The 140,149-nt window shown below is 36.4% G+C and overlaps 16 protein-coding genes and 2 long non-coding RNA genes across 30 annotated transcripts; 12 read left to right on the plus strand and 6 right to left on the minus strand.

Moving 5' to 3' along the window:
* The first annotated feature begins 269 nt into the window (after positions 1-269).
* On the plus strand, positions 270-1,295 carry LOC129429932 (trace amine-associated receptor 13c-like). The gene has a single exon (XM_055186934.2). The coding sequence runs from the start codon at positions 270-272 to the stop codon at positions 1,293-1,295; it is 1,026 nt and encodes a 341-aa protein (XP_055042909.2).
* Positions 1,296-10,570: 9,275 nt separating this feature from the next.
* On the plus strand, positions 10,571-11,560 carry LOC129429977 (trace amine-associated receptor 13c-like). Its single transcript, XM_055186982.2, has one exon. The coding sequence runs from the start codon at positions 10,571-10,573 to the stop codon at positions 11,558-11,560; it is 990 nt and encodes a 329-aa protein (XP_055042957.2).
* A 2,324-nt stretch (positions 11,561-13,884) lies between these two features.
* Positions 13,885-14,895, plus strand: LOC129429976 (trace amine-associated receptor 13c-like). Its single transcript, XM_055186981.2, has one exon. The coding sequence runs from the start codon at positions 13,885-13,887 to the stop codon at positions 14,893-14,895; it is 1,011 nt and encodes a 336-aa protein (XP_055042956.2).
* A 1,851-nt stretch (positions 14,896-16,746) lies between these two features.
* Positions 16,747-19,031, minus strand: LOC129442248 (uncharacterized). The gene is made up of 4 exons (XR_012358747.1): positions 18,370-19,031; positions 17,959-18,105; positions 17,221-17,786; positions 16,747-17,015 (listed from the first exon to the last, which is right to left on the minus strand). It is a non-coding gene; the product is annotated as an uncharacterized lncRNA (long non-coding RNA).
* Positions 19,032-19,225: 194 nt separating this feature from the next.
* stx7l (syntaxin 7-like) lies at positions 19,226-27,175 on the plus strand. Its single transcript, XM_055186939.2, has 10 exons — positions 19,226-19,346; positions 19,979-20,089; positions 22,443-22,512; positions 22,752-22,842; positions 23,045-23,182; positions 24,011-24,060; positions 24,184-24,277; positions 24,657-24,729; positions 26,124-26,206; positions 26,970-27,175. Exons 2-10 carry the CDS (start codon positions 20,011-20,013, stop codon positions 27,063-27,065), a joined length of 774 nt encoding a protein of 257 aa, XP_055042914.2. The 5' UTR covers positions 19,226-19,346; positions 19,979-20,010; the 3' UTR covers positions 27,066-27,175.
* Positions 27,176-28,780: 1,605 nt separating this feature from the next.
* LOC129429935 (trace amine-associated receptor 13c-like) lies at positions 28,781-31,591 on the plus strand. Its single transcript, XM_055186938.2, has one exon. The coding sequence runs from the start codon at positions 30,185-30,187 to the stop codon at positions 31,187-31,189; it is 1,005 nt and encodes a 334-aa protein (XP_055042913.2). The 5' UTR covers positions 28,781-30,184; the 3' UTR covers positions 31,190-31,591.
* Positions 31,592-33,859: 2,268 nt separating this feature from the next.
* flvcr2b (FLVCR choline and putative heme transporter 2b) lies at positions 33,860-55,868 on the plus strand. Of its 2 annotated transcripts, XM_055186920.2 has the most exons (11): positions 33,861-34,769; positions 40,438-40,579; positions 46,897-47,037; positions 47,589-47,656; positions 47,737-47,840; positions 49,608-49,718; positions 50,241-50,346; positions 51,575-51,686; positions 52,112-52,164; positions 54,789-54,899; positions 55,212-55,868. In XM_055186920.2, the coding sequence occupies exons 1-10, from the start codon at positions 34,230-34,232 to the stop codon at positions 54,855-54,857; spliced, it is 1,446 nt and encodes a 481-aa protein (XP_055042895.2). In that variant the 5' UTR covers positions 33,861-34,229; the 3' UTR covers positions 54,858-54,899; positions 55,212-55,868. The 2 variants fall into 2 exon arrangements, with proteins under 2 accessions (XP_055042896.2, XP_055042895.2); XM_055186921.2 differs by lacking the exon at positions 54,789-54,899 and having other exon boundaries at positions 33,860-34,769.
* Positions 55,869-56,945: 1,077 nt separating this feature from the next.
* bmf2 (BCL2 modifying factor 2) lies at positions 56,946-63,086 on the minus strand. 2 transcript variants are annotated; one of them, XM_055186942.2, is made up of 4 exons: positions 62,922-63,086; positions 61,451-61,754; positions 61,184-61,374; positions 56,946-59,153 (listed from the first exon to the last, which is right to left on the minus strand). In XM_055186942.2, exons 2-4 carry the CDS (start codon positions 61,737-61,739, stop codon positions 59,061-59,063), a joined length of 573 nt encoding a protein of 190 aa, XP_055042917.2. In that variant the 5' UTR covers positions 61,740-61,754; positions 62,922-63,086; the 3' UTR covers positions 56,946-59,060. The 2 variants fall into 2 exon arrangements, with proteins under 2 accessions (XP_055042917.2, XP_055042916.2); XM_055186941.2 differs by having other exon boundaries at positions 61,451-61,758; positions 62,922-63,084.
* An 84-nt stretch (positions 63,087-63,170) lies between these two features.
* On the plus strand, positions 63,171-72,994 carry LOC129429944 (uncharacterized). The gene is made up of 3 exons (XR_008639334.2): positions 63,171-63,192; positions 70,926-71,029; positions 72,084-72,994. It is a non-coding gene; the product is annotated as an uncharacterized lncRNA (long non-coding RNA).
* An 11,694-nt stretch (positions 72,995-84,688) lies between these two features.
* Positions 84,689-88,610, plus strand: adgrg11 (adhesion G protein-coupled receptor G11). The gene is made up of 7 exons (XM_073856388.1): positions 84,689-84,741; positions 85,872-85,972; positions 86,384-86,502; positions 86,912-87,177; positions 87,451-87,541; positions 87,629-87,924; positions 88,063-88,610. Exons 2-7 carry the CDS (start codon positions 85,970-85,972, stop codon positions 88,179-88,181), a joined length of 894 nt encoding a protein of 297 aa, XP_073712489.1. The 5' UTR covers positions 84,689-84,741; positions 85,872-85,969; the 3' UTR covers positions 88,182-88,610.
* Positions 88,611-88,994: 384 nt separating this feature from the next.
* Positions 88,995-93,288, plus strand: rad51 (RAD51 recombinase). 4 transcript variants are annotated; one of them, XM_073856387.1, is made up of 11 exons: positions 89,090-89,135; positions 89,483-89,557; positions 89,743-89,841; positions 89,926-90,063; positions 91,045-91,162; positions 91,235-91,326; positions 91,416-91,510; positions 91,595-91,708; positions 92,189-92,318; positions 92,499-92,620; positions 92,698-93,288. In XM_073856387.1, exons 3-11 carry the CDS (start codon positions 89,752-89,754, stop codon positions 92,819-92,821), a joined length of 1,023 nt encoding a protein of 340 aa, XP_073712488.1. In that variant the 5' UTR covers positions 89,090-89,135; positions 89,483-89,557; positions 89,743-89,751; the 3' UTR covers positions 92,822-93,288. The 4 variants fall into 4 exon arrangements, with proteins under 4 accessions (XP_055042910.1, XP_073712488.1, XP_055042912.1 ...); XM_055186935.2 differs by lacking the exon at positions 89,483-89,557 and having other exon boundaries at positions 88,995-89,135; XM_055186937.2 differs by lacking the exon at positions 89,483-89,557 and having other exon boundaries at positions 89,101-89,135; positions 89,749-89,841.
* Positions 93,289-100,208, minus strand: rmdn3 (regulator of microtubule dynamics 3). 2 transcript variants are annotated; one of them, XM_055186924.2, is made up of 12 exons: positions 99,803-100,208; positions 99,447-99,615; positions 97,910-98,050; positions 97,507-97,807; positions 97,252-97,354; positions 96,780-96,840; positions 96,619-96,697; positions 96,405-96,482; positions 94,189-94,287; positions 94,054-94,107; positions 93,845-93,925; positions 93,289-93,759 (listed from the first exon to the last, which is right to left on the minus strand). In XM_055186924.2, exons 1-12 carry the CDS (start codon positions 99,957-99,959, stop codon positions 93,673-93,675), a joined length of 1,410 nt encoding a protein of 469 aa, XP_055042899.2. In that variant the 5' UTR covers positions 99,960-100,208; the 3' UTR covers positions 93,289-93,672. The 2 variants fall into 2 exon arrangements, with proteins under 2 accessions (XP_055042899.2, XP_055042898.2); XM_055186923.2 differs by having other exon boundaries at positions 99,447-99,618; positions 99,803-100,206.
* A 331-nt stretch (positions 100,209-100,539) lies between these two features.
* zc3h14 (zinc finger CCCH-type containing 14) lies at positions 100,540-113,218 on the plus strand. 6 transcript variants are annotated; one of them, XM_073856380.1, is made up of 17 exons: positions 100,540-100,704; positions 101,196-101,238; positions 102,050-102,164; positions 103,458-103,498; positions 103,582-103,744; positions 103,821-104,148; positions 104,634-104,791; positions 104,888-104,985; positions 105,073-105,201; positions 108,473-108,550; positions 109,824-109,983; positions 110,068-110,273; positions 110,348-110,484; positions 110,701-110,839; positions 110,919-110,998; positions 112,793-112,899; positions 112,995-113,218. In XM_073856380.1, the coding sequence occupies exons 1-17, from the start codon at positions 100,669-100,671 to the stop codon at positions 112,996-112,998; spliced, it is 2,022 nt and encodes a 673-aa protein (XP_073712481.1). In that variant the 5' UTR covers positions 100,540-100,668; the 3' UTR covers positions 112,999-113,218. The 6 variants fall into 6 exon arrangements, with proteins under 6 accessions (XP_073712481.1, XP_073712483.1, XP_073712484.1 ...); XM_073856382.1 differs by having other exon boundaries at positions 110,922-110,998; XM_073856383.1 differs by having other exon boundaries at positions 103,824-104,148.
* A 103-nt stretch (positions 113,219-113,321) lies between these two features.
* On the minus strand, positions 113,322-115,760 carry eif2b2 (eukaryotic translation initiation factor 2B, subunit 2 beta). The gene is made up of 8 exons (XM_055186928.2): positions 115,486-115,760; positions 115,225-115,345; positions 114,785-114,936; positions 114,544-114,700; positions 114,050-114,152; positions 113,827-113,964; positions 113,631-113,697; positions 113,322-113,513 (listed from the first exon to the last, which is right to left on the minus strand). The coding sequence occupies exons 1-8, from the start codon at positions 115,655-115,657 to the stop codon at positions 113,356-113,358; spliced, it is 1,068 nt and encodes a 355-aa protein (XP_055042903.1). The 5' UTR covers positions 115,658-115,760; the 3' UTR covers positions 113,322-113,355.
* Positions 115,761-117,247: 1,487 nt separating this feature from the next.
* Positions 117,248-120,408, minus strand: tmed10 (transmembrane p24 trafficking protein 10). The gene is made up of 5 exons (XM_073856389.1): positions 120,167-120,408; positions 119,570-119,690; positions 119,263-119,339; positions 119,035-119,158; positions 117,248-118,508 (listed from the first exon to the last, which is right to left on the minus strand). Exons 1-5 carry the CDS (start codon positions 120,350-120,352, stop codon positions 118,387-118,389), a joined length of 630 nt encoding a protein of 209 aa, XP_073712490.1. The 5' UTR covers positions 120,353-120,408; the 3' UTR covers positions 117,248-118,386.
* Positions 120,409-123,684: 3,276 nt separating this feature from the next.
* Positions 123,685-125,790, minus strand: fosab (v-fos FBJ murine osteosarcoma viral oncogene homolog Ab). Its single transcript, XM_055186926.2, has 4 exons — positions 125,538-125,790; positions 125,109-125,330; positions 124,894-125,001; positions 123,685-124,793 (listed from the first exon to the last, which is right to left on the minus strand). The coding sequence occupies exons 1-4, from the start codon at positions 125,640-125,642 to the stop codon at positions 124,155-124,157; spliced, it is 1,074 nt and encodes a 357-aa protein (XP_055042901.1). The 5' UTR covers positions 125,643-125,790; the 3' UTR covers positions 123,685-124,154.
* Positions 125,791-126,240: 450 nt separating this feature from the next.
* Positions 126,241-130,755, plus strand: LOC129429929 (protein c-Fos). Of its 2 annotated transcripts, XM_055186929.2 has the most exons (5): positions 126,241-127,191; positions 127,272-128,589; positions 128,762-129,004; positions 129,127-129,234; positions 129,317-130,751. In XM_055186929.2, the coding sequence occupies exons 2-5, from the start codon at positions 128,497-128,499 to the stop codon at positions 129,929-129,931; spliced, it is 1,059 nt and encodes a 352-aa protein (XP_055042904.2). In that variant the 5' UTR covers positions 126,241-127,191; positions 127,272-128,496; the 3' UTR covers positions 129,932-130,751. The 2 variants fall into 2 exon arrangements, with proteins under 2 accessions (XP_055042904.2, XP_055042905.2); XM_055186930.2 differs by having other exon boundaries at positions 126,241-128,589; positions 128,765-129,004; positions 129,317-130,755.
* A 4,585-nt stretch (positions 130,756-135,340) lies between these two features.
* On the plus strand, positions 135,341-139,680 carry jdp2b (Jun dimerization protein 2b). Its single transcript, XM_055186943.2, has 4 exons — positions 135,341-135,460; positions 136,944-137,140; positions 138,079-138,186; positions 138,686-139,680. Exons 2-4 carry the CDS (start codon positions 136,946-136,948, stop codon positions 138,872-138,874), a joined length of 492 nt encoding a protein of 163 aa, XP_055042918.1. The 5' UTR covers positions 135,341-135,460; positions 136,944-136,945; the 3' UTR covers positions 138,875-139,680.
* Positions 139,681-140,149: the final 469 nt, after the last annotated feature.

Here is a 140,149-nt window from a genome sequence, read left to right on the forward strand (position 1 = left end):
AAAGGTCTTTGACACATTTGATATTTTCACCTAAAGCAACAAGATAAAGAATTATGAAAATAAACTAAACAATGATGCAATTTCAGTCTGTAGGTTTTTCATTTTTAATGAAGGCTTGACTGTTATTTGCTGCTTTGCCATGTGGGGAGGGTCAGAAAAGACCATGAAAAGTATTTAGGAGCCTGTTCATTCACTCACTGTCAACACTGGTGTTACATTTCATAGAGTATTGTTTTGTAACACGAGAAAAAGACTAAACAACAGGCAGGATGGATTTATCTCTACAAGAATATGACTCCTCACAGTTTTGTTATCCTTCAGTGAATAACTCTTGTGTTAAAGGCACACACAGTGTAATCACACAGACCGTGTTTTATCTCATACTGGTGTCAGCGATGGTTGTCACCATTCTAGGAAATTCGGTGGTCATCATCTCCATCGCTCACTTCAAACAGCTCCAAACACCCACCAACATACTGGTGATGTCTCTGGCTCTGGCGGATCTGCTGCTGGGAGTGATGGTGATGCCGTTGAGTGTCGTTCGCTCTGTGAACGGCTGCTGGTACTACGGAGATGCCGTCTGTCTGCTTCACTCCAGTTTTGACCTGTTTCTCACATCTGTGTCTATTTTTCATCTCATTTTTATTGCTATAGACCGATATCAAGCTGTGTGTCATCCACTTCACTACCATAGACGAGTGACCATACCTGTTGCATGGGTCATGGTGCTGTTAAGCTGGAGCATGGCTGCATTATATGCTTATGGTGTATTGTTTTCAAAAGCTAATGTGGAAGGACTGGATGAATTTCTTGCATCTGTACACTGTTTAGGAGGATGTAGTCTTTATTTCAATGCATTGTGGTCTGTTTTAGACACACTGTTTACTTTTTTCTTACCCTGTTCTGTCATGATTGGACTGTATGCGAGGATTTTTGTAGTGGCTAAAAAGCATGTAAGAAAAATCGGTGAATCACACCAGCAGGAACACGAGAGCAGGTTTAGAAGCTCACGACGATCTGAACGCAAAGCAGCCAAAACTCTCGGTGTGGTCGTGGGAGCGTTTATTATTTGCTGGCTGCCATTTTTTATCAATTCTTTGATGGATCCCTACATTCATTTTTCCACTCCGTTTGCACTCTTTGAAGCTTTTGTCTGGTTGGGTTATATCAATTCTACCATAAATCCTATCATATATGGACTTTTCTATCCATGGTTTAGAAAAACGCTTTATCTTATTGTAACACTGCGAATATTTGAACCTAACTCCTCTGATATCTGTGTCTTCACTATTTGACTTTTTTTTCGTTTTGAACTGATCTCATTGGTGACATTTTTTGTTTTTAATAAGCATTACACAAAATATACAAACAGCTTGAAGTAGATTTAGGCTTTATCATGTACTAAAAAATGAATTGAGCTATTGTAACTGTACAGACAGAATGGATGTTGTGAAATGTTGCTGGGATCTGTTTATTCATTCAACAAAAAGGATTTGACTTTCAGGTGGACAAAAACAAATAATGCAGGCTACAGTATAGACGATAATATCCACATTGCTTTATATAAGCCTTTAATTAAGATAGTCTTAGTATAATTTTCAATATAATTGTTCATATATAAAGCATTAACCCCAAATTGACAAAAGCTTTAAAGACTTAAGGAGAGCTTAAAGGAATAGTTCACCCAAAAATGAAAATTCATGATTTTCTCGTCCTCATTTTAGACCTGTATGAATTTATTTTATTCTTATAAACACAAACGAGGATATTTTGATAAATGATAGTAAGCGCACGGCTGATTGTTGCCATTGACTTCCATAGTGTGAAAACATATATTATGGAACTTTTGTGATATATCAGGAAGCAGATATTTTGTTCAATGATGGTAAGCACACAGTTGACGGTACGCACTGAATTCCATCGTATGGAAGTCAATAAAAAAAAACATGTTTATGCTCCTGTATAGCTTTGTGGTAGAGCATTGCATACGTAATGTAAAAGGTCATGCATACTGACAAAAAATTGTATACCTGTATGCACTGTAAGTGGCTTTAGATAAAAGCATCTGCCGAATGCATAAAGGTAAATGAGTGCTCGCACATTATTCTCATCACTCTCTACTCATGTACAGAGAATACCACATAGTCCATTATACAAGATAAGAGCGAGTGATAATGAGTCAATACAGACACTACATATTGTGTATAGTGGTAAACACAAATACACAACGAGAGGACAAAATTTATAAATCACATATTTTTTAAATGTTTAATTTATGCACCTTTTTTGGTCAAAAAAATATACAATAGTCAGTAAATCAGGGAAATAACATTTTTACAGAAAATTTTTTCCAAGGTTACACTTTTTTATCAGTATGTGTGTTGTTCACTGGGTTCAACCTGTTGTGCTGCTTATGGCTCTACCACTAAACCTTCTCAGTCGATCATTACAGTGATATACATATATAAACTATGTGCGTCACGCCATGTCAAAATACATGCCTGCTGCATACGCATCGAAAGGGTTTATGACAACAGAGATGTCACAGTCACAAAATACTCGTAAGACACTAAGTTAACAATAAACTCTGATTAAACGTGAGATTAGGCGAGGGGATTCAAATTAAGTTAAACAATTATAAGGTGTCAACTTAAAATAGTAGGTTGAATTGACTCAGTTGTTTTAACTTCATACAGCATTTTTTTACAGGGAGGAAAATCTTGTCCTTAAATTGTATTTTCATCTTAAGCTGTTTTAAGAAAGGTGATTGGACATCTCATGAGGTTTTGACTTGCTTATAAACAGTGGCGGCCAGTGACTTTATTTTCTAGGGCGCATGATGCCCTTATCACAACATGTAGTTAGCCCCTCGGAAGAGAAGTCACTGGCCAAATATAAATATGCATATCATCACCATTCATCCTAAAATTACTATATATAATAGATAGGAATTTTGGTCATTTTCGTCCAGCCTAAAACTGGTACAAAACTCTACCTTTTCTGTCACTGGGGTGGTACCTTGAGGTTCATTTTTGTACCTAAATGTGTAAACACATTGAAATGTTGCATCTTTTGGGGTACAAATTTTTACCCGAAGGACCCATACTGTACCTAAAGCACAGGTGCCCAAACTAGAGTTGGCCCGTCATCAAATTAAAGGGAAATTCCGCCTTGAAATGATCCTAGGGTTAATAACAAACGTGTACCGAGTTCGACCGTTCACTGGAGTTTGTTTTCATGCTAGTCTAACGTGACCAGTGTTATTGCTAAACGCAAATTAGCATGTTATGGTAGCCTTCGGGGCATCAGTGCATTAAAAACGAAATCGCTATGTCTATACTACTAATAATGCTCAAAATAACCCCACACTTACACTGTAGCACAATGAGGGTCTCTATATGTAAACCGAAGCATTGAGAACTTTGCAAGTGTACAGGCAGTTTATTAAAAAGAAACATTTACCGTTCACGTCTGGATCACATATCCATGCGGGCGCCATCTTGGGAAAACTAAACTCTTGCGTGAAACGTTGTTGCCCTGAACAGGTGTTGTGCTTTCACGCGAGAGTTCAGTTTTCCCAAGATGGCGCCCGCATGGATATGTGATCCAGACGTGAACGGTAAATGTTTCTTTTTAATAAACTGCCTGTACACTTGCAAAGTTCCCTTTCAAGGGATACTTGACGCTGTGTCATGTAATGACATTATGGGGGGAACGCTATGCAGCGTGACGCGCGTGAATATTGTGTCAACTAGGTCTATATATAGACGCCGGCGGATGACGTCAAGAGTGACGTGGCAACGCGAGGCTATAAATAGGCGGAAATAATATAGGTCAAACAGCTTCTGCTATTTCAGCGAACGCTTGTGTGAATGTGAATGTGTCTAAATATATATCTAGTGAGATTAGATTAGATTAGTTTAAAAAACTAGGGAAACATGGATAAGAGAAAGGGATTTAGAAGTGTGTTATCCCCTGTCCTAGATTATTATTGACGGGGATAGCACGAGTTTTGTGTGTTTGGTGCGGACTACACGCACGCTTTCCCCGAGGGGGAGGCGTGCGGGCATTGTGAGGAAATACCATTCAAATGCTTCGCTCTCGATGGGTTTTCGCAAGCGTGGTTCAACGGGTGCCCGTGAGCGGCTTCACCCGTTTTATCCGCGAGTGTTGTGAATTACTCTAGTTCTGAGGATCTAGATGTAATTAATGTTTATACAGAAAACAAACCCCGCAAGCCTTGTGGTTCAACGGGTGCCCGTGAGCGGCTTCACCCGTTTTATCCGCGAGTGCTGTGAATTACTCTAGTTCTGAGGATCTAGATGTAATTAATGTTTATACAGAAAACACAAAGCTTACTGATTTATACCCTTTCTCCATGTTACGAAGAACTATTATGTTGTGACCCGATCGGCTGTAACAATCTAATATTGACTTTACTGACCAGCACAAAGTGAAGGCTGCCAGTGAACTTGACGATAGAGGTTTAACTTTCTTCCCTGATTTACACTGATAAGTTTTTAATCGGAAGACCATGCAGATATGCAGACTCCTCTCATTTATTGTTAAACACATCAGCGAGTTTCTTAACCCTTTTTGGGGTTTTTTTAAATAATGCAGATACGGCAAATGCCCGTATTGACAGTATCTCGCGGTTTATTTGTTGCGAGAGACAGCAACAATGTAAATGGATTAACAAGTTTATATGGTCGCGGGTCGCGATGGAGCATGCCTTCGCAATATTGGCATTCTTCATGCATATCAAGCAGATATTGTATGAAATAAAGGGTGAACCTGAATCCTGTAATATTAGATGAGCTCAGGAGAGCGGAGCTTCTCTCCGTGCTACTAAAGAAACGGGTTTTTCCTCGTCGCAGTTTCCCCCGAGAATCTGCATCTAAACAGTATTAACACAACATACAGATAACAAAAACAGAGTGTTGTCTCTCGTGTCCCCCCTCTCCCTCAGAGAGCTTGGGGGACGAAACAACAACCAGCAACCAGAGAGGCATAAGGCTGATCTGAGAGCAGTCATTATCTCAAATCATAAGGCTGCGTTAAAGGGGTCCTGTCGTTCACAAGTGGCCTCTTAAGGCACTTCTCATGGAGCACAGATAAAACCTGTGCCCGATGTGCCCTCACATACAAAATAGTTTGTTAACCCCTTATGTTCTGTCTTCATTAAAGAAGACCTAATTTTTTGTCTCCATTAAAAAAGACATATAAAACAGAACAATAGGGCATTTTTAGTAGCTCAGCTGTGCCCTGCCGGTCCTCCGCTTCAGGGCAGTGAGCATTCTGGAGTCCATCCCCTTTTTAGGGCATTTTTTCCATGAGTGAGAAAAAAAAAAAAAAAAAATCACAAAATGGCTGCTAGAGGTTATAGAGAGAGGCTACATAATTCAGTTTGTTTCCCATCCTCCCAGGTTCGGAGGGGTTTTACCCACCGAGGTGGGCCCCGGAAAAAGACCACCTTATTAAAGGAGTAGGTCATCGCTTTATAGCCATTATTTTATTGTACCAAAAAAGGATGGAGGGCTGAGGCCTATTTAGATCGATCTCTGAAGAGATAAAAATTCTAAAACTGACATTTCCTTTTATTGTGGCGTTAATCAGGTCTGAGGACTGGTTCGTCATGATACATTTTAAGGACCCCTATGTCCATATATCTATCCTCCTGCAGCATCTGGAAATTCCAGGTTTGCTTTCGGGGGCAAACCATACCAATATCGGGTTCTGCCATTCAGAGTAGTTCTTTCACAGCGCATAATGCATGGATTTAACCCTTGCTCCTCTGAGACTTCAAGGGATCCAAATACTTAATTACATAGACTATTGGCTTGTGTTAGTCCAGTCTCGAGACATGGCAGTTCGGCATCGAGATGTCGTCCTTGCCCATATGAAGCGCCTAGGGCTACGGAACAACGCCAAAAAGGGCATTTTAACCCACTAGCAGAAAATATTATTTCTTTGGGTAGCTTGGGACTCAGTGAGGATGTAGGCACGTATGTTTCCTACACACACAGAGTCAATCCTGGCATCAGTGTCTAGGATCAGATAAGGCCAATTTTACACCGTAAAGCACTTTCTAGAGTGTTAGGTCCGTTGGCGGCAGCATCTAGTATTAGGGAGGCCTGGGGTCGCGCCCTCTATACAGACTGGCGCATCAGGTTCTCCTTTGGTCTCACGGGAAAAACATTTTTTGTCATTCAGACATCCCCAGGGTCCAGAATGTGAGAGCAGACACCCTGTCGAGGCAGGGGCTGAGGTTGTAAAGCCCATACTATTCGAAAGATTATGGTTTAAAATGGAGATTACTCCAGATTTAAGATCCACTATTTCTGTTTTTATGCTCCTATTACTAAGGGCTCTCTTTAGTGTTTCGAAAGCCCTTTTCATGGCCTCTTTCAAACACATTTGACTTGTGTGCAGATGCATTTCTGTCACTGAAGTTAGCCTTTTTATTAGCCATCATAGTTCAACAGGTGCCCGCAAGTCGGCTTCATCCGTTTTAACTGTGAGGGCTGTGAATTACTCTAGTTCTAAGGATCTAGATGTAATTCATGTTTATAAATAAAACACAAAGGAGCTCCACACGAAATTAAAACTATTTTAAATGGAGACTATTCACTACTCGGTTTAGTGACAAACATTTATTTCCAAACTGCCCAGTGGCTTCAGTTCTGGAATTTTTACAAAATCGGTTTTCATCCGGTTTATATCCATTTACTATCAGAGTATAGGCTGCGGCTATCTCTGTGTCTATTCTCCTATTTCTAAGGGTTCTATCTGTAGTGCTTCGAAAGCCCTTCTCATGGCCTCTTTGGAACACATTTGACTCATGTACAGATACATTTCTGTCACTGAAGTTAGCCTTTTTTATTAGCCATCATGGTTCAACGGGTGCCCGCGAGTCGGCTTCATCCGTTTTAACTGTGAGGGCTGTGAATTACTCTAGTTCTGAGGATCTAGATGTAATTAATGTTTATACAGAAAAATACAAATGAGCTCCAGATGAAATTAAGGCTATTTTAAATGGAGGCTATTCACTACTCGGGGTAGTGACAAACATTTACTTCCAAACTGCCCATTGGCTTCAGTTCTGGAATTTTTACAATACCGTTTTTTCATCCGGTTTATATCCATTTACTACCAGAGTATAGGCTGCGGCTATCTCTGTTTTTTATGCTCTTATTACTAAGGGCTCTATCTGTAGTTGTTTCGAAAGCCCTTCTAATGGCCTCTTTCGAACACATTGATTCATGTACAGATAAAGTTCTGTCACTGAAGTTAGCCTTTTTATTAGCCATCACTTCTCTGAGGAGAGTGAGTGACTTCTTATTCATGCCTGGAGTTCGCTTCAGACGAATTAAGGCTATTTTAACTACCTGGTGTAGTGACGACCATATTTAGTTCCAAACTGCCCAGTGGCTTCAGTTCTGGAATTTTTACAATACCGGTTTTTATCCGGTTTATACCCAGAGTATATGCTGAGGCTATCTCTGGTTTCACACTCGTATCCCTGAGGGCTCTATGGGTAGTAGCATCACTTCTCTGAGGAGAGTGAGTGACTAACAAGCTTATCAGCTGCTTCTTCATGCCTGGAGTTTCGCTCCAGGCGACATTTAAGGCGGTTTTAAATGGAGATTATTCACTACTCTGTGTAGTGACAAACATTTACTTCCAAACTGCCCACTGGCTTCAGTTCTGGAATTTTTACAATACCGGGTTTTCATCCGGTTTATATCCATTTACTATTGGAGTATATGCTGCGGCTATCTCTGCCTTCACGCCTTATTGCGTGGTACATTTAGGATGAGGCCTCCTGCTCAAATCAGAGTTCCAGTATGGGACAGTAGTAGTTCTGAAAGGGGTTCTTTATGGCACCTTTCGAACCCATTAACTTGTGTACAGTTAAGTTTCTGTCACTGGAGTTAGCCTTTTTATTAGCCATCACTTCTCCGAGGAGAGTGGGCAACTTCCAAGCTTATCAGCTTCTTCTCTACCCTGGAGTTTGCTTCAGGACATATTAAGGCTATTTGCACCCAAGACCGGGTTATGTTCCCAAGGTTCCTAGCAATGTGGCTAGAACATTGGTCTTTCAGGCTTTTCATCCTCCTCCTCAAGAGTCGGCGGATCAACAGAGGCTACATCTTCTATGCCCTGAGGGGTTTTTAGAGGTTTACATTAATAGATCTTCCACCTTAGAAGATCCGACCAACCTTTGGTCTGTGTTTGGTTCTCCAAGAGAGAACATTCTTCCTCTAAACAAACAATCAATAATTGATTGTGGAGGCTATTTTTATAGCGTATGAGGTGCACATTATGTTTTCACCTCTGCGAAAATTAGGGCACACTCGACTAGGAGTATGGCGTCTTATCTGGCCCCTTTGTCAGGGACCTCCGTGCTTTGTGGTGTGGCGGGATAATCTCCCCCACACATTTTTATGAGGTATTATGTTTTTAGACCTCCCTTTTCTACCGGGATCTCAGGTCTTTATGTCTTAAGTTGTGCGTAGACACCTTCACACTTACAGACAGTCACAATTAATTATGGCGTAGTGGGTATCTCGTTCCCCATAATGTCATTACATGACACAGCGTCAAGTATCCCTTGAAAGGGAACGTCAGGTTACGACTGTAACCGTGGTTCCCTGACATAGGGAACGAGACACTGTGTCCCTTTGCCATAACTCCTTGTGCCTGTAGCATTCGCTTCAATTTTAACAGAAGCTGTTTGACCTATATTATTTCCGCCTATTTATAGCCTCGCGTTGCCACGTCACTCTTGACGTCATCCGCCGGCGTCTATATATAGACCTAGTTGACACAATATTCACGCGCGTCACGCTGCATAGCGTTCCCCCCATAATGTCATTACATGACACAGCGTCTCGTTCCCTATCTCAGGGAACCACGGTTACAGTCGTAACCTGACGTTCTCAATGCTTCGGTTTACATATAGAGACCCTCATTGTGCTACAGTGTAAGTGTGGGGTTATTTTGAGCATTATTAGTAGTATAGACATAGCGATTTCGTTTTTAATGCACTGATGCCCCGAATGCTACCATAACATGCTAATTTGCGTTTAGCAATAACACTGGTCACGTTAGACTAGCATGAAAACAAACTCCAGTGAACGGTCGAACTCGGTACACGGTTGTTATTAACCCTAGGATCATTTCAAGGCGGAATTTCCCTTTAAAGTGACCTTAAATTTGGCACGTCATGCCACATGAGATAAGGAATAAGGATAAACGTCATTGACGCTAGGGCTGTGACAGTTTTTATAACCACTGCACCACCGCGGTGCGGCTCGCGGTGGTGTGCTTGTCACAAACTATTAAAAAACACATAGGCGCTGATCCCGTGGGTGTTCTGGGGCTCGGCTCGACATGCTTCACATTTACTTTACATTTCACATCTCTAAACCCACCCGCAAAACGGTGCCGCTTTTCTTCTCTTCAAAGCGTTTGGGCTCTCCAGAGCATCTGGCCTTGCTAAGTAACCTAAGCATTGCTTGACGTTGTGACGAGCACCCACATGAATGTTAAGAAACTTATATCTGATCCTCATTTACATTTTTATATTTCTTCTTCTTCCTTTATTTCTTTACACCATTCCAGTATCTACAGCTATATGGTGTGAACCAGTTAATCCATACACAAGTTTTATTCAGACAAGTTTATCCATTTTTATATTTCAAAATATATGTATGCATTATATTTGAGACCTATAAACATCAATGTGCTGTCACGAACGGGAGTAAGGACGCAAGTGCAGAGTTCACATGAAATAAATAACATTTAATATAAATCAGGAAACAAAACACGAGTAACATACAACATCGGGTAAAACAGGAACATCCAACACAGGAACAGACAGGGAAGAAATGACAATGATCCAGCAGTGAGCAAACAGAAGACAGAGGTATATATACACACACAGACTAAATGACAAACAGGTGTGATGAGGCAGGTAATTAATCAATGAATGTCCAGGTGATAACAATCGGAACAGAGACAAGACATGACACGGATTAACCGTGACATTTGCACGGCACATACGCGCATGCATGCTTGCACATACCCCTGACCTAAAGGAACAATTTTGTACCAGTAAAATTTTAGGGGTACTGTACCTAAGGTACACAATAGATCTTTAAGGTATAGTAATGTACCCAAAAAAGGTACACCATTTTATTATGTTTAGTATACCTGTAAAGGTAAAAATAAAAGGGAACCCTAGGGTACCACTCCAGCAACAAAATAAAGTTTTGGACGTTTTATTCTGAGGGAAGTTGGTGTGAATGTTATTTTAGTTTTTAAATATAAAATTGTCGCATCAGATTCATAATCAGGACAGTAAATCCCTTTGAAATCTTGCTGAAGGCCTCATGATTCATTCTGATGCTGATGCTGAGGTCATTCTGGCCACTCCCATCAACCGTTGCCATTTCATTTACAGTATAAGTTTAAAGAACCGCTTGCTTCAAAACATTGGCAGTCGATTTTGCTTTGGGATTTTGGACCAGCAATGCTATTCTGAACATCATGGGCATTGTTAACAATGAAGAATTTCTCAGTGGAATTTATTGAGCATCTCTGCTTTCCTGTCTGGAATACAAGCTGTTCTCCTCTCTCTCATTTGAATTACATCAATATATTCTTGTTTCTCTATATAACTGTCATGTCTGTACTGACTGTGTGTGGAAACCTAATTGTAATCATCTCTATTGTCATTTCCAAGCAACTGCACACACCAACCAATCTTATCATCCTCTCACTGGCTGTCTCGGACTTCTTAGTGGGAATTTGCGTGATGCCTGTTGAAAGCTTTAGGAGCATTAATGCTTGTTTTCATATGAAACAGGTCCAATGTCATATTTTTCATTATATAATGTCTATTCTTGGATCTGCATCCCTTGCCAACATATTGTTTGTAGCTATTGATCGATATCTTGCTGTGTGTAATCCGCTTCAGTACATCTCCAGAGTGACCATCAGAAGGACACTGGTCTGTATAAGTTTGGGTTGGATTGTGTCCATTTGCTGTAATTTTCTGATTGTGGATTTCAGTTCAATCCAGTCCGGAGCAACTGTGGTCTGTGTGCGAGAGTGTGCCGTGCCTGTGAGCGAGGCTCGGGGGGGAGCAATTGTGATCATCAACTTCATTTCTCCGTTTACAGCGATGATTATTATGTATGTAAGAATTCTCACAGTGGCCTTCAGGCAAGCTAAAGCCATTTCCAACATAGAAAAGCAAAATGTGTCTCAGAAAAATCAAAAATCATCCAGGAAATCTGAGATGAAGGCAACTAAAACATTGGGCTCAGTTGTGTCCTTGTATATAATTTGCTGGATTCCCTTTTATATAACTTCACTTAATATGAAGTATTTTCAAAACTCATCTGTGAGCTTTTCTGCTTTACTTTGTTTATTTTACACTAATTCATGCATCAACCCATTTATATATGCAGTGTCTTATCCATGGTTTAAAAGGACAGTGAAACTTGTGCTTACGCTTAAAATACTGCAGACAGCAAATAAGGCAGTTTAATTTGATTTCTGACAATCCTTAACATAATATGTGTGTGTATGATGTAGGAAAATTACATGTAATGTCATACTGATATATAATAATTGTATTGTTAGGATTTTGTTGGCTTTCTAGTAAAAAATAAATGCTTTTCTGGTCCTGTCAGTGTCCTAAACAAAGATAAAAATGGAACAGCATAAATATAATCATAAAAACATCATGTGTCTAAATGATATTTAAAGGGATAGTTCACCCAAAAATGAAAATTCTGTCATCATTTGCTTACTTTCATGTTGTTACAAACCCATATAAATGTCTTTGTTCTGATGAACACAAAGGAAGATAATTAGAGAAATGTTTGTAACCAAGCAATTTGTGGACCCCATTTACTTCCATAGTACTCTTTTTTCATACTATGGAAGTGAATGGGGTCCACAAAGTTGGTTACAAACTTTTCTCAAAATATCTTAATTTGTGTTCATCAGAACAACGAAATATATATGGGTTTGTAACAACATAAGAGTGTGTAAATGACAGCATTTTCATTTTTGGGTGAACTATCCCTTTAATATGCAAGCCTGTTTGTGATTTATGTCCCTCTTTCAGGTCTGTACTACAGGTATATTAGGATAAATTAATTGGATGTGTAAGTTTCTTAGTAAACTTTATTCTTATTGGTATGTATCTCAGTAGCCTATATGTGGAGTGATAATATATTATATAGCTAATATTGAATGTATTATATATATATATATATATATATATTTGTGGCCTGTGTTTTTGTTTATCACAAAGCATCTTAAATATAATGCGCAATAAAAAGTATACAAAAAGTGAAATAAACTACATAAGGAATAAACACACAGTGTTCACAGCTCCAAACTCCTTTAATATCATTAACTCCATATATGGACTTTTCATAAATGGTTTAGAAAAACGCTTTATCTTTAAACTGCTAATATTTAAACCTAACTCCTCTGATATTGGTTTTCACTATTTGACTTTATTTCATTTTGATTTGATCACATTGGTGACCATTTTTGGTTTTTAATAAGCAGATAGTATATTACACAAAATATAAAAACAGCTAGCAGCAAAAAAAAGTCTGATTTATTGTAGATTTAGGCTTTATCATGCTAAAATAATTATTTGAGCTTTTCTAACTGTACAAACAGGTTGGATGTTGTAAACTTTGCTTGGGAGGGTTTCGTATAGGCCTAAATTTATATAGTATAATTTTCATATATAGTGCATTAGCCCCAAATTGACACAAGCTTTATAGACTCATGGAGACTTATACTTATAACAGATCATGGCTACAGATAAACACAAAATACTGTACATCATCCAAAGAAGCAGTTGTTTACAATTCCATTTGTTAAGCTATCAGTCATCTTTATCTTAAGGACCTTTTACTGTGCTTTTCAGGTAAATTATATTTTTACCGTATGACTGTGTCATAAAGCAGTGTGCAAATTTATTAATTTTGCTTTTTTTTCACAGTTACAGACATATGCATAGTGTATAGTGTTTACTATAAGTTCATGATTTGGGACATGGTACAGCATGTATGGATAATATATATACTGTTTACTATATTAATACAAACACAACAGGTGTCGAATATAGTGGTAAAAAAGGTGAGTAATGCATCTATAATCCTTTAAAGAGTGACGCGTGATGCACAGCTTTAAAAGTTACGTGTGATGCACATAGGTTCAAATGACACGCCAAACACATATGAGTTTTGGTAATATGTTGCTATTTTTTCCCAGCGGGTAGGATGTGACACTACCGTATACAACACATTGAAATGTTGTACCTTTTGGGGTACAATATTATACCCTAAGGAACAATTTTGTACAAAACAGTTAACTGTACCTAAGGTAAAAGGAGATCCTTATGCTAGAGTAATGTACCCAAAAAGGTACAACATTTATGTTTAGTATATCTGTAAAGGTACAAAACGGAACCTTATGGTACCAATCGAGCGACAAAAGGTACAGTTTTGTACTTTTATTTTTTGCTGACAGTGTATAAGAAGTTGTGAAAGATATTTTAGTCTTAAAATATAAAATTGTCACATCCTATACGCCAGTTTTAAATTACATTGATGTAATAGATTCATAATCAAGACTGAGACAGTAAATCTTGCTGAAGGCCTCTTGATTCATTCTGATGCTGATGCTGAGGTCATTCTTCTTGGCCACTCCCATCAACAAAAGTTGCCATTTCATTTACAGTATAAGTTTAAAGAACAGCTCGCTTCAAAACATTGGCAGTCGATTTTGCTTTAGGATTTTGGACCAGCAATGCTATCCTGAACATCATGGGCATTGTTAACAATGAAGAATTTCTCAGTGGAATTTATGGAGCATCTCTGCTTTCCTGTCTGGAATACAAGCTGTTCTCCTCTCTCTCATTTGAATTATATCAATATATTGTTGTTCCTCTATATATCTGTAATGTCTGTGCTGACTGTGTGTGGAAACCTACTTGTTATCATCTCTATTGTCATTTTTAAGCAACTGCACACACCAACCAATCTTATCATCCTCTCACTGGCTGTCTCGGACTTCTTAGTGGGAATTTGCGTGATGCCTGTTGAAAGCTTTAGAAGCATTAATTTTTGTTTTCGAATGAAAAGGGTCCAATGTCAAATTTTTCATTATATAATGTCTATTCTTGGGTCTGCATCCCTCATCAACATATTGTTTGTAGCTATTGATCGTTATTTTGCTGTGTGTAATCCGCTCCAGTACATCTCCAAAATGACCATCAGAAGGACACTGGTCTGTATAAGTTTGGGTTGGATTGTGTCCATCTTTTATAATCTTATGATTGTGGATTTTGGTTCAACCCAATCAGGAGTAACTGTGGTCTGTCTGCGAGAGTGTGCCGTGCCTGTGAGCGAGGCTCGGGGGGGAGTAGATTTGATAATCAGCTTCATTTCTCCGTTTACAGCGATGATTATTATGTATGTAAGAATTCTCACAGTGGCCTTCAGGCAAGCTAAAGCCATTTCCAACATAGAAAAGGAAAATGTGTCTAAGAAAAATCAAAAATCATCCAGGAAATCTGAGATGAAGGCAACTAAAACACTGGGCTCAGTTGTGTCCTTGTACATAATTTGCTGGATTCCTTTTTTTATAACTTCACTTAATATGAAGTATTTTCAAAACTCATCTGTGAGCTTTCCTGCTTTACTTTGTTTATTTTACACTAATTCATGCATTAACCCATTTATATATGCAGTGTCTTACCCCTGGTTCAAAAGGTCAATGAAACTTGTGCTTACGCTTGAAATACTGCAGACAGCAAATAAGCAGTTTAACTTGTTTTCTGACAATCATTAACATAATATGTGTGTATAATGCAGGAAAAGTAATATCATACTGATATATAATACTTGTATTGTTAGGATCTTTGTTGGCCTTCTAGTAAAAAATAAAAGCTTCTCTACCTGCCTGCTCTTGTCAGTGTCCTAAACAAAGATAAAGGGAACATCATAAATATAATCATTAAAACATCAAGTGTCTAAATTATATTTAATATGCCAGCCTGTTTGTAAGGTATGGCCCTCTTTTATAACCTGCTCATTTAGTTGGATGTGTAAGACAGTGGTTCTCAAACTTGTGCCGCCTGCGGCCCCCCCCGTGTGTACGGTGCATGCCTTCGTGGCCCCCCAAAGAAAATTTATGACAAAAACTGTTCTAAAATGTGACATTTTAATTAAACAAAACATATTAAGTTATACAAAGTAGTGCTGTTGGTTAGTAGCCTTATTTGTAAGGTTTAATTATACAGAATTCATGATAAATTAATGTATTTTATAAAATTTCCTAAAACTGGGGCCCCCTTGGCAGCAGTTTGAGAACCACTGGTGTAAGATACTTAGTAACTTGTTTGCATTTAAATAAGGTTTGTGAATTGTGAATGTATATCTATGTGGTTTTATTGTGCTCACTTGTTACCCACAAAACCAAAAATGTCATTGGAAATTTGACTAGAAAATGTTATTCTCCTTGGTATGTATCTTGTTAATAGCTTATGCAGAGTGATAATATATTTTAGTAGCTAATACTGAATGTATTAAAAAGCCAAACATATTTGTGGCCTGTGTTTAAAGAGCAACTTGAAAGTTAAACCACCCATTCACTCAAAGTACAGAAAAATACTGTAGGAAATAGATTAAAAAATATATATTTTTCAAAATGCACTAATTAGGCTTCTGGGGTCATTTTTGTAAGAAAATTTTAGACCCGCCTCTAAAAACCGCCAAACCGGAAGTGACATCACGAGAGGCGCACGCTGCATCGCAATGACAGTTCTTCGGACGCTGAGGAACGAGTAAATGTTTATTCATACTCGAATGGCGAACTACAGCCATACAATTATGAGTTTGCTATGCAGCCAAGAGTGCAGGGACTGGTCAGGATTAAACAGAACGGTCAGAGGAGACAAATTGAAGTGTTATGTGAGGAGAAAAGGACAGATGTGTGGGTGAGATCAGTGATCTGGCGAGATGTAATACTGTGCTCAGATCACAAGATTGTACAGATTATTATCATATATCATGCAATAGCAAAGATAGTATTGATACTTTATGTCTTTTTAATGCTTATAAGTTATGTTAATATCCATCCACACTTACGTTACGTGATACAGATGTTGCTCATCACCGCAGGAGGTGGGCTGTCTAAACCCATATGTGCTACAGGCCAGGCCAGTACAAATGAGTATGTTTATGGCAGAGATTATTTATTACTAATTTATTTAATATCCATGTATAAATGAACAGTAAACTAAAGATTTGAATGTTAAAACAATCTTAATAAATTTGTTTTTAAACAATCTTAATGAATTTGTTTTAATTACAAGTTGCCTATAGGTCATGACTAAGTCACAATTTTTGCTGGCACTAGTCGATATTCAAATTAACAATATTAATAGTTTTCCCATCTCCAGACAATACCACTAAATACAGCATAGGCAAGTTATCCGCTGGGCGTCTAAGGAACTCTGTGCAGGCGCCCTTACCTGCATGTGTCAGCCATTCGAGGACAGGTTCCAGAGGAAGGAGGACTTTATAAATGGTTTGAATAGCCCCATTTTGTGACAATCAATAAACAATAATCACAAATTGTCTTACCGTATAAAAAATGGTTTATGAAGTTTAGATCAGATATATACCAAGTAGATCTGCATTTGTAATTCGATTTAGTTTTATTTATGTAGCACCGAAAAAAAGATATACAATCTGACCCATTTAAAAACATTTAACAAATTTTCAGTATCTTTCCCATCATATGTGCAGGGTATTATAATAATGTGTTGAAGTGTGTTAAATTGTGAATGATGTGATTAATAGATCCCAACAGCTTCAGCCTTGTTGATCCTCTGGATGGATCTGGAGAGGGGAGCAGGTATAGTGGAAGACAGGACAGTGCTGCATTGTCGTAGAGCCTGTGGTTACCTGGAGTATTCCAGAACAGAATATTTAAATAGATTAAGTTTATTTGTCCCTGTTAACAGTGTACACCAAAGTAATACAGTTCTGATAAAAAATGTATAGTCAAAGTGGTTTTGATGATGAGTCAGCTTTATATTATTTTTTGAAAGCGATATACAATGCTATTGTTCAAACATTTACAATCTTTTAACAAAAAACAACCGCTTACTGCAAATCTCTCATTCTGCCACGCCTTCACGATGGTAGAAATTGTGTACATGGTGGAAGAAGGTGCTGACAAGATGCTCTGAAGCCCAAACAGCTTTAACATCTTGATGATCTGGGTCAGTGTCGGCCGGTGACTTCTTTTTCGAGGGCGCACGTTGCGAAGCTGGTCACATGCATTGAGCTTGTCATGTGTGTGGCTCGTCATTTCAAAATATGTGTTCAGCGCGTCATGTAAACTTATGTGCATCACACGTGATGTCAAAATCTGCTGCACACGCATGTAAAGGGCTTATGACAAATGATATGCTCACGTTTGCCTGATACTCACTTAATCTCCTGTGTAATTACAGTTTAGTGTCAAGTTAGTGTCTTGCGAGTATTTTGTGAACATGAGTGCTTCCTTCATCATAAACCCTTTCAACGCGTGTGCAGCAGGCACGTATTGTGACAAGAGGCATGATGCACATGGTTCACACACGTCACAACAAACACACATTTGGAATTCACGTCCCTCAGAAGAGAAGTCACTGGTCACCAAAAATGCTGATACATGCATGCTGCACAGACCTAAGAGATGTATAAAAAGCAGAAAATTACTATACCATAGCATATAAAACCAAAAATACAGGTTATGGTACAACAGACATCAGCTGGCTTTAGCAAACAATGAACTTGCCAACAGCCCTGAATAAAAAGAAAAACATTACTTTTGACTTTGACAGACATGAATAAGTCTTACTTGTGTGAACAGGATGAGATTCTTGCAGTGGTTTCTCATCAGATGAGTCTTTTTTGTTTTTTCCTCCTCCATAACACATCGCCAGGTTCGTCCATTACAACAGAGGATGATTCATCATACTAAGCATCTTCATCTGTAGCTGGACAACTAGAATTAAAACAGATTCACCTTTATATAATTGTATAACAGCATGTCACTTCTTAGGTACATACATGAACACACCACATGACAAAAAACGAATTACGAATTAGCTATGCAAACAAAGTAAATAAGATGTAACTCGATTTGATGGTTATACTATTTGCAATCTAAGCTTATCAGTTAGTTGATTTCCATATTTATAAGAAACTTGAATGAAACCATTATGTTAAATGATTTGGTAGTAGCAAATGTTTAAAAAACAAGACTTACTGTGCATAGTTCACGTTATCTTCGAGCTGCATCTCAGACGGACCGTGATCGATTCATGTTTTCTCGCGGCGGCAAAAACACAGGCCTCACGTGGTTCTTGCTTCGGCATCCAATGTTTAACTCCATCATATTGCCGGGATGATAATCCTCCGATCTAACGTGAACGCTATACACCACCGCGTTTTTCTGAAGCACATGGTGAACTGAAGTCGCGTCTCTCGTCTCTTTCCTCGTGCTGCGCTAAACACACCCAGACACGGAAGATAGCGCGGTCTTTATTCTTCAAAAGAAACCTGTGGACTCATTGTCCTGACAGGCTGGAGTTTGAAAAACCTCCACTAACACAATTATTAACCATGACGATGCTAAATTGAAACTACGGAGAATCACATCAATTTGCGACTGCTTTTGCTGAATACAACCGCAGCACTGCCAATGTTGAGCCTGTCAGACGAGCGCCTCTGACTACGTAATATGACGCGTTGTTGAAAAAAACAGGGATTTTGAGAGCGGTCTTAGAAAATTTCAGCTTTTTTACTAAATTTATGAGCTTAGAGTTTTGTAAATGTTTTTTGCTTTCGCATTTAATTTTCATATGGTACTTTCATACAAGGTTATATATTTATCTCACAAAAAAATGTAACCTTAAAGTTGCACTTTAAGTTTATGCATCTTAAATACGCAAATAAGCAAAAAAGTTAAATAAACTTAGATTCACATAAACGCATAGTGTTCATTCAAAAATCTGTTGCGAAGGGGTAAATCTTTCTGTCAAATGTGTTTTCTGCGCAGAGAAATTTGCGTATGACATTAAAGTACCGCGAGAGAGTTTCGAAATCAATTGTTCTCGCGGTACTTTGATGTCATAGGCGGATCCGTCTGCGCAGCTACGTCTGAAGTCGAACACAGCACGTGACACGTGCGTGAACAGATCAGCTGAGAGCTCGCAGCCTCGGACTTTCACTCAGGAAATCCAGGTAAACACTCAAACAAAAGTTTTTATCACAATTAAACAGCTTATCTTTCGACACACTAAAGTTATATTAACTTTTAAAAAGTGTCAGTGACGTCAATACAGTTGGCGCAACTTTATTGACCATCAAATGTCAAACATTTCCTGACATCTATGTGTGGCAATCTCACAGACTTTCAGTTTCACACAGTTTCAGTGTTGTATTTCGTGTGCTTCTTAGCAAGTAAAATATTAGCGGCGTATTTTTACAAATTAAAATGTTGATCAAGTATAACGTTAAATATATGTTGTCAGTTTGGGCGGTCTGGTTTCCGCATTCTTTCTAAAGGTGCATTGAAACTGACGATTGGTTACGTTTATTAGTCAAATATGGACAAAGTCCACAAGAAATTAGTGTACTAAGTTAATATCTACAGTAAGTTAGTTCACGAAAGTTAGATACTAACTAATCAACGTATTTTGGCTGTTATCATTAGTGAACTGTTAAAAGATTACAAATATCAGTGCGAACATAACATTGTAGGAGACTGGGGTTAGTTGTCACATGAGGAACCTTGCAAGTTTTTTAAAGTCGTACTTTATTTCTGTTTTTACCCCGTTGTCTGTGGTTTAACCGCTGAAAATCCTTCTTTCTAGGTTTGGTGTACTCGCTTGTAAAGATTTTCATCATGTTTGAGCCAAGTAAAGTTGATGCAAATGAGCTGGCACAGAATATAGGCTCAAACATCCAGAGAATAACAAGGCTTAGTAAGTAAATGCATTGTATTACTCCTTATTGATGTGATGTGGTTTCTGCATTCTGCTGTTTACAATAAACATTGTCAAATCACAGACACGCACACGCAAATGAGTTTCAAGTCACAGGATTTTTATAAACAAACAGAATAAAGCCTTATATACAGTAGGTTGAGATACATAACCTCAAAGTAGCGTTAATGTGGGTTCACACCAGCCGCGTTTAAGACGTCAAAATTGCGTCTACCGCCTCTAGTTTGCCGCTTGAACGTTTTGAATGCAGAGCGAAGTAGCAAAGTAGACGTGCGGAAAAAGCAAGCATTTGATGCACATCAGAGGCGAAATCCGCTTCTTGTAAGGGCGCAAGTGCTATGCTGTCTGTTTGCAAGATGGCTGATGATGATTGTTCATTCATCGAGAGAGTTACCGGTTTGTATTTGGTCACCTTACTATAGGGGGACAATAGTTAAAAAAAATGGCGGGAATGCCACGGGTCGATAAACGTCACGTGGGAAATGTGTATTTACAACTTACCAGGTTGCCCAATGTCCTCACTGACACTCTTCCAAGCGAGATCCTTTTTATTCCTGTCTCTATTGAAATAATAACTTTTGTCGTATAGCTCCGGGCAACTCGCGGACAATATCAAGCTTTCCTCCCATAGACTGTAAAAAAATATGGACGACGCGACATCGCCTCCCACCATTGTAATGAATTGAAGCCAAAAATGTCCGACCACGGTCGCCGCCATGTTACGTAAAAACGTCAGTTTGGAGCCGAGGCATGCGCAGAAGGAATCGTCCGTGAAGCCAGAGGCGGAGCCGCGGTATCAAACTTCCGCCCAAACGCTCGCGCGGCCAATTCAACCACTCCAATCATAACGACACGCCCCGTTTCTATTGCATCAAATTACAAGCTAAAATGAAACTTATCACAAAAATGAACACTTGAACATATATCAGTGTGATAACAACTACTTGAAAGGACCAAAACCATCTTTCGAAAACTTTTATTGGAAGTGTAAATATTTTTTTATTTAGAGCAAAGTCCTATTCATTTGAATGGAGAGGGCGGGGTTATGACTTGTACTGCAGCCAGCCACCAGGGGGCGATCAAAGAGCCAGAGGCTTCACTTTTCAAGGCTTATGAGGCACACCCGTTTCCTCCATGTTGAATGAGTGACTCTGGGCGGGGCTGCCGCCACTGCAGCAAGCAGGCTCCTGATTGGTTAACGTGGCGTGAAAATCTGCCAAAGTTCACATTTTTCAACTCGGGCATTAGACGCAAATTCGCATGAAACGCAAAATGCACAAAAAGCACCATTCGCGCGTACCGCGGCAGATGCTCAATTCGCGCGAACGAGGTAGAATCGCGTCTACTGTGCCGTGCTAAACGCCTCATTCCTGCCGCGAGACCTCCAGACGCGCGTCAATGCGTCTTCACATTGACTTAACATTGAAATCACTTGCGCTTGACGCCTCTACCGCAGCTGGTGTGAATGCAAAATTCTATTACATATATGTAAACCTGTGTGTGAAAACCCAGCTAAAGTCTTTTTTATGATTTATTGTTTTCTATATTAAATCATCATACATAATGTAAAGAACATCCTGTGAACATATAACTTTGATATCTTTAATATTGACTAAATAAGGTCATGTCAAAATTTGAATTCAAAGTGAAATCAAACTTTCATGCTCTTCATCTCATCATTAAATTATGAGACTGAATTTCTCCAGTCGCGCAAAAACAAAAGCATGTGTTCGGTGTGTCGTGTGTGGCTCGTCATGTCAAAATATGTGTTTGGTGCATCGTGGGAACCCATGTGCATCGCATTTCATGTCAAAATATAACTCTGATTACACATAGATTAAGTGAGTATCTAGCAAACGCGAGCATCTCTTTTATCATAAACCTTTACGAAGTGTTTGTAGCAGGGACATATTTTGACATGACACACAATGCACATAGATTCGCATGACGCACAGAACACATATTTTGACATGACGAGTCACACACATGACGATGTTTTGACGAGTTTGCATTTGTGCCTACTCGTTAAAAAAGTCACGAACCACCACTGGATTTCACAGACAGTTATATTTAGAAATTTTAGCTCAATGTTTGTTTTAAAAAGCAAATAGTCTGTATGCCACATGCAAATATTTCGCTTACTGTGTTTTATAAGAAACAATGCCACATCTACAAATGACAACATTTGAAAATCAAGTGGTTTCGGATATGTAAATCCGAAAAATAAAAAATATTTTACATAAACCAATAGCATTCTCATTTTATTTGGTCAGTGTTTTCAATATTTTCAGTGAGTGTTTGTTAGGTCACAATATCTTTTGTTTTTCGCCAGCCAATGAAATCCAGCAAATAATAAATCAACTTGGAACGGCACAAGATACAACAGAACTGCGACAAAGATTGTGAGTCGCCCACAAACAGCCACTTTACTTCCAATAAATACATTTTTAATTTGTCACACATTGCCCATTTGTCATTTGACGTCAAAATCACTCAGTAATCATAATCAAATAAGCATATAAATGACACTAAACTTTTAAATATAAAGTTGCTTCAAGATTACTACATTTTAACCAGTTGTCACTGATAGTTTTCAATAAATACAGTAAATGTATTGGTTTGTCTTTGTTTAATCATACAGACAGCAGAAACAGCAAAATGTCAATCATCTTGCTAAAGCAACAGATAAATGGGTGAAGGAGTTTAGCTCCTTACCTGTGACCACAGAACAGGTACAGTGTTTTATTACTTTCTCACCATATTACCAGACATTTACACATACATGCTTACAGTATACACTTACTGTAAGTCTCATGACATTACAAAAATAGGCCGAAACAAACATGATCGCATTTGTGGTTTAATGGTTTAATTTGTGGTTTTATTGTATTTAAAGGCCGTGATTGGATGTGATGTTCTTCTATTCTCCTACAGCGGCAGAGGAAAATCCAACGAGAACGTCTCATCAATGAGTTCTCCAATGCTCTGGGTGTCTTTCAAAGGACTCAGCGAGAAGCAGCGAGAAAAGAGAAAGAGTTTGTGGCGCGTGTCCGTGCGAGCTCAAGAGTTTCAGTGAGTCTTATGCGTCGCTCTTGCAATGCAAAATAAGAGAGGTGAAATAAATATGAGAGAAATGTGCTACAAACGTGTATAATCCTTTAGTATTAGCATAGTCTAAAATTAATAAATATAATATTTAAGCAACATTACCAAGCCCCAACATACATACTCGTTGGTATTTGTTGTTTTTGAGGACTCTCCATGGACATTACATTTATCTTAAATTCATCAAACTAAAGGATCGTTCACAATAACCATAACGTTAACGATAACTACAGTATATTAGTGTCAACAACACCGGATAATAACTTTGTATAGTTTATTGAAGAAAAAAATCGCTCTGAAAGTAATCCCAATGATATTGTCCCATGTATCTTTATTGTTATAGTTGTGGTGTGAACCCTGCTATTCTCCTTAATATAGAGCAAATTTTATTGTTATCGTCCATAGTGTAAACGATGCCAGTACAGACAAAACACAACGGGCCTTATTTATGTGTGTAATGTAGAAACAAACGCAGATCCTAGAACAGAAGTCATCTTGTGACTTATTCGTGAAACATTTGTATGCCACTGATGTACGAATCATTTTACGAATAATCATACGTTTAAAAAAAAGCAGCTAAAAACTATCAGCATTTAAATGTTTTGTCCATGTCGACTTAGAAACCTTGTTTCTAGAGTTTTTGACAAAAAGAAACATTTGATGTGTTTATGTAAGGTTATTTTAAGTAAATAATTGTTATGTTAGCTGATTTCTATGAATAGATAAAGGTATTAGTGACATGTTGCGAAGTGATGAGGTTTTACTAAAAAAGATTAATACACTTTCTATCCACAGAGTGGTGGTACAGATGATGTGAATATAGGATTCGCTGCCCCCTTTGGAAGGTTGGAGACTTAATTATTTACACTTCTAAGGTCTAAGTAATGTGCTCATATCTCCACAATTTATGCATAAAAAGCCATGAATGAAATAAATAACTGTGTAACTGTATGTCTGTGTGTTTCCAGCGAAATTCAAACTCAGACTCAAAGCTTTGAGGAGATCACAGAAGAAGACCTGCAGCTCATTCAGGAAAGAGAAACAGCCATTAGACAGCTGGAGGTGAGACATATTCAATCCTGAGACACTAAAGAGTTCACCTGATTTAACCATAAGTGCATTACAAGTCACAAACAATTCAACAATCTAAAGCTAACTAGCCACAAACCAATTTAACCAACTGCAATCTGCCCTGCACTGCACCATGCATATTTAAAGTCGGTCAAGTGTAGTTGGAATGAGCTTTATATACAAAACCACTATTTGCCCCAGTAATTTTGTCATTTTACCACTGTTGAATTTCCATAATCATTTTATTAAGTTACATGTAAAATATCTCATACAATGCATGTCAGTAAACATCACTCTCAGCAGGCCGGTGCTTGAAGGTTTTTAATTTGCTGTGATGTTTTTAGATGGGTATGTTTGTCTTGTGTTTCAGTCGGACATCACAGACATTAATACAATCTTCAAAGACTTGGCTGTGCTGGTGCATGAACAGGGAGACATGATTGGTAAGATCCTGCATAACCGTAGCAAAAGTTACATCTACCATCTGTTCATACAGCACGGTAAACAAATCTGGATTGTTTTTCTAGATTGTAGATGACATGAGCTTGACTGTCTGTAAACTCAAATGTAATACTGTAGATCACAGGAATGCTGGATTAAATTTTACATTATAGAGGAAAGAGACAAATACAACAAACATCTTGCATGTAAACACATACAGAGACATGCAAAATACTCTCTGTTTTTGCACAAACAGAGAAAGAAGACGCAAAAGCAAAACGTATGTCCTGTTTTAGAAATTGTCACTGTGGTACTGTAAGTTTTGTCAGATACTGTTTCTTGCCTACTGTACAGTAGGAAAGTATGCAGTTTTTGGATGAAGCACGTTTCTGTTTGAGGGTTAATGTATTTCTCAGAACTTAATAAACAGATTGACGGACTTTAATTCAGTGTTGTAGTTGAGACCGAGTCCACATCCCCGACACTCGATCTTTGGTCTTGACTTGGACTCGAGTTGGACTCAATTACAATCCTGCCTAAATGATTGCAGTTTAAAACTGACATTTTATAACATATTCTTAATATTATAATTTTTTGAAAGGCCCTGTATGCCAAATATAATCCAGGCCTGAGTTTCTCCTGTCAACAAATAAAAAAATACTGCCCCTGGGGGTCTGCTAAATTGGTAGACTTTGTACTATGAGGGATTGTGTGTTTAGGCAATTAAAGGTGTTAAAAGATGAAAGCAGACGGTGATAATGAAGACCTATGAGACCTCTATTTGTTTACTCTCTAAACTTTTAATTAGACGTAAAACCAAACTTCTGTCTTGTATGTACAATAAGTGTTAAGATTTCATCAAAATTACACCCGTTTGCATCATATCTGTGCTATCCACACAAAAAAAATCATAACTGGATGAATGATGTAATATTGTTCATCTAGAAAACATTTATATAACATTCTAAGGATATCCATAAATATTTTTTATAATTTAAACAATGAAAAGAAAGTTGTTGAATATAACTAACTTTTAGTTCACATATGTGACCCCTGCGATTCCAGATTGTATCTCTGCCAAATTTTGTCCTATCCTAACAATCCATGCAATGATGAAAAGCTTATTTATTCAGCTTTCAGATGTAATGACAACTTTTGTGCACTTATGTACTGCTGCTCTTGTGTTGTTGTAATTGCTTCTATTGTTGACCTCATTTGTAAGTCGTTTTGGAGCAAGTGTCTGCTAAATAACTAAATGTAAATATAGAAAACTTAAATTCAAAAATTGGACCCTTACAGTTTTGTGGTCACAGGTTTGCCTAATTTTCAGCTCGAATCAAGTTGAAGAAAACTTAAATTTATATGATTTCTCTGTTTATCTTCATCTCATAAACAGACAGTATAGAGGCCCACGTAGAAACCGCAGATCAGAGCGTGCAGTCGGCCACACAGCAGCTGTCCAGAGCTGCAAACTACCAGGTACAGCCATACTTTACTAATAAAGTAATATCTATACAATGTCTATACGCTTATCCCTTATGGGGTCGTGGTTAGTGTTGAAGCCAATCCCCGGGCCGATAACGTGAATCACACTAGACTGGTGGTCAGTTCTTCGTGGATTTAATGAATAATAATATTTTTAAAAAATCATATATATGTTTTATTGTATGGATAAGGATATCTCAGATAAACTACAAAATATTTCCTTGTTTTTTTGTTTTTTTTTAATAATGTGAGGTTAAAAGTCATTATGGGGCTTTTCCTGGACAGGGATTAGTTTAAGACAGGACTATGGTTTAGTTAAATTAGGATATTTAAGTCATTTTTAAAAGTATAATTTAGAAATAAACATAACTGGTGTCCATCTTAAGACATAACATTCGCACTGGTATATTTTAAGATATGTCAGAGCAAGTTGTTTTCGGTCAAGACAACACTACCATTTAAGTTAGTCTGGGATTAGGCTTAAGCCCTGTCTGGGAAACCGTCCCTAAGTGTTAATGTTTATATTTCTGTAAACTGTTCCTTTTAAATAAATATATCAATAATTCAGTGAAAATTAAATCATAAGTTAATTGAAGATTTTTAGCCAAGAATTTAAAAACATTTTAGAAATGAAATGACACTAAATTTAAAAAACTTTCACTAATGCTCAGCCGTTTAGTAAGTCTCTCACATATAAAAATAAGACATTATTATTATTTTTATGAACCAGTGACCCTGTTTCTTTAATACATTGCAGAAGTCATCCCGCAAGAAGATTTGCATCTTGATCGCTATCTTGGTCGTGGTTGGCGTTGTTGGTGGTTTGATAATCTGGGGTATTGTCAAAAATTGAGGCTTTCATCTCCATTGAACACTCCACAGAATCTGCACTAAAATGAATTATGGAGGTTTTGTATTAAAAGTTGTTTTGTAACATTAAAGGAATGTTCTGGGTTCAATGCATCGACAACATCTGTGGCATGTCATCCATTATCACTGAAGGAAAAACTTTTATTAGACGGCACACGGATAAAATGCTTAATTCTGATTGGCCAGTTGCGACATTCCAAGCCTGAAATCAGGCATAAACACACACAACACACAAAATGTCTTTTAATAACATATATTACATTATATTTACAAATGATTAAACGTAATAGTATGTTTGTGTCATTTGAACGTCTTTTCTTATCTTAAAATAATTTTCTCTGCTTCGTGTTGGGTCCTGATCACACTGTCGGGGTTTATTTTTGCGATAACAACCTGCTGCCTATACATTCTCCCTTAGTTGGTTGAAACAAGGAATAAAAATTTGTATTTATGTTTTTACAAGCCCATCAAACAAATCAGCCACTAACTTTTGCATAACTTTAGCATAATGAAATACTAACAATATAAATTTGTTAAAAACATTATTCTGTTATATAGAAAGATGCTCATTTACATTTATGCATTTGATTTTATCACCAAATAAACTTGCAGTGCATTACAAGGTATACATTTTTATCAGTTTGTGTGTTCCTGGGTTCAAACCCATGACCTTTTGCACTGCTAATGCAATGTACAACCACTGAGCTATACAGGAGCACAAATAGATGGTGTAGTTATGGCATTTATAAGACAACCCCTGACCCCGACATGCCACAGATGCTATTGAGATTGAATTTGTATTTGACCTGAAACATTCATTAGAATTTGTAGTTTTTATTTCCACTGTAATCATAGCCTATAATAACAGGACAGTTCATCTGTCACCCATCTCAATTAGTGTAAAATATTGTGAGCTTGTTATATTTCTGATAGTAAAATGACAGTATGAACTTGCTGCTAGAAATGTAAGAGCATCTGGTTTTTAAACTAGACTCAGACACGGAAGATACACTGCTAGTCAAACGTTTGATATTGATCATTTGTGTTGTGTTTAAACATAAAAAAACAATAAAATGATGAGTTATTCCAAATATATGACTGGTAGTGTAGTGTCTGCTAGATTCAGGTCTAATATGTTAATATTTTATATATATTGTAGTATATTTCTGCAATTTTAACGTCTAACCAATTTTAATAGTCAATGTATCCATACATCTTTTTAAGTGAGGTTTGGTGAGTTTAAACTATTATAAATGAAAAAGCACTAAAAGTAACCTGCTGTTATTTAAAGACACTTGTTATGAGAGCTTTTAACCACTAGATGGAGACATACACAAATATTTTGACACAAATAACTCTAACAAAGATGCCCAGTTAACTTTATTTAATGCATAATTTTTTCTTTTACAGTATAAGTTCTTTTTGTTTTCATTAAATAATTTTTTGCTTATCTAAAATAAATGAACAGTGGACATAAAATTATGTAAATAATGCAGAATTACTGTAATTAATGGAGTAATAAAGAGAAATTGCATATTTAAAAAAAATTGATGCTTTTTATATAATATGGTGGGGTTTTATATAATATAGTGGGGTTAAATGTCTTGGAAGACCATAATATCTACTGCTGAAGTTTAATTGAATTAATTGACTATTATTTAAAACCCAAGAAACAATAAAAATAGGAGTTATTTTAAAGTTGTGAATGGTAGTGTAGTGTCTTCTAGATTCAGATCCAATATGTTCAATAAAAAAATATATATGTGTTTGTGTGTATAAAATAAAAAAAGTTACAGCACTAAAAGTAACCTGCTGTGATTTAAAAACACTTGTTATGAGAGCTTTTAACCACTAGATGGAGACATACTCATATATTTTGACATTAATCAAAGATGCCCAGTTAATGCATTATTTTATCCTTTTACAGTATAATTCTAAACCTCTTATTGTTTTTCATTTAAATCATTATTTTTATTTTTGCATAATTAAATATAAAATATATGAAACTTAAACATAAAATTATGTAAATAATGTAATGTTTATAATAAAGTTTAACCCCACCCTATGCTTTTAGGGTGGGGTTAAATGTCTTGGGAGACCATAACATCTACTGTAAAAAAAATGCAGCATTTTTGTCAAATCAACATATATTTTTATGTTACTTAGCATTAAGTTAAAAAATTGTTTTTATAAGTTATGTCAACTTATCACTTAAAATAGTAGGTTGAATTGAATTGCAAAACCATGTTGTTTTAAAGTGCACCTATTTTGTTGCTAATAAACAACGTTATTTTGTGTATTTGGTATAATATAATGTGCTTGCGTGGTTTATGGTTAAAAAACATATTATTTTCCTCATACTGTATATTTTTGTAGCTTCAGTTTCCCTGTTTGCAAGATTCGCTCACAATGCAGTGCTGACAGAGTTAACTTACAGGCTGTGAGTCAAAAGCGGGAGGAATTATGATAATGTCTGGCTTTACCACGTCAGCCGGCCCAGGAAGTAAACTGTTGCCTACAATCTGTGTGTTTTGTAGTATAAGAAAAAAGATTTACGTTGGAAACTTTAACACACGTCATCTTTACTTTGGGGTTTGTACCTTTTGCATATCTTTAACATGTACTACACTTACACACCAAAGAATTGTAAAATCGTGAATCGGACCAGGTGCACTTTTAACTTCAAATTGCATTTTATTTTACAGTGAATTTAAGAACGACCTCATAATTAAAAACAAATGCTTTAAATGCTTAAAATAATTTGCATTTAATCTAAACACTTTTTTCAAATAATCCCTATACTTACCGTATATGGTATTTGATAGTTTTGATGACTTTACGGTTATTTTAAAGCAGAAAACAAAACTCCCAACAGATACGCATGATTAAAATCTCGAAGGGGAGGGGCAACATCTACGCCCTCTACTAAAAATGTATAAAACCTGCAGTTTGGTTTTAGCTTCCACACAGAATCTGCTTTAAACAATGCAAACTGAGGGGCGAGTGCATTCACATTCAGAGTATTGCGGTAACATCTATTGGCTTTATGTATAAATGTGCTGTCTGTACTAGAAGGTAGCCTTTGTTTAGTTGTCCCTCGTGATGAATCTCACAGCAGTGAATCGAACCAGAGACTGTCTCGAATATACCTGTCCGGAAAGATCAGTTTCTTTCCCCGTCTACGTTCTCCTCTATGTGGCCGCAGCTGCTGTGGTCCTTCTGACCGTATGTGGAAACCTTCTGGTCATCATCTCCGTCAGTCACTTTAAACAGCTCCACACACCTGCTAACATCCTCATCCTCTCTTTGGCCGTGTCCGATGTCCTGGTTGGATTTTTTGTGATGCCATTTCATTTGATTTGGCTGATCGAGTCGTGTTGGACTTCGGGAGTACTTTTCTGCTCGATATTTAATTTTGTGGCTTTTCTAGTCACCAGTGTTTCTGTTCACACCGTGGCTCTGATAGCATTTGATCGATTTTTGGCCTTGAATTATCCTTTCTTCTATTGTGAGAAGATCACACCCACTGTGGTCTGCATAGCAACTTTGTTTAACTGGTTGTTTTCCGTCCTTTATAATTTCACTATTCTTTATATTAATGGGAACTTCACTGATTTCATGTGTCCGGGTGAATGTCTTTATATTGTGGATGAGGTCTCGTGCCTCATTGATCTTCTCATTGTGTTTCTTTTACCATGTACTCTCATTGTAATATTATACTCACATGTCTTTGTGCTTGCTAAGAAACATGCAACTGCTATAAGAGCGCTTCAGATTCACCACAGCACAGAATCCTCTAAAACCCGAATCAGGGATTTCATGAAATCGGAGCGAAAAGCTGCATTAGTGCTAGGAATTCTGATCTTTGTCTTTTTATTGTGTTTATTGCCTTATTATGTTTTATCTTTGACTAATTTCTTAAGAAATTACTCATTTTATTATGTTATCAACAGCGTGTTGATTCTGTTTTATCTTAATTCGTCAATCAATCCACTTATTTATGCTTTGTTCTATCCTTGGTTTAAAAAATGTTTAAAACTTATTGTAACTTTTAAAGTATTTAAAACAGATTCTTCACTGGTGAATGTAGTTTCTGTAAGTTCTTGAAACCCCTGTATGTCCACTTTGTGTTATTTGTATGCTTTTTTTATCTTTAATGTATTTAGTGTACATGATTATTGTTAGAAAAAAAATCATATTTATATATTTAAATTATTTCCTAGATAGAAGTGGTCTTGGCATGATGAGGTTGGTGAAATCATGTCTACTCTGCAGCTGTGTTAAACTTAAAAACAGTTTATAAATAGATCCATTTTAGGTTATGTGGTGAGTGTTGAGTGTCTTTGTCTCAGGAAATATCATAGTACCATATACATTTTATTGACATTTACAATGTGTCTAAATAACAGATTGTATTGTCATGACCTTTACTGTCTGTTTTATTTATTAAGTCATAAAGGTGCCTGTCTGCCTAATCTCTGGGTCCCATTGGTGGCTCTGAGCTGTGCCATACCATCCCATAACACATCATTATTGTCACATACTTTTTAAAAAAATGGTTTGACTTGAATAAAAACTTCATTTCGATGCTGTCTGCAGCTGTAAATGAAAATGTAGCTGCAAGCAACCAATACAAGGCGAAGTACAATACACCCTTAGGCTTAATGTAAACATTTCTGTAACTTTATTTTAGTGTTAACTATTGTTATTTGTGAGATTTAACCTGTGTGTAAGCTTCTTTGTGATACGTTATAGTTAAAACTCTTTTATTGAACTTTGATGATTCAAGATTGCAAAAATGTCCACAAAACGTCACAGATTTTCACATTTCACATACTGAACAAAAATAAAATATAAAAGGGCATCACAACTTAAACTAATTTAAAAGATAAATAGTTTTCTTGGCTTTTATGTTATTTATAAATTCTAAATAATAATCCATTAACTGGCACCTGAGTTTTCTTTAATATTTTGCATGTAAATGTTAATCTACCATGACAAACTATATATTGTTGGAAAGGTCTAATAGTGTAGTTTTGTATATAATAATGTCTATTATTATAGTGATAATAATGCAGTGACTGTAATTTATTTATTTGTGACAAGAGTATGCAGCAAACCTCACAACAAAACTAATTTTTTTATAGTTTTATGTAAAAAAATAATACTATATTGCATTACTTTTATTTATTACAATAAATTTAAACTGCTATAACAATTTTTATATATTTTAACCTCCAGGCACTTCCGTAAAAAATTTAAAGTGTCTCCTTTAAAATCTAGACCAAAAAAATGCCAAAGTTATATTAATTACTCAAAAAAGGCTGTGCCAAGTAAAGGGTTAAAGGCTGTTTGAAAATGAGTTCTGAGTTACTCCATTTGCCCTGTTGAATATAAAATTTCCCTAATAGCAAAAACAAATCAATAACAAAAAAACATTTCTTTGGAAAGTCATATTCATTTGAATGAAGTTCAATTGAAGACAAATTTAAGTTTAGATTGCAATTCAATTTAATACTTACAAATTCAGACATCTTATACCAAAAGCAGGTACATTCATAGAATAAGTGTACAATAGTCTCTTTTTCACATTTACAAAAAGAGCATTTATTATCAATGTCCAAATGAAAACGCTCTGGTGTTTCTTTCAAATTGTGAACAATGTTAAATGATACTTCTTTAGTCTTATTTGATATACAATAACGACAAGAACTCCCCAAACACGTTCCCACACACAAGAAGAAATCATATTTACCCAAATAAATTTAGAAGGACGGGAAAAATATTAATTAAAAGAGATGAATAATTTTCCATTAAAAATCTACATGTGACTAACATCCATTCCACAAGAGGGCGCACGCGCTGCCTCAGCATCCACACATACACTGAGTGAAGCACAAAAGGAAATGGATTCCCATGTTGTAAATCTTTTATTTCCTTCAGGGGGCGATCTTCGGATCAGATCGCTGTATCCTCCATTATCTCCAATTTAAATGTCAGGTTTTTAGTCACTTGAAGACCCTGACAAATAATCTTTTAAATAAATTAGTTCAAAGGTTGGTTATCTAGCATAAATCTGCAAAGCTTCTTTCAGGCATCTCTGTAAAATATTTAATAAAATGCATTATTTAGAAATAACTTGCATGATAAATTCTTGTAGTTTACTATAGGTATTTACTATAGTAACCTGTAGTATAGTTTATTATGTTATAGCGTATTATAGTATTTCAATTTGTTAATATTTATTGTAGTTTTCTCTGTAGTCAATTAATAAACTAGTAATTACTGTAATATACTTTAACATTTACTATGTTAAGGGATTAGAATATCTAGTTTATAAATAAAATTACTGTGTCTATAGTTAACTATGGGAAATACTAAAGTGTGCTGCGGTATTTTTTACAGAATTTTTAAAAATTTGTTATAAAAGGTGTTATTTTTACTATTATTCTTTAAATTAGACAACATTTTAATGTTAATTTTATTTTATAACATTTTTTATTTACCTTAAAATAAAACCTTACAAAAATAAATTAATATTTTGGATTCCTTGAATGACCCGTGCTTGGTCAACTTTATGCAGCGCTGCGCAGGCCGTTCGCCCTATGACATCACGGTACCGCGAGAGCGATAAGAAAGAACAGATTACAAATGGGTCTCGCGGTATCCTCGCGGTACTGTGATACAGATCGGTCTTCGCAGCGTCGCATGAAGTCCGTATCATTAAGCCCTGCCCATTTCGTGACTCAACGGTTGTAATCGCGAGATAACGTTTCTTCTCTTTTTCTTTCTGTGTCAGGAGGTTCCGCTGTGTCGAAACTTTTCTGCGAAGGTTTGAAGACTTTTTACTGCGGTAACCGGAGACTATTAAACCCATGCAGCGGAGTTAAGCACAACTCAAACTGATATGGAGAGTTTATCCAGGATTTAGTCTCCGCTGTTTAATCATTTATCTGTCATGTAAACGTTACACTGTAAAGTATTTCAGAAGCGAGTTTGTCATGTTAAAAAGTAATGGGCACCGCGTCTTTTCAGCATAATCTTGAATGAATGACTGACTGAATTTAAAGCGTCTTAAGGATTCAGGAAAGTAAATGAACTCGTTTGCTGCTTTCACGGAGATAAGACAGTTACTAAACAAGTCAAAATGGGCGATGAATTCAAGTCAGCGGACCGGGAGGTAAATGATAACGATTATTTCACAAAACCATCCGATACCGACGCAGACGCGTGTCCTGAGCCGCCGGTAACGCGTTTATATAAGAAAAGATGGATTATAGTGTGTCTATTCAGCTCATATTCCCTTTGTAATTCCTATCAATGGATCCAATACGGCATCATCAACAACATCTTCATGCGCTTTTACGGCGTGGACTCGTTTACTATCGACTGGATGTCCATGATTTATATGCTGACGTACATACCACTCATTTTCCCAGTCTCGTGGCTTCTGGACAAGAAAGGACTGCGAGTCATCGCCGTCGTGGCCGCGGCTCTGAACTGTGCGGGCACGTGGATCAAAGTGGCCAGCGTCAGACCGGACCTTTTCCCTGTGACCTTTCTGGGTCAGTTCACGTGCTCGGTGGCCCAGGTATTCATCCTCGGGATGCCCTCGCGCATCGCGTCCGTGTGGTTCGGTTCAGATGAGGTGTCCACTGCCTGCTCCATCGGGGTCTTCGGAAACCAGGTGGGCTTCAACAAAATTATAGATAGAAATGGCAGCAAAAAGTTCGGAGTATGTTTTATGCTTTGATTCTGACTAGCCTGTATATACTGTATAAATCAATACAATGCATGCATAGTGCATTAGTAAAAAAAATTAAAATATTGTAGTATATCTTTGTGTTTACAGTAGTAGACTGTAGTATATGTAGTAATTATGTACACTGTAAAAAAATTCTGTAGAAATTACAATATTACTGGCAGCTGGTTGCCAGTAACTTACTGTAGATTTTACATTTATGTTATTTACTGGCAACAGTTTGTTCAAATGAACATGAAACTTTTTAGTCTTTATCTTTTACAGTAAGTTACTGGCAACCAGCTGCATAATTACAGCAATTTTTTACAGTGAGTATTAACAAACAACTGTAAATTGACAAACTGTAGTGCACTTTTAAAATTTCTGTAAAAATAACAGTATTACTGTAGTTGTTTTCCAGTAACTTACTGTAGAGATTTAAATTTGTTATTTAACGAAACAGTTTGTTCAAAGTTAAATAAACATTAAATATTAATAAATCTCTATCTTTACAGAATAAAACTAAAATAACAGCCTGATGCAAAGCATTCTGGGAAACAAAATCTAAAGGAAAAAAAACAGGAAAGGATGAATATTCCTGGTTCCCAGAATGCAGTTCATGAGGCTGTTGTTTTATAGTTTTATTCTGTAAAGATAAAGACTTGTTTATAATAAATGTATTTAACTTTGAACAAACTGTTGCTAGTAAATAACACATTTAAATTTACAGTAAGTTACTGGCAAACAGCTGCATAACTACAGGAATTTTTTTTACAGTGTAAATGCTGTTTTTTACGTTAAAAACTATAATAAAGTATACACTTAATACTGCTTACTATAAACACTTAAGTATACTGTAGTATTTTATGTGGGTTTTGACTTAGTTTAGTTTTTGTAGTGATGCCATTTTCTGGTTATTGTTTTTCCTTTTGCTGACATAACATTTAATGTAAGGCAAAGTTTTTTCATGGGCAGTGTCATGGTTGTTGTGACCTTATAAGCTTGATGAAATCTTGAAGAGCTGTCCAATTATTGATCTAATAAATGGTCAATATGAACTCAAGGGGTGGAGTTGTGAATGTCTGCATAGCACATCAAACTCCAAAAAAAAAAAACTACTTTAAAAAAACGTTGAGTGGCTACAGAATGAATGGCCCAACATCGTGTGTATCACTTATTAAACCGCAGTTTAATCCTGTTTATGGTCCATAAACTGCTCCTAAACAGGTTTGAGATGACACCGGTCTACACATCTTGGGAAATTATCGACCTCCAAGATAAAATTCTGAGTGTTAATTCTTATATATTTGGTTAATTAAAAACAGATGATAAAGGTGCTGGTTGGCTAAAGTTTTCAGGATATTTTACGATAAAGATTTGTATTGATCATATTATGTTTGATGTAAATGTGGGCGCTGCCATTTTTGAGCTCTTTTGTGCAAGACTTCCGGTGAGCCACTAAAGCTAATGGTAGTCGTGTTGCAAAGGACACAAGTGTGTGCTGTTTTGACTGGCTAGTTAATGTTTATTATGAAAACCAGAAAGACTGGTATAATTTGTGCAGTTAGGGGTTGACATAATAGTTGGTAAAAATGCAGTAAATCTCAACAAAACATTTATTTTGCCCATAATCCACACATGAGAGCTGAATGGGGATGTGGCACGTGTGCACCCTTGTATCCATAGTAAAACTTTTTATAGAAACTGCCAGTAAACAATAAATACAATAATTGTTCAAAAACAACAATTATTTGTTATGCTGATAAAATATTATTAAAAAAACAGACTGCAGTACAGCATATATGGGTGATTCTCACGAAAACGTGGTTTTAAAAATGTCAAGCATGAAAATGTAAAAATTGCTTAAATTTACTTTTTTTCCCACCAAACACTGAAAAACAAAGTCTGGAGTAAATGGGAACATTCATTTAAAAACTTTTACTTATCATTTAACACTTTTTGTAACATAATTAAAAAAATTAGTCCTAAAAAATCTCATTACCGCAACAGTCAGAAAACATCAACACTGACATATTTTCAAAATGACATGACAAACCTGAAAGAACATAATTTGGAGATTCTGCACATGCATTTAAAATCAAAGTATTATGCTTCTATTAATTAAATTAACATTTAATAAGCATCTGTTGCGGTAATGATAATCAAAATGTCGTGTAAGCATTCTGACAAGACAATATTTCAAATTAACTGTAAAAAAATGATCTTACCTGGTAGCCATCTTGAAGTAACTGGTCCATGTGCTTGGTCACTCAAAATCAAACTTTATTAAAATTCTGTATTCTTAAACTGTTCTCAAAAAGTGTTGCGGAGGATTAGAACATCAGGCATGGACACATCATTTTCCTAATTTTTCTGCATTATTATTATACATGAATATTCAGTAAATATTTTTTCTGTCATCTAAAGTAGTCTAGCAAAACATCCATTTATTTTTTTTTCTTAATATTTTTGTGTTAATTTTATTAAATTACAACATAACGCATGTTCAAACACAGCCGGACACATTGCGGTAATGAGAATTTCAACAGAAAATGAGATAAAATGTACAATTATAAATTCTTATGATGAAATCACACATTGTGCAAGGTAGAACACAGTATTGTGTTAATTCTGATGCTTTTTAATGTTACTATATTACACATTTTAAAGCTAAAGTCATTAGTGCCGTGGTGTTTCAATGGTTTCGTGAGAATCACTCATATATGACATAAACTGCTTGTTAGTTAATGTTTATAATAGTGCTTAATGCTTTGCACATAGTTTTGTTATGTTTAAATGAAAAGGCAAATAATTTCTGAAATTACCAGGTCATGTCTCCCGTTATGCGTATGAAGCAATGTAATATAATATTAACACACATCCATATTAAACACAAAAGGAAAGCATTACTAAATAAATGTAATTAATGTTCATTGTGCTTTGTACTTGTCAAATAACTCATAATGTGTTGAATGAGAAAAATACTGCTGCTGTCAGGAGTCAATAAAAAAATTCCATTTATAAAAACTCACTCCAGCGGGACAGTTGGGACATTTTAGACATACACATGAAAAAGGTAAAAACGTGAATTCTTGGTCTTTTCAGGTATAAACACTCAACTGACTTTCCCATTGTAAAGATACCGGTCTGCTTTTATAGTTGCGCATTAAAGACCCGTCAACTCTGAGTAACAACACAAAATAAATGAATATATCTTCATATCAGGCCACTTCTTCAGTTTATCCTTCCACTGGGTTATACATGGCAGATGTATTAAATATTTAACATAAGTGTTTTTAATCATGTTTTATGTGTGCTCTTACAACATTGTTTTCTACCGGCCTACTATTAAAACTGAAGTCTTGCACAGCAAAAGAAAATACGTCACATCATTTTCATTCCACAAGCGATTATATTTGCGTACAAGGAAAGGGGCGTCTGACGATCATGATGCCTCCTAACTTCTCGACAAATTACGGTAGAACCTAACTGTAATTTAACTCACATTTGACTTGGCCAGGTCTACTAATCAACAGTTAGATTTGGTGGCTTGTGAAAATGTCATCTCGTGTGATATTTTCACTCAGAAACTATTTGGTCTGTTTTTCATGAATAGCATGAAAATGTTACCTAAAAAACAATAAATGAATTAAAAGTTATGGTATTGGTATCAATAAAAGATAAATTGATAATGGTCGGTGTGGCACCATTCTCATTGCTATATCACATTTCCATAAAAGTTTAATTATATGTAATGTATTGAATAAAATGTATTTGACGTAATATGTACTGAGACCGTAAGTTGTTGTAGACATCTTGCAGTGTTTCCCATACATTGATTTATTTGTGGTGGCCCACCACAGAATCAACACTGGCCCCCACAAATAGAATTTTCATGATTCCCATTTACATTTTTATTTCACCATTTAAAACAGCTTAATTCAGCTTAAAATATAATTTGATATATAATACAGATCAAATACAGATACAGATCAAAGAGTAGAAGGGAAACATATTTCAGGTGCCAACACTAGATCAAACGCAAACACGACATGATGACGTCACATATATGCTAATTAGCGGGTGACGTCATCACCCCCACAGTCTTCTCAAAATCCTGTGGGAAACACTGTCTTGCATAGCTCCTCCTTCTTTTAAAATACCCAATAGCATTTACTTTTAGCATTTACCTCACAGCCTGAAGCTGAAGTGCAAAATGATGTCATAAAATGATTTATTTGTATTGACGAAGATGAGTTTTGAATACCTATATTTTTATAAATGCTATTTTCTTATGGAGCACACTAGGTTATAGATATTCTTAAGGCAAATTATTAATCAATTTAAAGCAGTAATCTACACATGTACAATAAATGGAGGCTCTATTATTTCCTTGAATGCATTTGGATGAAATAAATATAAAGAAATCATAAGTCATTTAAATGTTATTTCTTTTCTAAGGTTTATCAATAAAATGACAAATGGGTATTAAGATTTCTTAACTTGTTTGCCTTATAAAAGTATTTTATTTGTATTGTATGTATGTTGATTGAATAATTCTTTGTATCGAAAGACATTTGTCCTCTTGATCCAGCAGGACAGGTAATGTGTGGAAAAGTGTCTGGCTTCTCCGAACAATTTGTTTTGCCAAGTCAGATCAGTAATGATATCTGTCTTTTATCTGGGTTTAGTGTCAGGAGTTGTCCATGGCCATCTTTTATTGGCTGTCTGTATTTGAATATGTATAGTCAGTGTAGTTATTTGCCTAATCGATAAGTTGTTGTATGCACAGACTGATTTGGATGTCATACGTGTGCTTTATCATACATGATTATCTTTACTCTCTATGCTGTGAGGACAATAACACTCAAAGCATAAAGTAAATAACATACTAATAAAATGATCAACGTCTGATTACAATTTCAGTATTGAATTAATTTTACATTTATTTTTACTCAACATCCTTGTTCGACATGAGTTAGACATTTACACATATCTAGAGTTGGAGATTTTAAGAGTTAGTTTACGTAAATTGTTTACCTTTGTGAAAAGCTTTGGGTAAATTATGTGTAAGAAATGTTTGAAGAGTTTCGTTGCAAAACGAGATAACCACCGTTTTTTTAATTGTTCAGAAATCTCGTTTTTTGGTTGTGCATTCCAATTAATTTCAATGCAACTGCAGTTGGTTTGTTTGATTTAAACCTTCATAACTTAAAAAATACAGCTAAGTAGCGCTGTAAAACAAAATAATAACATAATAATAAACATGTTTTGTCAAAAATTTTAAATAATTTATTTATCTTGTTTTGCAACGAAACTCTTCATTTCTGGCTTGCGTGCAGACGAGTGAATGATTCATTCAAAATGAAAGAGTAATCGCTACTGACAATCACATCATCATCATCATACAAAGCAAAATGACTTCTTTGATTGTCTGCACATTTCACTAAAGGCCTTGTGAAATTGACCTTTGTTAACTTTCAGTACTGTAGGAATGTCTTTATGATTGTGAATTTTGGCATTTGTAGCTCAACAAGTTTACATTCATATACTTGGGTGTGAAGTAAGGTTTCCGTCTGAATTGTTTTAAGCCTCAGATTCATTTTCTTTGCAGTTAGGAATCGCCATCGGCTTCCTCGTCCCACCAATCCTGGTCCCAAATGTGGATGATATGGATGAACTGGCGGGTCACATCAGAGTTATGTTCTACATCACGGCGGGTGTGGCCACCTTCCTGTTCATCTTGGTAATAATTGGTAAGCTCACACGTCAATCATGCTGGTGTCACAATGGCGCACAGTCAGTGTGTTTAGTACTAACATGTTTGACTCTGGCCTGTTGCACAGAGCAGGTTTTAGTGGTTATCCAGGTAAGTTTGGGATTAGTTTGAGTTTCGGGCTCAGGAAGGTGTAGTTGTTTAAATCTGTGTTCATTGCCATGGTAAATTACACTACCCGTTTTAATGCACTCCAAAATGGGTTTGATTCTGGGTGAATGATAGCAGACCCATACTGGACAAATCGGCTGTGAGTAAACTTTATTTAAAAGCAAACCGTGCACTGCAAAAAATGATTTTCAAGAAAAAATGTTCTTAGTATTTTTGTCTTGTTTTCAGTAAAAATATCTGCTCTTTCTTGATGAGCAAAACGACCCAAGAAAATAAGGCTAGTTTTTAGACCAAATATATCACATTAAAGGGGCGGTTTCCCGGACAGGGATTAGACTAGTCCTAGACTAAAACATTTTTAAGAGCTGTCCAAACTGAAAACAACTTGCACTGACATATCTTGCACACAGATAATGTTTTTAGTAAGGCATATTTTTTAAAACTAGTTATATTTCCTAATTTAACTAAGGCCTAGTCCTGGATTAAGCTTATCCCTGTCCGGGAATCCGCACCTAAGTGATTTTGTCCATAAAACAAGCAAAAAAATCTGCCAATGGGGTAAGCAAAAATATCTTGAACATTTTTTTAAACAATAAATTCAAGACAAATTTGCTTACCACATTGGCAGATTTTTTTTGCTTGTTTTATGCACAAAATCACTTAAATTTGATATTTTTGGTCTAAAAACTAGACTTATTTTCTTGGGTCGTTTTGCTCATCAAGAAAAAGCATCTTAATTTAAGAATGTTTACATATTTTTACTAAAAAGAAGACAAAAATACTAAGATTTTTTTTCTTGAAAATATTTTTGCAGTGTGTTGCTTTTTACAGTCAGTGCTATTTATAAGTCCTCATGTTTTCCCATAACACTTTCTTTAATGGAGAAATACACACACCTACTTTTTATTGTGTTGAATCTTATTGGCTGTTTGCTAAAAACGTCAGCCTTTATGTGCACACACATGGTAAACAATCATTAACTTGGGATTTAAACAAGAGTTAAAAAAGTTCACTATATGAGGTGGTTTCCCGGACAGGGCTTATCCCAGTCCCAGACTAAAATGCATGTTTGAGCTGCTTTAAATTAAGAACACCTCCTGTTTAATTTTAACATATTTTGTTGACATTGTTTTGTCTTAAGATGCACACCTGTAGTGTTTTTTGTAAGGTATGTTTGTAAAAACTTCTTTAATGAACTAATATTACTAATGCCTAGTCCTGGATTAACCTAAACCCTGCCCTATGAGTTCACCGGGGTGGATTTGTCAGTTTTTTTTTTAACTCAAAAAACAAGATTTGTTCAGCTCTCTTTGTGCAACAGGTCACTGGACTGGATTGTGCTGTGCACAGATAACCAGACTTTATTTCATTTCCTGAAATAGACGTGAATGTCATCTGTTAGACACTGTAAAAACAGTTTTAATACAAATATCTTTTACACAAAGTTTAAATAAACCTTCTGTCATCATTTATCATTTATTCTTCCTTGTGTCAAACTAAATTTAAGGGTCTGGTTGGATGGATCTAATTTAATATCAGTACATTTATGACCTCAAAACTTAATAATAATGAGATTTAATGACACTAAAAATGTGCATGTGGCTTAAAGACAGCTTTATGTCATTTCACAGTAAAATTACGGTGACGGTTTAAATGTCATTCATTTTAACAACTCTTCCTCTTTTTGTGCCCTTCCTTGTTCATGTTCTTACATGTTAGACTTTGCTGATAATGCTAATGATGTAAAGAAAAAAGCTTTCACCGTTTCTCTCCCTCTTTTTGATCTTACTTGTTTTTGCTTTCTGATGATGAAATGCTGATCTGCCCAGATTTTTCTCTTGACACAGCCACAAAACCTTGTGTAGGAAGTTAGGTCATGTTTTTGATGAAAACTCATGTGACTTTAGTTCTGTTATCACACACATAAATGGGAAGAGCTTTTATCTGATGAGAGAAACACGTGAAGTGACTGTTCTCTGTTTTGTCTTGTATTTGATTTAATTTTTTTAAGTAAAGAACTACAGGAGTACATGAGCTCAGATATCTGCTGTAGAGACTTTAATATCCGCTGCTTGTTTAATATCACAGAGTTCAGTCACCTGCCGTTTTGGGGACAAACAACACAAACAACCCCAGATGTCCCCAGAGCCTTACTTTCTTTCTTTCCTTTAATTGTTTCTTTCTTTCATTCCTTTTTTCTTCCTTTCTTCTTTCTTTCTTTCTTTCTTTCTTTTCCTTTCTTTTTTAATCCTTTCTTCTTTCTATATTTCTTACTTTCTTTCTTCCTGGCTTTCTTCCTTTGTTCTTTCCTTACTTTTATACCTTTATTTATTATTTATTCCGTTGTTCATTCTTTTTTATTATTTTCTTCTTTCTTTCTTTCTGTCTGTCTGTCTGTCTGTCTGTCTTCTTTCTTTTGTATATTTATTTTTTCCTTCTTTCTTTCTTTCTTTCTGTCTTTCTGGCTTTCTTCCTTTATTTCTTTCTGTCTGTCTGTCTGTCTTCGTTTCTTTCTTTCTTTATTTTCTTCTTTCTTTCTTTCTTTCTTTATTTCAACCTGGATTTCTTTCTTTGTTCTTTCATAACTTTTATTCCTTTATTTATTTATTTATTTATTCCATTGTTCATTCTTTTTTATTATTTTCTTCTTTCTTTATTTCTTCCTCCTTTTCTTTTTCTTTCTTTCTTTCTGTCTGTCTTCTTTCCTTTCTTTTTCTTTCTTTCCTTTCTTTTTCTATCTTTCCTTTATTTTTTTTCTTCATGGCTTCCAACCTTCATTCTTTCTTACTTTTATTCCTTTATTTATATATTTCTTTATTTATTTCATTGTTTATTCTTTTTTTATTTTCTTCTTGCCTTTCTTTATTTTTTTCTTCCTCCTTTCCTTTGTTTCTTTCTTTCTTCTTTCTTCCTTTATTTCTTTCTGTCTGTCTGTCTTATTTCCTTTCTATATTTCTTTTTTTTCCTTCTTTCTTACAAGCCTGGCTTTCTTCCTTTGTTCTTTTCTTTCTTTTATTCCTTTTATTTATTTATTTATTTGGTAACACTTTACAATAAGGTTCATTAGTTAACATTAGTTAACTACATTAATTAACATGAACTAATAATGAACTGCACTTATACAGCATTTATTCATCGTTGTTAATGTTAATTTCAACAATTACTAATACTTTTATAAAAAGTTTGTTAATGTTAGTTAATGCACTGTGAACTAACATGAACAAGCAAATAAAGCTTTATTTATATTAACTAACGTTAACAAATATTAATAAATACTGTAACAAATGTATTGCTCATGGTTTGTTCATGTTAGTTAATACATTAACTAATGTTAACTAATGAACCTTATTGTAAAGTGTTACCATTTATTTATACCATTTGTTAATTCTTTTGTGTTACTTCTTCTTTCCTTCCTTTCTTTATTTCTTTCTTTCTTCCTCCTTTTCTTTCTGTCTGTCTGTCTCTCTTCTTTCTTCTGTCCTTTCTTTTTTCTTTCCTGTCTGTCTGTCTGTCTGTCTTTCTTTCTTTCTTTTCTATATTTATTTTTCCTTCTTTCTTACTTTCTTTGTTCCTTTGTTCTTTCCTTACTTTTATTCCTTTATTTATTTCCTCCATTGTTCATTCTTTTTTATTATTTTCTTCTTTCCTTTCTTTCTTTCTTTATTTCTGCAATTGTTCATTCTTTTTTATTATCTTCTTTTCTTTCTTTCCTTTCTTGCTTTCCTTTCTTGCTTTCCCTTCTTTCTTTCTTTCTTTCTTGCTTTCTTGCTTGCTTTCCTTTCTTGCTTTCCTTGCTTTTTTCTTCATGGCTTCCAACCTTCATTCGTTCCTTCCTTTTACTGTTCTTTCTGGACTATAAGCCGGACTGGAGTATAAGCCACATCATTAAAAAATGCGTCATTAAGACGAAATAACATTTACACATAAGTCATATAAGTCACAGTGGACTATAGGTTGCGTTTATTTAGAATTTTTTTTTCACAAAATCCAAGCCGAAGAACAGGCATTTAATCTGGAAAATAACGATAGCAGACAGCAGCAGGCTGAATAGATGTCTGTACGTTAAAAGTAATATTATCAGTTATTGAAACGATAAACCATAGCATACAGAACTTACCTGGAAGGTTGAATAGGCTAAATTAACCGAACAAGCCAACTAGCGTGAAGTTCGCATACTCGTCATTCCACATTACTGAACTCATTGAACTACATAATTACAGAAGCAGCATATGGCGGACTCTAGTGGCTGTAGATGGTAATGTTGTCTCTTGCCTCCATAAATGTAAAAATTAATTCATACTGACTTACAAGGCGCACCTGACTATGAGACGCAGCACCAACAAAGTTATGAAAAAAACGCGGCTTATAGACCGAAAAATACAGTATTCCTTTATTTAATTATTTCTTCCTTCCTTTCATCCTTCATTTTTTCCTTCTTTCTTTCTTTCTTTCTTCCGTCATTTCTTTCTTTCCTTCCTTTCTTCCTTTCCTTTCGTCTTTCCTTTCTTCTTTCCATTTTCCTTTCTTTCTTTCCTTTCTTTCTTTCTTCCTTTTTTCTTCCTTTCTTCTTTCCTTTCTTTCTTACTTTCTTTTTCCTTTCTTTCATTTCTTTCCTTTCTTGCTTTTGTAAGGACAATTCCCTGAATAAAGATAGCCCCTCCCCGGGGAAGCACATCATGACATCATGAGGCCCGAGAAAGCAACTCTCCACGATTCACAGTGGAACTCTCACTGAGACACATTTGGTTTTCAAAGATCACCCCTTTAGGATGTCATACATTTGTATTCTTTTTCTCTCAAAGCAAACTGTATATGAAATGCTACATGCACAAAGAATCTTAAACTGATCTTATTTGTTTTCACTCAATGCAAGTGGTTAATGGTTTCACTCATATAACAACAGAATTCAATGTTAAAGTATAAGTAAAACTTCATTCAATGGGGATAGACACCTCCCATCCTAAACATAAACCAATCACCCACTGTATGCAAATTAAGGCAGCCCTGAGTTTTACAACAACCAATCAGTACTAAATTCCTATATGCTTTGTCTCTCTGGATATTTAAGGGAATGATGTAAAATGGTTCAGCGGGTCTTTCTGTACTTGAAAATTCACCTCCATGATGATGTATCTTTGTAACCAGATATTCATCATTTGCCAGGTATGCATTATTCTCATTTGATTCTATTTGTTTCTTCGTATTTGAATTGGATGTAAATTGGCTTCTGAATTATGTTTTTCCTACCTGGTTAATAAATAGTTATGTTTGATTAAATTCTGTGTTGCTCGATAAATGTTGACACTGCAAGTAATATCGTTGTATCGTAGTTACCGTAAGGATTGAAATCAGGCTAGGATCGGCCCAATCCTAGTTAGATGGTGAATAATACATCAGCTGAGGATTTGAGAGATACGACTAGCGTTAGTTTAAGTGTACTTAGAAGCGTGGAGGCTAACAATATGTGTTTCCTTTTAGAGTAACATTTCTTAATTACTTTAAATAGGGTCAGACTCATAATAAACCTCTATTTATTTCAATATTATTCTATTCATTAACTTTGGTTAGAAATAATTATTGTATTAATTAAGTGTCACCTATAAGGGGACTAAATAAAGTATGTTTAAAGTTGAGCACGCAGAGAGATTAAGCATATAATCCAACCTCTGGCAGCGACCAATACTGATTTGCTTATGACCGTTGACCAGTATATTAATTATAAGGCCCATACTAGGATCATGTGCGGCTATGAGAACCGAATGAACGGGTGTAATGCCAGAGCTTTATCAGAATAAATAAACAAACTGTAATAAATTCTGTAAGTGTTAAAAGTAATAAACAATCTGATTTGTATTATAATATAAACTAAATCTTTATCTTTGAAGTCAGATAAGAGATAAATATACTTAAATTACATGACGGCAAAACTAAAACGTCATATGCAAGTGCCGGAAAAGACTGAACGCGCTAGAATCCTTCGACCATGCCGTTGGTTGCCGCCATTGGGCCAACGGATGGATGGGTGACATATTTTACCCCCTTACACTTTCTTTCTTCCTCACTTCCATCCTTTCTTACTTCCATCAATCATTTGTTTTCTTTCTTTCTGCAGTAAAGCTGAACTCGGATCAATGCTTATGAAATGGTTGGTAATTGGATGAGTTTGTGATTTTATGTCGTTGTCAGTGTTTCAGGACCATCCTGAGATCCCTCCCACTCACGCCCAGGTCGTGGCCCGTCAGATTTCTCCAGAAAGCTACTCGTACACCGACTCCATCCTCAGACTCCTCCGCAATAAAGCCTTCATCCTCCTCGTCATCACTTATGGTGAATGTCTCAACCTCATAACCACCCATTCAAAACCTTTAAAGGAGTAGTTCATCCCAAAATTAAAATTATCTTAATTATTCACCCCATTTGCTAGATGTATTTGACACTTTCAGAGTTATATTAAATGATATCCTTGCTCCTTATAGGTTTGTAATGGCATTGAATTGGGGCCACAAGTTTGAAACTCCTAAAATGCAGGTTTGATTTTAGAAAAATATTTACGTTTCAAACATTATGGTCATATTTATGTTTTGGGGTGAACTGTTCCTTTAAAGTGAATTTACAATATAAACTGTATTTATAATCCAGCCACACAGACAAACAGGAAATTTCAGCGGTATTAAACTTGACTGAACATTTGCAGATCTTTTTATTGGTTGTATTATGGCTGTGATGTTATTTAATCATTATATCATATTGCATAAAGTAATGAAAAATCTCTATTATGATGAGCAACAAAATTTTAGACTATTGATTTTATATGTTAAGTTATACTTTAAACCATCATGCATCACCTCTCTTTCTGATTGGCTGATCTGTCTGTTTAGGTTTGAACGTTGGCTGTTTTTATGCAGTGGGTACACTTCTCAACCGAATGATCATAGTTCACTATCCTGTAAGTCCCACCCCTTTTCTGTCTGACAGTATTATGTTAAATGTGGAGAACGTACAGGGATGTTTCTTCCGGTTTTGCAGGGAGAAGAGGTGAACGCGGGCCGGATCGGGCTCACCATCGTAATCGCGGGCATGGTGGGTTCCCTCATCTGCGGTATCTGGTTAGACCGATCCAAAACATACAAGTAAGAAACTGGACTTCAATCTCAACAGATGTCTTCAGAAACAAATAAAAGTCATTAAATATTTGTCACTGCAAAGCAAAAGATCTAAAGAGAGGTCTTTTGAGTACTCCCTCCTGTGACTCTTGTTTATATGATTTAATTTAGTTTGTTTCATCAGGTGTGTTAAACTGGACCTTAGTGAACCCATGATCTTTTGTGTCTGACCCAGCACATCTTCCGCTCCAGGACATTATTATGATGTTCCTTTAATTTAGCAGAATTAACAACAAAATGCTTTATTTACACATAACACCACGTACCCCAAACCCACATCACAGAACTGACATTGCACATTTATAATACAACAAAAATTGTGTATTTGTTTAACTACAGGGATATTTTTTGGCTTTACTTTCTATTGAATGTAAGTTTTTGATATAAACCTTTTTGTTTTTTGATATTTCATTTATTTAATATTATTTCTGCATTTGGATAGCTTTACATTTGCACCTGCTGTGAATGTTTTGTTTACAACAATGTTTTGTCTCATCTGTACATTGTTTTATCAGCATCCATACTTATACTTGACTCAGAGTTCCCACAGGTCATGGAATTTCTGGAATATCATGGAATTTTAGAAGGTCTATTCCAGACATTGAAAATCGGGAATTTTTTTTTTGTCAAAGTCATGGAATATCAGGGATTTTTGTTTGTTGCTTTGAATTTTAGTTTCAATTTATCAAAATGTAATTCCAAGGTTCCCACGGGTCATGGAATTTCTGGAATATCATGGAATTTTAGAAGGTCTATTCCAAACATTGAAAATCAGGGAATTTTTTTTGTCAAAGTCATGGAATATCAGCGATTTTTGTTTGTTGCTTTAAATTTAAGTTTCCATTGATCAAAATGTAATCCGCTTGTTAGCTTGTAATGTAAGGAATATAATTTCCGTGTCCAAACCTTCGCTGACTACAATTTAAACAGCTGATGTTTATTCAAGCTACATTTTTATAAACTCATGGTGTACACGACATTTTCCAGGCTCACGGCATCCCGGACATAGGTCATGGAAATGAAGCTTTGTGGTCAGGGAAAAGTCAGGGAATTTGACATTTGACTTAGAGTGGGAACACTGATATCCGCTTGTTAAGCTGTGACATAAGGAATGCCGTTTCCGGGCAGGGCTCCACTGATTTTTAGTGAGACTAAAATCTAAGCCGTTTCTTAACATTGTTTACTCATTTCAGACATTTATGCTAAATTTTTAAAAACCGTGGTGTACACATTATCCAGGCTCATGGCATACCGGACATAGGTCATGGAAATTTAGCTTTTCGTCAGTGAAAGTCAGGGAATTTGACATTTGGCTTGGAGTGGGAAGTAGATTCCTTGGGCAGATATTATGCCGAAATATTCGTAATACAGTAAATGTGCATGCATATCGTAATATACATATCATAATAGTTTGCAATTTACAATTACGATTATCATACTACAATTTTGGAAAAGTTTTTGGTGAATTCAGATAGCAAAGAGACTGGAGAGACGACAACAATGTTTTTTCCCAGAAAGTACAGTATGTGAAACATGCATGTTGGTTATATAAATATTTTTTTTATTTTGTTATAGATTTTACATAACAAAATAAGTTAATGTATTATTGTCTTGCATATTGTATATATCACACAGTTTAGCAAGTTATCTCATATTGCATTTTTATTCAATATGATTTTTGAGTATTTAGTGTAGTATGTATTGTAAGATCTGATGTATCTGATCTCCTCACAGACAGACCACTCTAGCTGTCTATCTGATGTCTCTTCTGGGTTTGGTGCTTTATGCTTCCACCCTTAATCTGGGTCACCTGTGGGTGGTGTTCATCACGGCAGGAACCCTCGGGTAAGAGAGACTCATTCGTAGTGAAGTGAATCATCAAGCCTAATAGTTTTCATTGCTCCTTTTTAATAGCCTAAATGCATGTGGAAGTAGACGTTCAGAGTTTTTTGCATGATGGGCATTCAATCGGATGAATAAGCTGTAGGAGCCTCGTGTGTTCTTTAAATATGTTTGTAAATTAATTTTAACACATCTGTCTGATAACCCATACATATAGCAATTTTTTTTAAATTTGCCCGTTTATCAAGAATAAAACATATTGGCCTAGTTTCACAGACAGGGCTTAGCTAAAGCCAGGACTAGGCATTAGTTAAATTATGATCTTTTATAAACATGTCTTAGAAAAAGACGTTACTGGTGTGTAAATTTGAGACGAATCAATGCCACTAAGATATTTTAAGATCTGTTATTTTCAGTTGAGACAGGTTAAACATGTATTTTGGTCTAGGACTAGCCTTAAGCTTTGTCTGTGAATTTGTGAAACCAGTTTGTTTTGGGTTTTCACAGTGTATTTGTGCGTTACAGGTTTTTTATGACGGGATATCTGCCTCTCGGCTTTGAGTTTGCCGTTGAACTCACTTACCCAGAATCTGAGGGAACATCTTCAGGACTTCTGAACTGCTCTGCGCAGGTGTCTGAATTTCATTTCACTTCTTGAATTTTCACACAAGTTTCCTGTTGTACGAAGATAGTTTTAAGTGATACTTCACCCAAAAATTACACCATCATTTACTCACCCTTAACTTTTTCGCCGCCAGTGTTTTAAAAAAAAGTTTCCAGCGCCAGTGTTTTTCATGATTTTCACAAAAGTTTGGTGCCTTCCAGAAAATGTTCTTCTTTAAATATATAAACGTACAATATACCAAATGAAAGAACAGACCCTCTGCTTTCAAACAAACAAAAAAAAAAAAACGTTTCATCCTACCTTCAGTAGTTCTTTTGTAATCAGCTTTTGAATATGGGTAGATTTCTGCAAAAACACCACATTTTGAGCAAAAAGACTTTTCATAGAGATCCCATTCAGAGCGATCTTTAAAACAGACACGGACATGCAGCCGATTGCCATAGGGCAATACTTCCGGGTTACAGAAAAAAGTTCCACCTGGTGGATAATAGCGGTATTGCAGAAAGACGGAAATACTCGTCATTGGCGGGGAAGCGTTTTCTCTTGAATGACCAGATATCTCGTCAATGGTGGCGAAAGAGTTGTATATGATTATGTTTTTTCAGACAAACACAATGGAAGTTATATTACAAAATGTCCTGGCTGTTCCAAGCTTTATAATGGTAGTAAATGGTGCCTCTGATTTTAAGCCCAAAAAAGTCCTTCCATCCTTCACAGAAGTAATCCACACGGCGTGAGGGGTTTAATAAAGGCCATCTGAGGGCACTTTCTAAGAAAAATATCAATATTTAAACTAAAACTTTACTAACTAAAATAAGTAGCTTCTGTTGACAACCGACACGCATTCACGAGAGGGTGCGTTTCCAGCGTATGACGTAGTGTACGAGATGTAAAGACGAACGCAGAAGCACAGAGATCAAAATAAAATGCCAGTCAGAAAAAGAAATTGAATTTTTTTGCAATTGTCTCCACGCCACTATGCTACGTCCAACATTATAAATACTGAACACGTTATAGGTGGCCTGTTTGTTTATATGCAATGTGAACGTTTACATTTACATAAATTTGTTTAACGGGTGCTTTTATCTGAAGCGACTTCTAAATGAGAGGGCGTTTAACATTTTGACAATAAGAGGAGCTGTATCTATTTCTCATTGTTTTTAGTATATAGACGTGTATATAGTCAAATTTAAGTATTACAAACAAGTAAAGTTTGTCTTCTGTCTTACTGCAGGTGTTTGGGATCATATTCACAATCTCTCAGGGGAAAATTATGGATTCGTTTGATACTTTAGCGGGAAATCTTTTCCTTTGTGTCTTCCTGCTTATAGGAACCATCTTGACAGGTGCGTAGTATGATCAATACCATCACTTTAACCAGTATTTAACTGCAGATAAACAAAGATTGGTTTTATTGTGTCTGTACTGTGTGTTTTTCCTCTTTAAAATAAATACTTCAAAGTATGTCCATATTTCAGATGTTTACGTGTTTGGTTATTGTGTAACTGCTCTTACCATAGTTCTGTGAATGTAATAGTATTGGAGATGATAATGCTTCTTAGAAACTCAATCCCTTAATGTTTCAGTTAATGTATGAGCTATTAAATGCATAGAAAACACTGGGTTGAGCTGCAAACATCATTGTTTTGATGTAGTTACAGACCACTATGTGATCTCACTACTATTATATATTTAGACAGATAATGAGTTGATTCCATTAATTCGTTAAAATGTTACAGCTGTCCTGTTTGCTTGTTTGTGTTTATTTCAGGTTGTATTAAGGCAGATCTGCGCAGGCAGATGGCAAACCAGCAGGCACTCACTGTAAGTACCTGGCAATAAAACAGTTACATCTGCAGTTACATCAATTTCTATCATGTTTGTGTGACTGGAGCTCCAGTCATTAGTTTAAATATGTTGATATAAAAGCCGTGTTGATTTGTTAGCTGTTTAAAAAGTCCACAGCATGCAGTTGATGTTCCTGCAGTCTTCCACCTGATGTTCGCACACTTTGAGTTTTTATAATAGTGTGGAGATTCCAGCGCTGTGATTGAATAACACAGAAAGTGTTCAGAGATTTTTTTTCTATAAACACCTCATCCTGTTTTCACCTGTCACTTCTGCTCATTTTTACACCCCACGTCCCGTTTCCTGTTTCCACTCAGTTTCCTGTTTTAGCTTATCCATTATATGTTTCTGCTCATTTTGTTTCATGTTTTCAATCACAGTTTCCTGTTTTAGCTTAGCTATTTCCTGATCCTGCTCATTTTGCTTCCTGTTTCCGCTTACAGTTTCCTGTGTTAGCTTAGCTATTACCTATTGCTTCCTGTTTCCACTCACAGTTTCCTGTTTTAGCTTATTCATTTCCTGTTTCTGATTATCTTGTTTCCTGTTTCCACTCATTCCTTTTTTTTTCTTTCCGAACATCTGTTTCCACTCATCACATTTCCTGTTTTCGCTTATCCGTTTCCTATTTGCACTCATCACGTTTCCTGTTTCCGCTTATCTGTTTCCTGTTTCCACTTCTTCATTTTCCTTTTCTGATCATCATGTTTTCTCCTTTCCCTTTTCTTCTTTTGCCTCATTCGTTTCCACTCATCACATTTCCTGTTTCCATTCATCCGGTGTCCACTCATCCTGTTTCCGCTTCTCCATTTCCTGTTTCCACTCAGCCCTTTTCCTCTTTCCGGTCATCAGTTTCCCATTTCCACTCATCACGTTTCATTTTTCCGCTTATCCGATCTGTTTCCACTCATCCCCTGTCCACTCATCTTGTTACCTGTTTCTGCTTCTTTTTCTGGTCATTCTGATTTCTGCTTATGATCATCTTGTTTCCTGTTTCCACTCATCCCTTTTCTTCTTTCCTCTCATCAGTTTCCTGTTTCCGCTTATCCGTTTCCTGTTTCCATTCATCCCCTGTCCACTCATCTTGTTTTCTGTTTCCGCCTCTCCATTTCCTGTTTCTGATCATCTTGTTTTCTTCTTCTAATTATCTTGTTTCCTGTTTCCACTCATCCCTTTTCTTCTTTACGCTCATCAGTTTCCTGTTTCCATTCATACCCTGTCCACTCATCTTGTTTTCTGTTTCCGCTTATCCGTTTCCTGTTTCGATTCATCCCCTGTCCACTCAACTTGTTTCCTGTTTCCGCTTCTCCATTTCCTGTTTCCACTCATCACGTTTCCTGTTTCCGCTTCTTCATTTTCCTTTTCTGATAATCCTGTTTTCTCTTATCCCTTTTCCTCTTTCCACTCATCAGTTTCCCATTTCCACTCATCATGTTTCCTGTTTCCGCTTATCCGTTTCCTGTTTCCATTCATCCCCTGTCCACTCATCTTGTTTTCTGTTTCTGCTTATCCATTTCCTATGTCTGATCATCTTGTTTTCTGCTTCTTATCATCTTGTTTCCTTTTTCCACTCATCCCTTTTCTTCTTTCCGCTCATTAGTTTCCTGTTTCCACTTATCCGTTTTCTGTTTCCACTCATCTCCTATTTCCACTCATCACGTTTCCTGTTTCCGCTTATCCCTTTCCTGTTTCCATTCATCCCCTGTCCACTCATCTTGTTTCCTGTTTCCGCTTCTCCATTTCCTGTTTCCACTCATCCCTTTTTTCCTCTTTCCGCCCATCAGTTTCCCATTTCCACTCATCACATTTCCTGTTTCAGCTTATCCCTTTCCTATTTCCACTCATCTTGTTTCCTGTTTCCCCTTCTTCATTTTCCTTTTTTGATAATCCTATTATCTCTCATCCCTTTTCCTCTTTCCACTCATCAGTTTCCCATTTCCACTCATCACGTTTCCTGTTTCCGCTTATCTGTTTATCCGTTTCCTGTTTCCACTCACCCGGTTTCCACTCATCTTGTTTCCTGTTTCCGCTTCTCTCTTTCCTTTTCTGATCATCCTGTTTCCTCTCATCCCTTTTCCTCTTTCCACTCATCAGTTTCTCGTTTCCACTCATCCCCTGTCCACTCATCTTGTTTTCTGTTTCCGCTTCTCCATTTCCTGTTTCTGATCATCCTATTTTCTGCTTCTGATCATTTTGTTTCCTGTTTCCACTCATCCCTTTTCTTCTTTCCGCTCAGCAGTTTCCCGTTTCCTGTTTCAACTCATCTTGTTTCTTGTTTCCGCTTCTCCATTTCCTGTTTTTGATCATCTTGTTTCCACTCGTCCCTTTTCTTCTTTCAGCTAATCAGTTTCCTGTTTCCACCCATCACGTTTCCTGTTTCCATTAATCCGTTTTCCATTTCTGCTCATTTTGTTGCTTGTTTCCTGTTTCTGTTCATCTCATCTCTGCTCATCCTATCTTTTCTTTCCGCTCATCACGCTTTTTTTTCCATTTATCCGTCTTCTGTTTCTGCTCATCTTAGTTTCTACGCATCTTGCTTTCTCATTTCATCACAGTTCATCCGTGCTCACGTTCACAGATCAGACCTCTGTGTGTGTCTGCAGGTAACAGCGAGCAGCTCAGATGTTAAGGATCAGAGTGGCTCATCTCTCCTCCCGTCCACACACATCTGATCAATTAATCACTCTCTGATTATATCATTCACTGGGGCTCAGGTACTGGAGACACACAACAATCTGCCCCTCTGATTCACACACTCAATGTTGATGATCATAGCTTATGCACTGATTCACACATGCTTTGAGCATTTCTAGCTTTTATTATTTGTAAGTGATGCTTTAGTTGATTTTAGCTTTACTGCTCTATGTGCATTGATTGTATCATTTTCTACACCGTCTATTTATTCTGTTGTGAATATCCAGCTGGCTCTTTTCTGATATGTGCATTTAGTTACGTGTGTGCGTGCATGCATGTGAGTGACTGACAGGGGGCGCTGTTTCACTATGTTTCATATGTTATGTTTACAGGATCTTTTGAACAGATCGGCTGCACAAGCTTGTGTTATAAATGAAGCCAAACTTTAAAAATGTGCACATCTTTGTCCCTTATAATGTGATCACAGAATGATTTTTGATTTGAGATTATTTATCTTTATCATTTGTGACTGACATTTCATCTCAGCCAAGGCTGAAACTAACTTTTTTCTATGTTGTGCATTAGTCTAAAGTATTATTTTTGATTGTATTTGTGTGTAAATTTTTACTGTGTGTTTCGTTTAACACAAACATGTTGTTTTGCAATTGAAGTGTGTTTGTACACTGATCATTTTTATACATTTGTGTAATCATTACTAATCTTCTCAGGAATTCTTTGCATTATTTACTTCATAATACTTGATTTTAAAGTAATCATGTTAACATCTCGATCAAATTTTCATATGAAATCCACATGAATGCACAAAGTTTATCAGTGTTATAGAGATTGAAGACATTGTCCGAGTAGAAATAAGCTCTGTCTACACAGATGAATGCTGTGTTGGTTTCCATCTATGCAGTAATATAAATTATGAATAACTGTTTCATAAAAATGCAACTATTTTGTAGTTTGTTTGTTTGCTTTTTGTATATTTGATGTGAAGTTTTAAAAACTGGAGAACTTTTAATGAATAAAACATCTAAATACTATATGAACTTTGAAAACCCCTGAATAATTCCACTACGTTTAGTAATAACTATACTTATTTGCCACAATTTTGCCCAAATACCATAGTTTTAGTCATAGTTAAAGGGTTAGTTCACTTTAAAATGAAAATTCTGTCATAATGTACTCATCCTCGTGTTGTTCTGAACCTGTATGAATTTCTTTTTTTTTTGATGGGCACGAGACAGGATATTTTGAGAAATGATGGTAGACACACAGCAGACCATTGACTTTCATAGTAGGAAAAAAATATGATGGAATTTAATGGGTACCATCAACTGTGTGCTTGCCATTATTTCTCAAAATATCTTCTTTTGTGTTCATCAGAAAAAAGAAATTCATACAGGTTTAAAAAAACATGAGGATGAGTAAATGATGACAGAATTTTCATTTTAAAGTAAACTATCCCTTTAAAACCATCACAGTTTTTGTTGATGGGGTGGGAATCATTTGGACTCTCATGAATATGCTAATTAGTACGTCGAGAATCTATTCTGAATCGAATCGGATCACAAGATTTGATTCTAAGTTGATTGTCGACGTACTAATTAGCATATTTGTGATGTCATCACATTGTATTTGTGAGCAAAGGCTACCACAATGGATTAAACAACTCAAAACTTTTTTAACTTGACTTTATTTTACTTGTTGATATGTTTTATCATTGTTTAAAATGTTAACATACATAAATGTTAAAATCGAATGTGCATTGGCGGGAAACCTGCTGTAATATTTTAATGCAAGTAAGTGCTCAATAAAGCCATTTTCATTGACGTATATCTTCTTTTTTAGGCAATAAAACAAGTAAAAAATAGTAATTCAACTTAAGTTAACTTTTTAGAATCGATTTTTGACATTTGTGAATCAATTCAGAATCATCTGTCTGCATCGCGATGCATCTAATCCTAAACAGAATCGGATCAAAAGAATCAACCCTAATAAGAATCAAATCCCACCCCTTGTAAAAATAACTACTCTACTGACCAACTACTACTTTTCTTCAGAAAAGTCTCAAATTATATTTTTATGTAGTCTGGTATAAAAAAAAACAAGGCACCAAATGAGTATCCATAAATACTTTAATGCGGTGATAATTGCAGAAAAACTTTAGGCATTTATATTGACAGCATTTGTGGTGTTAAAAAAGACATTTTCATAAAAGCATTTATTACAAGAATTGTGCATTTCTATAGTAAAGTAGCAAAATTTCAAACAAGAATCATCAGTAAAGTCCTGTAAACATTCCCAATAAAATCCAGTTTAATTGATTTCGTAAATGTATTTCTTTTGAAGTGCATCAGGTAGCAGACGCGTTACTTGTGAAGACTGCGCATGCATAAATCACGCACAAGTTCCCTGTCGTTTAGGTGAAAGTCATTTTACTTTTTAGTTTCTGTCCCAAAGAAACGCTTCCAACGCTTTGAAGTATTTTTGAATGAAGCCCAGAGTGATGATGGTCTGAATCTTCATCGTCTGCCTGCTGTTCTAAGGCACCTTCAGTTGTTTGATTGTCTGCAAGTGTTGTTGATACAAACGCACGAGCATTACAGGCACACCCGTCAAAAGAACAACAAGACAGTAATATATCACAGACTGGAAATAACCTAGAAATACAAGAAATGTTTTCAGGAAACCTACTGGTCTGAAATCGAAAGAAATGCTGTGGAAAGTAATGTTTGTCTGTTCAGGCGTGACAACATTAATTTAGTCATAAACCGTGTGAATGTTTCCAATAATGCACAAGTTAACAATATAAAGTTGTAAACTGCAAAGTACAGGCACCTCAGTAGTAGATTGGACCACAAAAAAGCATTTAAGAAATAGGAAATGGAGCCATGACTTAATCTAATCTCATATTTATATTCATTTCGCTTTACATAGATATATGGAAAATAAATAATTACTTATCATATACAAACTCTAAAATATCAACAACGACACCAGATCATAAACCAAGCACGGCCGTATCACTGGGTGCTTATAAAAGAAATCTACACCTCTGAGTTCATTATAGTCCTCGTTTCAGATGAGGATACTTTCCCTCACATTTATAGTTATAAAAAGCTCTTTATAATATCCAGTGCAATATTATATACAAACATATACATTAATCTGACATTATGATTGCATTTATCGCACGGAAACTGGCGGTTTGGTGTTTTTAAAACTCTTGGTTATCCAAAACTGACCCTTTGCTAAGCCTTGTACCCTGCATAAGCTTCACAAAACATCCCAAAAACAGTAAATTGTGTTTAAAACATAAATCTTAAAAAGCAGGATCTACTTTAGAAAAAAAGTAGCAAAAGCGGTTGCTATTGTATTGGTCAGTAACATATTTGGGAGTCATAGCAAAGGGTCAATGAATAAACAATGGTTCAAAACACTGATATCTAAACTAATACCTCAGTGCCTGAGAGAAATTCATTTCATTGATATATGTCAAGGTCTGATATAAAACAGCATAATAGAAATGCAGTGCTGAAGAAAATGCTTCATTAAGGCAAATTCATAAGTTTAAAAACTTTCTGAAGTTTTTCACACATTTTTCATCTGTAAATTGAGTCATGTGGTGCGTTCACCCTTAATGAAAAAGCGTCCTCTTTAGCAAAGACCGACATATATTCATTTTAATAACAAAATTCATATTTCTCTCTTTCTTGTTCTCAGAAATGGCTTAAGATTGATATTCAGGTAGTAAAACTTGTCTTTTCAGTTCTGTGCGTTGGTCCTTTATGAAACAATTACTGGCCTCTGGTTGAGATGTCAAACATCTGTGAACTCCATCCAAAATAACACTGATATGACAGCCAAGCAAAGGGAAGTGAAGCAAGCACAAGTCGTGGGCGACAAGCACTGTTGAGTTCAGTAGACATCGGCAAACACTTTACTGTGTATCTCACTGTCTAGTGAAGCAGGTGTCTTCTGAGAGTTTGTTAAGGCATCCGCTGATAAGTGGAAAAAAATTGGGAAACCATAAGGAAAGAATGTTGAGACCTCAATGTTGATAGGCATCCTGCAGGATAAAAGACGGCACTCCAGGATGACTTCTTTGAAAAAGCAGAAAAGCCTCCGACCAGCAGCAACTTTCCACTGTTTCGTATGCAACTGTTTCGGAGCCGTGTAATCCAGATCAGTGGTTTGTAAAACTCATCTAAGTCCTGAAAAGATGTGGTCGTTCATCTCTGCTGGTCTCCTCGTGGAAACAGGAAGTTGTACAGTGTCGTCACTAGCTGGATTAAACCCAACTGACCTCTTTGATGCCGAGTGAACTGCATGAAAAAAAACAGATAAGATGTAAATATCACAAACTATGACATCTTTTGAAAGTTATTTTTGAGTATTATGCCCCTTGTAGCTTGTTTCTTATTTTTTTTGTGTTTATTTTTGCTGTGCTGCTATGTGGATGGTACACTGAAAAAATTATTCATTTAATTTACTAAATTTTTTAAGGTAAGTGGTCGCAATCAATATATTTAAGCGACATTTAAACAAAAGCTTTTTGTTTTGTATTTCTATTTGGTTTTTGTTTAAATGTAGCTTAAATAAATTGATTGGCGACCACTAACCTTAAAAAAAATTAGTAAATTGAATAAAAAAAAAATGTTTGTGTGTGTAGTAAGGTTCATTTTTATGTTTACTTGGTATATTGTATTTTTCTTATTAAGCAAAAAAAATTACATATCAAATAAAATAAATAAGCTTAGATAACATACATTAAATGAAATTTGACGTTGTTAAGTAACAGCTTTTTTTAATAACCCTTTACGAAAATTAACCATGGTTTTATTGTGGTAAAAGTGTAGTAACTATGGGTTTTTTTTTTGTTTTTGTTTTTTAGTGTATTGATTACTATCAGCAAAACTATGGTTTTACTACAGTAACCATGTTTTTTAAACTATAGTAAAACCATGGTTAATTTTCGTAAGGGGCGTTAATAATAAATCACAGAACGTGTTTGTATAAAAAGTAAACGTTGTTAACTTTAATACATTATAAAAAAATGTACACAGAAGTTTTCAATCCTGTCGTTTTTATTTCAGTGGCGAGTGTCCGCCATTAGATGGCGCCGTCACCTCGAGCATCGCTATGGCCTAGAATCATATTGACTGACAGCTTAAGCGTCCAATCAACACTCAGACCGGCGGGTTTGTGGGCGGGCCGTGTAGTTTCGCTTGACTATTGCAGTGTGTTGCGTAAGCGACTGATTTTTCGTGACCTAGCAAACTTTCGTTAAGATTAAGTTGTATTTTCAACACATACCAGTTAAAATTAGGTTTTTATTCAATTATTTCGTGTAGTTTTATTTATCTGAGGTCATGAAAGAACACAAAAATACAAATACAATTCTAATAGTTTTAAAAATACTAAACATTGTGTTTATCATTATAACCATTTCTTTATTAAGTATCTTTTTAGGTCTTACATAATTTATTGGTGTTTCATTGGTTCCCATCTGCCACATGCAAAAATGAGTAACATCCCACAAATTACCAGCAAAGACCCACAGAAACCATAATAGTTTCCATTAAAACCAATACAATTTCCATTATAACCATTAAATCCATTAGATTTTCTGTGATGGTTCCTATTGTTTTCAGTGGGTTAAAGTCACATTTAAATTGAAACTTTAAAGCTGCATGTTTATGAAACCACCTTCATTAGTTAACATACACAATGACGTTACTTTGGCCTGCGTGTGATATATTGTGGTCACATGTTTTGTCGACGTGGAGGCTGAGTCAGAGTCTAAATTTAGACGGCAGTATAAACGCACACTTCCTCTTACCGAACGCACACAAACTAAAGCCGGCCTGAACAACAGACAAGCTCATCGCATTTGAAAACCCTGACAGCCAGGACTACAACACGAGGGGAGGGGTAGGGCGTGCCAGAAAGTTCGAGAACCACTATGCTGTCATGTTATTTCCCTAAACAAACGTTTTAAATAAATAGCAAGCCCACAAAGCATAATTACCACTACATGATCTCCCCACAGTCATGTGCCTTTAACCAATAACTCATGCTTGCTAAACAAGTGATACTGGTAATGCTCATATTTACTCATATCTTTTGTTCAGTCAAAATAAGTAAACACAGCAATATGAATATTAAACCAATAATGATGTCATTGGTTTCTTTGATCATTTGCATATTCCACGTTGGAGCCATCACAATAGGCGATGATGTCAGCGCACATCGTGACAGTAACCACTTCACGGTCAAAGCACCTGTCAACCAGGTTAACCTCTCGAATCACATGCCTGCATTTGAATGTGAACCAGTCTGAGGTCATTCTTACCAGCTGAAGATGTTCGTGCTGAAACCCATCGCCCATTTCCCGTAATTTACGTCCGATCTGAATCTCCACGCTGTTTTCCTCCTCTTTATCATCTGGCCTCCTTTCCTCCACCCGCCCCTCTTCCGAGCGCGGTGCGCCATCCGGAACGTGTTCGAAAAGGGCAGGGAAGTGTACTCGAAACCCGGCATTGCCTGGAAGATAAAACATTGGTGGATGAGTAACTTCTTAAGTTATTTACAGTCCCATAAACAGATTTTATTCACATACCGTGAAAAAGTGCTCTGGGCTCCCCTGGGGCCGCCATAACCGATGCGATTTCACAATGAGCTCTTAGTGCAGTCCTGACCTCCATATCTCCACAGTGAGATGGTGCGTCTCTATCAGACCCCTGAAAGGGTGCCATATCTCCAGCTCTCGCTGAATTTAAAGTCTGCGTGGATCTGTTTTCAAGCCGTCCGTGTCTGCTTCGAATCGGTCCACGAGGGGCGACTCTGTTCTCTGTGCTCTGGTTTCTCAGTGGTGATTCACGAAGCTGCTCATCTTCATCATCCTCCATCAGCCGAACCAAAAACTGCCTTGAAAAATAGCAAACACAACGTCAGACTGTGATCACACTTCTTAACATGTTGTTGATTCGGTCAGTGTTACATGAATTTACACGGTCCTTTGATCACGGTTTGTGTAGATTTTGTTAGATACTGTTTAACTTAACACCTCCCTGCTCAAAACACAACAATATATTGTTCAGTTTCGTAGCACAGAAACTGATGTGACTACCCAATCTCACTGGGATTGGTCTAAGAGACATTTTTGTTATTAAATTCGGTTTTGGTTTGACAAAAAATATAAGGATACAAATTCAAGAAGCAAATGTCATGAAATCAGCAAGATAAAAACAAAACCACTAAAGCATCAAACAGAAATAAAGAGGTCACATGAAATATGGGGAAAGATTTAATGGGCTCAATAGTTGTCCAAATCAATCAAATCTCTATTATGATCATTTCTGAGATCAAATCTGATGTTTTGGTTTCAATCCAATAGTGTTGAGGGTGAATTCACACTCTATGATGTGTTCACTTTTTACACCTTTTTTGTGTTATGCTATTAAACACATTATGTGTCATTTTAACACATCTGTCACTTTGTGTTGATTTGTGTTGAAGTTGTGTTAAAAGTAACAAAATGTGTTGTTCCAACAATAACAGAGATGTGCGTATTCTGGGACAATGCATTTGACAATGATTGTGTTATTTTTCACACATCTAGTACAACACACAGGTCGTACGAACAAGAGATGTGCACAGACATGTTTATAGTGCATGCGTGCTACAACAAATCCGAGTCTAAATCGAGAGATTTATGACAGATTATAATATTTATGGATTATAATTGATGAGACATACGGTCTTGGTATAATCAAACAAATTACATACATAGCATTAAGTATTCATTTAAAAACAAAACATACAACAACATAAGAATGTGAATGAATACAAACACGTGCGTGCTTTAAATCCTTAAGATAACTAATAAACATCTCAAGTCTTTATTCGCCTCAAATTATCTTTATTATGTAATCTCATTGTTTAGTCAGTTGTTTGACAATCATCAACAAAAATTGTAATCTTACATAAACAATTTTTACTGTATTTACCTAAAAAATACTCGCACCTAAGGGAACGCACTGACTGAACAAAAGACGTAAATAAGTCATATAGAAATTTTAGACACTCACCCCCCGTGCGTGAATGTGTCTGTCAATTGTGTTTTTTATTCCGTATACTTTGTCTGTGTTGTTTTAATCCGTCTTCACACTTCAACACGTTTGTGTTTACTAACACGATTTCGCTCCGCTTTCATTCTGCGCTCTCAGCGCGAGTTGTTTGTATAGGACACGAGCTCTGCGAAAGTCACGCCCACCGGCGGTGACCTCATAGGATAAGGTCATTTCTGTGGAGAGGGGCGGGGCGTCTCACGGTGAGTGTTGTTGGTTCCCGCGGGAAAAGGTCAGTTGAGTTTAGGGTTTGTGTTGTATGTTGTTAAATTTGTGATTCTTTTATCTTAAATACAGACGGGTTAAGTTTTAAACTTTGAGGTGTGTCTGTCTGCGCATGAATCTTTACTCTTTTCTAATACTTCTTTTTGATGCGTCAATAAACAGAGAAACTAAGACACATTTAGTTGTCCCAAACCGCTAAACATTAATAATAAAATACTGTTTAAGTAATATTTCTTTACAAAAGCGACCATTTTGTAATTTACTCATCCTCATGTTGTTAAAAAATGTATGGTAGCTCAGTTGGTAGCATTGCATTATCAATGCAAATCTGTTTTGAGTTCGAATCCCACATGCTGATTAAATGTATACCTCAAATAGACTTTAGATTAAAGCATCAAATGCATGAATGTAAATGTGAATCTTCATTCATCTCTGGTCCATACAAAACTTTATAGTTACTACTTCAAACTCTACAAAGTACCATAATAGATGTACAAATAACATATTTTCTTCAAAGTTAACTAAAAGCAATCATTGATGTCTCAAATTATTACAATTATAACATTGTCATGCTAAAATACACAATATAGTAACAACTATGACACCAATGCAGTGAGTACGCCTACTTTCTTACTATATAATTGGTTTTAGTAGTAACAACATAAACAAACAGCTTTCGTAGAACAAACATAACTTCTGGTAAACTTACGCAAAGAATCAATAACAAGCTAAATAAATAATAGTTCGATTACCTTAGTTCAAATCATAGCTAATGCGTATCAAACACTACACTGAGCTAACATCACTGTGTAAAATATGTACTAATGTATACAATCTTTGGCTGCCAAACCTGGTGATTCGTGGTTATTGCCTCCCCTCGTCTTTAGGAAACCAAAATATGTGTAATTTTTGGCAAGGTTTTTGTTACAAAATTTAGTTTAGCCACTTGCCAGACCGTTAAACTAACAAAGACCGGAAGTTACGCTCCGTCCAGACGCGTAACCGCAATAACGCGCGTGCGTTCGATAAAACCGCCTATGGCCCTGTACCAAATGGCACACTTCATGTGGTCTTTCGGTCTCGTGGCCTTAAATTGAGCGTGCTCGCTTAGTCTACGAGTCCATAGGGTGTCCCATCTGTCATTTTTATGCTCCGAAGTGTGCTCATCAGCGCCCCCTTTGAACCCTTGATGCGGTCTTCGGCAAAGCCCGCACTGCAGCAGGCTTCGCGCACTCTACCAACCCAGAAGTCCTTGCGAAATCAGACGACGGAAGGGAGGAGTTCAAAATGATGGGCAACTTCTCTTCTTATTTCCGGCATGACGTTTGAGTCTGTCCCAAAATACGACTCCGTCATGCACCGTCTTGGACTCGCGTCAAGGGTCTCTATGGTCTGCACTACATGATGTCATCAAAATGTGGACTCTGAGGAGGTCCACAAGTCCAGAGTGTGCCATTTGGGACAGGGCCTATAGAGGGTGAAAATCAGCATGCTATGCTTTGCCAGAAATGTACACTGAGGTCATACATAAGCTTTCAACCAGCTCGCATGTTGCACAACTGTATATTTTTAAAATGGGAGGAAATCCCTGAATTTTATTTTCATAATTTGCTGTTTAATTAAGATGATTGCGACATCTGATATAAGGCTTTGACTTGCATGTAAACATTTATTCCACTTTGCAGAAAATATAGAGATATGTATGGGTTATCGCAATCTATTAAAAAAATTACCGCAACATGAATTTTGGCTAATATTGCCCAGCTACTGTATAAGACGAAATAGTACCCGGATGATCTACTACTTTACTATCACATGAGGCCACGCGAGTTGAGGAGAGTTACAAACAGTGGCGGTCGGTGACATATCTTCACGTAAAAAAACTGTATAAATTACAGTATTACCGTATTACTGGCAACTAGCTGCCAGTCACTTACTGTAGATTTTACATTTATGTTATTTACTGGCCACAGTTTGTTCAAAGTTAAATGAACATTAAACATTTGCAGTCTTTATCTTCTACAGTAAGAGTCTGTTTACACTTGGTATTAACATGTGTTTTCGTCGATCGGATCACAAGTGGACGACGTTAATGCCAGGTGTAAACGGTGTTCAAAACGTTTTGAGCTCGTCCACTTTCGACCACTTTCAACCACATCCAGAGGTGGTCGAAACCACTTTCGATCGGATCGCTTTGGAGTTGCGGAACGCACATGTGGTTGAATGCGTTCGAACAGCCACATGCGACCGCCTTCTCTCCGCCCATTTATCTAATCTGAGGTATTAAACACAAGTTTTACGTCTTTTTTGACTTCTGGCGTGAACATTCGGTGAACAGCGCTATTTTTAGCCTTTCATTGATAAAACTAAGCAGCTGGTCTCCGTAGTTTCGTTTTGAAAGCGTGTGAAAGTTGCGCGATCCTATTTCATCAATTGCGCTGAAAATTCAAAGAAAGCTCTTACATACTCATGTAAAAAACACTGTGCAGCATGTTTACTTGCTAAACAAGCAGTGCACTCCGACATAATATTAGTTTGCGTCCATATAAACTCATATTACTCCCGCTCGGGTTTGAATGACAGCAGAGCGACTCGCCCACCGTCTCACAGACCACCCCCTCATAGTATTCAGCACAGACGCGGTCGAAAGTGGACAAAAGAGACGGATTTAAATACCAGGTGTAAACGTAATGTGTGTCTCTCGTCCACTTGTGATCCGATCGATGAAAACACATCTTAATACCAAGTGTAAACAGCCCCAAAGTTACTGGCAACCAGCTGCATAATTACAACTATTTTTTTTACAGTGTTCCGAGGGGCGCGAATTCAAAATATGTGTTTGTTGCGTCGTGTGAACCATGTGCATCATGCTTCTTGTCAAAATACGAGCCTGTTGCACACGTGTCGAAAGGATTTATAATTAAAGAGATGCTCACATTCACAATATACTCGCAAGACACTCACTTAACACTAAACTCTGATCACACATGAGATTAAGCGAGTAACTGGCAAATGCGAGCGTCTCTTTTATTATGAACCCTTTGGACGTATCTGCAGCAGGTTCGTATTTTGACACTACACGTGATGCACACAAGTTTATATGACAGCCAAACATATGACGGGCTACATACATGTTGTGATGAGCTTCACATCGTGTGCCCTCGAAAAAGAAGTCACTGGCCGTCACTAGCTACATAAATGTGGACATATTATAATTACCAGAAATCTATAAATCAGGCGACTCTAAGTGACAAGTGTATAAAGAAATGTATTCTTTGTGATTTAATTGTACTTTTTAAACAATGCATATGTTAATTATAGTCCTGGTTGTTTTGGTAATGCCATAGGTTAAGGGACATATGCAGTCCTTCCAGAAAACCGCGGCGTTTTTTTGTGAATGTTGCGGGAAAAAATCCTCGATTTTGCAGCACGTTTTCTTAAAAAATGCGCTGGAATATGTCGGATATTTATGCGATGGATTTGCGGGAATTTGCGAAAATTGCGGAACTTGCAAAAACTGCGGAAACTTGCAAAAGCTGCAATGATGTTCACGTCACATAATCACCTCACTTCATAACGTTCCCATGGCAATAGAGGACACGGCTGCGCTTTTGGGAAGTAAATGCAACATTTTTCAACTTTCTTCTAATATATATCACTTTTTGCTACGAAAATGAGGAGATAATGAAATCATGCAAGCACCGCATTTTGTGCACGGAAATATGTAATTAATGCGGCGAAAGTGCGTTGTATTTGGAAAAAATGCAGCCCCGCATAAATATGCGGACTTTGGCTGATTATGCAATATATCGCGCGATCGTACAATCGCGTTTTTCTGGAGGGACTGCGGGTCACATAAAAATTAAAACATGGCAGAATTGGATACAGTGTGTCAAAAATGTATTCATACTACACCCACACATACTCCACTATATTGAACGCACTATTTTAACAATAAACCAGTAGGTACTACTATCTAATCTAATTTAGAACGTACAGTCACAGTACACTTTTTCGTAAAATAAAGTTTCACAAGTTTACACGTACATGAAATCAAAGCAATTCGTAGATTAATTTACGTGTATTTGGCGTGTTGCCAATGGAGGGCTTCAAGTTTGGAATTTGACCTTAACCCAGAGTTCCCCCCTTAACTGGGAAAATAAACCAGCCAAGAGTGAGGTGATGGGGTGGTGGAGGGATGCTGTAAAACTTGTCCCGTGAGAGATGGCTTTATATACCGGCTGCCTCTGGCACTGACTGGTTGATTACCTGAACGTCCACCTCCAAATTTTATTAAAGAGCACCTATGGTCCAATTCACAAATGGTGTGGATTAGTACATGTTAACAATATGCAAAAGGTACATACCCCCAAAGTAAACGATGACGCGAGTTATCGTCTCCACCACAAATCTCTTTTCTTGGACTACAACAAACACACGGATTGTAGGCAACAGTTTACTTCCTGGGATTGGTGATGTAGACAAGAACGACATTATCATAATTCCTTCCGCTTCGACTCACAGCCTATAAGTTAACTCCTGTTAGCATTGCATTGTGCACGAATCTTTCAAACATGGTAAGGAGCGTCACATACAGAGGTATTCAGGCCAATCACAACGTACAGATTAGCTGGCCACTCAGGGACACAGAGCTTTTCAAATCCGTGCGTTTCAGGAAGAGAGTGAAATCTGTACGGTATTTTGAAAATAATGTGTTTTTTTAACCATAAACCACGCAGACACATTATATTATACCAAATACACAAAATAGCGTGTTTTTTTTTCAATATAATAGGTGCTCTTTAAATAAAACTTGTCTGGAATTCCATCTCATAGGAAAGATGGCAATTTGGTAAATATAGACGTTTCATCGGACACGCATGTGTTGCTGCATTACAGGTCTGGCCCGAAGTTAAAGGAATAGTCTACTCATTTTCAATATTAAACTATGTTATTACCTTAACTAAGAAGAGTTGATACATACCTCTATCATCTGTGTGCGTGCACGTAAGCGCTGGAGCGCGCTGCGACACTTCGATAGCATTTAGCTTAGCCCCATTCATTCAATGGTACCAATCAGAGACAAAGTCAGAAGTGACCAAACACATCAACGTTTTTCCTATTTAAGACGAGTAGTTATACGAGCAAGTTTGGTGGCACAAAACAAAACGCAGCGCCCCTCCAAGCGGACTCAAAAGAGGAACCACATTCCATGGCGCAACAGCACTTTTGGGAGTACTTCGACTCGCCTGAAAAGTCTGCTCCCCTTCTCACTCTCATAATGGGAGAGGGAGGGTGTTACTGCGCCGAGTTGAAGTACTCCCAAAAGTGCCACCACGCCACAAAATATAGTTCCTATGGTACCATCGAATGAATGGGGCCAAGCCAAATGCCATCGAAGCGTCGCAGCGCGCTCCAGCGCCCACGCGCACGCACACAGACGACAGAGGGATGTATCGGCTCTTCTTGGTTAGGGTAATAACATAGTCTACTCATTTTCAATATTAAACTATTCCTTTAACTTATTTTCTGTGCTTGTTTATCAGTTTGGCAAGCGCCTAAACTGATCTCTGAAACAAATACCTTGGCGAAAATGTTTTTGTTTCCAAAACACAAGGTGAGACCGTGAGCATGGATCAACGCTGTGTGGATTTGGCCGCCAGGCAAGAATTTAAAGATCTGCAACTAACATTACAGCCTATACTATAACGTTGTCTCAGTTTAATGGTTGATACGCTTTAGCTATGAAGTTAATTTATAGATTATTTATTTTGCTTTTTTATTAAAAATAATATACTGTAAAGCCCTTTGTTATTGATTTTTTGCGGAAGTTAAGTTTGGACCACGAAAGCTGTTTGTTTATGTTGTTGTCGCTGATACCATCAGCAAAATGGATTACACTTCTTTCATGCATTGTACACAACACCCTTTAGCAGAAACTATAGCACAGTAACTTATCGCTTAAATGCAGTCTATAATAACACTGCATGTAAATGCAGATTGAATTTTTTGACTTTTAATGTGACTCGTAGTAAAAATGGCTATTGTGATAGATTTTGTACACATTTCCCTTCCCTACATTCAACTCAAGTGCACTTGTCATTAATGGGCAGTGAGTCACCTGCATATTACATGAACATCTCCCTGTTCTCACTCGGTTGCGATGACATCATCTTTTCTGGCAGCCTTCCGGCTCAGCATTCCTGCACACCACCGCTGCATTTCTGAACCACAAGAACCAAACACGCTTACGTTTTCTTATTAGTGCACTGTTAGAGGAAACTATTCAAGAAAGGAAAGTTGGATACTTTTAAGAGAGTAATATAGGGCAACACATGCAGTGCTGGCAGGGATTTCAGTGTAGATCTGAAGGGGCTTTAGATGAGGAATAGGCAAAGGATTGAAATAGACTTGAAGTGACTCTGTTTCTACGGTAACTGTGGATGGGGAGGTACAGGAGATGAGAACGGAGGCAAAACAAACGCTGGCGATGCCTCCGTGGCAACAGCTACATCATTGGTTCCTGTTTCATAGTAAAGATCTGTTAAAAAAAACAAAACATAAGAGGCCCACGAGACGCCTCCCTCACAACTGCATGTTGCATCAGAAAGATCCTACAAGAGGAAAAGCTAAACACACACAAATCACATGCTCCACTTCGCTCCACCGCAAACCCACCCCACCCGCACCTCTCTCCCGCCAAAACATCTCAGCCTGTAAATCCTGCCCAGAAACCAAACAGCTGACTTCTGCTTCGCTACGATTGGTGGAGCTCCCTAGCAACGGCGTGTCTTTATTCAGCCAATCAGGCACTGAGTTGTCTCTGCTGTCATCCAATGGCAGACAATCCTAGGTCACCCGGGCAGAAACTGTGACTTGGTAACTGTCCGGCAGAACAGAAACCCACTCTGATTGGTGGGATCCGTGCTCGCATCCTCATTGGCTGCCGGTTACGATCTCTCAGTCATTCATATGTTTTTTAGCTGCTCTCTTTCGGCCTGAAGTGATACGCCCACAGCAGAAGATCAATTTTTATTCGTTATGATTGGCTGAGCAGCAACATGGACTCCTAGTAACAAACCACAATTGCTAGACGAGGGTGTGGTTAGACTGCTGTCAATCATACAAATGCTGGCCAAACATGATGTTGTTGCTGGCGTTCTGCTCTCAGTGATGATTACGTATGACAAATGGGCGTTCATTAACTAAAAGTCACACACTTTTTAACGTGTAATATCTATAAAAAAAAAAATTATACAGATGGCATTACAATAATATTTTAGTAAAATTGGAAAACTGCTAGTTTAAGTTAAGAAAATGTAAATAAAAATATGCTTATTCCTGCTTTTACATAAAAAAAATTATTTAAATTGTAACATTTTACGTTTTAATTTAAAAAATAATAATCATTTTTAAAAATCACCTTAAAATATTTGTAGTGCAGGAATACAATTTTGAAGATTTAGCTCTTTATTGTGCATTATTAGGCTTCTGAAAAATCTAATTAAAATAAAAAAATGTAAAAATTATATTATGTTAGACTATGAAACAATAGAAATTTTCTGCAAATAAAAATGTTGTGAACTTTTTGTACAAATTAAGTTTTACTGAGAATTTTTACAATAAATATATGCATCACATAACAACAGATACACCTTAATATTTGTGACTGTCTATAGCTGATCCTTTAGTCTTATTTTCCAAAAAGTATTTGCATGTCTTTCTCCTGTGTGTTGTTAGATGTTTAAACAGAGCTGCGGAGAACCGATTCACCCAGTGAGATGAATGAGTCCCCAGACAAATGACTGCAGCTCCTTTGATAAATCAGACGTGACATCATCCCTGTAAGACTGCATGACATCATTCTGTAGAAAATAGTTGAATGTGTCAGTCAGGTTTGTATCAGAAGGGACTTTCAAAATTTAATCTGGTGCTTTCAGGAATCAAGACATTTTAAAAGTACATATAGTTTAAAAAGTCTTAAATGGTAAGGGTGCTTCACGCTGCCATACCATTTTTGGCCAGATGGTCCCATAAAGTAGGCTGCTTTTATTACCTTATTGGTTAAAACAGAGATTTTGTCAAATTAAATATGTATTTTGCAAGCTGTTCAAAACTGGAGGAAAATAAGAGAGATTAGTATACAACCTTGATTTGCTTGTCAAAGTCACTGTCTGTATTTGAATGATTATTGTCATACGGGCCTTTAAGATGATTTAAAATAAAGTAGTCGTTCCTAAGCTGTGGTATGTTTGTTACCACCAGGGGTAACATCCAAACTAAAGTTGTGTTTGTTAACATTAAAAAATGAATATGTGCACCCTCTAGTGTACAAACAGCACAATGTTAGTGTCACTGTACAAATATTTTGTAGTTCAATTTGCCATGCGATATATATTGAGTTCAATCTGTGCTGTAATCAGATTAGGTTCAGTTTCATGATTTCTGGAGCGAGAGAGTGAGAAATTTGCCTAATACCAAACACAATGATGAGAGAACATTTTTAAACAAAAACTATTTAAAAATCAATGTCTAAAAAAAAGTCATATCTAGTATCAAAATATCTATAATTTAATATCTTTTTTCTCTTATTTTTTGCAATACCATTTGCATTAATTCCACAATTCACATCCTTAGCAATGCATGGATTGCATAGAAATGACGTGAAATAATTGGTGCGAACTGTTGAAAAACGAAAAGAAGAATGAACGGAAAACGCTTACTAAAATTATCCCAAAACAGATACCCAAGTTTGTGGCCTGTGTGTGCGTGCGTGCGTGCGTGTGTGTGTGTGAGAGAGAGAGAGAGAGAGAGAGAGAGAAAGAAATAGAGACATCACTGTTAAAGTATCAGAACTGATGACAACAACAGCATCAAAGGAAACTCTTCTGTCCCCAGCCGGTGCCCAAAGGGAAGCTGGTGACAGGTGATGTCAGCAAACTGCAGTCTGGCATCCAATAGTGTCTCCTGGGATCTCCTGTGAGCCACCTGCAGCCTATAAACCAGTCAGTTTGTGTTTACTAAAAGGACAGATATACCATTATTACCGTTATTATACTTTATTACACAAAAAAAATAAAGCAGCATTAAAAAAATGTTAGATAAGATGCCTCAGATATCCTCGTATATGTTAATGTGTTTTGTCAGAGGTGTCTGTCAAGCTCCATAGTATTTTGTTATTAATAACTGTGATGACTTGGAATATAATTTATCATTGCATGAAAGGTTTTTGATCTTGTGCAAAAGGCCACCATTCCACCATTAGATGTGTTGTTTTTGTAAATGTATTGTGATCATATACTGTATCATTTTTTCTCAGTCTCTTTATTAGAATACAACCAAAAAATACAGGAAATGTGTATGTATATTAAAAACAGTATAAAAGTATAAGCTGAAGTGTCAAGTATTTAGGGTAACTCCCATTTTACTTGAGCAATTGCAGGCAACTGCAGGATCTCTTAAACCTAAATGAAATTAAATCCTAATTTCTAAATCTAATCGAATGACTTCAAGACTTAAGTCTCCTCAAAAAAGCTCAAGATGTGTTGCGTGCCAAGAGAGGTCACGCTAAACACTGACTGATGCCTGATGAAGACATTTAGGTCTTAGTTCTTTTTAATTTTTGTACATATTTCCATTTCTGTTTGTAAAGATACAAAATAATTTAAGAAATAATCAGAGTGAAAAATAAACATGGATGGACATTAAAACTGGTGGTGTTGACATAAGACTTTTGCACAGTAGCCTATACTGTACCTGAATATGACACAGATGATGGTAATATTATGTACTTTGATATACTGAATGATAATAGTAATTTTCCTATAACAACAGCCTAATCATTATCAGCATAATTTAATTAAATACCCTACACAGCTATAGTTTGGCTATAACTACGAACTTGTGAAATCCATTTCCAGTGTGAAAGTAGGTACTTGTTTTTGAACTTTTATGTGTGACGGGCCAAATTCAGAACAAGACATTTTATTCGCTTCATTGCCCTCTACCGGCGATACAGAGACACTGCATGTGACTTAATACAGTTTCTTGTGGTGTCATTCAATATCAGTAAAATCTCATAGACCCCATTATAAAGTATGTTTTATAACAATATTTTTATAATACAAAAAATTACAAATAATAATTATAGAAATATAAAAAATAGGCCAAAGTTACAGAACATCTTAAAATATAATTTGTTGACATTAGTTTTAATCCTTACAAAATTGTAGCACATCACTGCCCCTACACTCTTAAAAATAAAGGTGCTTTCTTTACAGCAATGCCAAAGAAGAACTGTTTTAGTTCTCCAATGAACCATTTAGTCAAGGGTTAAAAGAACCATTTCTTTATTTTTTTCAACCTCAAAGAACCTTTTGTGCAAAAAGGGTTCTTCTAATCTAACAGTTTCTTTGTGAAACCCTATAGCCAAAAATTTTGTATTTGGGTTACAGCATCAGTATTTGGCAAGATAGTGCTAATGTTTATGCATTGTTTGATATGTCATCCCTTATATGTCTTAAAATATTGGACAAGAAAGAAACCATTTTTAAATAATTAACTTTTATGACTTTTATGTCACAAATCACAAATAAGTGATATAACTCGTAGTTTAAATTTCTGTTTTTGTAATTAACAAAAGCAGTTTTTTGTGTCATTGTTTTCTAAGTACACTCTAAAAATGGCTAGGTTATTTGTGACACATGTTAGGTAAATATTGGACAGAACACACCTCTGGGTTAAAATTGACTTATTAACTATGGTTGCATAACATCAACTCAGCATTGTGTCATTTTTAACCCAGTATGTTTTTTGCCCAACATGTGTCTACGGGAAAACAACATCACAAACATTGGGTAGATTATATTGTTTTATTTTTATGTGATGTTTAGGGTAATTGTTGTTTTGTCATCTTAAAATATTAAATGCAATAATTAAATGCCTAAAACAGTATGACAAAAATCTAAATTGTAATTCAAAATTCAGGTTTAAACAATATAACTTTATACCTTTATTTCTGAGAGTGTACTTACTCCATAACACTCTTGACATAGCCTGCTATTTATTCATTGTACATTACACACATATTTTCCTACTATTTGTACTTCTGGTAGATGTTAAACAACACTTTGTTGTTAAAGTTGTATCTATCTGTCTGTCTATCAATCTGTCAACTAACAAAGAAAAGATTATTTGTGTGGAAAAACAAACCAACACCTCTAGTGGCTTGTAAACCACTGCAACCACATAACTGAGTCAGCGGGAGTTCAAATTTAGATTAATTTGGAATAAGAAAAGATAAATATCTCATAAAAGAAAAGCCAGGACGAATATCAAAGTTCCTGTTCCTCATACTGCTTATTAAAGGAACAAAACATTTGAAGAAAAAGTCTAAAATCACAATGTAGAGTTATTATTTATATTCTGGAAATATAGGAAGCAATGTCCATGTTTACTGAAGTTGAGTGATTCAATAGTGATCACATCAACATAATGGTCATCAATATTTTTACATATTATTTTTGTACTGTATATAGATGTTCCTGTTTATAATACAAGGTTTTGTTTGTTCCCTGTGGCAGAGCATCTCATTTGTTAAACAGATAATGAGGTTGAGTTTACTGTAGGCATTTTATGGAAATTTTAGTTATGCATGTGACTTACTCTTCATGGTTAAAGGTTATCCAAACAAAGAGGTTATTTTTGTACATATGAATGCCCTGGGCATATGTGTATTTTTAATTTATTTACAAAATGTACCTCATGTCCACAGTTAAAAATATATGGATCTTTAATGTTGTGGGCCTATTTTTCTGCCAGAGATCCTTGATATCTTGTCTAGACACATGGATCCTGTCAAACTATCAACAAGCAAAACCTGACTGCCTATATGCTAAAGTATCAAACATTAAACATCAACATAAAAATTGGTCCCTGAGCATAAAAATATTTTTTGCCATGGTTATCTCAGTCACCCTGACCTGAACCCTATAAGATTAATGGGGTGAACTGAAGAGGAGAAAGGACTTGGGAGTTTGAAGGATCTAAAAAAGTTGGTATGGAAGAATGATCTCTGAACTCTTGTCAGGTGTTCTCCAAACTCATCAGACATGATGCAAGAAGACGTGGAGCTTTTATCTTGGCAAAAGACATTTAAAAAAAACTATTGAATGAAAGGGTGTCATTTATTGTGGCCACAGTGTACAGAATTTTTTTTATAATATTAAATAATTTTACTTCAATAAAGGGTTCCAGTTTTGTGTTGTTGTTTTTTTTTTCACAAAAAAATTGAAAGTTCTTTTGAGGGAATTACAGTAAATATGAACAAAGAAGCTTTCATACTGTGACAGTGTAACTGCATTCGGGACAACTGGTTTGCATATGAGAAAACCACAGTGACAGGGAGGAAATACTACATGCAAAAATGATGTACTGTTTGTGGCTGATGAACAAACACACAGCATACATACAACATTTGGACTGACTCGTCAACAGGTAAGAACTTATAAAAAAAACATGATGCATTTGTTTTATGGTTAAAATTCTGTTTTGCATGACTGCTCCTTTTGATTAATGATGATTTAATGTATTTGTTCTTCATTGGGTTTGTAATTAAAGAGTTTATTTATTTCATCTTATTAAAATATCATCATATTAAAAACTGTGGCAAAGTAATTTGTGATTTAAAAAATTGACCCTGTCTCTGAAAACCAGGCTAAAGTCTCAAAATCAAATTCTGAGATAATGAGCATCAAATTTCATTTTGACCATTTACTTTTACAGTGATTTTAATCTCTGATCTGACCTTACTCGGTCAATATTAAAGATATCAAGATTATATTTTCACAGAATGATCTTTAAATCATGTAGGATGAGTTTATGTAGAAAACAGTTAATCACAAAAAAAAGATTTTAGCTGGGTTATACAGGCAGGGTCACATATGTGTCCGAGATAGAAGTGCACCAAAAAGTAAATTTAAAGATTTGGACTTTTAAGCTACAACTAAAAATGTGTGAGTGTCAAGGAATAAGTTATAAAATATCTGCAAACTAATCATGATTCTATAAGAGCAACCAGTTGAGAACCACTGCCATCATCCATTCTTAAACACTGCAGTAATAGTTGTTTATTATTATATATAATTTTCAGTGCAAAAGTTATTTAACAGAAAAGAGGATAATTAATGGTTTACTGCACTGTTAACCCAGGTGTTGTCTTTACTTAAACAATGAAGTAAACATCACTTAATATTTTGTGTTTTGAAGCCAAAGTTTAAAAAAGTTTAGTTGATTTAACTTTTAAGTTCAAAATCCATTAAACTAAAACATTCAAGTAAAATGAACTTAAAATTATTAGTTCATGTTGTGAGGAGTACCCATATTCCTTTGCGCCTGAATATTTGATTATTTTCTGCTTTTTCACAGAATAAAAATTGATAAGAACTTTCACTACTTAAATATTTGTTAATAAAATGTCATAAAGGTTCAAGCTCTTATATTATTGATGTTGTAAATTATAATTTTGTGAAGTCACCGTTTAGGTGATCAGTGTTTACATAAAATTTTGTGTGTGTTTTTGTGGAGAATCACATCTATTCAATGATTGACTTAAAGTCAGTCATTAATTTTGTGTTATAATACCATTTATAACATAAAAGTAATATAAAGTGGTAAAAACGAAAGTTATATGCAACGGGTTTTCACGCAAATTTCTAATAATGTCAACTAATTCAGGTTAAGAGTGCAGAAATATTAGAAGAAATTAAAACATTAAGTCTATTCAACTTAAAATTGTTATTAGAACAACTTATTTGTTTAAGTAAACTTCACATAAATTGTTAAGTAATCATCACTTAATTTTTAGGGCAACAAGTTCATTTTTTTAAGTAAACTCAATTTATCCGGGCTCACAGTGTATGTTCTTTTCACTGCTGTTTAGATGTTTTTAAGTAAGCAGATTCTGGAGGGATGAAGTTGTTCACATATAATCTCTTGCTCATTCTACCTGCCATCTGCACATCACATTGTGACGCAAACAAACGTAAGACTTTATAAACGCACTGTGTGAAAATCTTGTCTTGATTTCAAACCTGATTATATTCCTGCAATTAAACACTATACTAAACTCTGAACTAATAGAAATAAAAGACTTGTTTTATTGTTCTATGCTTTGTCTGTTGTTTGTAGAAAAAAAGAATGAAAATGTGCCAAGGACGGACAGTATCGTCATATTTGGTACAGATGGTTTTGTGGGAAAAATGCAAAAAGGTGAATGACATCAGAGCAGTATTAGCATTCATATATATCAACAAGAAAATGCACTGTCAGAAAAAATGGTCAAAAAAGTCCCTACACACTTAAAACCGTTGTGTTGAAAGAACATATGTTTTGTCTAGTTAAGGACAATACATTTAATGTGTCCTTATAGATAGGCTAATATTAAAGTATTAATATTTAATATTAGTCTCTTATAGATAGGTTAAAGTCTTACAAACTTATACTGAAAGCCGAAAAATCTTCATTTTTGATTCATGATATAATGTTTCTGGTTATAGGGTGAAAGCTTATATCAATATTTTTTTCCAAATGTTTTAACTAACTAAAATTTAATCTGTTACCATCTCTTATTCTGCTTCTCCAACCTTTGGCTGCCACACAGGAAACAATCCTGGGCCAACTTCTCACACTCCAACAAATAAAGGTAAAGCTCTTGATGGTTCTAAACTATTTTACAAGTTTTGCTGTGATGTGTTGTGTGATGATAATGACTGAATCTGCTCGGAAGAAAATCAGGGCCCCTCTGATTTCAAAACCTAAATATCCATCATGTTGAATATTTATGATCAGATATGAGGTATGTTTGACTTCATGCAGCACCGCAGGAGCACACATGCGAATGATGTCAAAGCACTGTGAGAGCGATCCGAAAACAATAGATGTGTTTATTCTATTTATGATCAACACATTTAATTTACATCTTCCCCAGGGATTGTTCGGTTTGGTATCTTTTTTTGTTGTTATCAATTGTCTTTTATTTGTTGCCTGTATATTATTTTGAATCAACAAATTAAAAAGAAATAGATGTGTTTGACTACACGTGGCGCCGCAAGAATTGACAGACGGATCGATGACAAAGTACGAGAGCGTTTAAAAATTCTCTGTATTATTTCTTGAATCGCTCTCGCAGTTCTTGTGGCGTTCATGCAACTTGATCTGCCTAAATGTAAATATACCTTGTAATGACATATCTTGACATATATAAGTGACATTCTTTTGTCTCAAGATGCACACCAGTATTGATTTTGAATGTCCTAGTCCTGGATTAATCTAAACCCTGCACGGGAAACCGCCCCTTATGTGTCAACCTAAAAAGTATTTTTAAGCACTAATATGAATTATGCAAGTGTAAATAGCATTTGTGTTTTATTTGTTGTCATGTTTTTATTCTTTTTGTTACAGGGACAACAACTACAACAGCTGCATATGGGCTAAGTACCACAACAAAAGATCAGAACAGAAATGAACTCTCTTGCATGTGTATGTGAAACCTTTATTAAATCCAAAGTCACAAGACAGGGTAAACTAAAACAAAACGGGTGGAAGAAAGGCCAGAGGGAGAAATCCCAGATGAAGAACAGCAGCAAGGCTTAGAGAGAGAGAGTCAATGGCTGTTGGTAATTTAATGGATTAGCAGTTGTCAGGTTTGTGCCCTTTGCTGACCATCAAAGATCTGCTTAAGTCAAGAGAAACTTATCAAGAAGATGAAGAGAAACTCAGTACTGAAGTATGTTGAGTCTAATCTTACAATGTTTCAGCTGGTTGTTAAATTTGTGTCTCTGGCTTAATTGACCCGAGTGGGGCTAGACAGGCCAAGGGAAACAGAGAGGAAATGCGGGGCGCGCGCACACACACTTGAAGCCTTTTACATGAGCACAAAGACAATCTGGCATAATACACCAGTGAAACAGAGAATAAATATCGGAACCAATAAGGGAGTAAATGAGGAGGACACGTGGGTAAATTAATCAATAATAAGATCCTTAATGAGGAAACAAGGGCGGGGTCAAGAGGAGGAGTCAGACTCCACAATATATGTGTTTAGGTGTGTTTGACTTCATGTGGTGCTGCAAGAACCGACAGGTATACAATATCGTAGATTTGAGAAATCATACAGAGAAGTCTGCTTTTGAATGTCATCATCCGTCTGTCGATTTTTGAGATGCCACATGAAGTCCAACACAACAGTGGATCACATGGGAAGTTAACTCAACAATGGTCATGTGCTCCAGACAATTTTTACAAGTGTAAGTTGAAATAGTTCATATCACAAATGCATAAAAGGTTATTTGAAATAGTAAAATGAACAGGATGGCAAAAAGGATGGAAGAGCTATACAGCTGAAATTAGCCATGCTAGAGATTGAGAGCTAGCTTATAAGCTCTCATCTTGATATTTTAATAAACTTTGAAAAAATATTTTTTACAGGGAGACAAAACAGCTTATGCCATAAAAATATCCAATAACCCAATACCTTGCATGCTGTCAAGCTAACATTCTTTTTCATTTTTCTTTCAGTGAACAGCCTACCAATGTTTGTTATTTCATTTATAAGAAATGCTTCACTTACAATAAATTCCTCATGTACAACAGAATACACCAGTGGTGAGTTTTTTTCTTGATAACTGCAGTTGTAACACTGTAAAAAAAATCCGTAGAAATTACAATGGTATTGCAGCTGGGTTGCCGGTAAATTACCGTAGATTTTAATTTATGTTATTTACTGGCAAGAGTTTGTTCAAAGTTAAATACATTTTAAATATTAACAAGTCTTTATCTTTACAGAATAAAACTATACAATAACAGCCTCATGCAAAGCATTCTGGGAACCAGAAATCATCATCAACCTTCATCATTCTTTTGCTTCAGATTTTGTTTCCCAGAATGTTTTGCTTGATGCTGTTTTTCTAGTTTTATTCTGTAAAGACAAAGACTTGTAAATGTTTAATGTTCATTTAACTTTGAACAAAATGTTGCCAGTAAATAACATAAATTTAAATCTACGGTAAGTTACCGGCAACCCAGCTGCAAATTTCTACGGAATTTTTTTACAGTGAACATTTTGAACGTGATCGCTCTGAATTTTACAGCTTATTATTTTCATGATATTTTAGCCCTTTAACATGCTTTTAAACTGCTGCTTTCCAGAACCTGGCGTGTATTTATCAAAAGAAAACCCAGAAGAGCTCATCGTAAACAGAAATAAAGATCCTGCAGTTGTATGTGTGTTTAAAGGGCAATGCAATTTTACTGAGAAAATTTGGAAAGAGAACATCCAAAATAACTTGTACGTTTTCAAAGACAACAGTGAGTATAACTTTATTTCCACCAAATTAAATAAATAAATTTATATAAATAGTAAAACTCAAATCAGATGTTCATGCAGTTACTGATTCAGTTAATCGAAATGATGCGTAGATCAGAAATTACAGATATTCTTGTCTGAATAAAGATTTTAAAAGGCCTAAACTCTAATAATGGAGGCAAAACAAACACTTGCGATATAAGAAATTGTCTGTCTACATGTCACAGTTCTTATAGCTCTTATAGTCTGTCCTTTATTGTTTACCTTGTTTAACCCCCTTGTGGGTCTTTGTTTTGAGTCCCTTTACCCCCCAAATAAAACTTTGTTTGTGTGCACTTTTAGCCTGCATCTAGGTTCTGTCTCTCTCTCATTGGAGAACATGACAAGATTATTTTAAAAACAATACAGCAAAGTTTTGGTTAAAAGTTGACCTTTTCTCAATGGCAAATGTGTGTGTATTTATAAACAATGAATTGCTTCACAGTGGTGTGTTAAAAAAAAGTTATAACACAAGATGTGTGAAAACAACACAACATGTGTTGTCCTTCACTAGACACAAAATGTGTTGTTTTAACACAACCGTTTTAAGATGTATAGCAAAATTTTTTCAGCTGTCACCGAAAACTAGAGAATCTGGATCTCACTATGGATTGATTAACTTCTTAAATGTTGTTTATAGCTTGTAATATTGTTCTGTTGTGCTGTGTATGTTAGATTGTACTATAACCTGCCTGAATCCAAATAAGACATGTTCTAACGCACCATATTCACCGAACTGCAACAGTAAGTGATAAAAAATAGATTTTCTCAAAACAGATTAAACATTTATTTGACATCTTTTAAATTTTCTATTTCTTTTGTGATATTTATGTTTATTTGTTTTTTACTGCAGGCAGCGAAAATACAAACATTATACATATCCCGTCTGATTGTTCTAAGTGTGGAAGTCCTACTGTAAATTTGAGCAAAATTTCAATACCATCAAATAATTCAGCACAAGATGCCAAAGCAGCTGTGTAAGTGCACATTTACCAATAGCTCTATTTGGTGATGTTTAGCTGAGTTTTCATTATGAATTGCTTGAAATGTCAAGTTTGGTGAATGTTAACCCTGTTCTGTTCTATATGTAGTAAAAGTATAGAAGACATGTAGCTATCTGTATTTAGGCATATGCTATCTGCATTTATATATGATTATTCTGTGACTGACCTAGAGTCAGTCCTACTTTCCTATTTATAGTCTAAATTTAATATAATTACCTTTTCTAAATGTGAGCTAATTCAATTGAAATAAGTCATTGAACATCATTAGAATAGGCTAGTGTCCTTTAGGAAAGTCAAAACACTATAGGGTGGGCATGTTTGCAATGTCTTCTGGGAGTTATTATGCAAAGCTAAAGTCCTGTCTACTTTAAAGGGGCAAAGACAGATATCTCCTAAATAGCATGCTAAAATCACAATTTAACAACATATTTGTGACCCTGGAACACATAACCAGCCATAAGGGTAATTTTGAAATTGAGTTTTATACATCATCTGAAAGCTGAATAAATATTCTAAGCTTTCCATTGTTGTATGGTTTGGATATGACAATATTTGGCCGATATACAATATATTTTCACTGTTTTAATCACATCCATAATTCTGGATGCAATAAATGATTCATTAATTTGGCCCTATCAGACGCAAAAACATGGTGCCATCATTGTCCCCGGTGGTGCGTTTTGTTATCTGATCAAATAAATAATATCATCAGAAAGCTTGCTACACTTTCAAAATAGCTATCACAAAAAAACTGTGTTCAAAGATGATGGTTCAAAGTCCATTGCTTAAAGTTCATATCTAGATTCACCCCTAGAGCGGGTTCGGATCACATGGGCTCTGACTCTGATGTCAAAAATGATTCACAAATTCGGTTTGCACAAATTTTTTTGTTTTTATAGGCTATCATTTTTTTATGTATGCTCAGTGCAATTCAATTGAAATATGATTACAGCATTACTTACGTTGCATCAAAGGTTTTTATTCACTGTTTTTGCAGTGTTTACCATTACAGCCAATCAGAGACATGACAGCTGAGCACATTAATGTAACATTTAAATGAGTTGTCAATGTAAAAGATAATTTTTTCAAAAACAAAAAAGCAAAATCATCTACCAGGGTACATGTAAAACCGCTCTTCATGCCTTCTAAACTCCTGAAAACTTTACTCATTTGTGTCCAAGAGACAAAATAATAATATTTTACATTTCAATCCTTTAATTTTTCATATTTAAATGTTTGTGTGCTGCTGCGCGTGTCAGTCTGTGTAATACATTGATACATAATATAAATACTTTTTTGATATATTTACAGTACAAAAGACCTACATGGAGCATGATATTTACATAATGTTTTTAATTTTTTAAAAACATTTTTACTGGCTTTGTGGTCCAGGGTCACGTTTAATACCAACAATTACACCTCAGATTAACTTTACCATAACAAGTTTTTGGTTTCTTAAGCTGAAAGTGCGAGAGCAGCCATGGAGCATTGCATTGTCCCATATTTAAAGTAGTGCACAGTTTTATCCAACATCTTTAAGTTTGTGAGAAACACATTAACTTAAATGGCTAACTTTTGTCATTGATATCAGTACAAAGTAATGTGAAAACCGATGGTAGAGCATTAGTATTATATCAAGTAACATTACGTAAATGGAGTGAAATAGTTGTGGAGCAAGTGATAATAAATGTATAATAAATGAATTCATAATTAAATAATATTTTTTCCCTTTTTTTCTACAGTGAGACCATGAAAAGCATGTCCAGCATTGTGTCTCTGATGGGGAATGAGACAGTTGTATCTGTGTCTATGGGTAATGTTCAGGGTGTTTTGAAGAAAATTCAAGATGAGACAGATGTCACAACATCGGCCCTTGTCTACACTCCAAAAACTGGTGTTACTGTAAGTAGATCAATCACTTCAGTCTGAACAAACGAGAAGTTGATCATATTTGCTTTTAATATGTATCTCTTATAATATTATATTGCGTTCCTTTTTATATTTTTCTACAATAACAAAGAAATCATCCTTTATTGTAACAACAAGTGCAACTCCATTTTATTCAAATAAAGGCTGAATTATTGTGTTTATCTCAATAATATTAATTCATCACGTTGCCAGTGCATCATATTACAGTGTTGAAATGGTAATGTTTGCAGATTTTAGATGATCCAAACGCAATGGCAAGTTTCCCCTGTTCTTTCACTATTCCAAAAGAAGCCACTGAGAAAGCATTCAATCAAACCAATGGCACGTCTTTTCTGGCTGTGTTTCGATTTCCTAACATGACCCAGGTATGAACAAATATCCAGCTTTTTTGTATTCAATACAATTTAAAAACACTTTCTCATTCTTTATTTTTTATATTTTCTACATTTTAGAATAATAGTAAACTTATTAAAACTATGGAATAATACAAATGTAACTATACTGGAATTATGTTGTGATATAAAAAATGGCCAAAATAAATCTAAACTATGAACTTGCATAAAAATGTTCTTTTGTCATTTTATCAATGGTTTGACCATTATTTTTAAACAGTAATGCAAGAGGACAAACTCATGCAAACATTTTTTTTTAATAGTTTCAGTTTTATAATAAATAAATACACATCAACATCTAATTATACATTTTTATTTAATAAGAAACATTTCATTCAACCAGTCCTATATTCTGCAATTACTTATAATCTTTCATTTTCCATTTCTTTTAGGATGAGAACGACACGTATTTGAATGATGAAGTTTATGCAATCGAAATGGGGACAAAAATTTCCAATCTAAATGACACTATCAAGTTAACTTTCACTTTTGACCAGAATCTAATGTTTTTAAAAACATATTTTTCTGATCCATACCATAAAAATGGAAACAATGCGCTACACAATTTACTAAACACTCTTAAAAATAGTGGTTCTTGACACCAATGCCATAGAAGATTTCCTACCTTTATAATTTAAAGAACTTTTTTCACAAAAATAACCTTTTTTAAACAGAAAGGTTCTTCAGATATTAAAGTTTCTTTATGGAACCATTCAACCAAAAATGGTTCTTCGATGGCCTCATAAAGCCGCTTTATTTTTAAGAGTAATTTATTTTTCTCCTCTCTCTGCAGAATCAGATTCCTCTTTGTGTATCATGGGATGGAAATGGTCTGTTATACTTATATGTATTTAGATCTTCACAATTGATGAGTAGCTGTAACTTATTAAATCAAGTTGAATTTTCTTTAGTTATGTTTAGTTACAGCAATCCATCACTACACTGTAAAAAATGCAGCATTTTTGTCAAATCAAAATATGTTTTAATATTACTTGAACTTACAAATTACATTAAACAATTTAAACTTGATTGTATAAGTAATGTCAACTTTTCACAAGCAAAAATAGTAGGTTGAATTGACTAAACTGAAAATTTAGGCAAAAGATTTTTTTACAGTGCATGCCTTGCACTCTAAAAACAAACGGTGCTAGCACCAAAAATGGTTCTTTGCTTGTAGTCATGGAGGAACCGTTTTTGGTGCTATGTAGCACCGGTGAGGCACCTGTGTATAGCCATATGGGGGCCATGTAGCACCACTATAGCACCAAATATGGTTCTGCGTGGCACTATGTGGTTCTGCACAGGTTCTTCACGGGTGCTTTGCTGGTGCTATATAGCACTAAAAACAGTTCTTCTATGATTGCGAGCAAGGAGCCACTTTTGGTGCTGTTTGGCACCGTTTGTTTTTAGAGTGCAAGGCATGCACTGTAAAAAAATCTTTTGCCTAAATTTTCAGTTTAGTCAATTCAACCTACTATTTTTGCTTGTGAGGAGTTGACATTATTTATAAAATCAAGTTGAAATTGTTTAACGTAATTTGTAAGATAAAGTAATATTAAAACATATGTTGATTTGACAAAAATGCTGCATTTTTTTACAGTGGTGTGTATAAAGTGTATTTAGACTCTATCTAAACCTCTTCTCTGTAATATATTTATCATGCATTTCTATGCACTAAAGGTTTTTGATTGTAAATCTGTTTAATGATAAAAAAAAATAATCCCAAAATATAATCTGTCCATCCCTACATTCAAATATTTTGATGTAAAATAAAATAACAGTGTAGGGTAAATGTATTTGTTGAGTAATACTCTAAACTCTTTAATAAACGTGTGTTCATCTTAGACAGCAACTGAACAAAATGGAATTTTAAATTCTGCTTACTAATTCGTAATTAATCATATTGTATTTATTATTTTTCTTTAATTCATGGTCTGTAAACTAACCCTCATCTCATCAGGAAATAAACCAAACTGGACCACAGATGGCTGTAATACTTCTACTGTTGAAAACAAGATACAGTGTTCATGTACTCACTTGACTTTCTTCGCTGTGCTTATGGTAGGTTTTGTAGGTAATGTTCATTTCCATACCAAACTATTTCCATGCTAGATTTACATTTTAAACTTTCACAGATGCTTTATTTCAAAGCCTTTACAGTGCATTACAATGTAGCCTTATATATATTTTTATCAGTATGTGTGTTTCCTGGGTTCAAATCATGGTTCGAATCCATGAGCTTTTACGCAACAATGCAATGAGAGAAATAATCATTTTTCCATAGATTACTGCAAAAAATAACAAAGTTTATGACACCTACACGTTTTGTCCAAACAAGATAGTCTTTACAGATGAACACAACATTTATGAATTTTGAAGTCAAAATGCAATTTTTTATATTTTTAGTAAACACATTTACACTTCAAAAATTAAAGATATCCAGACAAATAAATGTACACTGTGTTAATATAGAGTCCTGCAGATCCTATACCTTACCAAGACCTCGTCACTCTCTCCTACATCACCTATATCGGCTGTGGCCTGTCCATGTTCTTCCTGGGCGTCGGCCTCTTCATGCACTTCCTCTTAAGGTGAGACACTTGTCACGAATGAGCAGAAAAGAAACAACATCAGATGTTATGTATATGATCTCAATAATGGTGCTACACTTCAAAACACCTACATGAGATTTAGGGGTGGTTTCCCAGTCCCAAACTAAAATGCATGTTTGAGCTGCCTAAATCAATAAAACATTTTGTACTGACATATCTTAACATACATCAGTGCCATTGTTTTGTCTCAAAATGCGCAGGTATGCTTGTAAAAACTACTTCAATGTCCTAATATAACCAACCAAGGCCTAGTTTTGGTTTAGTCTTGATTAATCTAAAACCTGTTCGGGAAACTGCCCCTTAAAGTTTAGTGCAACTAATAAACCACTTCTCATTGGTGCAACCATCCAAAACTGGTTTCAATGTTATTTCATTTTTTACTTTTCAGGAAAGCGAAGGCCAGTGATTCAGTCCACGTGTTAATAAATCTCTTTGTGGCACTGTTCCTGCTGAATCTGGCTTTCCTGTCCAATGAATATGTCGCAGGCATGAAGAACACAATCGGCTGTCGGATCATTGCTGGGTTTATGCACTACTGCATGTTGGCCAGCTTCACCTGGTTTGCCGTGGAGGCTTTTCATCTCTGTCTGCAAATGGCCAAACACACGGTTCGCATCCAGGATTACATCTTAAAGATATCTGTTGTTGGATGGGGTGAGTTCATTTATGCATACTTAAGGATGTGGACGGTTTATGTTTTATTAGTATAAGTCTTGTTTGCTAGGACAAACATTATTGTCATTATTGCTCATATACTTAAATTAGAGGTTAGGACAAACCTTGGTATTGTCATAATCGGCAAGAACTGAACTTTAATGTAATAATGAGTCAAAGACACATTTTCCAGCTTGGTGGACAATAAAGACAAACAATACTGTATACACAATACAATACGAAACAAACGTATTCTTCTTTTTTGTTTTCAAGTTCCTCCTGCTATTATAGTGACTATCATTTACTTCCTTGGCAAATATGGTGAGAAGACCATAGAGACCGACACAAGCAACAACGCCACAATGTAAGTCTGACTCAGATACTGTGTAAACTGGGAAAAACAGTTCAAGAGTGCTGTTTCCTTTGACTTTTCTCACTGTTCTCCCCGCAGGTGCTGGATTTTAGACAACACCGTCCACTACGTGGTGAACATCGGTTATTACTCCTTTGTTTTCGTCTTCACGTTCAGCACCTTCATTGTGGTTCTGCGATGGCTCTGCCTGTTTAGGAGCAAGAGATGGCAAAAGATGGAGAAGGCCAAACGCCCGAAAACCGGCTCTTCTGACATAACCACCATCATGGGTCTCTGCTGTCTGCTGGGACTTACCTGGAGCTTCAGCTTCTTCAGTTATGGAGCTATGCGCTTGCCTTCGTACTACATATTCACCATCCTGAACTCCTTTCAAGGTGAGAGACTTTCTCAGCATATGTTTGCTTAATAATTTCAGTAAACAAAATGTGACCAAGTCTGTGAAAACCCAACTGAAGTCACTTTTTACATGCATAAAGTCCATGTCAAAGATTTTTATCCTGTTTTTCCTGTAGGATTCTTCTTATTCATATATTACATCAAATCGACCAGCCTCTTTGGAGATCCTGAACCCGCAGAAACAAGCGTGATAACAAGTGAGGACACCAGAACAGAAAATCCATATGAAACCTAACTAGATTGCCACATTTAGTTAGTGCTGTATAAGAGAGTTAGAGTTAGCTGTATAATAATGTTGTTTAGGTAGAAAGAGTTTAGATAAGTTACTATATATAATTTACTTGTATTGTAGAGCTGTGTTATATTTTTCTTTTTACTCTGTATTATGTTATTGAAACACATATATTTTTAAAATGTATATTTTTAGCTACAGCTAATTTATCTTTCTAGGTAAAATATATGTTACTCTTATATGTAATGTTGGGCAAAACAGCTGTAAGCTAATGTTTTATATCAATTTTATTGTTTGTCTATTCACCTTTCTGTTGTATTTTCTGATTTTGTTTACATTAAATGGTATCACTGTTGTTTTTAACCATACAATTATTATTAATAATTATCATTATTGTTTGCAATCTTTTTGAATTTATTTAACTGTTAACATATTGATCCAGTCTGTGAAAACACAGCCTATATATATATATGATTTACTATTTTTTTACACATAAAATCATCCTACATAATATAAAGACAATTCTTTAAAAATAGAACCTTGATATATTTAATATTGACTAAGATCAATGATTTATAAGCAATGTAAATCAAATCAAACTTTATTGCTTTATTAAACTTAAAAAGATATTAAACTGTATCTAGGACTTCACAGAAAGGGTCACAGTTCATATCATGTTTATCAATATATTTTTGTTTATTTCGGTGAATGGAACCCACGTCCTGGTGTCTTTATAAACATTAATAAAATATAATTAAACATGTTTTCATAAATCATTTAAAAGGCTTTTTTGTTTAAACACAACATTTTAATACATAATAAAATAAAGCAAAATAAAAGTTGTCCACAGCGCTTTGAAGTAGTTACGTCAGAGACGTGAAGTCGTCATGACGTCGGTTACGTGGCTTGACGGCGGCACGCGGGAAAGTTAAGCGAGAGCTGCAGGCAGCTAAGCGGGTGAGTGACAAAAACAATAAACGCGTTATTAAAGATTAAATTAACGAATCGTATTGATTGAAGGTATATTTTGGTGTAATATTATATTTGATTGTTGTGTGTAAAAGTGTTTAATGAGATTTGTCTGTGTCGTTTGTAACACATTAGCAAACTTGTTATGTTATGTCATCACAACACGAACTATGTTTACTGTCTTTAGTTGCCAAAGCATTTAGTAGTATTATTTTGTTATTTAAAGTCATTTGCTAGTTTTGATTGCTACTACAAAAGTACCATCGTGTAGTATTGACTGGGATTAAAGTATGAACATGATGTGACTTTTTTGCTCATTTGTGTGTCATGGACAGGGAAACCACATTCATGCAAAACCTTTAAATACGTTACCAAGAAACTTTCCTAGAAAAGCAAAGGCTATATGTAAGGTAAAGGAAATGTTGTATGAATTTGCATATTTACTGTATACATGTACACATATGTGTTGAGGTGTGGTTTTACATTTACACATTCATTAAGCTGATACTTTTACTTAAAGGAGACTCACACAAATCCGAGACAATTTAACATTTTATCTACATCTTGAATTTTAAATATGTAATGTTTTTTAAAGCAATAGATTATGGCTATGAGAAATGCAACCCGGGTGGAGGTGGAAACAGAGGTTGAAGAGGAGGAAAACTTTGGACCACAGCCTGTCGCCCGTCTGGAGGTACGACTGTCGAAACACACAGTCACATAAACTTACTCTGTGTTTGATGATGATGATGAAGATGTGATTAATGTCATCCCACAGCAATCTGGCATCAGTAGCAGTGATATCAAGAAGCTGGAGGATGCTGGCTTTCACACTGTTGAGGCCGTGGTGTACGCACCCAAGAAAGAACTGCTGAACATCAAGGGAATCAGTGAAGCCAAAGCTGACAAGATCCTGGTGAGATCACATTAGTGCTGTTTGTAAAGACACGCATCAATATTACTGTCCAAGTGATTCAAACAAACCTTTGATCTCAAGTATCCAACCTTAGTTCAGGGCATTTGTGACACAAACCAAAAAATTGTTAAAGTGGAGAAGGTTAATTCTGACTTATTAACACAGCTTAAAAGTTGTAATCCTCATGGTAAACAAATGCAAAGTGTCAAAAATGTATTTCTGGGCCAAAACTTACGCCTCCTCTTTCCTACACGGTTTTTTTTTTCGAACATGGGTACCCGTTATGTATCCGTGACCCCAGATTCCTTTTATGGTCACTTCCCCCAGAAAACCACACCCACACGTCAATCACTGTAAAAACGAGGACACTCATTAGCATTGTTCCTTTGAGTGGAAGTCACAGGTCACAGGCATTACTGTTTTATATCAAGACTCAACAATGGCACGAAAAATATGTGTGTTTTTGGGATGTATGGAGAAGAAAGCCTTGTTCAGCTTTCCAAGTAAGCCAGCCTTAAGGAAACAATGGATATAGTTTGTTTATCCGGGGTAGCGTGTGTGTTTGTTTAACGCTGGATTTCATTGAAATGGGGCCGTCCCAACCAGGTCATGAGTCGCAGGCTGTAAGTAAAACTGAGTCAAATGTCTGTGTTTTATTGGCCATCGGTGCTTAAGTACATATAATGTAAACGACATGAACATGTAGTAAATCATAAGTTATCCAGAGATAGTGGGATAATGTTTTGTGTGTGTTGCTTGCTCGTGACTCGCTCCTCCCGCTGGACGCCTCCGGGATCTTGTGCTTTTTTGGAAACAGCCAAGTTGTCTTTTATAAATCTGCTAAAACTAAAGACCCTTTAGAGATATGAAGGATGTAACACTACTCTATAGGTACTGAAGATTAACATGAGATGAGCAGAAACGGTGTGTGTTATGTGAGCTTTAAGCACTGAATTAACACACTTTATTTTTATCAAACAGACAGAGGCCGCTAAAATGGTTCCTATGGGATTTACAACAGCCACGGAGTTCCACCAACGTAGAGCTGAAATTATCCAGATCTCTACTGGATCCAAGGAACTGGATAAGCTCCTACAGGGTACGAATGAGAGTCAGTTTATGAGTTTATAAAGTAAATGCTGATTGAATCTCATCTGTCTGTGTCCTGCAGGAGGAATTGAAACCGGATCCATCACAGAGATGTTTGGAGAGTTTCGTACAGGAAAGACACAGCTGTGCCACACGTTGGCTGTCACCTGTCAGGTAACACTCCTACATTTACTTTTATGCATTTGGCAGATGCTTTTATCCAAAGCGACTCCTGCATTTGTCGTGTTTGTGTTTTTTTTTAGTTGCCTATCGATCAGGGTGGAGGGGAGGGAAAAGCCATGTACATCGACACAGAGGGAACGTTTCGTCCGGAGAGACTCCTGGCTGTGGCTGAGAGGTCAGAGCAGCTTTATAAACACTCCTCAGTCTCTCTCTCTGGTGTGCGTGGTGTGAGTTTTCCTTTGTGCTTGTGTTGGATCAGGTATGGGTTGGTGGGCAGTGATGTGCTGGATAATGTGGCGTACGCTAGAGCCTTCAACACAGACCATCAAACGCAGCTGCTGTATCAGGCATCTGCTATGATGACTGAATCCAGGTAATGCACACATGGACATTGCCAATAGTCTTCAAAACAATCTTGGGCTTTAGTTTAGTTTTATTTAACTAAAACTGGGATTGAAAAACACTGAATTTGTTTGTCATGTTTATATGTAGGGAAGTCACGATTATGAAATTTGGCTGACAGTTAATTTAATTGTAATGATTATGACGATTAATTGCCTGTTTTACTGCTTTGACATTTAATTCTCATACTTTTTTTGTTTGTTTATGAAATAATTGTCATACATTGTTGTGATTTATTTAAATTAAATCTTTTGCAAATGTTTACCTGGCAGTAAATATTAATTCACATAACACACATTTAAAAGTAATCTGATATTGTCTTGTTTATACAGGCGCTGCAGCTCCCCCTTGTGTTTTTTAGAAAGATGTGCAATCATTGCGTTGATCTGAAATCATCGCGATGAGACGGTTATTGTGACAGCCCTATTTATGTGTGTAAATCTTTTTCAAGATACGCTTTGCTGATAGTGGACAGTGCCACCGCACTTTACAGAACAGATTATTCTGGGCGAGGAGAGCTGTCTGCCCGCCAGGGGCATCTGGGGCGATTTCTTCGCATGCTGCTCCGTCTTGCTGATGAGGTGAAAAACTAAATTAAAATGTTGCATTTTACAGTTGTTGCTTTTCATATTGTGCTGTTATTTATTGCAGAAACCATTAATCTGATGCTTAGCTGAGAGGTGATTTCTCATGAAGAGGTTAACTATGTGTCCTGTATGTGTTGCTGATGGGAAAAAAATTGTCAACTCTTGTTTTGGTAGTTTGGCGTGGCTGTCGTCATCACTAACCAGGTGGTAGCGCAGGTGGATGGAGCGGCTATGTTTTCTGCCGATCCGAAGAAGCCGATTGGTGGAAACATTTTGGCACATGCTTCGACTACTAGGTAAAAGTTCATCATTGTCTTGTATTCGAGGTATATTAAGCATAATAATCTTTAACCCCTGTCTGTCTGTGTTGTAGATTATATCTGCGAAAGGGTCGAGGAGAGACGAGGATCTGTAAGATTTATGACTCTCCGTGTTTGCCCGAGGCAGAGGCCATGTTCGCCATCAACGCAGATGGAGTAGGTGATGCCAAAGACTGAGAAATGATGCCTTTACTCCTAAAGGTTTTACTAAACAGGAAACCTTTATGGCTATGTGGAAGCTGGAGAAGAGACTGAAATGATATGTTTATGTAAATGTGACCTAATGGTTTTGAATAGAGAGTGAAACTGAAACACTGTACAGAAGAGCGGCTTTTGTAAGATACTGCCGTAATATCAAACGCATTGTGACGGGCTCTTCATTTACAAATCTGCAAGAGCTGAATTGTCCGATCGGTGTTGAATTATTTGAGCTAGTGTCATTTTGTGTAGTCATTCGCTCTGCTGTGGTGTCAAACCTGTTTTTTTGTGTGTGTTATTTACATGTTTTTGTTGTATTTGTTTGAGCTGATGTACATAAACTACACAGAATTAAAGCGTTTTTATTGTTAAACTTTACTAAAAACATTTAACTTATATCTTTAGTTAAGAGCAGTGGCATTAAAATAATGAAAAACAAGCAAAAATTTGAGATGTGTGGTATTTTATTGTCATATTTTAGGGATTCACTTCGTCATCACGCATCAAATCAAACAAGAACAAAAGAGCAAGTAGTTGTTTGAATTACATTTAAAATATTTAAATAAGCATGTTTAAATAAAAAAATAGGAATGATTTCAATGTTACTTTTTTTAACATGGGAATGAAATGCAGTGTTTTGAGTAGGAAGTAGAGATATGGATAACATTTTCACATTATAGTAGTAAAATGTAACAAGTTACTGCATGAAAAATATATATTTTAACAATGCACACCCATTGCAAATGCTGCTTGTAACAAACTACAATGTTAAATCAAGCAAATATCAGGTGAAATCTACAGGACAGGAGGATAATTTATTAGGCTTCACCCTAATTATTCAAACGGCTTGTTGATAGGTCAGCGGTGTTGTCAATCAAAGCCTTTAGCTCTTCTTGTAAAGCAGCATTTTCAATGTCCTGTTAAAAAATAAAAAAAACTCATAAAGACTATAAAAACAAGAAAAGTCAAATGCTGATTGGCTGTATTGACAACATAATTTACCTCATTTGTTTCAGTTGATGTGCTTAAAGCTAACTGGACCCAATTTCTGGCCTCTGAGATGTTTCCCAGCTCCTTATGACACTGTAAAACAAATCCATCCAATACAACACATCTTAAAGCAAATTTTTTTTGATAAACCTTGTCATAAATAAATGCATGTGAAAGTACAGTACAAAGGAATCAACTTATAATTTGGACGATCACTTTACCTTGGAAATATAAAGCCTCACTGTTTTGGAGGAGCCTGGATTTAACTCTTCCGCCTAGATATCAAACCAAACACGCATTACAAAAAAGCAATAAATATAATGGTGTTGATCTACAAATGATAAACTCAATACTACCTTAAGAAAGTTCTCCAAAGCTTCATTCACCGAGGACGTGGGAGGAGTTTTATAAACTGTAGCAGCAGTTTTCTTTTCCAACCAACTTAGAGAAGTCATCTACAAACACACACAAGAAAAAGATTTTGTGCTTTGTAAACTTCACTACACTTACATTCTGCGTTTCCATTACCCTTCCAATTGTGCAAATTAAAAATGCACCCAATGGAGAAAAGGGTAATTTAGCTTAAAAGTTTTTGCATTCGTGTGAGGTGTTTTTTCAGGCAATTTGAAAAAGGAATCTCTCACAAAACTGCAATGGACACAGCTTTTTTTTGCATTTACAGTTGCGTAAGTCACATGATCATTCTTTAAATATGGCACGATATGTTTAGTTGGAGGAAAAGACAAAAGAGGTGTGTTCGACACCATGGCTGTTTCTCAATTCCAAGAACGCAAAGAACGGACTTGCGTTCTCGTGGAGATCGTTCTTGCCAGGCGACCTTGGAAGAACGATCTCAGAAGGTCGCGAGAACACAGAACACAATTGTGAGACTTGAGATGTGTGTGATCTTCCTGTTGGTCACCTGACCTCCGCCATTGTTTTGCCGCAATGATTTCTGGGGCATAAAGCGATTTCAGCGTGCAAGTCTGCACTCAATGCATCCTCGATATCAATAACACATCTGGGTATTTTTATGCGTCCTCTGAACTTGCGTTCTTGAGAATTGGAATTGAACTTCGACGGTTAATGATGACGTAGAGCGAGAACACAAGGACGCAAGATCACTTAAGAATGCATTTTGAGAAACAGCCCAAGAACCGAGAAGTGCATGACATCAAAATTCCAGGATGTCAAAATAATTCGGGAGTTGACTGCTCTGTATCCTTTCGAGTTGCTCTTGCAGTATTTTGATGTCATCCGCATGTCAGTCTGCGCAGCACCGTATGAAGTCGAACACATCCGTCGCCATGGTTTTTAAAATGACTTATCGCGAGACAAGAAAATTCTGTTTTAAGTCTGGGATACACTGCACGATTTTTGGCTGTCCCAGACGAACGATTTCCATCGTGAAACAATCGTGGCAATTTCCATGACCGTGGCTCACCTGTGTACCGTATTTGTTTACTACTAGCGCATGCTAATGACGTTGCGCTAACGTGTATCGAAGCCATCGTTTCAATAGGTGTCATCATCGTACAGTGTACACGCTTATAGTAAGTTTTAACGATCCATGTTGCACGATGTGATAAGGTAATGATCTTAACACCCGGGATACACTGCACGGTTTTTGGCTGTCCCAAACGAAAGATTGCCATCGTGAAACAATCATCGCGATTTCTGTGATCGTGGCTCTTTATCGGTGGTCCTATGTTGTACAGTGAGATTGGTTTAAAGACGGCTTTTTCCCGAGATTCGCGAGATCTCATGTTGTGATCTGGGCTGGTCCAGCAAAACGTCATAATTTAACGTCATAATGGGCGGAGACAGAACTAGATATCGCGCGATCATCACGTGAATTTGCGAGACCTCATGGGTCCTCGTCACTTCAGCACGCAGCTGCTCTGCAACAAATACGGAACTGGTGGGTATTTGCGGACGGCGGAGGGCAGAACCGTAACGCAGCGGAGCCGATCTGCAGCCGCTCCGCAGTTGGTAGAAATGGGGTTAGCCTACGATAGTCAGAAATTCAGCATAATCAACGCACAGTGTGTTTGCTGCTACGACCTGCGTACCGGTATTTGTTTTCCACTAGCACATGCTGATGACGTTGCGCCCCAATTCAATAAGTGTCATCATCGTACAGTCTACATGCTTGTCGTAAGTTTAAACGATCCATGTTGCACAGTGTGATAAAAGGTAATGAATGATCTTATAGGAGTATCCTGAACTTTGGTTGCATAACAGGTTAATGGAAACACTGTCATTTCGCAATCATTTTTTGTCGAAATTCAGAAAATAGCGCTAAGTTATGCGCAAATCTTTAATGTTACACAGCTACTGATGCCAGTAAATAGACAGCAACATTTGTTACAGCCTGAGTTAATAAATATGGCACCTCAACTTGGCCCATACCAAAAAATTCACCATGAAATGCGACACTATATATTGCAGATTCTTTGACCTGAAGGAGGAGCTCTAGCAGACCAATCACAGTGCTTACGTTCCTCCGGCATAGAACTGATGCATTGTTACATTTTTGGGGAAGAGCACTGTTTCAGTGGAGTAAACTGACCTGTAAACACCAGCGACCGAGCAGGTAGAAACAAATCGGATCATCATCACGCAGAGCCAAGGCTCGGTCCAAATGATCCTGGCAGAACATCCAGAAACAAACAGTGTTATTAACATACAGACCTATTAAAGCATTACAAATAAATGAATGAAGGTCAATTATGGTTTTCTGCAGCACTAATAGATCACTGTGTTCTTAAACCTGACTCGCTTACCTTCATTACACAACTGCTTTTTACTTTTCCATGTATGCTCTCATTCTCTGATGAAGACACATGTGCCAGGACTGCAAACCTGAGAGAGAAAGAGAGCAAGAGATATTATTTTATACAGTAGAAGTGAAGCGAGTGTGTGATTGTGTGTGGTGGTTTTATACCATTTGTGACACTCTGCGCTCAGTCCGTTCCTTCTTAATGCCGCCTCTGCCTCATAATGACCTTCAAGGTGAAACGGTCAAAAGTCAGTACAGTATATTATAAGACATATATTATAAGGATTGTTTAAACAAAACAAAAAACCCTTGCTCAAATTGATATAAATTATATGTGACCCTGGACGATAAGTCACACAAGTATATTTGTAGCAATAGCCAACAATACATTGTATGGGTCAAAATTACAGATTGTTTTTGAATATAAAAATTATTAAGTAAAGATCATGTTCCATAAAAATATTTTGTATGTTCCAACATAAATGTTTCAACATAAATCAAGTTGCTGATGTCCTTTCAGAAACACAGTTTTGAAGACTTCATGCATATACTCAATGGAGTAAGTTTTTGCTTACTTTAACCCATCCATAATTATGGATTGCAGCTTTAAATACCATACTGTGTTAAGAAACCTCACCTTGTTCAGCGTAGTTTCTCTTTTCTTCTCTGTTATCTGTAGTGTCACACATGTCTTTGTAGGCACGAGCCAATCGCCACACAAACTCCACATTATCATCATACTGTCAACACAAGCACACACACAAATAAAGCATATAATGTAATATAAAATTACATTTAAATATGTCTCTCTCTGTCTATCATTAAACATCACCCACCCTGTACTCTAGACATCAGCTTCAATTTTCTCTCATGCACCAGTGTTAATACTCACCAGTGGTCTGTTGTCTGTCAACAACTGGAAGCCCTCTGCTTTTTTCCCAGAATCCCCTGCATGCAGCAGATCAGACTGGGCGAGGAGGAGGGCAAGTTCAGTGCTGGGAACATCAAACAAAGAGTCCACTATCTTTCCCACATCTTCATCATCCTCGTCCTCCGGCTGGGAATCTTCCTGTCGCAGTGTGAGCACCGTGACACAGCTCTCCTCCTCATCGGAGTCTCCCTCATCCTCACCGTCTTTATCCGTCTCTCTGTCAGTGTAGTCAGACTCAGCGTTGGAGTATGCCGTGGTGTATCTGTGTGCATTATATATATATCAGCATCTCTCAAGAGCTACACAGCATCCTGATACGAAGGCGGCCAGTGTTAAAACACAGCTGTTTAATACTGTAACATACCCATATTCACTGTCGTCACACAAACTGGCGGCTCCTGCGCTGGCGGTAAAATAAATGGAGCTGGAGCTCATGGAATCAGAACGCTCCCTTGGCAGGAACGGGCGTCTTCGTCTAGATCTCCGACTCTCCTCCAGAGTCTTCCTGAGAAGAGAGATTGAGATGAGACGAAGGTAACACTCAGGTGACGAAAGACTTAGAAGATATACTCAAATGTGGTTGAATATAATAACCAGATTTAAAAGACCAGATATGTTTTTCTTAATTTATGCACACTGATTTTGCACAATTTGTTTAGGAAATATGAACATAACAATGTGTGTCATATTATTCGATAATTAAACTAAAACTGACACTCAGATGGAACGAGAGATGAGGAAGCAGAGACAGTCAGGTAAGACAGGAGAGTGACTGAGATCAGACAAGATATGAGACATCAGAGCCAGTCAGATGAGATGAAAGATGAGACATCAAAAACAGCCAGAGTAGACAGAAGAGAGACTTAGATGAGACATCAGAGACAGACAGTCAAATGAGACAGCCGAGACAGACGAGACGAAAGAAGAGACATCAAAAACAGTCAGATGAGACGTCAGAGACAAGAGATGAGACACGAGAGAGAACTAGAAGGGACATCAGAGACAAGAGATGAGTCAGCCTATGCAGTCAGATGGGAAAGGAGAGAGGCTCTGGTGAGACAAGACATGAGATAGCCGAGACAGTCAGAAGAGACATCAGGACAGTCAGATGAGACGAAAGAAGAGACATCAAAAACAGTCAGATGAGACATCAGAGACAAGAGATGAGACATGAGAGAGAATTAGATGAGACATCAGAGATGGGAGATGAGAGACAATCAGATAAGAAAGCTGGGACAATCTGATGAGACATGAAAGAGACTCAGAAGAGACAAGATATGAGATAGTTGAGACAGTCTGATGAGATGAAAAATGAGACATCACAGACAATCAGATGAGACATGAAAGAGACTCAGAAGAGACAAGATATGAGATAGTTGAGACAGTCTGATGAGATGAAAAATGAGACCTCACAGACAATCAGATAAGACATGAGAGAGACTTAAATGAGACATCAGAGTCAAGACATTAGACATCAGCGGCCGTCAGATGAGATAGCTGAGACAGCCAGAGGAGACAACAGAGACAGTCAGATGAGACAAGACATGTGATAGCTGAGACAAGACATGAGGCAGCTGAGACAAGACATGAGGCAGCTGAGACAGTCAGATGAGACATCAGAGACAATCAGATAAGACACGAGAGAGACTTAAATGAGACATCAGCGACAGTCAGATGAGACCTCAGAAACAGTCAGATGAGACCAAAAAGAAGATGTGAGTGTCAGTGACAGTCAGAGATGAAAGAGACACAGATTAGACAAGAAATGAGATCAGAGACAGTCAGAGGAGACATGAGAAAGACTTAATGAAACATCAGAGATAAGACATCAAAGGCAGTCGAATGAGACAGAAGAGACACAGAAAATAAAAGTGAACACAACAAGACATCCATTCACCCACTTTACGTCCTCAGCTATGGTGGTGGTGATGTCACTCAGACCCTCGCGCAGCTCGGCGATCTCATTACGCAGACTGGACACACTCTTCATCACATCATCCAGAGTCTTCCTCAGCTCCATTTGCTGTTCAGGGGGCAAACCTCTCACGGCGGCAGAGAGAGCTGCTCTATCTACTGAACACATAAACATAGAAAATAATTTTTACTTTCACTTTCTGATAATCTGCTGAGTTATATTGGTCACAACAGCATTAAACCCTGCCGAATGCCAAAACACACTACATACGTGTATTTGTTTATGGTTTTAAACAGGTTCGTAATACAAGTTATTATGGTAATGTTATTGCTTTTGTCATACCTGTGTCGTCCAGTAGCCCGGTGCTCGTGTCATGCACCAACAGGCGCTTGTTTCTTCTCCTCAGTGTCTCTTTAATGATTAATAACGCGATCAGACCGGTACTGATCGTCACTCCGACACCGAGACCGATCGCTGCGTTTTTGCCGAACCAGCTCATAATTCACAGCTCGTAAAATCCACCTGAACCCTCCGATATCAGCACGTGCGGTCTCTTATCGATTCGAACTCGATAGCACCCGTATTTCCATAGTTTACAGATATAGACGAATATTCCTCAGATCGTCTATTTCGGAATTATTTAACAATCACCAAAATATTTTTGTAGGAGCATCACGCTCAAGCCGTTTGACAGTTGATAACCGACGTGAACGTGCGTGTGCGTGTGCGTGTTTGTGTGTTTTAACGCATTGTACAGCATTACCGCCCCCTACCGAACTGGAGAAGTACCGCTCCGGTTAATCACAAACTACTCTGGAGTATTATTTCATTATAAAAGTCATAATTTTTCCTTCCAAGCATCTCCTTTTGGGTAAAATGTGTCCCATTTGAATACGGTAAAATGCAGTAGTATTGGTAAAATGTAATATAATTTGCTTTAGTTGGAAATTCGACTGGGTAAATGCTCATGCATGAATGGCATATATTTTTATAATTATTGTTACTATTAATATTATTTTTATTGTTATTATTGATATTAAAAATTAAGATAATTTTATTTTAAAATCCTATCGACCGAGCATGCGCAGTGTCAACAGATACGCTCATCACGAGGCCTAGCAGTCGTTTAACTCTTCCGTCTTCTGTCTTTAATGTTTTAATTCTTGTAGTAATCTCCCGATTCGGGGAACACCGCGAGGCTACAAAATATGGAGATCGGAACTGAAATTAGCAAGAAAATACGGGCAAAACATTATAATCCGTAACGTTTAAAAAGTCTTAAGCGTGCTATCCTTGTTACAGCTGTTTAAATGTTTGTCTGCTGTAAAAGTGTGCTTGTTTACTATTGGTTGTCTATGTCGTGTATAAGGTTTGTTTATCAATTGCGTTATTAAGTATGTTTGGTGTATTTGTGCTCTTAGTGTAACTTATATGGGATGTTTATGATCGTTACTAACACAAAGTCCCTCGCTATTGCTTGAAGGACTTGTGTGCACTACTTGTGAGTACAGCGTATGCTGTGTTTGTGTGATTATGGTAATCACTTAATACCATAGTTGTGTGCAGCAGAGTAGCATGGTATTACCATCTGACGCTGTCACTTTTACCATGCTACCTGATACAATCTTTTTAAGGGTTATTTTAGTGACGGGGGTCTGTATGTCTCCCAGTAGTCATGTTTCACTGGAGATTAGGTTATTTGTCTTCTATAATGATGTCATTTCCTGTTTTTAAGGCCGCTATCAAAGGAAAGTTGCAGGAGCTTGGAGCTTATGTGGGTAAGATATCACATCAGTTTACATTAAACACAAGACTGTTGCTCAAATATTCATGATTTGGTGTTTTATATATTTATCATATAAATATAGTATAAATCCTTTTTTAATTAAGAGCCAATCAGGCTGACATATACAGCTGCATTTGTAAATGTTGAACAAAAATAAATCAGGTCCGGTTTTTCTGTAGGGGTGAAATGTAATGAAAATAAGTCCATATTTTACTCGCCTTCAAGCCAGCCTATGTGTAAATGAATTTCTTCATTAAGCAAAACACAATCAGAAAGGTATATTAAATTATATCCTTGCTTTTTATAATGGAATTGGATAGTGTTCCATTTTTAAAGCTACAGTAGCACACCCATCCATCAAAAACTAATCTATAAGGTTATCAAATGTCTTTCAAAGTGAAGCAGTGGGTTTTTGTAACATTGGGTCAGAGGTCAGCCTTCCACCTGACCTCAACTCGATCGTGAACACATATGTGACTGTAAGTTTATAAAGTTTGCAATATAAATGTTTCCTTACAAATACCCATCACTTCACCTCAGAAGACATTAATAACTTTATGAATAAGTGTTGCACTTTTTGGAGCTTTAAAAATTGGGGAATATCCAATGCCATTATAAAACTGAGAAAGATTTTGGTTTTTGGCTAAAAGAAGAAAGTCATATACGTCTAGGATTGCTTAAGGATGTGTAATATATGGGATAATTAAATTTTTGCATGAAATCTCAGTTTAAATTTTAGCTGCTTTGTTATTGGTGTTTAATACATAGATCAGATTAAACATGTTACTGTGTTCCTGTATCAGATGAGGAGCTTCCAGACTACATTATGGTCATGGTGGCCAATAAGAAAAACCCACAGCAGATGGCAGATGACCTGACCTTGTTTCTGGGCAACAATACCATTACGTTCACTGTATGGTAGGTCACAGTTTGCTTTTCTGAATGGTTTTCCGGTTGGTTGACATGAATGTTTTATAAACCATGCCTGGTTATATATTTCATGCCATATCACAACACTTTATAGATATTTTATACTAGTTCACCACAAATCTAGCCTGATATGTACATATGCATGATTTATATCTCCGTGGCGGACCTGCTATGCTTAGCTCCGCGTAGCCTGACACCTCTCTAAAAATGTACACATTAATTCTACGTGGACCGCAAGCGCTGTGATTGGTCTGCTAAAACCCCTCCCTCAGGTCAAAACATATTTGCATCAAATTTCCTCATACGCACATACACACAAATACTAAGCAAACTGCATTTGTAATTGCACGTCATCACGAACAAAAATGCAGAAGAATAAATTAGCCTATAGGTCAGCGACATAACGGTTTGGAAAGATGGGAAATCTTTTTAAAAAACTTATTTTAAAAGCATGCATCAGGTGTATTTCAATGCACATAGTGCAAAAAGTTAAGACTGAATGGACCTGAAAATGTCAAATGGTGTAACCGGCAATTGCGGCAAAGAATGAGAAATATTAAATATTTTTTCCACCCTGATGGCAGGTAACATAATCATTTAAAAAAATCATTTTAAAATGTCATTTTATTAGTTATTTTTAAATATTTTAAATTAGTTTTAAATAAGTTTTTGTAATATTTGTTCAGACATATGCTGTAATCAGCTCTGTTTTCTAAATATTTTTTGACAAATTATGTAAAAATGTATGTAAAAAAATAATTTTACACTAAACTAGATGATTATATTTTATTTAACATTTTTTATGAATATATTTATATTTTCATTTAAAAAAATACTAGTTACACCAATTGACAAAGACTGGTTACACCACATTGACATTTTTGCAATTATCCCCCAAATATTCTTTCAAAATGAAATAAAAACTAGAAATTTTAGACTTGGTCTTCAAAAAAAGAGAATGTATGCAAGTAATCTGCAATTTTTTTTATTTTAACCCTTTTAATTGAACCATATGGACACAAAATAGTTAACGTCACATCATTGACCCCTATATATGTACTAAAGGGATATAAGTACATTTTGACATCCTTTACATTATTTAGTTTGTTTTCTTTGTTGTTTATTTGTTTTTCTTATGCACAAATAAAGTAATATTGAATCTTAAAATGCAGATGTAACTTAGTTATTTCGAGTGTCCTATATTTTTTTGAATTAAAGTTAAGCTTTGTAGCAAAAAGCTTTTTGGAAAAAAAATGCAAGTAAATGTTTTTTTTTTTGTAGGTTACATGGTGTATTGAACAAACTGAGATCAGTTGCAGTTGGTATGTTTCATATTGCTGACCTTGTTTACACTTACACGTGTTTTATGCGGTTATTAGATATATTAATTATTTTATATCTTTAGCAGAGCCCACACCGCTCCACCCATCCGCTCCTCACGTGGACATAAATGTCCCGACAGCAAATGAAAAGAGGGGGGAGGAGCCTCGCGCTCTCGCTGTGTCCAGCTCCCGCTCCGATAAGGTGGAGGGACGGGTTTCTAGCTCCGCCCACGAGCACCATGACAGGTAACAAATTTAGTTTCTTTTTTGATTTGTACTGGTATTTTTACTATCCCTTGTTCGATCAAACTAATGTTTGTAGGAGAGGCTCTTCTGAAAGGCCCTCTAGACTCACATCCACAGTCAAACCTCTGGTCGAAGCGTCAGCTGAAGCTGTGATTGACATCAAGCCTGACCTGGACGATGACCTCATCGGCTATGACCCGCTGGATCACGGCTTGGGCTTGACCACCAGCAACACGCGAGCATTATACAGTCGCTCGGCTGCAGAGCGATCACGGCCGGCGGTGGAGTTATCGGGCCAGGGACGAAACGCAGAAGCTTACAGGTCATCAGATGTCATTAGAAGTCAGGAAAGGTCGAGCTCCAGCTATGGGCGGGGCTACAGGAGCTCAGCAGAAAGTAGCAGGGTGAGACGCTATGTAATGTAAACAAAAAAGCTATCATTTGGCTTAATAAATGTCAACAGGGTTTTGTAAAGCTACATAAACGATATAAGGGTATAAAAATAAGGAAGCGTTTCCTTTAAAACTGGTTATTTTAAGCAGTATGTGCCAAGGTCACAAGTGGTCTGGATAAGATTTTTTCCTTCCCCATTTTAAAACCGGTAGCTTCTGCTATTCAGTCATGTTGTTATTTCTGGTTTCATCGTCAGCAGTTTCCCTGCCGTCTGCTTTTTTTAACTTTCTCAGCACCTCATGTTTGTACATTTACATATTATATTTATGCATCTAGCAGACACTTTTATCCAAAGACTTGCGGTATATTAAAGACATTTATATCGGTGTCTGGGAATGAAAACCATGACCTTTGCAGTGCTTACACAATGCTTTACCAATTGAGCTACGGTAACACAATGCACTCACGTGGTTTGGTTTTGTTATTGTTGTGGCAGGAGTCCCGAAAGCGAAAAGCCCCCATGGCCAGTTCGGTGTTTCGGGTCCACAAAGGTCATGACCGCAGGCAGGAGAGTGAAGATCTGGAGGAAGATGAAGATGACGAGGACTATGGTCTTGCCAGCAAAGTGTCACTGCCAGCTAAACCAGAACGCAAGTGCGTCCTCATGCAAAGAAAACCTTTTTATGCAAATCAAGAATAGATTTATTAGTACTGACAGGAGTTGGCGTATGTGTGTTGGTTTCTCCACAGGCCTTCACTTCCATTGGCCAAACAAGCTAACAAAAATCTCATCCTCAAAGCCATCTCAGAAGCTCAGGAATCCATCAACAAGACCACTGCATATGCAGGTTAAAACATTAACATTTAATAATACAAGCAGTAATACTAGTTTTATAACATGACTCATTTGGATTTGATCTCTTTTATCGTTTTAGTTCCCCAGCGACAGACGGTACCCGTAGCACCACGGACGCGTTCCACCAGCGACGAGCTCAATAATGCTGCCATCCGATTGGTCCAGGAGCATCTGCAGGCACTCGCACCTCAGGAAACATTGCACAACAGTGAGTATCACGTAGTATTGATGTATTGTTGGTAGAGCCCGACCGATTTATCGTTTTGCCGATTTTATCGGCCGATATGAGCATGTCGCAGATATATCTGTATCGGCGTATAAGCCGCAGATATGCGCCGATATGAACGTTTGTTACAGAACACATTAAATGCATTTGAAAGATGTAAGTACTTGTTTGTCCAGCAGAGTGCGCCATACTGGTTGCTAATGGCGACCCAGATCACTCACTGTAGTGACACCAGCCAATCCCCCACCCCCTTCACTTCAGTCAGTCAGTCTCTCAGTTCAGGTGGCTGCAGTCACGCAGTGTCTTCTTCACAACATTTTTACACCTGGTATTAAGACGCGCTTTGGTCGATTGGATTATAAATGGACAAGAGAGACGCATTCCCGCTTACATTTGGTGTTTTTAATCCGTCTCTTTGTCGACTTGCGAGTTAAAACGCAAGCGGGAGAAATGACGCGAGACGGAGAAATGACACGTTTAAACTACGCGCAGCCGTGCACTTATATAACACTATATGAGATTACTGCTGCTTGTGTTGTTAGTTAACACGCTCATTTCAGAGCAATTGATTCAATAAGCTCGCGCAACTCTACACCCTTGCTAAATAAAAGAGGCGGAGCGAAGACGCATTAGTTTTATTAAAGTCTGAAGTTTGCACGGAACCTTGGATTTGTGTTATAAAAACGTTGTGCACAACATTAAACATAGTGTACATTAGTATGTGCTCCGTCAAGCATTGTCTTCGTAACTGTGAGTGGCTAACTAATTTGTGAAGTACACAACTTACTGTAAAGCTAATAATCAATGACTTCATAAGTTTCTATTTATAACGTTATTCTCGTCAAAACTGCAAATGATGCAAGTTTTATGTATTTTGTTCTCTTTGTGTTTTAAAGTTATTTATAATAAGTAAAGTTTACTGTTTGGTGCACTGATATCCAACTAATTTTGGATAATAAAGTTTATTGTTAACTTCTTGCCTATAGTACATATCTTTGTCACATCAATATAAGTGTTGGATCACCACATTTGTGAGTGATCACCACATTTGTGAGTGATCATTGCATTGCATTGTATTTATTCATAGTATATTATGTTAAAGTATATAGTGTATTCTATGTACAGTACTTTAGTATAATATACTGTAGTATACATGGGCGGAAATCCCGGGGGGGTCGGGGGGGACAGGACCCCCCCTATCTGAGGGTTGTCCCCCCCTAAAATATCATTAGAATATGAATTGAAAATAATTTAATGATTTATAATACTTAAAATAGTTGTGTAAGAAGTGAAACAATACAAATGCAAACGGAGCAACAACAAAAAAACGTTTTAAACATTTTGATTCCCCCTCCCTTGCCTCACAGTGGTTTGGTCCACTGCCCACGCCCCTTTTACCTCATAACCGAACCACAGTCCGGTGGTAGAGAAGTGTACGGAGCCGACGCGTTAATCAGCTATATACAATACAACGTTTCCCATCACTTATCAGTTTATCCTCATATGTTTTAAAACTGGACTATGTTGACATATAAACATGAACATATTTCGTTTTCTGAGAACAGAAGCAGATTAACGATCAAGAAAACATTTTTATGCATTCATGCAGAGGTGAGGCAGAGCTGAAAGTAACACATTACATTTACTCACCTTGCTGTAACTGAGTTTTTTGTGTACTTTTACTTTGAGTAGTTTTTAAAATCTGTACTTTACTTTTAAGTATGTTTAAAGTATTGTAGGTTACTTCGCTACATGTTAAATCATATCCGTTACTGAGTAAAAATAAATAAAAAAGTAAGGTGATAATACGCGCCACGGTCGGTTGATTGATTGATGGGCGGGGGAACGCGCAAAAAGAACCATGGAGAGGGACAAGACAGGCGCGGGTTAATGCAGACCCTCAATTCAATTCTTATGAAAGAAACCCCTGGCCATTGACGCAAAGCGATTGTTTCATTCAATTAGGGTTCATGCTCTTGAGTACGGAGTTTGAGAATTGCCGACCGGGTTTTAGCCGCTAATTTGCACGATGCGTTTTTAATACATGCGCATTATCTTCCGAGGTCTAGCAGCTTCGCGTCAAGTCAAACAACTTAAGAACGTCCTCGAGAATGCGCAGATCATTAGACATTGCAGAGAGAGAGAGAGAGCGCGAGAGAGATAGATTGAAAGACATCAGGTACACAGGTCTGCGAGCTAATAAACGTGTAAAGGATGTATAGTGTATAGCCATGGCACTCATCTCATTATATGCTCATTTATGTATATAGTTTAATAACAATGTATGTTACCAGCAATACATCAATTACAACCTTCATATAATGATTGTATTTACTAGCTGCTGACCTCATATTATTTTTGCTTCAAAAGTGCATAACTCACCTGTAAAAATCATTAAATAATTCCATAAATGTTTCTTAGTTATAAAAAAGCTTTTTATTTTATTAACATTTGTTATTGAACTTTAATTGTAGAGATGTTTACAATTAAAAACATAGTTTGAGATGTATATATACTTCCTTTGTGAACTATACTAGAAACCTCTCCCCGCTGTAAAAAAGTAACTCTTAAAATTAAAATGACTTACTTTTTACTTGAGTAGATTTTTAGACCAGTAACTTTACTTTTACTTAAGTAAAATATTATTAAAGTAACTTTACTCTTACTTAAGTAGAATATTCATATGTATTAAAATTAAATTTGCGTCCGTTCATAGAGAAAGAGAAATGTTTTCTTTCTGTACCCATTTCCTTGCAAGTACAATTTTGCCTGTATTATTGGTGTCCCCTTCAAAAATTGTTCTTGAAAAATGTTATGTTTATTGTCCCCCCCAACATTTAGATGAGATTTTCGCCCCTGGTAGTATATACTGAACTATAATGTACACAAAGAATATCGGCCGATATATCGTTATCGGTCTTTTTTTACTCCCTAATATCTGTATCGGCATCGGCCCGAAAAAACGCATATCGGTCGGGCTCTAATTGTTGGGTACCTGTTGGCTTTGTACAACACTTCTCATATTCTCGTTGAATAAAAGCATCCAGCTAAAATTCAAGCTATAAAAGCTTTATAATATTCATAGCTCTGGATTAATGCTTAGAAAATTATAGCACACCTATTTTTTTAGCAAGATGAGGTACATGCTGGGAAAAAGTTAATTTGAATAATTTGTAAAACTTAAATCTGAATAACTTGCCAAACACCACTCATAAAATAATATAATAATCATCTCTCTCTTTGTGATTTGCAGCACAGTCCAGAGCTTTATCTTCTCGTCTGCAGCTTGATATCCCACAGGAGGAAGTCAGAGAGCATCCGGATGAATACGGTAAGTGGTTGGTTGGTTGTTGACCGGGTCCTTGAAAGTTTGTGAATCTGGGGGGAAAATTAAAGGCCCTGGGAAGTTTTTTAAAATATACATACATAGATACAGGTCATTGAAAGTGCTTGAATCTATTTTATGCAAGAAAATCCATATTATTCCCTGTGTAGTGTAGGATATTATCATAAAAATTCTAGACTTTTTAAGCACACGTGCTAAACTGTTTGCTTTACATTAGGGCTGCACGATTTGGGTAATTTTTCCCATTGCGGTTATTGATGATAAAATTGCGATGTGCGATTGCGATTATACTAAATGGTATCATGAGTCAACTTGATGGGTTTTAAGGAAAATCCACACACAGTTTAGCTCCAATTTGTATTTGGAAAACTAGAAATGTTTTCGTATTGCCACGTGATGTAGCAACTGCTCAGTGTCAGTAATCCTAAATCCAAAATACCGCCATAAAACAGACAGAGGTTTTTTTTAGCTACCAGATCACTGTCAACCTCCTCTGCATCCATCTTCGCTCTGGTATAAGTGACGACGCACACCACACACGTGCATGCCACACGTGCACTGCCTTTTTTGTTCATTTTTCTTTCTTTTTTTAAACAGCAAGGAAAATCATCAAACTGTTATCAGAAAATATGTGTCAACAAGTCCACACATTTATTTATTTAATATAATTGCAACATTTTGCTGTCATATAATTGCACAGGCTGACATCGCAATTGCGATTGCGATGCGATTAATTGTGCAGCACTACTTTACATGCTTATATCTTCTGTATGCAAATGTTGATTCATACCAAAATGCTTTTTTGCATAGTTGTGTTTCATACTTGAAAACGTCTCGGGTTATGTATGTAACTGTTGTTCCCTAAAGGGAACGAGACGCTGCATCTCCCTTGCCATACTTCCTGCGTCCCTGTAACGCCGTCTTTGACAATATTTTAGATAGCGACATACTTCCTGGCTCCCGCGTCACCCTGTCTTTGTCGTTAAGTCTCATCATTGGTTGAATTTGATATACACATTCAGACGCACTTACCCCTGGAGGCATCCCCAAAGTGTCACCGCAGTGACGCAGCGCGAGTTCCCTCAAAAGGGAACTGTAACAATGTATCGTAAAAGGTATCACGATGTAACCTTGCTCTCACTTGAAATGTGTCCTTGAATGTAGGGGTATTGGATCTGAATTTGAGGGTATTGGATCTAGAGGTGAAAATGACATACTGCGCTTTTAATGATGTTTTGATTCATTTTTTTTTACACAGAGCTTCAGGTTTTAGAGGCTGCGAGAGTCAAAGCTCTTGATACTCGTTCTTTCATCATGAGAAAGCCAGAGCTCGATCAGAGTCCACCAATCAGGAGCCGACTCGGCACCATCACTCAGAGTGAAGACCCGCCCACCGCATCTCGAATGGTGCAGGCCAGGTATCCTGTTTGCATCATGAACATCCCAATAAATTTTGATCCACATAATCAACGATACATCAACGCACTCGTGTCTTCCTTTAGAGAAAAACCAGAGGTCACGGGTGGAGCCAGTCCAAAGTTCATAGTGACATTGGATGGAGTTCCAAGTCCTTTAGCCAGTCGCTCAGACCAGGAGATGGAGACTGAGGAGGAGTTCAGCGCGACTTCTGACCTTCGAGAAAATAACAAACCTAAACCTGCTGTCCACCTTAGGCTTGGCACCGAGCTCCTTAAAGCTGATGCTGACGGTAAGAGGAATATCAACAGATGTCATGGAAAAGAGGGTCATGTGACTAGATTCTCACAGGAATCTCATTTGCAGATGGAGAGATGGATGACGTTGAAGACATGGATGTAGATCCAAATCAGACTAAAAGACAGAAAATGTCAGAACGCTGTAAGTTCTGGCCTGCATGCAAGAGTGGAGACAAGTGTTTGTACCATCATCCCGTCACACAGTGCAAGTAAGAAACACACACAACATGCACAAATTAAGGATAGAAAAGTGCAGAAATGGCTGTAGGCACGTGCGTTTTTCTTTTAACTGATAATATTAATCAGAAATAAAACGGTTCAGTTAGCGTTTAACCACATTGGCTGTATAGTAGTCTGAAATTGTCCTTTTGCAAATCATTAATGTGTCAACCAGTCATGTTTTTTGTGTATCTGTTCTCTTGCAAAATGTTCCCCAGCTGTAAGTTTGGCGATAAATGTTTGTTCATTCATCCAAACTGTAAATTCGATGCAAAGTGTACCAAAGTGGATTGTCCGTTCACACACGTGAGCCCTCGAGGTCACAACCCCACAAGAGCAGGTGTGTGTGTAATGAAGTAAAAATATACAGGAAAGTATTTAAAAGATCCATTTTGATTAGGATTTTTCCTCTGATTCAGCAGCTCCAGCTCCATCTAGTAGCACGTGCCGGTTTTTCCCAGAGTGTAAAAAAGTGGACTGTCCTTTCTATCACCCAAAAGTAAGTTTGAACTCTTTCATATTCTTGTTTATCTTTTTAGTCTTTGATTAAAGTGTAATAGCAATAGTCATTTAAAGGCACCTTAACTCTTTTTCCCACCACGGCTTTAAAAAAAGCTGTCAGCCAGCTTCAGTATTTTTTATGCCTTTCAGAAGATTTTCTTCTTTAAATATATAACGAAACAATATATCAAATGAAATGATAGACCCTCTGTAAACAAAAAACAAAAACTGGTTCATCCTATCTTCAATTGTTCTCTTTTATCACCTCTCAAATATGGTTAGGTTTCTATAAAAATACCAACTTTTATAATTGCATTTTTGTAAAGGATTTTTGTTAGAAATCAGATTCATAACGACGATCAATACATACACTTGAGTATTTCCTGTTTTTGGATCAGTGGATGCTTACGTGTTTTATAAGTTGGGTGGGAGTGCCACCTAGTGGATAAAAGTGGAAATATGGATTGCTGTAAAAACTCGTCATTGGCAGGGAAGCGTTTTCTCTTAATTGACGAAATGAATCATCAACGGCGGGGAAAGAGTTAATAGAGTGCCGCAGGGATGACGTATTGTTGAAGGCAAAACCTGGGAAACAAGTTAGCATTTAAGCAAATATGTTGCGTTTACACCAGCCGCGGTAGAGGCGGCAAAAACGCGTTATTCACGCGTAGTTGGACACTTTAACATTTGAGTTTACTCGCTTAAAAGCCGCGCATGAAATTCTAGTAATTCGAGACATTCACGCGGACATAGGAGGAGCTTCTGCGACTCTGCTCGCTTCCTGTAATCACGTCACTACTACAACAAGGTCCTGATTGGTTAACACAGCGCGGAAATCCGCCGAAGTTCAGATTTTTCAAGGATACCTAATCGCGTCTTTGCATTGACTTAGCATGTAAATCACCCGCGCTTGCCGCCTCTATCGCAGCTGGTGTAAACGCAGCATTACGCTTCCATCATCTTAAAGTCAGTTTTTTTTTTTTTTTTGGAGGTTTGGTTAAATGCTTTAAGATCTTGGGTTAATATAAGCCCAGGATATTTTTATGTTTTATTCTACGACATAAAACACATTAGTGACTTTTTAAAGCTTTAACGTGTCTATAAAAGGGTGGTTGCTAACATTCTAAGTTGCTACATCGGACTACAGACTTTGTCTGGGACTTTAAACGTCATCCCAAAAACAGCGCAACATGGGCACAATTCCCAACAAAGATTCATCCACAGAGGATTTTTTTAAAGGGGAACATGTCTTTATTTAACACATTTCAAGTTTGAAAGGGCTGTTGGTTGGAAGCTTGGTGATGAAGATGTTGATGTCGAGAGACCGTGGTTTAGTTCGCTTGTAGACTACGGATAGCTATTTAATTCTAGTAAACGCATTTAGACTTCAAAATTCATAGAAGTTTAACCCTAGCCCTATTATTTACGATAATCCAGAAGTCTATGCGAAAAATGAATGGCCTTTTGGGTAAGGGAACCAATGTCCTGTTAAATTCCGAATTGGCCTAAAAATTACGCCATTGCTAAGGGACTCATTTTTGTATGGTGACCTGTAGTGGTAAAAAAAATGACACATTGTGCCTTTAATGCTGGTTGATGTCATGATGGTTCTGCTCTATGCTTATTTTCTTGTTAAATATTGTTTAGCTCTGAAATATTTAAGTAAATCGGTCACAAGTAAGTTAATCTAATTTCAAGATTTTATGAGAAGATGCATTAAATCTGCTTTAGATTGGTTTGACAAATGATTGTATTAAAACTAATATTTAGTCATTATTTCTATCTTGTGTAGCCGTGTAGATTTGCAGCACATTGTAAGCGTGCCGGCTGTACCTTTTATCATCCAACCGCAGCAGTGCCGCCCAGAAGTGCTCTGAAATGGACAAAATCACAAAGCAGGTACCACAAATCCATCTCAAGTATCATTACTGCTGTAAGGAGTGTGCATTTTGTTTCAGTTAACATCATTGATGTTTCTATCTCTTTACTTGCAGCTGAAATGTGAACGTCGCATCACTGAATGTTCAGCCCTGAGCTATCGAATGATTTTTACTCTCACACAGAGCTTCCTTTCTTTCCTGTGACGTTATGATCCAGAATTTGTTTTGTGCTTTTCTTTTTTTGATGAATTTTTAAAACAAGTCATTTTATAAACTGTAGCTCTCTCTGAGCCATTTGCCAAATGTCTTTGGTGGATTAAAGACAAACAGTACACACATATATGTTGCCTTGCCTTCTATACATCTATACAATTTCAATAATGATATTATTTTATCTTTATCCTAACATGTACGGTCTTCAATTTAAAAAAAGAGGCCATATTAAGATGCGAGTGAGAGATTCTTTATTTCCATTCTAAAGTTCGTGATCTTCAAGATGATAAAGTTCACTAATCAGACGGTAAATATATGATGGAGCGTGTCCACCGATGTTGGAGATGAAAAGCGTGATCAGTTCTGGAGGGACGTAGTCAAATACTGGACAGTGAGCGTTGACCTTAGACAAAATCTCACCTGTAAACATAAGAGTCATGTTGAGTCAATATTTATATAATGGTGGTACCACATATAGTTTTGCATAGATGATAGTGTGCTTCGATATTAAACAAATGTGAAGGGGTGTGATGTTACCTTCAGTGAAAGGAAGAACTTCATGTGGTGAAACAAATTTATGGAAGGTGTCGTCCTCATTAGGAAACTGAAACAGAAGTGAGATGCTCAAAAACAAGTATCTGCTCTTCCATCAGCACTAAAACTTTACTAAATGGGTTATTTACACTGACGTTAGTGTTACTAAATCATTAAAGTGCGACAGGGCATAAGATACCTGTGGCGAGAGCTTAAACATGGGCGCGCACACGATTAGAGGAGTTGAATGGTGTTTGGCAGCAAGAGCCAATGTGTGTGTGCCGTTAACCGCTCGCAGACCTCCATTAGCCAGAACTGTCTGTGTGCCAATAATAACCTGACGATCACAACAACATGAAGCAAAACTTTATATTTACATCAATAATTTAATGATTAAATAATCATCCAAACTTTAATTTTACCTTATTTACTCGTGACATCACAGCAAAGATGGCAGCGTCTGGTATGACGGTCGTCTCAATGTCCTCTTTGGAAAGACTCAAGGCCATTTCATGTCCCTGAAGGGTCATAAGAGACAAAAGCACTTCAGAATAAGTTTATTGTACTCAGCCAGATACTTAAAGAACAGTTAAGTACCTTAAAGGCAGGGTGCACGATTTCTTAAAAAACGCTTTGGGAAAGGGAGTCAGGCCGAGTACCGAAACACACTTGTAGCCAATCAGCAGTAAGGGCCGTTTCTACTAACCGACATCGTTGCGTATATGTGGGGTGGGTCTATCAAATGAAGTCCAGATTTTATTGGGGTAGGGGCGTGTTTGTTTAGGTGATTTCAAATGCCAACATTGGCTTTCTGAAATCGTGCACCCCGCCTTTAACCTTGTAAAACTTTACAATTATGTATTTTCAACCTCTTTCTACTAATAATTATTAACTGTAAAAAGTACTTGCCTGACAGAAGGGTGCACATTCTGCGACCATAACGTGGAATTTGCGCTTTCGCGCTGCGTCTTTAAGGAAAGCCTCCACTGTTCTGGAGCGTCCGATGGTCATGATGACCTCATTGGAGTGAATGTGTTCAAGGGCCTGCATGGAGATGTTGTCCGTGGTGCCCTCTAAAAAATAAACACATCCTCTTAATCACAATATGATCACAACAAAAATATACCCTTTGGAAAACAAAATTTTGTACGTCTCACCCAGTTCTGTCAGCAGTTCATTGATGGCTTCAATGACATTGGCTTTTAGATGAGCGAAGTGCTGTCTGAAGTTGTCCTCGCTGGATCCTCCGGACGTCAGAAGCTTGTGCAACGATTCCTGCTGATCCATCTCCTCGCTGCTGCCTCTCGACCTGAAACGTGATCAGAGATGTGCTACGTGAAATCTCAAATCTAAAGCAGAGTTACTTTATATTCACATTAAAGGGACAGATCAGATGATCATGTCAAACACTGCATTATGTTATTGTTTTTCATTTCATCAATGATAATCATAATGACACTATAAACAAGTTAAAGGTCCCTTGTCAATTGAGTTTCAATGCATCTCTCGGCACAAGGCATCTTATCTTGATGCAACCCACGTGAAAGGCCTGGTTAAGCCTATGAAAGCAATGTTTACTATATCCAGAATAATTCACCTTGCATATTCTTCACGAATAATTTTCAGCACCCTGCGGATCATGTTCCCCACGGTGGTTTCTGACGGCTGCGCTGCTGTCATGCGTCTGCCCTCCTTTCGTATGATCTCCATCAGCTCACCTGGAAAAGAAACATCAACTTAAACGTTTTCCTCTTTACATTACGTAAACGTGACACTGCAGGTGGGTCCTTATATCTAGCTTCTTGTCTGTTTAGTAACCATGATGATTTTAATGTGACACACTGTGGTTCTAACTCACCGGCACTGCTCCAGCGGGCCTGCGCGGTGATTCTACGGAGTAAAGCGCTCGTCTCTCGGGCAGTTTCCGCGGAGCCCCGGAGAGATCCAGTCCCGCTGCCGCAGCGCTTCAGCTCCGCCAGAAAGGCTTCAATGCGTTCGGACAGGTCAGTCTCTTTATCTGCTCCTGGCATTTTCGTTTATTCAGACAGATGTTCAGTTGACAACCTGTAAACTCAGGCACCAGAGACACAAATTCATCCGGGTTATGACTCTTGGGCTTCTTCTGTGCTGTTGTTTTAACAGAGCTGTGTCACAACAGCGCCGCCAGCCGTCTGTGTTCCGTTCTTTTTTCTTTTCTTTTTTTTCTTTCTTTCTTTCTTTCTTTATTTTTTAAATTGAAAATATCAAAATTTACAAACAAACATGGCTGCATGAGATTCGTTTCTTCAAAATTAGTATACAGAAAAGATATAGCCTGAGGGAGCAGCTCTTAATACAAATAGGAATTACACATGTATATGAATACAACACAAATAATTATAATAAAATTAAAACAAACAAAAAGAAAAGATGAAAAAGATAAGGGAATAATTCAGACATTGTTCATCTATTTACATTTGTTGGGAAGTGTTTTAGGGACTCATATATTTTTTGTGCTTTAGTACTTTTTTTTATTTTCTTTTTTGATGACTTAAATGTTTTTTTTATTCTCAAGAGCTTTTTAAAAGAAATGCTGCTAAGGTTGAGGTGTATAATTCTGTATTATAAATTATTTAAAAAAATATATATATAACGTTTTGTTTGATTATGAAAAAGTACATATCTGTACCGCACGGGGGCGCTCTGGCTAGAATTATCTGTGTTCCGTTCTAACAGACCCCTTACAGATTTCTGCTACTCTTTATCGACACTTTCCAATATTTAAATAACATTTACATTTATTTGAACTTTAAAAAAGAGTCAACATTTAGTTAATTATTTTAAGGGGTCTTTGTTGATTGTATAAAACAGGATTTCCATATACCTGGCTACTTCCCTTCCCATACATCAAAAAAGTTTTTAAATATATTTTGCTGAACTATATTTTAGAAAATGTTTTAAAAACACTTTTGGTATATTTTGAAATAAATTTTTAAAATAAATATATTTTAAAGCAAGGAAATATTTTCACATCGCATTGGAAGAAAAACTTTTATGTTTATGTTACAAACCGGTAAACATAACAGGTTTGAAAAGGTTAAATGAAATATATTTTCTACTTTATAAAATTAGACTGTATTTAGCATATATTTAAAATATGTTGGGCAAGAATACATTTCTTGCCATGTGGGTTGTAAAATTAGAAATGTATTTGCTTGCCCTTGAAATAAATTTCGAAATATATTTAAGCTTCACATCAACATATATTTTCAATATACAAAAATATATTTAGCATATATTTAAAAAATAATTTTGGCCAGAGAAATAGATAAACATACTATTAGTCCTAAACGTGGAAAAATATTCAATTATGAGTGATCCTAAACCGTAGTGTACGCAAAATAACTGTATAGATGTGTATTAATGTTATTTTCTGTAGTTTATTGTAATTTTGTAAGATAGTAAAATTAATTCATTAAAACAATAAAGTGGAGACTAATTAGATTTTTTTTTTCATTTTTGTAGTTTACCACGTTTCTCTATTAAATAATTTATTAATTCAAAATCAACTAAAATGATGACCGGATTTTGCTGTGATAAACATAACTCACTAATGTGATCATTTACAAACACTCTCAAACTACTTTACTAACAATTTTTATTGAATGACAAGCCAATCATATTTCTGAAATCCACTTCCACCAAAAAATAATCATAAGAAAAACATTGCTGTTAAAAATGATTTAACACTGGAACAAAAAATGAAACATCTGGAAATAAATCAGGTTCTAACCTTCCACCCGAGACGCGTGTAACCACTAATCCATCAATACATTTCAAAAGAAGAGGAAATACTAACTGAAAGTATTGTTGAGTTATGTCAAACTACAGGTAGATCCTGTAACAAAGCAAAACTTAAATATTCCCAGAACCTACAGACCAGCAATGGTATTTTAAATCAACTTTAACCATAAGCCTACTACAAGTTCTTTTGGACTGAAGGTTTATTTCAATCTGTGGCGAAACCAACAACTAAAAATCAAGAAAACAAAATTAAACTTTCCCATAAACGAGATTGTACACATACACAAACTAAAAAGAGATGCTGTCTTACAAAATAAAACAGTTAAAAAATTAAGTAAATCCATTTCTTAAAGTTAGAATGATAGACGACAGCTTGAAGCGCTGATGTTTACTTTCTTCAATCTTAGGGTGTGGGACTTCAATTTGAATATTAAAATGGCTTTGCAAGTCCAAACATGACGTTTTTATAAAGAATAAGACAGTTAAATACATCAGTCTACAATCTGTTCATAAGAACTTTGCAAGCAAAGGCTGACACAATCATTCTTTCCAAATAATAGCTGACTTTCTCCAAAACAGATTAAATGTAAGCAATGAATTAATTGTAATTATCTCACACACATTCAATGAAAAACAAAAGTAGTTCTTAGTTTCTCTCACAGAACAGTTTCAGATCTCTTAACTGTTACAGGGGCTTGTGCTGTCATTTAATATAAATACAAAACATCGCAAAAATAACAAAACAAAAAAAAACTTTAGATGTTTTCCCAAACTATACTGAGCGAGTTTGTATCAAAGACAATTTGGCCGCCAAGCATCAATCATTCCCAGAGAATTCCCTGATGCACGTCCACTTCCGATAAACTTCAGGTCGCCAGTGGCAACATGAACGAATTGCCGAGGCAAAGCAAATGTCAGGGGCCGGAGGTTCTGATGTAAGGAAGAAGTTCTGGGTCCCTGATTGTTCAGGCAGATTTTACTCAATGAGCTTCTTGGCCTTAAAGAAACGGCGCAGGTAGAACACCTGCCACGTAGCCAGACCAATGAGACAGCACATGGAGAAGATGCTGAAGTACAGCACACGTGTGTTGGTGGACTCTAGAAGACACGAGAAAAGACAAATGATAAATCTGAGCTCACAAAACAGAAACGATCAATCATGGTCGACTAACAAATAGCTGGTTAAGGTTAAACTTTAAGACTGATCACTGATTTAAAACATGTGGGTGATTATTTAATTGCTGCATATTTGGTGTCCAAAGTCATTATTTTATTAAATAGTTATATTTGCATTAATTTTAAACATTTTGTACTCGCTGTTATAGATTACAAGATGTTACAGGCCATAACAATATATTATTTTCTGTAGGAAGTGTCTTATATAACTGTTATTCAAATTAGTCAGTGTCAATTCCGTTACTGTCAAACTCTGTTACTCTACCTTGGTAAGGTAGTTTGACGGTAACAAACATTACACTGACTAACAGGGAATCATGGTTTTTTAGCTATATAAGACACTTAATATATTTAGAAAGACAAAATAATGACTTTGTTGAAATGTGCACTGCCTTCACCATATGTGTTACAATACAATACTTTTCGACGTTTTGTCGTTGGCTCATACCGTTCGTGTCTCTCATCTCCTCCTCTCTCTTCTTCATGTACGCAAAATCATTGACAATGGACTCGGACAGATCCTCCAGCCGACGGAGCTCCACCTCCAGGGGCTTCAGTTTTTCTACCTTGGCAATCTGAACAAAGTGACACCATCACTTAAAATGATTAACAAAATTTTGCAGATTTGACTTTAGCCATTTTAGTGACATTTAGTCCAAAGTTAGTAATTTAGACAAATCTCTTCATAATTTTTGGCCTCAACGCCATGTTTCATGTCTAAGTTGACCTGTTGGTCTGGAACCCTTCCAGTTCCTAAGAAACAAATATAAATCAAGTAAATTAAATTTTAACAATACAGCATACAGTATCCTATGACATTATTAGGCACTTATTTATTTATCTACATTAGCTGTAAAACTTTCAGATGACATATGCCAACATATGTTAACTTAGTAACACTACACCAGTCCTATTAGAAAGCATATTTTAAAGTGCCTTCTCAAAGATTTGATTTATGAGGAGGGGTTATTCTGTATACTCACCTATGGGAGATTTGCTCTCAAAGCACACCTCAAACATGTCATAATCCTCTGTGGTAAAGGCGAATTTGCCTTTAGTTGCATCTTCTTTTGAGTAGAGGATGTGTCCGGATGAATCCGTGATCTAACAACATTGAGTTATACATTTAATATAAATCTTCAAACAGATGTTAAACACAAACATTTACAGCTCATCATTAAATGTGACGTTTCAATCTAATGTCTGTGTTAGTGTGACGTGTTACAGCCACAGTTAATGACATCCGGAAAAGGACACAAACATTCAAATTTACGCTTTTAACACTTCATGATGCTAAATAACCGTAACACACAAACCAATTAAACGGATATAATACGTTGTTTGTTATTATAAAAGTATGAACACAATTTTTGTGTCATAAAGTAACCGTCCAACCAGGAAGCGCCATGTAGCGCTAGCATAAGGCTTTGAGTTTTTGACACACAGATTCGTTTAAATCATCATCGCTGCTTAACCGATTAACACTCGGTCTGATCCCGTTTACATAGTTAATCTAAGCGGTAACAATTATATGTTTGAATGTTAATATCGTTAATCCCGTAAAGGTGGAGTGACGTCACCTTCAGGTTGGTTTTCGCGTTGGGCTGCTCGCTGATATCGTATTCGCCGGTAACGAGCACGTCTTTGTGAATTTCCTCCCGCAAACACTTTCTGCTGCGCACTGGCAGGTAAAACGAGATCGACACGACGGACTGAACGGCGAACGATAGTAACAGCGGGAGCAAGAACACACCGAACCGCGCCATGACGAGCTGATGGCCCCACTACTGCAGGCCCCGAAAGCTGTGAGCACTACGCATGCGCACAGTGTTCCACTCTACGCATGCGCACGGATCGTGGCGTCTCGAGGGCCACCATGCGGACATGGGTTAAATAGCGGTCTCTGAATGGTTTCACATTTTATTTTTGTTATGACATGTTGTGATTTAATCAGTGCGCATAAAAATCTCAATTACACCACAGATATCAATGAAATAACTGGGCTGGGTTGACGCTATCTCTGCGTTAGCATGAGTTTGTTAACAGCAAAATGACAAAATTGGCCTTCACAAAATTATTTATTATTTTAAAGCATTCTTCTTTAAACAACAAATCATTGGTTACGTAATATTTTACCTTAAAGAGGGCAGAGACGGACACTACGGAGTATTTGAAGTAAATTTTCCAAGCATCTTTGCTTTATCAGAGTGTTTGTCTTGGGAAAAATTTACTTTACTTTACAAAAAAATGTTCATTACATTCTAAAGCATAGAAATATACACTGTGTATTCCTTTTATATTGCATATTAAAATTGATTTAATACCTAATTACATAAAATTGTGTACTTTTACTTTTCTTGAGTAAAAGTACAAAAAATACTAGATGTTTAATGTACTTATGTAAATATTAAATATAAATCAAAAACTTGAAATTATGAAATGTAGTAGAGTAAAAGTTATGATAATATGCTTTGGAGTATATTTTTCCAAATAAAAACACTGATAAAATACGAATACTTAAAAATGTACTTTTATATAGAAAGTAAAAATACTTAAGTAGTGTCCGCCTCTGAAAGGGGGGAACTAGTACATAATAAAAATAATAAAGACAAAAATTTAAATAAAAGCTAATAAGCAACATTAAATAAAGTATCGATATACTACCCATTTGCACTGAAATATTTAGTGACCCTGGACCACAAAACCTTTTTTTTTATAATATACATAATATGAAGCTGAATAAATAAGCTTTTCCATTGATGTGTGGTTTGTTATGATATATAGACAATATATGACCAAGATACAACAGTTTGATAATCTGGAATCTGAGGGTGCAGAAAAAAATCGAAATATTGAGCAAATCACCTTTAGTTGTCCAAATAAAGTCATTAGACTATTACTAATGAGATATATATCATTACTAATTAGTAATATATATCATTAGTAATAGTCTATATACGTATATTTATTTATTTTTCAGTCTTTTTATTAAGATACAAACAGAAAATACAGGAAATATGTACACAAAATTAAAACCAAAACAATTTTCAGAACTAAATGTCTTCTTCAGGCATCAGTCAGTATTTAGTGTGACCTATCTTTGCATGAAACACATCTTGAGCTTTTTTGAGGAGACTGAAGTCCTGAAGTCATTCGATTAGAATTAAAACATTTGGATTTAATTTAATTTAGGTTTAAGAGATCCTGCAGATGCCTGAAATTGCTCAAGTGGAAAGGGAGTTTACCCTAAATACTTGACACTTCAACTTATAAATTATAACTTTATACTGTTTTTAATACTACATACACATTTCCTGTATTTTCTGGTTGTATTCTAATAAAGAGACTGAAAAATAATTATATATGGTAAAAGAAAAATTGATAATTTCGACCTATGTGTTGATGGTTTTATGGTCCAGGGTCACATTTGGATAAGTGCTCAGATTATTTTAATGATGTTTGATGATAAGACGAGACCAAGCCTCCATTTATGGATTTATTAAATTATCCCAAAATAAACAAAACCCTTGTGAATTGCGTTTAATTTTAAATTTGATGTGATTATAAACAGGGTGGTGCTCATGTTTACTGTTTTGACTGTATTATCTCTGGGTAAATAGTTTTCTGCTGTAACATACAACATTAACTTACACCCAACATCCTTTCAACAGTTCTCAGAAAATAGTGGGCTGTGTATAGAAAATCTATGCTTTATAATATATAACTCATACATGGTTGGGAAGTGTCAAAGAAAAAGGTTTAAGATAATGAATAAGAAGGGTTTTTCTCTATAAAAAAAATCGAATCTGCTCATGGCTCTGTTTGAATTTTATCTTCCAGCTGACGTAGGAAATGGCGACAATCCAACCGTGTCTATCTGTGTGTTGGCGAGGGAGCAATGCATTATGGTCTATCTTTAGCCTGGGTTCTCTCTCTCTTTTTTTCCTATTCTCCTGCTTTTTCTCTCTTCTCCAGCATGCGTTGCCTGCCTGTTTCCTCCCCTGGGCTGCAGCATCGACGCAGGTCGGCGTCACCGTGTTCTAATTTTACTGCTGTTGATGCTGATGGTGAAGGCAGCGCACCTGCTATTTCTGTCTCTGTCTCTCTCAGGGGTCTGCCAGCTGTATTAATAGAAAGAGAATTATTGCATTGCACGTCATGGCCACTGTTGCTGAGTGGCTTTGTGTCCTTTTGGAGCGGTAATTTTGAATTTCACATCTATCAGTTTTACTTTCAGGTCTTCAGCACTTCATTTCAGTTTAATTATTTTCATTTGCTCAATACTTCCCTGCCTTTTTATGTTTGTATTCTGAATCTTAGAAGGTTAAATAAAACTTCTTAGTGGTAAATTTAGATAAGCAATTTAAGTAAAAATGGCACATCTAAAACTACAGCTCTGTCTCTCTGAGTGAGAGTAGGTGAAGAAAAGCAGATGGTGAAGTTCTACATAACAGTCTACGGTGATACTGACTGTTGTGCAATGTTACTTTTGCCACGCTTTCGTCTTATGGGCGTAACAATGATAAAAATGAATAGGGAAGGAAGTGACCCAAGCGTAATGGCGTATTGCTTCACCATCTCTTACGCACATAAACAATCTCATTTCCTCTATAACTTCATTGGGCTGCAATGTCTTGACACGTATTTGAGCCCTATTCATGTTCATTTTAGTAAATGTTATCACTATGGAAATAAGAAAATCCTAAAAATACACTTTCAGACTAACTTCAAAAGGGAAAACTGATGTAGTTTAAGGATGTTTTTTATGCGGCATATGTTTTGACAAGCAATTGACATTTTTGGGGCTCACCCAAGAAGATTTTGGCACAATTTCACAGACAAGGCTTAGCTAAGGCCAGGACTAGGCCTTAGTTAAATTAAGACATTTTTATGTTACTTGTGTGTATCTTTAGAAAAAAATCAATGACACTGGCATATTTTAAGATTTAAGTTATTTTCAGTTGAGACAGCTCAAACACATGTTTTAGTGTAGGATTATCCTTGTCTGTGAAACCACTGGATTGTATTTTATGTGAAAAATTATTTATCTGGGATTATAAAGCAAGCTCATGGTCAAAGCAAACAATGCAACAAACAATTACTGTACATTTAATATTTATTTATTGTGTTTAGTTTTGCAAACGAGTTGCACGTTTACACATTTCGGTACAAAAATAAAAATTCCAGAAATTATAAAGACTACGTTTTCACAGAAAACTTGATACTTGGACATTAGATTCCATTTAATGCAATGGTGAGGCAGCACATATTTTAAGTAAATAAAGTTCACACAATTCACACATTCAAAAATCAACCATAGAGGCAAAACAAGTTAGTTCTCTATTGCTCAGAACACTAATACAACAATTCAGTCTAGCACCAGAAACTCAAAACTATATATTAGTTTAACTTAACATTAACTAGATTATTACTGTAAAACTAGCTAATCCATGCTTATCTTGCTACATTTGGCAGGCATGTATAGGAAGCAATAACGATTGCTTGATAGAGTCAGTTCCATAGCCCTGCATTGCCATTTTAAATCAAGTTGTCAGTATGCGAATAGTCTTAAAGCGTGAGGAGTGTTGGGGAATTCAAAGAATCAGATGACTGATCATTGCTGCTGCTGCCCCGTCGATGAACCACGCCACAGGTAGGGAAGACGTCATTTTCTGGATAGGTGAACATAAAGGAAGACGTATAGGTAGTGCAGGCCGGCGTGCAGGTGACCACTGGTGTGCAAAGGGGCTCCAAGTCGTTATTAGCGGGTGTGTAGAGCGGCTCCCAGTCTTGGGCGTACAGAGAACTGGACAGGTCCACATCAGGGACCGAGCGAGCCGTCTCGAGGTCTGCTTTGGCCAAGATCTCCAGAGACTCTTCAAGGGTGGGGTCCAGGTCGGAGATCCTCACCGTGGAGTTGAAGCTGTCAGTGGAGGGTGTGCTGGAAAACAGCGAGGTACTGGAAGAAGTTGTGATTGGTACATTTGGCGTGGACACTCCTGAGGTAGTAACGGTGTGAATCTCAGGGACCGATTCGGAGGCGACGGGAGAAACGGACTGCTCTGGAAAGCTGATGGTTGTCTCGGAGGGGATCTTGCAGATGGGTCTGTGTGCGGCGAGGATGAACTCCAATCTCTCTTTTTGTTTGAGCAGGTTGGCAATGTCATTTTGAAGGGCGGATTTCTCATCCTCAAGTTGGTCAGTTTCCTGTTAGAGAAAAAGGTTTGTCAGTTTGATATACAGCAACATACTGCAAATACTTATCAAATTCTTCACAGACATGACAAAAGATGAGAGAAATACTTACAGCTTGAAGAGTATCAGTGAGTTCTCTTCGTCTGTTGCGGCATTTTGCTGCTGCCATCTTGTTTCTTTCACGACGGATTTTTTTCTTTTCTTCCTCTTCTGGTGAGATCTACAAAAGCAATAAAAATAACATTTTACCTTCTGCACGATCATATCAAAAATGCAGAAATACTGGTTAAGCAATCTCATTAACTATACAATCAATGCATTATTTACCTGTTCAGATCTGGGTCTCTTGTTTGAAATGAAAGTTTTTGTTCCAGTGACCCTCATTTTGGGATAAGAGCTTGAACTCAGGTTATAATGTTGTGGTCCGCCGTTGGAGGGCGCCACAGATGAAATCATGGGCTGAACCATCCACTGCAGGTCCGGGCATGAAGAGATCGCCGTGACGGTTGGTACGAAAGAGGCACTTGACACACTCAGATCTGTGAATTCCTAAAAAGCAGACAAGAATTCATGTTTAATGTACTGAACACACGAGTATAGATGTAACGTTATGCAAGTATATTCCGTAAGTACCCTAATTTAAAATTTGACACTTGTATTGTTTCGCCACTGTATTTTAAGTACATTTAAAACAATATATCTATGAGTAACTCTACATTAGTGAATGAATTAAATATTTTGAAGTCTTATACATACCGGAGTCTGGTTGACCGGGTAATACGGGAGACTATCGCCGCTCGGTGACGCCGTGCTGCACCGAGAAGACGCGTCACAGTCAGCGTTAAGGTTGGTAAACATCATCCTGTCAAAAGTCGAGAAGCAAAACCTATCCAGTACTAAAATATCCGAATAAACGCGTTTCGGGTAGGTTTTAATAGCCGAAAAATCCCTTAGTCGTTTGTTGCTCTTCCTTCTCTCTGTATCCAAAGTTTGACTGTGCTAGGCTTCTGCGCTGGTGGAGTTTTTATTGGGTTCTGGCAATGACGTCAGGAGGAGGGCGTGGTAAATATGTTCCAGCGATTGCGTGTAAACATTAAAACAACACATTTACGGGAACACAATTGTCTGGATAAAAAGACATATTATGCTAATAATTTTAATACACCTGGAAAAGATTAGAAAAATAGTTGACAGGTTTAAGATTTTAGTAAAAACGAGAGTGAATACACGAAGTTCCATAGCAGGGTATCCCACGACGTCATTTACCTTATATGGAATGCATCCTGAAGAGGAGGAGCGCTGATGGGAAATACTCTGTGCAGTGTACAGCATTATGCAAAGATACTTCGAGAATATTTCAAGTTACAGTGTTGTCAAAAACAAAACAAAGTCTGCTTTGGATACGTCTCTCTATAGCTTAAAATAATATAATAAAATGTTGCCGTTTATAATAAAATTATGACATTAATTGGTCAAATAACAGATTGGTCAGATAGTTGACTTTTTGTGATGCAAAACTGTGTTTCGAAACTTGAGTTCACCTTCAAACAATGTTTGCTTGCCTAATAGTAAAACATTTCATACCGGAACACTGCCAACATTCATGGCCCAAGGCAGTGTTTGTACATTGGCGTTATAAAGGCGTGTCTAAAGGCGGAAAGGTAAAATGCAAAGACGTAGGTTTCCAGCCTAAACTGGCTTTGCAGTTCAGAGGATTCCCTGGTTACTAAAATGCTGAGCTCGTCTGATACATCTTAGGGTTGCGTCATTATTCAGTCATCAAATAATCACATGACCAAAATAAGACATAAAAAAAAGAAAATAAATAGATAGATTTATAGATAGATAAATAAATAGGGCACAATAATAAGACTAAAGTATATTTTACACGTACACATGTGAGCGCCCTGTTGTTTTGTCTTTCATAACCTGTTCATATTGCAAACTTTTTAAGTTTTTATTTTATTTCTGTCATTGAAATTATTTTTAGGGCCTGTATCAGGTGACAATGTGTTTTTTACGGACTATGCGCGCATTTTCTACTCTTACATTTATTCTACCATGACCTATAGGTAAACATTACTAAAACGGACGATTTTTGTTATTAATTAACAGATTAAAACAGCTCTATCAGCGTTCCCATGTTACGTCACGTTTACTGCTCCACTTCTCTGTTCTGTTCGTGTTTTGTGTGATCTTCCGCGTTGTCTGAGCGACGCCTCTCCCACTGACGTCACTGCAACCTGAACCTCTGCAAACTTGCGCTGACGTTTCACCTATAAACAGTAGACGCCTGTTACCAACAGTAAATAAATAAACTCTGGGGTAGCCAGAACAAAATCCTAACCTTTATTTAACTTGAACAAAGATCTATTTAGATTTGATTGACAGTGCCACTATTTTTAAAAGGGTGAGTTAGAGAAGAAAACGTGTCTATGATATTCTTGACAGTTTACAGACTGCTTTAATGCAGCTTATCATTAATTACAGCATGAGGCAATTTTCCGTCCATGAGGAGGACACACACAGATCAGAAGCCATGGGGCGGATCTGCCGGGACACACTTGGACCTCTGACAGAAGGGAGGCCCATCGCCCTTATGTGAAAGCGGGATTACCTCATCCGATCTATGAATAGAGATTTTCACACAGGTCATGGACACGAACAACAATGTTTTCTTCCAGTCCAAGTGTCAATTAGAAAATGAAAAACCTTTGATGTTCGTACACGAGCTTAATGTGGAATACACAGCACAGCAGCTTATTAAGAAATCCATACTAAGCGGGTATAAAATAGACACTTTTAAGAAAAAGTGCACTTTCGTTAATTCGGGATAAATTTGGTGAAGATGTCGTCATAACAATGTCATCGAATTAAGGGTGATATGATAAAAATAGGCTGTGCCGCAGTAACGCTGCAGCCAAGGGCTTCACACCGGAAGCGCCAAATATGGTCAGGACACGCTGCTCTCTGATTGGCTGTTCACATTAGCGACAGGGTTGTTGCTGGAGCGCTTTGAGTGGGAGATCCATCATTGTAATTGACAAGAGATGCGAGAAAATCATACTTTTAATAGCAAGGGCGCGGTTGAACTCTTACAACAATCGTGTCATTGTCATCACTGCGTGTTTTGCATTTTCTCCTCATTAATCCCCCAGTCTGTGCTTTCTACCACATACTTTCGCTGATGATGTAAAATGCAGAAATGCTATTCTAAATATGTTTTATATATGTAACCATCGAGGATATTTAGCTGTACATCTCTGCAGAATCTATCATAAGACACAGGCCGCAAACAAAGCACGTAAAATGACGTATCTTATTCATTCACGTGAATGCTTGAACATGAACACCTGCTGCCAACCCACTGCGGTTTCACATAGCTTGGTACCTTATTAGATTGCATACAATAGAAAAAATGTTGAATGAATGCGCCTCGTTTAGTGTCAGGGGTATTTGTGAAATGCAGCATAGGCTACTTGGCTCGTGTTTACCGTCTCCCCTCCAGATCAGTGGTACGGTCTCGTCTCACAGTTTTCATTCATAAAAATCTGCCTCACTATAAAAAGAAGCAGCGCTGATGGCTGATGCCTCCTAGCGTAGTAACCAAAATCTAGATTTGACCAAAAAAATACAACTGCAAACCTGCATTTGGTGACATTAGTCACACGTTAATCTTGCTCTCGTCATCTCCTGGCGTGGTCTGGCAGAAGTGATGCCTAAAAACGTGTTCGCATGTCGGAGTGTTTCTCAGGTGTCTGCAAAAGAAGAGCTGCACGCATCAGCATCTCACATGAACGATACGCAGGTAAAATCTAATTCATTATCATTGAATGGAGGTGAATTTGTGTTCTTGGCTTTATGTAATGATTTTTGAATATAATCACATTGATGGAAGTTGCATTAAAATGCAATTTTGGAAAGATGTTATCTTTATGTTAGGTGAAGCGTGTAAAATGATTTTTTATGCATTGTTTCAGAAGGCTGGTCTTCTTAAGGACGAGTGTTCAAATGCAAAGGTAGATGATGGTCCCTTTGTTCCCACGGTCACTGCTGTAGCATCAGCTCCAGACCTGAAGTGGATGGTCCTGTCGACCGACATCTCTTCAGTGTCACCCTGCAGCGTTGCGAGAGATGAGAGACCTCAGAGCTCATCTCGTTCCAAAGATAACAAAGCTACTCGAAAGATTTTTACTGGGAGGAGAAAAGGGGCGAAAGACCAGGTAAATGTGAGGTTATACCTCTTTTGTGCATGTGATTTAAAAAAAGCATCAAATCATGTGTTTTTTGAAAGATTTCATATTTGACAGTCTATAACGTATGCATGTGCATGTGTGCGGTTTAGCTTTCTCCAGAGGAAGAGGAGAGAAAGAGGATCAGGAGAGAAAGGAACAAACTTGCGGCTGCCAAGTGTCGAAATCGTAGACGAGAATTAACCGACAGCCTCCAAGCAGTAAGTGTGCATTTTAATGCATAATGATGATCTTCTCAAAAATCCAAACTTTTAAGATTTGTGCATGATATGTGTGTTTCAGGAAACTGATAGTCTTGAGGAAGACAAAGCAGCTTTGCAAGCTGAGATCGCCAGTCTGCTGAAAGAGAAACAAAGACTGGAACTCATTCTTTCTTCTCACAAACCCCACTGTAAAATCACAGAGGAGGCCCAAGAAGAAACTGAGGAGAAGATCCAAGAGCAGGACGACCAGACACCCCCTCAATCTCCCAACTCCACCCAAGAACCTAACCAGGTGCCCACCTCCCCTCAACAACCCGACCCCACCTGCACTGCGATTTTTGGGGACTCTGATGTCCTGCTGTGTTCCAGTGCAGAACTGGGCGCCGTTGAGGTGGAACCCTACATCGATATGAGGGATGTGTCCATGGAGGACATAAGCGATGTGATTGACAGCAGCGATGACATGGATCTGTTAGTGCCGGATATCGATCTCACGAGCTCTCTGGGTTTGAGCGAATGGGAAACCTTGTACATGTCCATGGGTGGTGGGTTAGAACCCATCACCTCTCCAACATGTAGCCCCACCTGTAGCAGCAGCAACGTTGTGCCTGTTTTCAGCTTCAACAGTGCAGATTTAGAGAAACAGGAGGGCTTGAGCAAAACTGATGCAGCCAAAGAAGTCTTGATGAATTAATAAAGCTCACGCTGCATTGTCAATGAAAAGGAGTAGTGTTATCCATGTGAAACACCTTACTTGAGCTATTGATGAACCAAAAAACCCTAAAACACAGTGTTGTCAAAAATGGGTCGTGTTCTTCACAAAATATGGTGAATGCTGTGTCAAAATGTTTTAAAGACATATGATGTAACGTGATTCTTACATCTAACATTACAGATTTGTTGCTTCCAGATGTTGAAAGTATTGTTGTTCATATTGTTGAAAGACATGCTTATAAGTTCATGCACTTTTGTACCTGTAGGTACGTGTAACTATATCAGGTGATATTGTGCTGTACTGTGCAGTGTTACACAGTATGTACGTGTGTCTGTTTGAATACTAGCTTGTATTTTGTGGTACTGTCAAAAAATGTGATTCTGAACATGGTGGCAAAATACTATGAAGACATTATGCATACTGCTTTATCCTGCTTTGGTCTGGCATGTCTCTAACAGAGAATATTAAAATAAGTAAATGTGTGAAGTGTTGCCTCTTCTTAGTTATTTATGACACGAGTTATAAAAAGCATGTGGGAACTATTCCATATGCAAACTGTCAACGGGAAAATCTTGCAGACTCGTTTTAATCCGGCTTTATCTAACATCTTGCGTGAAGCAATAAAACGCACGACGGTCTTACGTAACTCTATTTTTTCACACAACCTCATATTATCTCATTCAAATATGTAAACGTGCATTGAGGTAGGTATATGTATAGCGATTTACCCACAACGATACCGATTTGCTTGCTGTCATGGTCGGAACGTTTCTCTCTCCGCCCGGCACGTAACGTGAAGTGCATGACGTAAGTGCGTATTTGCACGCGCGCGCGTTTCACTTTTCCGTGACCAAATTTGGAAATAAAACGAGCTATTGTTCGGTCGCTATGGAAACAGCAGTGTCTTGTTTCACCAGAGAATGTTTTCCGGAAACTCACGAGTGAGAGCGGCGGAGGGAAGCTCTCGGTAGGTTACGGGAACTTTTATCGACTTTAACGTTATGAAACTACCGAATGAACAATGAATGTGTCAATGTGGTGAACTAATGTATATATAAAACGTTTCATACAGTTGGTATCGCGTGGGGGTTACTGTATCGACTGCTTCGCATTGCATATTGTGTTGCTAAACTTTCTTGCATGCATATACGTCTGTTTATTGTACAATTAATGTACGAACACTGCTCTTTATTATACCTGTTAATCAAGATGTGTAGATTTAAAAAAAAAAACTATAGGTATTCACAACGTAGTTTACATACTAAGTGACCACTTGAGAGAATGCATTTGCATTTTATAAAAATATGAATATTTAATTGCCATGTTATGCTTTATTTTTATTTTAGTCTATTAACTAACATTTTAAGTTAAAAGTTTTTTTCAGTATGCACTAGAGGAGGCATGCACATTATCAATCTGCCCTTTTTTTTACTGTTTTCTACATAAAATCATCCTACATAAAGGTAATTCTGTGACATTGATATCTGTAATATTGAATGAGTAAGATCATGTCAAAGGTTGAAAGTAATGTGAAATCAATGACCAAAATCAAACTTTGATGCTCCAAATCTTATAATTAGATGTCTTTTTGTTTATTTTTATTTTTGTGCATTTAACAGACACTTTTATTCAAAGCAACATATACATTTTATTAATATGTGTGTTCCCTTGGAATCAAACCCATGACCACTGCTAAACAAATGCTCTATCAATTGAGCTACATGAACGTACAACATGTAATTGCCCAGATTTTATACTCAACATGTGCTGTGGTTACTAAATTCAGATAAGTTTAAACTGTCTGCAATAAAATACTGCAGGACTTCCTCTTTATTAAATATGACAAATTCAGGAAGCGGTTTTAAATATAACAGGAAATACTTAAGCAATAAGTGATGAAAATCTAATCTCAATGTAATTACTGTGTAAATCACAGAATCACAGATTTAAACTCATTTTTATTTATATTTTAAATAGGTTTTACAATCATGCGTGTAGCTATCTGGATCTGTCTGCATTTGATAAATGTCTCATCTGGTGCTAAACGTTCAAAGCATTGAGAGTAACTGTACTGTATGTTCCCTTAGTACATTGTTAAATCTTGTTTGTCTAAACATAAGTGCAATTTGTGAGTTTTATTGATAAGACATGATATTTTTAATTTTATTGATAAATAATGATTGAAATGTTTTGATCATGAGTCATAGATAAATCGTTCAGATTAAAAATGCATTTAACCTTATGTGCCTTTCCAAATGTTTTTTTTTTTGTCATGCCCCGATCTCTTTCCGATTATGCCATATTTCCAAGTTTAAAAATGGTCTGTTTTGGAGCAATGTCTGGCTGCTGCTTGAGTTGATCAAAAAATAACTCCTCATCTTTCTGTATAGTGATCAGCAAATGCAGAAGTGTCTTAGTCAGCATTGCTCATCAGGTACTGAATATGAACACACATCCACATATTCAAGAATATTCATCTTATTAACTAAATTAATTTAATTAAATTAATTAAAATCCCTGTAGTTCATTAATTGTGTTTGGAATGCAAAGGTCATTGGTTTGAACCTCAGGAAATACACTTATTGAAAAATTAAAGTGTATAGATTGAATGCATTGTTAGTCACGTTGGATAGAAGTGTATGCCAAATGCATACATGTTGAAGTGATTTATTACAAAGCAGATAGTTTTAACCCTTACGTTTTAACTGAGTGACGTTCAAAGCCAATAAAACACTGATAACCGCTAACCTGTGATCTCACATTCTATGTCAATGCAACTATAATATAATAAATTGCATGGCAACAGAGCAATAAACTTTATTACTTGGCTAAAGTACTGATTGCTATTAGTAAGTGCTATTTTTAATTCAACATTGTTATCTTTTATTGTATACCTTATGTATCTTTATATTCATTTTTCCTAACTTAAACTCCTGCTTGTAAGCTTTGTAGATTGCACTTTTTGTCATCTGTGTAAAAGAGTCTGCCTAACTGAATAAATGTAAATGTATGTAGTTTGCTGCTGTTTTATAAAATAGTTAAGTCATTTGATTCTGTATTTTGCAATGTTCTATAGTTTATTCAGTCACAGTACACTTCCCAGACTAAAAATCCTAGACTTTATGCATCCTGATGACTGTACGGTGAGGCTGTCGCACAGTCGATCTAGACGAGGAAGTGTGTCTGTTTTTAAGGTGATTTTGTCTGCGGTTTGTCTAAAAGTGTCTCAGTGCAGTCCATACTAAAATATTCAGAAACGTGTTAACCCCCTTTATATATTCTGGAATGAAAGATGAAGTGTGAACTGTAAGAGATTATATTGTTATAAAACGAGCCCTCACCTCTACTTTATATCGCCTGATATTACACTTTACTTACTTTATTTTACTTACAAAAAAAAGATAAATATATGCAATGTCGCTTTTTAAATCCTCACATAAATGATTTTATTATGTGAGAAAGGGCAGAACAAACAAGACACATAGCTATAGGAGATATGTTGCGAGGCACAACAGTTTACAAAAATATTTGACTTCGTCAATGCTGCACTGGATCATTCAGAATCCCCAAAGCTTAAATGTTATGTTATGCAGTTATATTATAACATTAATTACTCTTAACTAAATAAATGACAAGCAAGCAAACAAATGAAAGCTGTATCTATTTTCATTTTTTAAAAGTCTTAATGACAACATACGGCTTGTTTGTTAACCAAAATACAGCAAAACTGCACTTGTTTAACGCCCTTTAAATGATTTTCCTTTCCAGATTTACACTGTTTTATTACAACAGTAACAGACACATTGTACAAATTTAAATATATGTTATTTACTGGCAACAGTGTGTTTAAAGTTAAATAAACATTAAACATTACCAAGACTTTGTCTTACAGAATAATAAAATAACAGCCTCATACAAAGCATTCTGAAATCCTCATCAACCTTTTTCCTTTTTTGTCTTTCAGATTTTGGTTCCCAGAATGCTTTGCATGAGGTAGTAATTTTAGTGTTATTCTGTAAAACTAAAGACTGGTTAATGTTTAATGTTCATATACAGAAATTTTTATCTACAGTAAGTTACTGGCAAACAGCTGCAATATTGTAATTATATAGTTATATAATATTTTAATATATATCTAAATAAAAAGTTGTGTGTGTGTGTGTGTGTGTGTGTGTGTCTAAGTGGTTTACGAGGACATGAATAGTCTATAATGACATGGTTATTATGCTATAAAGGGGGTTTACGGGGACACCGAGAGTGTCCCCATAAATGGAAAAGCTAAAAAAACATACTAAATGGTAGTTTTACATAGATTAAAGACTGGCAACAGGTTTTTGTGACATTGGGGTTAGGGATTGGGGTAGGTTAGGGGAATAGAATATAACAGTTTGGACAGTATAAAATGCATTGCGTCTATGGAGATGTCCCCGTAAACCACATACACCAACATGTGTGTGTGTGTGCGTGTGTGTGTATACCCACTTGAGAGAGAGAGATAGAGAGAGAGAGAGAGGGAGAGAGAGAGAGAGAGAGAGAGAGAGAGAGAGATTGGTTCCAAAACGAGATAACCTTTTACCTTTTATTTTTCAAAAGTCTCATTTTTTGATTGTGCATTCCAATTAATATTAATATCAATCAAACAGCAGTTGATTTGTTTTGATTTAAGCTTCATAACAAAAAAATACTTGTTAAATACTTGTTAATGGTAAAACACAATTAAAAAAATTATTACATAATAATAAACATACTATATAATAATATAGTTAAATATTTATTTATTTATTTTTAAACTTAAATATAATTAAATGTTTATTTATTTATTCATAAACTTAGTGCAGTGATGCCATAGAAGACTTTTTTGTTTCCCTGAAGACTAAAGGTTTATAAAAAGAATGTTTCTTAAAATAATGAATCTATTTTTAGTCTGTTAAACCTTTATCCCCCAAAAATATTGTGTAACGGGAAGCTTCTGTTGATAATTTTAGGGAACCTGGGAGACAAAGAACAATTTAAGAAGATTTATTTAAAAACCATAGCCTACATCATTTCCTTTCACGTTCACACGTCCTAAACCTAAATATATGTCTCGTGACATTACACGCGGGCGATCCACGCACATTAACAGTAACAACCAAAAACTGTTTATTAGGTTTTTTTTCACTTCCATATTTCGTCATTTATTTATGTCATTGTTTTACACATTTTTTTAAGAACTGTGGAATCTGATACTGTGGCAGCGCACTGAAACTTAAACGCTTTCATTTGTTTTTGTTTTGATGGGATATCCCGTGCTCAGACAAGAGGGAGTCCCGTGTTTGTGTTTTCGGTTGCTAGGGGCGGAGTCTAAACTTCATTCTCTCTTATTTTTATAATGTCTGCTGACGTCAGAAGACCAAGAGTTCCGCATTCCACAGCGCCCTGCGATACTTAAAGGGCGCTGATGCAACGCAAACCGACACACGAACGCGCAGAACGGACGAGCGCACGCCAACCGTGAGCAGAAAACGAGTAAGTGTTTAATTTTGCCGATCATTTATGGACAAATGCAGAGCTTTGACAGGGTTAGCAGATACATCAGGAGATATAGAGAAACAGGAGGGCGTCAGGCGAGCTTTAAATGTCGAATAATCTTTCATGTTTGAAAACATCTGTAGCTGTAACACTGTAACATTTGAAGTTTCATCCGGCCTGCAGCTGTTTGCTGTACAGTTACATAAGGGTGTGGAGGTCCATCAGAACAAAAGACTCGAACCAGTAACCCATTCACTTCGATTTATTTCATATGGAGGCTATGTATAGATAGATCTGCTTTGACAGTAACAGGCTGATATTATTCTCTTGAATGTATTTATATTTTAATTATGAGAATAATATTTACTGCAGTATGGCACTGCAACAACCTTTCTACTGAAACTTACAATTGTGAAAGTGTTTTTATAGTGGAAATACTTGTGTTGCAACACTTTCTGCTTTTCTTTAAGTTACGCAGGGACAACATGTTTATATATTAAACTTAAATCTGTCTGCTGATTTAATCTTTTAAACACAATAATATGTGACATGTATTTATTTAAAAAGGGAAAGTCAGATGATGCAACTTGCTCTAACCCAGTCATGCAGTTTTGAAATTGATAAACAAAGATGCTTCAAGATCCAAAACTTTTGTACAATTAAAATCTTTTTTGCAAATGTATGGCACTGTAACAATCGCAGTAATATTTTGTGCAATGGCTGATCTGTTTAGTTTTGTAATAAAAAAAAAAAATATATAGCCTATTTTATGACACTCGTCTATGTAGCTGAGTGACCCTTATGATCTAAAACAAATTGATATAATGATAATAACAGTGAAACAGGGATTATTTAAAGTATAAAATGTGCTCTGCTGCAGACTGCTTTCATTCTTAAGTCTCAGTCGACAGAACAGAAACATTTGGAGAATTTGCAGCATGTTTGACTATTACATAATCCTGTAATAGGACTTTTAGGGGCGTTTTCCCGGACAGGGTTTAGCTTAATCTAGGCCTTAGTTATTTTAAATCGTTTTTACAAACATACCTTTTGATAAACTGTACTGTATGTTAAGATATGTTAGTGCAAGCTGCTTTCAATTAGGACAGCTCAAACAAGTATAGTTTAGTCTTAGACTAGACTTGAGTCCTGTCTGGGAAACCATCCCTTAAAGTGCCGTTTTGAGTCTTGGTTTTAAAATGCGTTGGTGTTGTTGTGCACTTGGGAATCTTGACGTTTTCCTATAACTGTTTATTTTCCTCTCATGGAAACTTCATTGTTCTCTGTGGCTTTCCATTGTGATGTATGAAGTATGATTGCTTACCAGTCTTTAATTCTTTGAGCAGCTTTTATTATTATAGGCTATATGATGATAAGCTTAATAGTTTCCATTTAAAGCCCACACATTTTTATCTGTGAAAATGATGCAGAACAACCAGCAGAAACAATAACATGTTCCTCTCTTTCTTTTGTGAATCAGTAATGATGCCCGGGCAAATTCCTGATCCGATGGTCACGGCCGGTTCTCTTCCCAGCGTCGGCCCGCTGGCTGGTATTCCTGCTACCACTTTAACAGATCAACTCAAACTGGCAGAATTTTACAGTTTGGGTGCTGTTCTGTCTCCTCTTATCCTGAACAGACACGGCAAAAGACCTCTGAGCATCATTAAGAGCGAGGTGAGATTTAAACACAACATTTAATAATAACACAGTGACTTTTTTTTTAAAGAAAATTAAGTCTGTCTTCAATGAATAACATGAAACACATATATCTGCTCATCTTCTCAATTTTATTCTTTGTTTTTTCGGATTTCATTGTAACATGTGGTCTATTGTTATTGAGATTTGATTGATTTCAAACAATTTTAAACACTGTAGACCCAAGTACTGAACATTACTTAGTAAAACAAAGGAAAGTCATAAACAAGTCATAAACAACTACATAAACCTAAAATATTATAATGCGAATATTTTTATAAAAAACTATTTAAAAAAACATCTGAGGGATTTGATTTATATATGATTTATATATAATAGTTATAAATCTGTAAAAAGTGCAAATGTAATACAAACGGTGTAAAATATTCTGTTGTTTGTGAATCTCCTTGAAAGCTTTTTAACTGTCCAAGAGTGACACCTGCTGGACACAATAAATAATGACAATAAAACATCCTGTGAATTAGTTTTATGTAACACTATTTAGTTTAGTTTATACAGCCACACCTTTGTAAAATAATTGCTATTATAATATCACTAAAACAATCTACATTTTATTTTAAGTGTTTACGGTAGTGTTAAAACCGAGATCTTAAAGGGATAGTTCACACAAAAATGAAATTTTTGTCATTATTTACTCATTACCATGTTGTTGCAAACCTGAATTTTTTGTTTTTCTGTTTTGATGAACACAAACGAAGATATTTTGACATGTTTGTAACCAAATTCTTCAGTGGCCCCATTGCTTTCCATAGTGGGATATGGGTATACTATGGAAGTCTATGGGGCCTTTGATGAACTATCCCTTTAAACAACATTTTAGACCTCCAAGTACAAGCTTTAACCGATTGTCAACTTAAAAACTGGATTTATAACTATATGTACCTTCTGATTTGCAGACGGACGATGATGATGATGAACGCAAGAAAAGACGGCGAGAAAAAAATAAAGTCGCTGCCGCTCGCTGTCGAAACAGAAAAAAGGAAAGGACAGACTTTCTGCAGCAGGTGAGTTAGCAAAAATCAAACCAGAGATATATGTGAATGTTTTTTTTTTATCGAGGAAAGAGAAATAAGTGCCTACTGTAGCTTAGTTTTGATCCCAGGCGTCACACAAACTGATTTACAAATGTATAGACTTAAAGGTGCAGTGTGTAAATTTTAGCGGCATCTAGTGGTGAGATGCTGGTGAATTGCAACCAATGGCTCAGTCCACGGCTTACCCCTCGTTTTTTAATTACATAGAGAAGCTACGGTAGCCACCTTCGAACAAACATGTCAAAAATTGTCCATTAAGGGTTTCTGTAGAAAGATGGCGGCACAAAATGGCGACTTCCATGTAAGGGGACCCTCAGTGTATTTGTACCTAAATGGTTCATATTAGGACCTTTTTAAAGGGGATTTTGTCCCATTGATAATTTTTGACCATTTCTCTGCGAGATATATATGAATGTAATCAAAATAAATGTCTGATGAGGCAAACTAACACTTCGGATTGGTTTTCTAGGAATCTGAACGGCTGGAGATGTTAAACTCAGAACTGAAGTGTCAGATTGAGGATCTGAAATCCGAGAGACAACAGCTGGTTGTGATGCTCAACCTCCATCGTCCCACCTGCATCGTCCGCACAGACAGCGTAAAAACCCCCGAGAGCGACGAACACGTCGTTGGTCACTTTAAACAGCAGTCGGACTGAACTGATTTAAAGCATACCACTGAGAGAAAGAAAGAGAGACCAGCAGAAGATCACGTTTCTAAAAGCAGAACTGCAGGCGTCCGCATCGCGTGCCGGTACGCATCTACAGCCACAGATGAGGAAGATAAAGCTGAAGATGAAACTTGTTATCAGACCACAAAAAAGTGTTGGAACTTTACAAACTGTCTGTGGTCTGAATGTAGCATAACATCCGGGAAGTGTCAATCACTCAGCCGATGTGGAAAAGGGAACAGATTTGCGAGACAAACTTCCCTGAGATCTGGCATGAAGCTGCAAGATGGCATCTTTCAGTTTAACTGATTGTAAATGAGATTCGACTTCCTGACATTAATGCCAAATTCTCACAGCTGCCACCAGATGGCGCTGTCTGATCAACTCCATTCATTGTTCCCTGATGCTGGCGTCTCAATGGATGTATTTGTACCAAGGGTCTCCAACCCTGTTCCTGGGGGGCAGATTTCAGTTCCATCCTCAAACAAACACACCTGAACCTGCTAATCAAGTTGTTCAGGCTAACTAAAATGTTGGAGAAGGGTTGAAATTAAAATATGCAGGACAGGTGCCCTGCAGGAACAGGGTTGGAGACAATTACATTTTGTATAGGTTTTTTTATTCATGCATTTAATTGTAATCTGCACTTTGTGTTATTCAGTTTAGTTTATGCTATCACGTGATGTTGGCAAATAAATATGTTTTTGTATTATTTGGATGTCTGTTGAACAGGCACGTTTGTTACCATGTTATATTTCATTGTTACATCAAAATAAAACTATTTTCAAATACAATATTTTCAGTCATTAATCACAAATTTATCTTTTTCCATTATTTAAAACCTTAAAAAAAGAAATTTGTGTTGAAATTACAAGTTACTGCAGATAAGAAATGATCATGGTGACTTCATTTAAAATGCAATCCTATTTGTTTTTAAGTATATACAAAATATACTGTTTACTATTTATCCAACACAATTTAAATATTTCTTTATATATATATATACAATGGTCCCTTTCAGTTTTTCTAAATTTACTATATTTATAGGTATGCGTTTGAGTAAATTATAATTTTTGTTTCATTCTGTCAGCTACCGACAACATTTCTGCCAAATTCTAAAAAAAATATTGTTTTTATTGACACTTATTTACTGAAAATTGAAATGGGAAAAACTAACAAATGGGGCCAAAATAACAAAAGATGCAAATTTATTTCTCAATAACAAAAAACTGTTTTTAGGAAAAATTCAAAAGTTCCAAAAAA

Source organism: Misgurnus anguillicaudatus, chromosome 18 (genome assembly GCF_027580225.2).
Source record: "Misgurnus anguillicaudatus chromosome 18, ASM2758022v2, whole genome shotgun sequence".
In the NCBI taxonomy this organism is placed as follows: Eukaryota; Metazoa; Chordata; class Actinopteri; order Cypriniformes; family Cobitidae; genus Misgurnus; species Misgurnus anguillicaudatus.

What these genes read in the sequence shown, in the direction of transcription:
- LOC129429932 (XM_055186934.2), top strand. Translation starts at nt 270, where the DNA reads ATGGATTTATCTCTACAAGAATATGACTCCTCACAGTTTTGTTATCCT.
- LOC129429977 (XM_055186982.2), top strand. Translation starts at nt 10,571, where the DNA reads ATGAAGAATTTCTCAGTGGAATTTATTGAGCATCTCTGCTTTCCTGTC.
- LOC129429976 (XM_055186981.2), top strand. Translation starts at nt 13,885, where the DNA reads ATGAAGAATTTCTCAGTGGAATTTATGGAGCATCTCTGCTTTCCTGTC.
- stx7l (XM_055186939.2), top strand. Translation starts at nt 20,011, where the DNA reads ATGTTTGAGCCAAGTAAAGTTGATGCAAATGAGCTGGCACAGAATATA. An exon ending in CCAGAGAATAACAAGGCTTA is followed by an intron (nt 20,090 to 22,442) that starts GTAAGTAAATGC and finishes GTTTTTCGCCAG; the next exon opens with CCAATGAAATCCAGCAAATA. An exon ending in TACCTGTGACCACAGAACAG is followed by an intron (nt 22,843 to 23,044) that starts GTACAGTGTTTT and finishes ATTCTCCTACAG; the next exon opens with CGGCAGAGGAAAATCCAACG.
- LOC129429935 (XM_055186938.2), top strand. Translation starts at nt 30,185, where the DNA reads ATGAATCTCACAGCAGTGAATCGAACCAGAGACTGTCTCGAATATACC.
- flvcr2b (XM_055186920.2), top strand. Translation starts at nt 34,230, where the DNA reads ATGGGCGATGAATTCAAGTCAGCGGACCGGGAGGTAAATGATAACGAT. An exon ending in TCGGGGTCTTCGGAAACCAG is followed by an intron (nt 34,770 to 40,437) that starts GTGGGCTTCAAC and finishes TTTTCTTTGCAG; the next exon opens with TTAGGAATCGCCATCGGCTT. An exon ending in GACCGATCCAAAACATACAA is followed by an intron (nt 47,841 to 49,607) that starts GTAAGAAACTGG and finishes ATCTCCTCACAG; the next exon opens with ACAGACCACTCTAGCTGTCT.
- bmf2 (XM_055186942.2), bottom strand. Translation starts at nt 61,739, where the DNA reads ATGGAGGATGATGAAGATGAGCAGCTTCGTGAATCACCACTGAGAAAC. An exon ending in GCCCAGAGCACTTTTTCACG is followed by an intron (nt 61,375 to 61,450) that starts GTATGTGAATAA and finishes TTTATCTTCCAG; the next exon opens with GCAATGCCGGGTTTCGAGTA. An exon ending in AGCACGAACATCTTCAGCTG is followed by an intron (nt 59,154 to 61,183) that starts GTAAGAATGACC and finishes TTTTTCATGCAG; the next exon opens with TTCACTCGGCATCAAAGAGG.
- adgrg11 (XM_073856388.1), top strand. An exon ending in TTCATGCACTTCCTCTTAAG is followed by an intron (nt 86,503 to 86,911) that starts GTGAGACACTTG and finishes TTTACTTTTCAG; the next exon opens with GAAAGCGAAGGCCAGTGATT. An exon ending in GATATCTGTTGTTGGATGGG is followed by an intron (nt 87,178 to 87,450) that starts GTGAGTTCATTT and finishes TTTGTTTTCAAG; the next exon opens with TTCCTCCTGCTATTATAGTG.
- rad51 (XM_055186935.2), top strand. Translation starts at nt 89,752, where the DNA reads ATGGCTATGAGAAATGCAACCCGGGTGGAGGTGGAAACAGAGGTTGAA. An exon ending in AGCCTGTCGCCCGTCTGGAG is followed by an intron (nt 89,842 to 89,925) that starts GTACGACTGTCG and finishes GTCATCCCACAG; the next exon opens with CAATCTGGCATCAGTAGCAG. An exon ending in CTCCTGGCTGTGGCTGAGAG is followed by an intron (nt 91,511 to 91,594) that starts GTCAGAGCAGCT and finishes GTGTTGGATCAG; the next exon opens with GTATGGGTTGGTGGGCAGTG.
- rmdn3 (XM_055186923.2), bottom strand. Translation starts at nt 99,959, where the DNA reads ATGAGCTGGTTCGGCAAAAACGCAGCGATCGGTCTCGGTGTCGGAGTG. An exon ending in AGCGCAGAGTGTCACAAATG is followed by an intron (nt 96,698 to 96,779) that starts GTATAAAACCAC and finishes TTTCTCTCTCAG; the next exon opens with GTTTGCAGTCCTGGCACATG. An exon ending in CTTTGGAGAACTTTCTTAAG is followed by an intron (nt 94,108 to 94,188) that starts GTAGTATTGAGT and finishes TTTGATATCTAG; the next exon opens with GCGGAAGAGTTAAATCCAGG.
- zc3h14 (XM_073856380.1), top strand. Translation starts at nt 100,669, where the DNA reads ATGGAGATCGGAACTGAAATTAGCAAGAAAATACGG. An exon ending in CAAGACCACTGCATATGCAG is followed by an intron (nt 104,986 to 105,072) that starts GTTAAAACATTA and finishes TTATCGTTTTAG; the next exon opens with TTCCCCAGCGACAGACGGTA. An exon ending in ACCATCATCCCGTCACACAG is followed by an intron (nt 110,485 to 110,700) that starts TGCAAGTAAGAA and finishes TATCTGTTCTCT; the next exon opens with TGCAAAATGTTCCCCAGCTG.
- eif2b2 (XM_055186928.2), bottom strand. Translation starts at nt 115,657, where the DNA reads ATGCCAGGAGCAGATAAAGAGACTGACCTGTCCGAACGCATTGAAGCC. An exon ending in GGCCCGCTGGAGCAGTGCCG is followed by an intron (nt 115,346 to 115,485) that starts GTGAGTTAGAAC and finishes TTTCTTTTCCAG; the next exon opens with GTGAGCTGATGGAGATCATA. An exon ending in TGAACTGCTGACAGAACTGG is followed by an intron (nt 114,701 to 114,784) that starts GTGAGACGTACA and finishes TTTATTTTTTAG; the next exon opens with AGGGCACCACGGACAACATC.
- tmed10 (XM_073856389.1), bottom strand. Translation starts at nt 120,352, where the DNA reads ATGGCGCGGTTCGGTGTGTTCTTGCTCCCGCTGTTACTATCGTTCGCC. An exon ending in TGAGAGCAAATCTCCCATAG is followed by an intron (nt 119,340 to 119,569) that starts GTGAGTATACAG and finishes TTTGTTTCTTAG; the next exon opens with GAACTGGAAGGGTTCCAGAC. An exon ending in GGAGATGAGAGACACGAACG is followed by an intron (nt 118,509 to 119,034) that starts GTATGAGCCAAC and finishes CGTGTCTTCTAG; the next exon opens with AGTCCACCAACACACGTGTG.
- fosab (XM_055186926.2), bottom strand. Translation starts at nt 125,642, where the DNA reads ATGATGTTTACCAACCTTAACGCTGACTGTGACGCGTCTTCTCGGTGC. An exon ending in AGAGACCCAGATCTGAACAG is followed by an intron (nt 125,002 to 125,108) that starts GTAAATAATGCA and finishes TTGCTTTTGTAG; the next exon opens with ATCTCACCAGAAGAGGAAGA. An exon ending in TCACTGATACTCTTCAAGCT is followed by an intron (nt 124,794 to 124,893) that starts GTAAGTATTTCT and finishes TTTCTCTAACAG; the next exon opens with GAAACTGACCAACTTGAGGA.
- LOC129429929 (XM_055186929.2), top strand. Translation starts at nt 128,497, where the DNA reads ATGCCTAAAAACGTGTTCGCATGTCGGAGTGTTTCTCAGGTGTCTGCA. An exon ending in CTCACATGAACGATACGCAG is followed by an intron (nt 128,590 to 128,761) that starts GTAAAATCTAAT and finishes GCATTGTTTCAG; the next exon opens with AAGGCTGGTCTTCTTAAGGA. An exon ending in TAACCGACAGCCTCCAAGCA is followed by an intron (nt 129,235 to 129,316) that starts GTAAGTGTGCAT and finishes TGTGTGTTTCAG; the next exon opens with GAAACTGATAGTCTTGAGGA.
- jdp2b (XM_055186943.2), top strand. Translation starts at nt 136,946, where the DNA reads ATGATGCCCGGGCAAATTCCTGATCCGATGGTCACGGCCGGTTCTCTT. An exon ending in TGAGCATCATTAAGAGCGAG is followed by an intron (nt 137,141 to 138,078) that starts GTGAGATTTAAA and finishes TCTGATTTGCAG; the next exon opens with ACGGACGATGATGATGATGA. An exon ending in GGACAGACTTTCTGCAGCAG is followed by an intron (nt 138,187 to 138,685) that starts GTGAGTTAGCAA and finishes TTGGTTTTCTAG; the next exon opens with GAATCTGAACGGCTGGAGAT.